We start from the raw sequence: 144,179 nt of genomic DNA on the forward strand, positions 1-144,179 counted from the left end.
ATTTTGTAGTCACTCAGTATTAATCTTGGAGCCTTCTGTGACTAAAAGAAACTTGCTCTCTCTGAACGAAATAAACTTCTTAGACCTCCTCTTATGGTAGAAATGTTTGAATTTTTAATAACCATCACAGAACTTTACAGAATTTCTATCAGGTACATTCAGATATGAATAAATAAAAAAAGACCAGTTATTGGTTGTTTGTTTGTTTACCAGTGTACACTATTTTCAGAAGAGAGACACATGATTAGTTTTTCAGTGAAGTAAAAATATCTGTGATGGAAACACATCGATCAAGCTAATAAAGGAATGTAAAATCAGCATCGTTAAAGAAACAAGGGTTATTGATTCAGTTAAGCATTATTTGAAGGATTTTGTGCTTTGGCTTAGAATTAAAGTATGTCACATATAAAAATGTGACCTACTGAAAAGCTTATAAAAAGACTTGAATACCTAGAGAAACCTATCTGTAGGTAGATAACTGTGTATTACAATCCAGTATAGCATACACATTGGTGTAATAAAGGAAATAGAGCACATTGCATAAAAACTGCCAATAGCAGCATACTCTGCACTCATTTGCGTTTTTCTATGATTCATAGAGGAAGTTAGCACATATGCCTACCATTTCATTTACAACTTACACTGAAAAGCAACCCAAACCACGCTAAGGATAGAAACAACCTTGTAACAAGACAGCTTGCTATTTCTAGTAGTAGGAAGCCTGGGACTAGAGAGGCCCAGACAATTAACAGATCCAGTTCATCTGTGACCAGTTAACAATTAATGGAAACTACGTGGCTTCTGCTATAAATGGCAAGAGAATAATAGAAAAAGATGCTCTTGAAAAGCAGTGAAAAACAGGAAGGAGGAAAAAAAAAAAAAAAAAAAAAAAAGAGGAAGGGTTTGGGGGATTAAACTTAGCAGCCAGTGTTCCTGTGAAAGCACTAGAGCACTCAAAAAGATAGTGTATAAGCAAATAGCATGATTTTTAGGACGTATGTTTTGAATGCTTTTCCAGGAAGCAATATTAGCTATGTCTACTGTCACATTCCCTAATCATGTTATAATTTGAGGTGCCCTCAGCTTGCTGTGTCATAAACACTTTTGTAGAACAGAATCTTTTACCAGCTTTTAGAATCAAGCACTGCTATTTGCAGCAAGAAGGAAAAATAGAAAAGAAAAAAAAAAAAAGAAAAAAAAGAAAAGGAGAGAGAGAAAAGAAACAGACCTCAGCAGCTCTGTAACCACAGTGTGCATTAGGTGTTACAGCACTGCCACCAAATTTGAAAAGGCCAGGTAGTATCTGCACAGGCTGAGGTGCAATGCCAATGAATTCCTCTGCCAGCTGACATGTCCAATATGCTGCATTGGCACCTTCCTCTCCTGTGAGTCAGTATTCCAGGTTACAGCTACCTCCATGTTTTCTCATGTTTTCTAGGATTCTGGAACTCCTTTTTTTTTTTTTTTTTTTTTTTTTTTCTTCCCAGAGCAGCAGGGCCTGGAATTTGTCTATGGAGTCCCTTAGAAAAGACCCAGACCTGGTCAGCTACTCACCACAAACATTTCCCAGTAAGTTTAATCTTCCTTTTCACTTGATACTCTCTTCTTGTCCCCAGCTCCACCTCCCTCACCCTCCACCCCCGGGCTTTTTACTATTTCTGGCACCCTTCTCTTTTCTTTACATTCTTTACTGCAGAAGAAGAAGACAGGTACTTTCTAGCTGAAGTGCTGCAAGTGCACTAGGGATTCTAATACCTAGGTCTTGCTGGCTTGGGGCCATCTGGCCTTAGAAGAACAACCTTTTCCTTTCTAGTCCATCTTCCCTAGAAGACTCACATTCACCACAGGTCTCCTAGTTAGCATGAATCAACATGTACACCACAATCAGCAAATATTGCACTATTTTTTCCTCCTGTTCCAGGAAAGTATTAAACTCCTGTGGCCCCAAGGCTCTATATAGATGAAAATTTGGCAACACTGTCCAAAGTGGCCCTTCTGTCTGTCTCCTGTGCTCATTGAAGGTATCCCAAAATATTATCTGATTATATTAATTTGTTATATTAAAGATAAAGGAAGACTCTATAAATAAAGTCTGATACACATCTATGATATGGTCTGTACACACTTTTTCTTGGTCTGTAAGTTGCTTTCCATTTCCCTCTTCTAAATAATACACAATTGTGTGGCAGCACGTAAGGCAGTTCCACCACCTACACTGTGTGACAAATTCTAAGTTTGAATGTAGTTTCAGAGGAGACAGGTGGAAAAAAGAAGGTGAGAAAACACTTTCAAAAAAAAATTTCTAGGGGAACTATTAACCATCTTTTACAAGTGCTTAAAGAAGATAAGTCTCAAAGATCATCATTCCATATTAAATCTCTGCACTGAACTCATCTACAATCTCTACAAGGAAAACTGCCATTGCTTTCATCTCCAAGCAAAGCTGCTGTGAACCTTCACACAGGTACTTTTTTGATGAGGGAAGTTGAAATCCAGACAGGTCCAGCCATACAGAGGGGTATGTGACACAAACTCAGGCAGGAAGATGGGCTGACTCTTCAATGCTCACTTTCAGAGTCCCTGAGGAAGACCATGGGTTAGATCCTTCCATATATTCTTTCACTGGTTCAGACCCTGTTTAAATCTCCCCTCAAGCTGAGATGGCAGAGCAAGACTGCAAAAAACAAGATCTAATCCAACATCAAGTCACTTTAGTCTAGTTCTTCTAATGCAGTAAAGGGAAGAGGCTACATGGACATAAGGCAACTGTTTACCAGTAATATTACTTACAAGTATTTCTTGGAAAAATATATTTCATGACAGTACTAACCAAAATGACTCAGCCATTTCAAATGCTGTATTCCAGCTCAATGTCTTTACTTTGTTGTTGTTTGCTCTTTTTATGAAAACCAGCCTTTTCGACTGAGCTCTGCATAAGTTCATTTATCTAGTAATCATTTGGTCTCCAATACACTGCAGTGCTGAACAAAAGAAAATAAATTGAATGAACCTGTAGAAAGATGAACCCTCCATAAAATGAAAGATGAACCCTCGATAAGTAGTATCATATTTTTTTTACATTAATCCCCGAACTACCAAAACAATACAAATATTTCCATATGGTTTCCAAATAAATCTCCTATATCCTGTATACCATAAATTGTTCCCTCAGGAGATACAAGCTAAATAAGGTTAGTCATCTATTCCAGCTCTCCTGGGGACACCAGGCCTGATTTTCCACTTGGGTGCAAAAGCTTTGTGCTTAGGCAGCTCCGCTCAAGTTAGCAACTCCCAGAAAATAAGTCATGGGGTTGGCGTGAGAACAGAGAATCAAGTCTATCGTCTTTCACCAACAACCTGTAGCTGTAACCAGATTTTTCTCCTTCTGACATGTTCAAATTATTTAAATTGAGATTAAGTAAGCATGCTCTGTCAATTGCCAGCCAGCTTGTAGATGGTGCCTCTTGCATACTGGCATAGGCTCCCAGGGCTGTGGCTCAAAGTCCCTTCATAGACTGTTTATCATAACCCATCTGCACTGGGATAGTGGGATGTAAAGCCTAAAAAAATAAAAATAAAAATCTTTCTGGCTGTGATTTCAGGCTTTCTTACGTATTCTGTGGGACTGTTTGTGAAGTTTGTTTTTGAATGATGAATATTTCACCAGAGTTTCTTAATGCTTTGGCACAGAAATGATGAATGTAAACAAGAAACTCTTACAAATCTTTGGCTTGAGTAGCATAAAACATTATCTTGTACCCAGTCTCCCCACAGACAACAGTTTCTGCTTTAAATAGTCTAACTACAACTCCCTGAGTATAATATAAAAGGAAAAAACATTATAAAAGTACTGAATACTCAGACTTGCAGGATGACTAGAATAACTGAGTAAAGTATCAGTTCTTTGCAGTCACACTTCTTGTTATAATTCATTGTAATAATGGATCATTTAAAGATATATTCCTGTAACTCAGGGAAAAGTTTCATAATAGAACTGAAAGTCCCTTTGCAGCTCCTGATGTGTAGGAGGTGAGGTTCAGCAACCTTATGTGTAATCTGATTGTTTTACTCAACAAAACATGAGCATCCATAGAGATCTGCACATAGGATTAATATGTCTTCCTGACTTTCCACTTTTTTTTTTTTTTTTTTTTTTTTCCTGAAATCACCAGAAATACTTCAGGAAGGGGAAACTAATTTGGCTTGATTTCAAACTCAAAGTTTTTTTTTGTTTTGTTTTGTTTTCTCCCAGAAGAACAAGATTTAAAATAAGTGCTGGGGAAATGGTTCTTTGCAAATCTGAGCATGAATACAGATTGTGGCTTTGTATTTCCTGATCAGGATGGAAACAGAAACATGGACCCTTCAGATCTAAACCCTAAAATTAACTCAGAGAGCACCATTCAAAAGCACTTCCTCAAGTCAGCAGGGGAGAAAGGCAATGAAAAGCTTGATGAGAGTTTGGTGAATGAAGAGGAAATAAGGGAGGGATGTGGGGAAATGACAGTGGACCCTCAACCCCATACAAACTCTTTTTTTTAATTCTTCTTCTTATGCATACATTGTAGTTATTAGCATGACCAATTTTAAAAGAAGGATTTGGTTAGCTCAAATGTGGACATATCTTTTGCATAACTCTTTAGACTCTTTAGGCTCATGCATTGGAGAACGAGCCATAAGCATGCTCAGGTTTTGATTGAAATATAATTGTACAGGCAATGGTGATAACAGTAGTACTTCAGTCAGCTCTATAAATGACACCTATCACTACAGGACTCTATTGGAGACATTACACTTCTTTCAACATAAAGAATGTTTCTATTTACAAATTATTTATGAATATTTTTGTTACTTAAATTGTCTGGGGTTAGGCCTATTGTGAATAAATTGTAAGGTCAAAGGGCAAGTTGTTTATATTGGTGAAGAGACAGGATTATTACACTGAGAAATGGTGAGCACATCCTGTTATTGCTGTTACCAGTAAAAACATTGCATGAAAAGAACTAGACAGACTAGTTGCTTGAGTTCTCAAAAGGTTTTATTTTTAGCCTAATGACAAAAATGTCTGTGTTTGCACAGGAAACCATAAGATTGATACAAGGGAGTGGAAATAAAGTTCTTCATGTCATTTTTAGTGATACATTAAAGACTTGATCCCCTGAGTGTCAGAGAAATGTTTAGTGAACCTTAGAAAGATGACTTTTTTGCCAGCCCCCCACCATTCCCTACTTCTCTGGTCATGGAAGCTCCTGCATACAAATCAATTCCTTGTGCAAGTTAGAGAATTTTCAGAACCATTCTTAGCTGTGCCAGCAAATAATGATGCTACAGGAAAACAGCTCACATAGCCAGAATAGCCTGTCCTTCCCCCAAGGCATTTCAAGTTGGCCCTCTGGGAATGGAGGCAGAAAGCGGATAGGTGTCTTGCTGTTCCCCAGTGGAGTCTTTTGCTGTTGCTGTAAATTACTTTAAGCTCTCTTTGCTACAGTGGTGCAGAAGGTACTTATTTGGGGTTAAGAACATGGATCAAAATGTAATCATCATGGACCAAATCATCAATACTCACTTTCCATGGACCTCAGTAAAGTTTCCAGACATATTAGGGCCAGCTTCCAACTACTAACAACAGTTCTAACTTCTAAATTATTTTTGCCCAAGCTAGACTAACATTTGAAAACATGCTGTACTAAGAACAATAGTTAAAGGCCTGCCTATGCTGGCATCAACAGTAGTTTTGCTATTAATGTAGTACCAGCAAAGCCAATAATTCACTGAGTGCAGTTAAAATAAAATATCTCATTTAATTTCATTTATTGAAATGAACATTATGCTTCAGTTCTGTCTGTTCAGAGAATGTTCCTTGTTGTTAATTAACTTACTTATTAGTGTTTCAGAAATGCCCTAAGGTTCCAGTCGGGATCAATGCCCAGTTTTGTTGTAAGGTAGATGAAATGAAGTGGAAAGGGCTGTTTTGAAAGAGCTTACTTACCAGGGCTTGCTTCTACACCCCAAATCTCCTTAAGATCATAAATCAGAGTGCAGGATCAAGACTGTTCTTTGAGAAGAGTTACTCACTTCAGGTGTATTTCCAGTGAAGGAACTAGAATGTTGTAGTTTGCACAGAACTGAATGCTGGGGATTTCTGAATTCCTTTAGCAAAAATCTTCCATAACATGATGGTTACTTAACTGAAAGCTGACCTGCAGTTTTCAATTAATTTAGTACTTAGGGATTTTCTGTAGTTGTCATCTAGATATTTTTTTTAATGTAAAATAGTGCAACTTGGTCATTAACTACAGCTGTGACTGTTTCTTGTGCATGTTTATTGTCTTTAGAAGGGGAATACAATTCACCCTGAGTGAAAAGGCCCCATTTGCTTCACAAGAGTCACGTTATTGTAGAAATGCTGATGCTGAGGGAGGAGAGATTTCCTTCAGCCTGAAATATTTCACCTGACTAGAATTTTGAGTGTTCAAAAGGGACAGATACAGATCCTTACTCAAGCTGCCAGAAGTACAGAGGAAGTATACAGAGTCTGGAAGTTGTGGAAAGGCAGCTCAGAACCATTCTCCTTAAGTGCTGAAAGGGTTTTACAGTGACTACGTACAGCCTTGTCCATTAAGTAGCCAAAAAAGCTTGCACATGAATTTACATGAACATTTACAGAAAATACAGGAACAGTCTTCAGTGAGGCACTTCCATCCTGCTTTTTTGCTCTGCAGTTCTGTGAGTTCACAGGAGGCAGGCATAAATGACATGTACAATATATGTTCCACTGTGTTGGAACAAACTTTCTTAAGAAGCCATGATAAATCTTCAAAAAATCCCAAATGAACAGATTACCAGCCTTCTTTTCCAAGCCTTACCAAGTCCTAGCTGAAGCAGGGTTGCTACAGAGGGACACCTGAGTACATGAGATTTGGCCCTTTTGTTTGTTCATCAGTGCCCTAGAAAGACAAGAAAGGAAGGAGATAAAAGTATAAGAGATTCGTTATTTAATAACATCTGCTCTTGCTAAAGTCTTCAAACAGTCTTGTTCACAATAAAAGTGAGGAAGGGGAGGTATTAAGCCTTTCTTCGGAGCTCAAGAAGAGATGGCCAACAATAAGATCAGATTATTTGTTTTTTTATAGCCATACTTTTCTGTTTGTCAAAAAGGAACCTTAAATTCAAACTTAATTTCCAAGTTATGCCCTTTGATGTTTCATGGTGATGTTTCAGGACAATTGAGTGATCAGATCATGGACTGTGTAAGAAAGCAAGTCATGAGGGACTTCTAGGGACAACATCACTAGGTCCCAGCAACATAACACCCTGCAAAGGGTATAGAATTCCTTTTTTTTTTTTTTCTTTTCCATTGGATAGCTACTGGAATATTTTCCTCTGTCTCTCTTAGTTATGTGGTGTCTGTATTGCAGCTAATTCACAGTTATGTGAAGATTCTGGTAGATAGCTTGTAAAGTTAGGAAAATCTTCCACCTCAGTTATTGTGTGTTTTTTTTTGTTGTTGTTGTTGTTGTTTGTTTGTTTTTTATGTTTTTTTTCACCTTGCTTAGACAGGTCATTCTGTCATAAGAATTACTTCCATAAGACACATAAGTTTTCTCTGGTTTAAACTCAGAATGCATATTGATCAAAGATAGATATCAATGCCAATAATAATAATAATAATAATAATAATAATAATAAATTTAAAATTCCAGATACAGAGCATAGTCCTATCTTGAATAAGCTCTATTTGTTGTATTCCTATAAAAAACATGGAGGTCTTGATTCACCAGGGCTTTAATACAGTGCCTATACATTGTTATGCCAAGATCACCTCCTGGAATTCAACTGTTTTGATTTGACTTTTCTCAATGCCCAGAGAACAGTGTGGAAATATCACAGAGATAGATACAACAACAAGGTATGAAGAGGAGGCACAATAAAGAGGAATGAAAAAGCAGAGTGATGAAAGACAAGGTGCTAGTACAGAACTGCAAAGTGCCTTGAAAACACATCTGCAGAGACATAAGAAGCCACATGATAAGATAAAGTGAACAATGTAGGGTAAAGAAATAATAGTAATTAAAGAAGCTGAGATAGAAAGAGGATAATTTTGAAAATTAATTAAGTATCATAGGGGTTAGGCTGTAGGAGGGTGGAAAAAAAAAAAAAAAAGAGGTAAATAGCAGCTGCGGAAAGGGCTGGGAGTAGTGATGATTAGGCAGGCAATGCCTGCTTTTTCATTTTGTGCCAGGCTCTATAAATCTTCCCTGTTACCCTGAACCTAAAGGTGTGGAAGTTTGAGTATAAATTCAGAAGTTTGGTTACTTTTCCAGATCTTACCTAAATCATATAAACCTCCTTATATATAGTATAACTTAGCCAGAAATAACTTAAGAACTCACTTTTTGTCAAGCTACTTAGTGCAGCTGACTGGATTATTCATCCTCAATAATACTCACAGCATATACATCTTTTCTTTTCTGTTTGAGAATCATTTATGAATAAGCTTTGAGACTTTTCTCCAAAATGTGAAATGCCTCTTGATCCTGTTGATTATTCTGAGCATTTACATTTTTTTATATATTTTTTTTTAAATCATAGAATCATAGAATATCCCAAGTTGGAAGGAACCTGCAAGGATTATTGAGTCCAACTCAAAATTGGCACCACATAGATCTACCCAAAAATTCAGACCATATGACTAAGTGCACAGTCCAAACACTTCTTAAATTCCAACAGGCTTGGTGCCATCACTACATCCCTGGGGAGCCTGTTCCAGTGCACGACCACCCTCTCAGTGAAGAACCTCTTCCTGATATCCAGCCTGAACATCCCCCATCACAGCTTGACACCATTCCTGCGGGTCCTATCACTGGGCAATAAATAGAATAGATCAGTACCTGCCCCTGCACTCCCCCTCATGAGGAACCTGTAGGCCGTGATGAGGTCTCCCCTCAGCCTCCTCTTTTCCAGGCTGAACAGGCAAAGAGACCTCAGCTGCTCCTTGTACATCCTCCCCTCTAGGCCCTTCACCATCTTTGTAGCCCTTCTCTAGACACTCTCCAGTAGTTTCATGTCCTTTTTTTACTGTGGTATTTAGAACTGCACACAGCACTCAAGGTGAGGCTGCACCAGCACAGAGAAGAGCAGAACAATCTCTTCCCTCAACCGACTAGCATGAGTATTGTCTGAAATTAGTGTTCTCTACATTAGTTAAGTAGACTCTAATTTTCTCAGCATCATCAAATGTGGACTAGTTTGACTATGAGCAGAGCAAAAGGAAGTATGTAGATATACAGTCTCAGCCTTCCAGCTGCTCTCTCATCTCAGTTGTCTTTCCTCTTTTCTTTCATAATCTGTACAGTAAATATTGCTAGTGTGATACCTGCCTGAGTCTTCAGAAACCTGAAGCAGTGGTTCTGTGATGGCACTCTTATTTTTCAAGAGGATTTCACTCAGTTGTTTAAAACATCAACAGTAAGTTTCTTTCTACACTGTTCAAAGCATTTCTTGGAAGGAGAGGATGTATCTGAACATGCAGATCCACATAAACTTCTCTGAGTGTTTGTTCATTTTGGTATGCTTTTGATAACACATGGAAGGGGTGAAGAGTGCAGATGTTCTCATTTTCCTAAAAGGAGAGGGTTCAGCTTTCAAAGGTTTGGGAAATGCCAACTTGGGGGGTTCAGATACTGTGCAGTTTAACTATTCCCTGCCTGCTATTTGGAGAATGTCATTGGTTAGCTAAGTCACAGGATATTCTTCCAGCTCTCTAATTGGGTTAGTGTATCCTATTAAACAGAGGAATAATGAACGCTCTTGTTTGTCAAGGAATAGCCTCGTTCGCATGCAAATACGAGTATTCACACAAATCAGCCATTCCTCCCACCTCCTCGGGAACAAAAACCTTTCTGTCTTAAACCACAGGAGCAGCAGATAACAAGGAGCCTTGATATGGATAGATCAAACAGACATTTAAAATTCCTGCAAATGAATACTGTTGTGCAATGTTCACCCAGTCCTGTCTTCTTCTGCATCATGGAAAAGATAACAAAAAGTTAAAATAGGATGTAAAGAAATGAGGAGTATGAAATAGTTCTGCTTTCCAAAATAGTTCATCTATTCTGTTGTAGTGCTTTTCAGATTGTTACCTTCTTTATGAAAGACAAATAATTATAAAAAAAAATAAATAAATGTGAAAACACTTTTGGAGTTTCTCTGTTTTTTCAAATTGGACATAGCTCAAACCCAAACAGCAGGTCCAATAAACTTGAGACAATTCATAATTTCAGATGCCTGAAAATTCAAGATACACAGTATCTAAGCAGACAAGAAATAAAACTTGCCATTTGAAGATTTACCAGAAATTCTTCAGTGATTCTCCAAGACTACTCAAAGAATGAGTTATGTCCTCATCTGGCTATAAAAATAGCTGTTTAGCCATAAAGTATTATACAAAAGTAAGTGAAAAGAAAAGAGCCTTACAAAGAGTGACAGCTCCAAGGGTAACTTGGCTCCCTTTCCTCACTGTGTTTTTATAGCTGTAGGAACTCCTTATTACTTTTTCTCAAGCTGTCATCAGAGCAACAGAAACCGCTGTTATTTTGGTTTCTCTTCTCTTTAGATGGAAAGAAAAGGATATAATAAAGGCAGGTCATGAGCAATAGGTTGTAATCTATCCACAAAATGACTCCACCTTGCCATTTATTCCCTTGTATTGTGGTGGAACAGACTCCCAGTAAACATGTCTGCTTCATGTTGATCATCATTGATAGTAGCATCCCTAATAGTGGCTCCATCTTGACAGAAAAATGGTAAGTGCCATTGTGCTCTGATGCTTTTGTCTCTTTCTACAGCCACTGAAAAACAGAGCTGTTAATTTATCTGATGAAAGACATGATGGTGAATGTTATGTACAACCCAGATGTTTCCCCACTGATTTCATAAATAGGAGCACATAATTGTGATGATTGGGAACCCATTAATTCAAACTACTTGTAAGCAAAATAAAAAGCGGACCTCAGCTTACACTTTCACTGTGACAAGCATCTTTGCATGAGATGTCTATCTTTTTGCTCAGTGTTTATAAACCTAACCAGTCAAACAATTTCTTCAGTTCTCCTCCATCTGTTTTCTCACAACAGTGTTAATGTTCACTTAAATAAGCATAGCAGCATTAACCTTTTGAACTTCTTGTCTCTTGACTCTGCTTAGATCAGATTTGTGGTCTAGAAAATTGACTCTTCCCTCAACTTTGACAGATTTTCTTATTATCCCCTTCTGACCTGCAGAGAATTGCACTGGCTCAATTCCTGAGGCACCTACAAGTTTCAGATGGACTCAGCCTCCCTATCTGATTGCCTGTCACAGGAAGCATCAGTGGTATGCTTTTTATTTTGGTTTATTCCCTTCCTCTCTATAGATATAACGAATTCTCTTGCACTTTTGTGCTCTTCTTTTCAGCAGGCCTTGCATATCACATCTTCATCTTTAACACAAAAAGTATGTCAGAAAATTTGTGTCTCAGAAAAAAAAAAAAAAAAAAAGACAACACACATAATAAGTGCATCAATAAGTGCTTTATACAGTTCTGATATTCCAGGTATTGTCCACAGTAAATTGTATATAAGTTGCATAAGCTGTTATCATTGTGATTTAATCTTTCTACTTGCATAAATACTATTAGTTCTGATAACTATATAAATTAGGCTTAGAGCAAACTGTCAATGAAGATGGATACGCTTCATGCATGAAAACTGTGGGAAGGAATTATGACTCTATTTAGAGCAAAACTGGTGCTTTGGAAAGTGTCATTAAACCCTGAGTTTTCTATGTAGCTCCCAAGCATAAGCATGTTAACAAACTAGTTTGGATAAAAAGTTATATTCATTGTTGAATCCCCAGTTACTGCCCATATATTTTTGTACTCCTACAGCAAATACGACTTAGGTTAGCCACTTTTCACTGACAGAGGTTGATTAGGGCCACAGAGGTGATCAGAGGGATGGAGCACCTGTCCTATGAAGAAAGGTGGAGAGAGCTGAGGCTATTCAGTGTAAAGAGAAGGCTCTGAGGTGACCTCATTGCAGCCTTTCACTACTTAAAGGGAGCCTATAAAAAAGATGGAGAGCAACGTTTTGCTCAGTCAGATAATGACAGGACAAAGGGAAATGGTTTTAAACTAAAAGAAGGGAGATTTAGATTGGACGTTAGGAAGAAATTCTTTACTCAGTGTGGTGAAGCACAGGCACAGGTTGCCCAGAGAAGCTGTGGATGCCCCATCCCTGGAGGTGTTCAAGGTCAGGTTGAATGAGGCCCTGGCCAACCTGATCTAGTGGGTGGCATCCTGGCCAATGGCAGGGGGATTGGAACTAAATGATCTTTAAGGTCCCTTCCAACCTGAGCCATTCTATGACTCTACGATTCTATTTCTCCTCTCTCCTCCTCAACTGACAGCTGAACTAGTTTAAGTTACGTCACATTAGCTACAAGAGCTAACACAAAGAAGTCAGCCTGCAGTAGGTTGAGATGAACTCCAAACTCTACATCAAGAAAGAGTTTTTTAGATAGGCTGGGTTTTGCAGGTTGAGTTATGCTCCGGCTGAAATGGAAATACACTTATAAAGCTATGGTCAAACAGCTAGGGTATGACCTTGGGAGAGTGTTTTGAGAGGAGTATAATTTGAAAGAATGCTTAGAGTATGGAACAAGAAAGCTGCTGCCTGCTTGATTTTGATCCTATTTGGTAAACAGACCTTTGGTATACTTTAACAAATGAATAGAAATATGAATTTGTCCTTTGTTACCTGAGAACAATGGCCAAAATAAGGGCTAGCCTAAAAATGAGGATCCAGAGAGAGTGGTAAAATAGGTAATCAGAGTAGAAGCAGAACATAAATAATAATAATAATAATAATAATAATAATAATAATAATAATATAAAATAACAGTAGGATCTCTACATTTTTAGTGAAATTATCCCATTTTAGCAGTTTCTATGTTTTCTGTGGTCTAGACTTTATGCTGTAGTCTTCCTGTAGCCCTTGCGGCTAGCTTTTCCCTGCCCCAGCCTGAGCTTTTTCTGCTGAGAAAGATCTGTGAGAATAACTGTACAGAGACAAGAACACCAACATTATAGACAGAAGTGTGATTGTTTAGGGTAACTAGTAACTCAAGGATTCAGGAAGGAAAACACCAGCATGGGAAGATGTGAGGCCTCAAAGGGTAAATCTATGCGTGCAGGGGCTTAGGATGCTGAGGTCACAACCAGCTGTCCCATGTTAAGTTTTCAGTGTCATGGGTGGATATGGAGGCTGGTGGCAGCTTCCCAGTGCTATGGGACCCATGGAGGAGCCACTGGTGCTGGCCCTACTCCTTCCTTGAAAATGCTGGTCCAAGCAGCAGCAGATCTTCAGGTACCTCATCCATTGTGGTGGTGAGCATGCAAGTACCTAACACTTGTTGATTTCTAGCTATCTTGTTTGTGCTAGCTGGTGCATAACTGTTTTCCAGTTTCATTTCTTATATCCTTCTTGCAGAATCTCTCTGCATTTGTCTTAAGATTTCTGAACAAGCCAAACCAAGTGAGAGGCCATAAGGAAGACAAGGAGCAGAGAATGAACAGTGCCATGACTTCACTGTTAACCCAGTATTTGCAAAATTTCATGCAACAGAGTGGCAGGGCTGACAAACTGCTGGAGCACCAGCCTCAACACTTTCTACTCCCTGCTCAAACATCAGCACTTGCAGACCCATGGCATTTCATGTGGCCCAAGAAGTCCTGTTGTAGGCCATGCTGATTTAATACCACTTGCACAGACCAGCAACACAAATGCTGCAATTTAGCCCCTAGAGTGCAGAGTACAACCCTCCCCTATTATGCATAGCTGCTAAGATTCAAGTCAGTAAGCGATTCCTCAAGGAGAAGCAAGACAGCTTGCTGACTGCCATACAACTTTCTGTTGGAGCAACTGACAGGAAAAATCAGACACCAGTCAACTGAGGCACTGATCCAAAGCCCCTTTAAACACCTTGGTGACTCTTGAAAATAAGATGTAGGAGCTTTTCAAGAGATTACCCTTAATCTGTCACAGCATGCAAAACAACTTAATACATTTACCATTTTCTTTTCAGCTAGAGAATTCAAATCCCTCTCTGACAAATCAACTAGTAAGTCAAACTTCTCCTACTTAACAAGCACATATCCTAAAATTGCAAAGGGTGGGTCCATTTGTCACTGAATTGTCCTGAACACACCAGGCCTCCTACCAGTTAGAACTTTGCTATTGAATCAAATGGCCATAGTACTGGGAGACCACTTCTCTGTGTGCCTTTGAAATCTTGTTTTATGCTATCATGTTTGATCTAGTCACTTCACAAGCACCAGTTCAGGTCAACAGACATAAGCTTTCTTGTTAACCTGGACCTATGCACCACAAATTACTTTTATCTACCTAGCACCTTCTCTTCCCACATTATGGTAAATGCTGATCTCAGAAAAGCAAATAAGCTGTCTTTTCCCTTTTTCATAATGACTGTCAGCTTGCACTTTAACCAACAACTCAAGCCTCTGTCTGGCTTGTAAGAATCCTTGAGATACAGTGAAATAAAAATATGCTTTGTCTTTCATTTTATATCCTGTTTCCCAGAAAGTATGAATATTTGCTTTTCAGCCATATCGTTTGAGTATTAAGGTATTTCCTTCACCATCCTCAAAAGCTGATTATTCTAATACAGCTCAGGAAAAGCAGTATTTGGCTTCTTTCAGGTCAGAAATACATGGAGTTTTATTTTTAAAAATTCTGTTAGATCATTCAGCATTAGATATATTCAAACTAAAGTCACCTTAATACTAAAAATCAAATTCTCGGATATCAAATGTTCTGGCTAGTGGCTGTTAAAGAGCAATAGTTGCTTCCAAGTAAGTGCATCTTTCATAGAATCATAGAATGGCTTGGGTTGGAAGGGACCTTTAAAGATCATTTAGTTCCAACCCCTCTGCCATAGGCAGGGATGCCACCCACTAGATCAGGTTGTCCAGGGCCTCATCCAACCTAACCCATCCACAGCTTCTCTGGACAACCTGCTCCTGTGCCTCCCCACCCTTTGAGTAAAGAATTTTCTCCTAAATCTTAATCTAAATCTCCCCTCTTTTAGTTTAAAACCAATCCTCCTAATTCTGTCACTATCTGCCCATGTTAAAAGTTGCCCTCCATCTGACTAAAAGGCCAACATGAGGTCAGCCCAGAGTGTTTTCTTCCTTACACTGAACAGCCTCAGCTCTCTCAGCCTTTCTCCATAGGAGAGGTACTCCAGCCCTCTGATCATCTTTGTGGCCCTCCTCTGGACTCACTAACAGGTCCACCTCTTTCTTGTGCTGGGGCACCCTGACCTGTATGCAGGACTCCAAGAGCAACCTCACAAGGGCAGAGCAGCAGGGGACAATCACCTCCCTCAGCCAGCTGGCCACTCTTCTGTTGATGCAGCCCAGGATGCAGTTGACCTTCTGGGCTGCAAGTGTGCACTGCTGGCTCGTGTCAAGCTTTTCAGCCACCAGAACCCCCAAGTCATTTTCTGTAGGGCTACTCTCAGTGAGTTCTTCTCCCAGGCTGTACCATACTCTGGGATTGCCCAGGTGCAGCACCTTGCACTTGTCGAATCTCATGAGGTTTACATGGGCCCACTTCTCAAGGTTGTCCATGTCCCTTTGGATGGTATCCCTTCCTTCTGTTGTGTCAACCACACCACCATGCAGCTTAGTGTCATCTGCAAACTTACTGTGCATTTGATCCCACTGTCTACACTGTTGATGAAGATATTAAACAGTATGGGTCCCAGGACAGACCCCTGAGGGACACCACTTGTCCTTGGCCTCCATCTGGATATAGAGCCATTGATCACCACTCTCTGGGTGTAGCAGTCAAGATAATTCTATATTCATTGCATGGTCCAACCTTCAAATCCATGGTCTACCCTTTCATATCTCTCGAATTTGGAGATCAGGACCTCCTGTGGGACTGTGTCAAAGACCTTACAGAAGTCCAGGCATATGACATCTGTCAGTCTTCTCTTGTCAGCTGATGCAATCACTCCATCACAGAAAGCCACCAGATTGGTCAGGCATTATTTGCCCTTTGTGAAGCCATAATGGCTGTCTCAGATCACCTCCTTGTCTTGCATGTGCCTTAACGTAGTGTCAAGGAGCATCTTTTCCATGATTTTCCCAGGCACAGAGGCGAGGCTCATTGATCTGTAGTTCCCTGGGTCTTCCTTTCTATTCTTTCAAAAAAACAGTAGGGATGTTTCCCTTTTTTCCAATCACCAGGGACATGATTTTTCAAATATGATGGAGAGTGGCTTGGCAACTACATCTCAGTGACCAGATATAATTTCGAAGTACTTGTTATCCAACTGAGCATGGAATTTTTAAATACCTTGTTCTATTATATCCATCCTATTACAACCATTCTTTCCGCAATTTCTTTGTAAAATTAGATTTCTGCTAGTTTTCTCTCCCTTAAAACAGTGAATCAGTGAACTACAGAAATCTCTATTGCCTCTCACATCATATTTTACTTTATTCATGTATTAGATACAGATTAGCATCTTGTCTTAGAGAAGCTTATGTTTAGTAGAATACGGCAGAGTTTCAGTTAAACAAAAAATGAATATATCCTTCATACTTTAAAATAGCAGGGACTTAGTTTTAAGTGTTCATTCTCATAGGCACAATTCTCAAGCTTTTCTCTCTCTCTCTTTTTTTTTTTTTTCCAAGTGTGATTAGGCTAATGGTACTATTGTGATCAGTATTTTTTCAGTGTAATGAAACCTCACTGAACAAAATATCTTTTTTTCAGCCATATAAATCACTATTTGTGACCTACTAAAATGTGACAATACAAAACTTTTTTTCCATTCTAACTGATCTCCATGGACTTAAAATTTTTATTTCAAGTTTAAGAACACAATCTTCAAAACAGAGAGGATTTAATTCTAGAAAACTTCGCACACCGTTATGTTTCCTACTTTTTTTTTTTAAAAAAAAAAAAAGAGGCCTGAAAGAAACATAAAAACATAAAAGCTATGTAATTTCATCAGATAATCAGCTGGGCTCCCCTGGGTTTTCTGAGCAGCAATATTGTCTAAATGCAGATGCACTGTGCTTCAGTCCAGATGGACACAACAACCTGTGATGAAGCCACAGGAATTAGACAAAGCCATTATCTTCAGGACCACTGCAAATGTGATAGGAATGTAAGGCTGTCTTGAAGTACACCAATGAAGTACAACACTGAAGCTTCTTAGAGAAATAATGGCTGGGTACAGCCATAGGCATTCCGATCCTGTGATTCTTTCAGTAGTAGGTCAGATCTCTTGGGGGAGAACTGGTGCTAGGGGGACACCACTCTTCCTCATACAGCAGCCCCCTCCTTGGCTTGTTTCAGCTTCTCCTTCATAGCAGCTGCTGCTGCTCCATATGCAAGGTTTCTGTGCTACAGTGCAGGAAGAGAGGGAAGAGGGTGCTGAGGAGAGAGGAGTGGCATAACAGGACCACCCAGGTATTTTTCCAAGTGAGGAGTGAGGGGAAGAACAGTCTGTTTGCCCCAGGACCCAAAACAGCTCTTGGTGTGGGCTCTAATAGCACTGCTGGAACAACCAGACCTACAAAACATGGGCAAATACAAAGGTTTATTTTTCTTTTTTTTTTTTTTTCTTTTTTCCCTTCTTTACTTATTTTCCCTTTTATTCCCTTCCCCTCTTTTACCTTCTTCCTTTCTTTCCTTCATTTTTTCATTTTCTTTTGCTTTGCTCTCATTTTCTTTTTTTCTCTCAAGCTATTTATTTCTCTTTCTCCCTCTCTTTCTCTCTTTCTTGCATTCTCTCTCTCTCTCACCCCCTCACCACACAACACGTCATTTCTTCAGAGAACACCACTCCATAATTTAATGGCAAAGCATCAAGGACTCTCAATAGCATCAAAAACAGTACTGTGGCTCCACCAGTTTGATTTAGAGATCCTCGCCATAGATAAGCTGCTATTTTTAAAGCATAGTTACATTGCAAAATAAGCCAGAGCATGCATTTATAATTTCATGTTTTTTGACAGGAACTGTCTGAAAACAGCCTTTTTAACCATTGATGATAAACAGAAAGAAACAGATAATGGTGAGGATGATTGAAGTAAACCACTTTTCTTTTTGCTTAAGGGAAGGTTGCATGCACAAACAGTTTCTTTAGAGTAATTTCAGTATAAACCCACATCCTCAGAGAAATATTCATAAAATCAAATTGTTTAACATGCTTGCTTGATCCTGGAGGGAACATTACCTTCATTTACTGGTAGGTTTAAAAATCTTATTTTCATGATCATAGTGGTACAAGGTAGGCACTAACCTATACATAAAGATACACCCATTTTGGTGGACATGTTTATGATAACATAAATTATTTCAGAAACAGAAAAAGCATATAGAGGGTAAAAAAGAAAACAAATCTAATAAGTACTTTTTTAGTAGAAATTTCTCAATTTAAAATTTGTTTTATAGCAAAATATCTGGCCAAAATCTTTCATGAAGTTTAAAGAAAAAAAATCATTAAAATAAAGTCTTCTATGTTTTTGTTTTTGTTTTTGTTTTTTTACAGAAAATGTGTCATAATGACATCCTTTAAAATATTTTTACCAAAGCTGTGAAAAAACTTGGAAATGCAGGCCAAAAAATAATTTTTACTACAGCAATGTAACTTATCCGAGATGTAAATTTAAAACAATCACAAAAAACAATCAGTTTTACACAATATTATACAATATTCAGAATCAACAATAAAAATGAATAAATCCAGAGTTGTTTGTAACACTGTTCCATACCACTCCTAAAGTAGCAGAGGCATTTAAGTCTACTCTAGTTTAATGGGTAAAGGTTGCTTTGAGGTCCTTTCCATAACTGTGCGATACCTGCATGTGAATATGGAGCTTGGGCTGATGAAATACTAATGGGAAGTAAATAATTACATCCCCTTTCACATATACAATACTCCAATCAGTATATTCCTGAACAGGACTTCCTTTCTTCTTTTGCAGCAGCAGCACAATGCATGCTTCAAGATTCTGTATTTGATGAGTGCTTGCTGTAGGATACGACAGGATCCTGCTGTCATCATTTTTCAGAAAGCAGTGTGCCACAAACACATTTTCTGTGGATAGAGACAGGGCTCTTGGGGTGTTGTTGCTCACATGCATGTGGGTCCTGTTCTAATCTGAATTTGCAGGTGCCTGGCACATATGCAAGAGCACAAGAAATTTCTCCTGACTCCAGTAATTAAGGTACGATAGATATTATCCAAGGTAACCTCCTGCCTCTTTTCTGTGTATTAATCATCAGCTTTTTTTTTTTTTTTTTTTTTTTTTTCCCTTGGCATAGCACTTCATACTTATCTATATTGGCTTTACTTTGCAAAATTTCTTTTCACAGTTTATCATGACCATCTCGAATTCTACTTCTGTCCTCTACAGAGTTTGCACATTTCTTAGTTTAGGTCAATATCAAATTTCCTCTTAAATTCAAATCCTTAACTAAACCATGAAACTGAGCCAAGTCCGGGATAGAGAAGTTATTATTGTTTAACTAGATAAGATCCATTATTTGCAGATATGAAAGCATAAAAGAATGATTAGCATGACAGTTCAGGTCATCGAAGAGAAGATAATGGTCATTGACCATGGTTGTTTGGAAGAATTATGTTTGTACCAATTAAAAAGTCAACAGCCACCAAGTAAGGAAAAGCATGAGGAAAGATGAAAGCCACTACAAGAAGATTGCTTCAACCCCTGAGGGGAAAAAAAAAATGCAGGAAGAAAATGTAGTGAAATAATAGCAAGAAAATGGTAGAAGGAATTAGAGAAAAGACATCCTTAACTGCTGTGCCTCATGTGCCTCATGTGTTTCGAGTTGTTTCTATGGTCACAGAATAAGAAGGTCAAATCAGATCAAATAAAGCAGGATAGAACTGAACAGTACAATTAGGCCATAGTCAAAAAGTAATTACTTTTCCATCCAGTAGAGATTGCATGTTACTTCTTGGAACTGTACATTATTATCTAAATAATAGATAGCAGCCAGCGAAGCAACTGGGAATGAATTGGGAAAAATCAGCTAAAAAGCCACTTAGCTAAATATTATAACATTACAATTTATATTAAAGCTCAGATAAACTTGAAAGTCGGACATTGGTGAGTTTTAACCTATTTATGCTCATTCATCAAGAGACTAGAGGAATAAAAGATGCAGAACAGAACTAAAACACGGTAGTACTGAAATAATTTTTAAACTACTGAACTAAAACAACATTCCCTTTGCTCTATACTCTTTGCATTTTAATTTTTTGATATTATGGTTATGATTAAGACACATAAACCATATCAACTATCCTGCCGATGGTATACGTTAGATAACTTTAACTCTCTCTGGAGTCTTATTTTTACTTCAGCTTCCCTTATCTCAGTCATGCATTCTTCCTATTTTCTCCACAGGGCATGAGATGCACTTCACAATGCATACAATCTTCACATTTTTGTCAGTCATATATCTCTCTGAAGTAGCTTCCTAAATAAGTCATTTGTTTTACACTGCTGAAGTCGATTCTTGGCTGAACTAAATGGGATGGCTTTGTGGATGTTAGTAGGGCTTCCTAATTTATCTTTCACAAAGGTAAGACTCTTTGAAAAGGTTTACCTGTCCTCATTGATTCTCTTCACCTTTAGTAAAATATCTTCACTCAGCATGGCCAGAATCAGCTGCCAGCACGTAAAAATCATTAGAATTGCTCCACAAGTGATGCAAATAAAATCTAGTGTAGTCTAAGTCAGCCTCCCTAGTCAACAGCCATCTTTCCACATAAGCCTAAATTACCCTGTGTTGTCTGCAATGCATCAGTGGCTACCAGATATGAAGAAAATGTAGTAAGTCATTCCCATGTCTGGAAGGAACTATGATCACACCACCTGAGTTATCATCATCCCAATCCAGACACATTTCTGCTCTTCACTATCACTACTTCAGAGAACCACTCCTAATCAAAAGTAATTCCTTCAGCTCCATCTGCCAGCCCTGGAATCCAGAGGGTTAACGAAGCTGTAATTTATTTCTACCAAGTGAATAGAAAATTAGGATCTCTCACTTTCTCTCTTTCTCATGCATCTCTAAGAAAAAAAAAAAAAAAATATTTCACTGGAAATTATGATTTCATCAGTTGAACTGAAAATCAAGAAATAGACTACTTTAAATATTCACACCATCTTGATTAAAGCAGGTGTCTCCAAGCCCTATTATTGCAAAGTGATTGTCAGAATTTCCATTGTAAATCTCTTCCCTCCTTTTCAGTGGTTTTATACTTGAGCCTTGGCTATAAGAGCACATTCCAGCCTGGAATTTAGGCTGGCTGATTATTAAAAGAGGAGAATTTTCCTTTACAAATGATATTAAAACAAAATCTAGAAGTAATATTTTTTTTATTTTTTTTTCAGAAAGGGAGAAAGGCAGGGAATGTTTTTATATATTACACATATTGACCCAAAACTAGCCACAATCTGTTAAAGAAAAGCAGAGCCGGAAAAATGTCGTGTTTCCCCAGATGACAAAGTTGGCAGCCCATTATCCTCCCTCATTCTGCTTCATTCTCAGTAACTCTTGGAATAGAAAAAAATATATATATTAAAAATTATATGGGACACAGAAGGATGAAGTTATTTTCTCTAATTACAGAAATCACAAGCCTCATTATCATATCATTCCTAGTCTTTACTGTGTTTGGTCTCTTGACACATTGTGAAGTGCAGAAATACTTTTGCTCATTTTGTAGATGTAAAATAAACACAAGATTTTCACCTAATAAACTTTAGATGGAACATCAAGGTACCAGCCAGTTCTTTTCTCGTGCTCAGTGTTTAGGCTATGTTCACACTAATAAATTCAATTGTCCCAAGAGATATACCAACAGACATACCTAGGCACTTAAAATCTACTGTAAACGCTTCTAAGTGAGTATCACTGTCACAACAGCCTTTGACATGGTTTCAGGCTATGCCAATTAGTACCCTCCCAAGCAACTCTTGGGCATGGTTCAGGAATTAGCAGTGGTCAGAGATCATTCTTAGCAGGAGAGAAAGAGAGTTTAATAGTATTGGCATTAGTTGTTCCCTGTCAGCTGGCCAGAAAACAGTCCCAGACATGTTTAATTTACTACTACAGAAGATGCCAAAATGGTCAGAACCAGCTAGTGTAGTGTGTGGAAGCCACATCTTTGTGCTGAGTTATGCCAATGCTAGCAGAAGCCTTTCTCAGCATAATGTATAAGAATGCCCTCTCTAGCCATCATACTCTGCAGTACTTCATCATGGCTCAGAGTGTGGTCGTTTTTGTTCTCCTTTCCGTCTATATTAAGGTTATATACTCATCATCAGTATAGCAGCAGTTTTCAGTGCAACTCTGCTGAGAGAAAAAATCATTTCTATTGATACTTTCACAGAGTAAGAATATGACTGTTTAAAGGAATTGGCAATAATATGCAAACTGCTTTTTCCATGCATACTCTGTAACAACATTTCATAAGTATTTTATTCTTCTTTAGTAAAGAGTCAGTGTTACAGGTCCATAAAATGAAAACATTTTCTCCTTAATATGCATTCAAAGTGAAAATCACTTTACTCACATAAAGCCTAATAATTGAATGTTATGTGGGGAAACTGAGAAAAGAAATGAAGTTTCCCGTGAAGTGGCACTAAAGATGTTGCACAATCCTGACACCAGCCACAGAAATGTCTAAGTCATTCTCCTGCACTGGCTTGAATAAACTCTTCATTTTTTACATCTGCATGCAAAAACTGCAAACCTACTTGTGACTGAAATAAGAAAGAAGTTGTAAGTAGTGTAATGATCTATTGTTAAAAAAGCCATTGTTCACTTATTCATTTGAAAATTATTCTCAAGCACCGTTTTTTATTTAACTTGCATGTGATTAAATGGCATTGGTGACATTGACTTAAATATTTAAACTCTGTTGAACCCTTTTTGAATGTCCAAAGCCACAGAAGAGGCTTCTGTTTCCTAAAATCCCAGACTCCAACTGAGGAATTCTCATCCTCTCACACATTAAAGAAACTGAGAGCTGGATTTTCTTATTTAATGCTGGACACAACTCAAGGAAGGAAATTGTGTTTTAATTCTGGATTCTCTATACACCTTGGTTATATACCCTTCATTTTACATCATTAATCTTTAGAATTCCAACCTACAGTCCCATCAATACTGATGGGAGGCTTTTATCATTCTAAGGAGGCTGACTCAGAAACAGTTTCCAAAAGGAACAGAATGAAAGTGATGTCAAATTCAAGACCACAATCAGCTCCAGAAGACTGTCTTAAGACTGTCTTTTTTTTTTTTTTTTTCCCTTTCTAAGGAGATCTAAAATCTAAGTAGTACTAAAAGTGTCTTAATGTATAAAACACAGGTTTGTTTCAAACTGCAGCTTTGAAAGTAGGGGGCTGCAGATTCTATAATGTTACTGAATCCTTTTTATGATACTACTGTGGAAATATTGAGGCAGCAATAACTCTCTATAGGAATACATCCTGGCAAGCAGCAAAGCAAAATGCTTGTAGTGATCCCACTGTGTGTTAATCACATGCTTAATTTGCTAAATTTGCATTTCATTTGTTTCTGTAGCTTGGCACAAATTTTATTGATAAAGGCTTTTTTTTTTTTTTAATTGTTTTGTTTTGGTTTTGCTGGTTTTTTTCCATTGTCTTCCACAAGATTCTTCATTGATCAATCTGCTTTCTGTCCACGACTCCATCATAATTAGTGACTGAGTATGTAGCTGAGTAAGAAAAGTTAATAATAGGGCATAGTCTTTTGTGAAGTGTCTTGTTGTGTAATTGTTGCTTTTCTGGGTTCATAGGTTGCATGCAATTTGCTTTGGTTTTGATCTTATTTTCTTGTGAAATTGTTTTAAGATAAGCCTCTCTCAGTGATTTTTTTTCAAGGTCTTTCTTCTTTGTTTGATTAATTTTCATCCTTTTGATTTCCTTATTTTCTTTTATCAGAAATGATTGGGGTGGGTACTCTAATATGGGGTCACGAGGAGAATCTAGCTCTCTTGCTCCCCCCAGCTGCTAAAGAAAAATAGCAACAGCAATGTCATAAACCCAGAAATGCGTCCATCATTTTTCTGCCCAGACAACCTCACCAAAATAAAATGAATTGCTTTTTAAAAATCAAAATAAATAAATAAACAAAGAATAATTAAAAATATATGCATTGGGTCCTAGACACTAAGCAATAAAAATTTCCCTCCATAGCAATAACATTATCCCCATTGCTAATTCCATCAATCCATAGGAGAATCTAAAGATAAAGCAAGCATTTCTTAGCCTCTTGCAACTCACTGCAGCCAAGTATTAGTATATGCTCGGCTGGATCACAGTCAATCTAAAATGTAGTATGTTGTAAATCCCTTGGAGTAACAGAAGAACTGATAGATGAAATAGCTAGGATACAAATCAGCTAGGATTTTAGGCATCATAGACAATATCATGAAACATCCTTTAAAGAAAGTAGACAACTAGTCCTTGGTTATGCATATGGATTCCACTAGAAGTTTGCATTTCTTATTACCCATTTTCTGATTTAAAGGATCAGTACTGTGTTTTGCACTGCCTGAAAACTGCAGCTGCTTTTCAAAGATAGCTCCAAAGGACAGAGAACCATATAATGAATTATTCCTCAGGTATGGATAAAAACCACACTGGTTTTGATAGGGGTAGGGTCTTGGGCCAAACATTGAGCAGAAGGGGGGAAAGGAAATCCAAGTTGCAGTAGCAGACCTAGTGTCTCCAGGTCTCATAGAGACTTTTGATTTCTCTCTTTCTCTTTTATTTATCTATTTCTTTTTAATCTGCAGGAGCAATCATATACCCCTGAACTTTTTTTCAGACAAAGAGGTGTCATTTACATCCCTGATTCATTATGACTGAAGAAATCTTCTTTGGATAAATACAGGGTTTTACCTTTCAGTTGTTCCAGCTTTCTCTCGCAATTAGCTTCAGTACTTCACTCATTGACATTCCTTCTGACACTCATGTTTCACTAATGGATCAGCAAGTTCACTTTCCATAGGCTGAACTATATTCCCAACCAAACATTTTTTACACAGAGGAAACCTTCAGAACTCAACACTCACTACAGTGAGTGTTGAACCGAAGTCCCCACTCAAAGCCACGGCACCTCTTACCCAAGGGTGTGGAAAATGGGGAAACTACTTCCTTCAGAGAGGAAGGAACAGAAGAAGACGTTCATCTCTGCATGTATGGCATTCCTTTGTTCTCTGGTATGACATTTGCCTTCAGGAGATTTTCTCTGCTACAAGAAATCCTTCAAGGGGATCCTTCAAGAATGATCTCAAAGGAGAATTAAATACACTACAAAGGTCTGACAGAGCCCTTGCAAGGGGATAGTGAACTGAGAAAAGTGAAGGAAGGGGTTCACTGATCCTGTCTTTTCCTGTCTTTCTGGGAAGTAGGTAAATGATTTGGGCTTTGTACTTTCCTTTAGAGAATATCATCCACTGTGAACCACCTGGGTTTTGCTTTGGAGGCCTGTGAAGGTTTCTAAGGCCACAGTATCTTTTCCAATAACATACTTTCCAAAGCAAACACGGTTAGAAAATGGAAGTGTTCAGTGGGCAGAGCAGAACTTCCAAAGCTTTTTTTCACTTTCTCAGAGAGAAACAAGAAATGTCTACTAAAAGTCATTGCAACAGCAACAGCAAGGTCTGGATTGTAAGGTGGTAAGGAACACAAACCATATCTGACAATATGGAGTAATAAAATCAGCTTCTGTGTTCAGTGCTAACATGGGTTCAGGCTACTTTTTAGCATCAAAGCCGATCAAAGTCAACCTCAAATTGTAAAAGATGAGTATTTGAAAATCTGATGCCACTTTTTACAGCAATCTTTAAAGAGTGTTTGCAACGTCCGTGGTGTTTCACCCACTTTAGCTACATCCAGATTGGACCCAGGAATAAAGTCCTTTCTAATTTTGTTTGCGACAAAGATCTTTGTCCAAATACATAGAAAAATATTCTGAATCAAAGATTTCAAATTCAGAACTAATCATTGATCTCTCAGTCTGTCTAGAACTTAAGCAGATAGAAGAACTCAGGAGCACTCCACCCAGTCAAACAAATGATTAAAGAAACACCAATACAAACTTTTACATTCAGATATGACCAAAAAAACCCACCCTGACTATCAGTCCAGTTCCAGAGTATTATATAAAAGAGTCCCAAAGTGTTTCCTTCAGGATTCTTGGTTTGTGAATGCAAAAGATAGACAAATAAATAAATAAATAACAGAACATCAGTTTTTAGTTGTGCTGCCCCAAAAGAAATAAAACCTTATTTATTTAATCTCGTGTCACCATCAGACCTGTCCTCAAAAAATACAGAAATAAATATAAAAACAAGACAAGAAGCACACTGCTCATGTTCATAGAAAAGCTGATCAAGGAAAGGGTTAAAAAAAATAAAGTGGGAAAGATGTCACATTTTAGTCTCTGTTGGAAAACATCTTACAATCTCAATAGTGGATCCATTACTCTAATCACTCTGTAATGAAGGACTTGCTAAACAGATATATTAAGAGAAAAATAGTGAGTCCAGTAGTGTCCGCTCTTTGTGAACTCATATATGTACTACATAGAAGAGAATGCCCTAAAGAAAACTCTTAAAGAGTGGTTAATTAACATATAAACCACAAATGTCAGAGTATCATAAATATTCAAGTAGTGATGGATAGTGGGATAAACCCTGAGTGCATGCCGTAAGTTTTTTTATCTCCATAGCTATCTTGAGTTGGATATTTACAGTAAATTACAGCTGCACATGCTTTACTCCAGAGCCATATGTTTTATTATTCAACCAGATGTAAGCCATAAAACTGTTTTATCTATTTTGTGGTTCAGCCTAGTACTAATAAAATAAACTACGAATACCTGACTTATAGCTTTGCTAGCATTTTTGCACTCCAGTGAAGTGCAGTACCAATGACTTGTACAGTGAAAGTGACCTAAGAAAATCATATGTTCTTCCCATTTCTTAAGCTTTCATAAGGACCTTAAAAATTTGAATGAACAGTTTTGGGCTATAACTTGTTCTTTTATTGTTTTTCATCACATGGACTATCACCATCACTGATAGTTCATGTTTTTTCCTGCAGATTGGAAAGGACATTGTAAGGGGTCTGCACTCTGTCTTGGCATCTACATTACTGATATTCCTTAAGTGTTCCTTAAGTGTAGCACCAAATTACTAAAATAATCCTCTAACCTAGGAAGTATGCATTTATTTATATATACATATATATATATATATATATATATAAAGTTGCTATTAACAGGACATTCCTCTGACTTTTTAATCTATTACATTAAATCTTGAAAACAAGAATCAAAATGCATGTATTTGTCTTACCACTATTTTGGGATCAAGATTCTTTTAAGCACCTGTGAAAGCTGTCCTAAGTGCACACACAAATGTTTTCCATTTATGTCAAGTGTGGTGGAAGACAAATTCAGCTTTCATATTTTTTTTTATTCTTTTTTTGCCAAAAAGAATTCTCAGAGGTCATATAATCCTATTTTTGGTGTGGAATGTGACCATAAGCAACACGGCATATCGTGGCGGTAGAGAAGACATAAAGAATTTAGTGAAAAGATCACAAAATACAGCCAGTTTTCTGAACATTTTTACATACACTGCTAGCCTTGGAGTAACATGTTCAGTCTCGAGGTTGTCATGGCCATCTGTTAATAGGTCTTCCTAGACAAACATTCATTTGACTCTCAAAATGCATAACCCTAGCAGACTAATGAGGAACTGAATGCTGAATCAAAGGAGACTCTCTTCCATTCCATCCACCTCTTGCATACCTTCAAAGAATTAATCTATTTTAACAAGGGACCCTCTCCCTATTCTATGGCCTCAATTCAATCTCAAAAACAGGGGATTAAATCCAATTTTCTGCAAGTTGAAATTAAAGTGGTTTTAGTTGTTGTTTTTCAAGCTACTCTGAGTGTTAATTGGGGTAAAATCTGCAGCTCCTAGATTACCATTCACATTTCACTTAGCAGAGAAGGAAAACTTTGCCAGAACTACCACAAGGACTAAGGAAAATGAAGTCCATTAACCCTTTCTCAGCATAATAAGCAGATATCACTTAGAGGAACACAGGCAATTTAAAATGTTTTCATTACTCTGCATTCAGTAATAAAGTTGAAGGAAAAAAAAAGTACTGTGTCATTTTTCACTCCTCAAAATACTTCAGATTTCATTATGACTGATTAAAAATAATTGAGCAGATGTAACAGGCAGGAATGCTTTTAAATCCTTTGTGCTTAGATTTAAATCTGAAATAATGCAGATAAAGGAAGTGTGAAAGATTTCATACCATGGTCCCACAAGTATTCGTAAAATGTAAGTGCTGTTTAGATACTTTCTTATGCCCGGTACTTTATCATTTTTATGCTGCTGCTGAAAGGATAAGGTCTCAAGTGTGAGTTCCTGTGATAAACACATTTTCTTTTGGCTCATGAGTCACAGACAATGTAAAAAAGTCATTTTCCTCTCAAAACGACAATATTTTGAACATCTGGTTGATACCCTTCTTAACAAAATTTGTTCCACTGCTCTATTACATATAAACATCTGTCATTTATATCAAGCAGTTGACAAATGCTCTATCGTGAATTCTAAGAACCAGCATACTAGATCATTAAGTATTATTTTTATACAAAATGAAAACTGCTTGTTTGTGATAAGGATTGAATCAAAGTGACTTCTTTATCAAAGGAGAAAAATGGGTTAAATTTATATCAACAAACTTCAATTTTCTTTCTCCCAGCAACTGTATTTAATTACTCTAAAACCTTTTTCACATAAAAGACAATGATGTGCTACTGAGTGACACTACATGAGTACTGCTTAGTGAGTGAGTTTATCTATCCGAAAGACTGAAAGTTCTAAGAAGCTCCAGACCCTCTGAGTTTTCTAGATATGTATGCCTTGAGAAGTAGTTTGTTAAAAAATAAGTTTTCCACGGGTGTTCAGAGCTCATGGATTGCTTCGTTTTTGTTTGCTTTGTTTGAAAGGGACAGCTACAGCTACACATACAAACAATATGTCCCAGTAAACACTGTTCCTTGAAAGAGGTGTGAAATCATTTCTGCTTCTCCTTTTTGATACCTAGAGGACTACGAAAGCAAAATCAGGTGCACCTATCACTGATTTTTACAGTGTCCCAACTACCATTCAAGCAAGAGGTGATCAGCTGAGTTTTCTGAGGCCAAATGTGGTCTATTCTGTATTGAGGAAAGAAAGACCTCTTCCAAGGCAGGATAGAACAAACTCCCAGGAAGCTTCAGCCAGAATTTCCACAGGATTCTGCCTCCCTAAATTTTTAAAGTTGGAACTGAAACCCAAATAGGAAGGGCTTTCTGTAGTTTTGTGATTCATGACTCAAAGAAAATCTATGTGTGACCTCCATAACCAGCTGTATTGGGTAGAGTCCACTATTAAGAGCAAGTCAAGATGTGTAAATGAGGTGTCTCCTTCTTTCCGTTGACTGTATAGACTAAACAGAGAGTCACCTGGCAACAATTAATAGAAAAATGGATTGCATTTCCTAAATGAGGTGCATAAAGTGGGCAGCCTGCACCTGGCCATATGAGCTTTAAATTTGCCATCCTTATTCACATTGTATGAAACATTTTTCATAGCTTTTCAGGAGACGCATTGCACAAGACATTTGTAACTAGCTGAAAACAAAGAAACCCTGTGATTCACTGAGAAAAAGGATATTTAGTTAGATGCATGGCAGAGCCAGAGGCAACTTTAGAGCTGCAAATGCAATTACTGCTGGCCAAAGGCATTTGCTTTCCACTGGGAAAAAAAAAAAAAAAAAAAAAAAAAAAAGTCTGCTCTGATTTGTCTGATTTCTGTCCAGTGAAGAACAGCATAAAACATGCTCAACCTTAGGCAATTGGAAGATCCTCTGTAAGAAGAGAAAAGATTTGGAAAAGGAACCTTTACTGACATGTGTGACATGAAGGAAGATAATTTTATCATCCTCTACCTTCTCCCCACTGTTATTAAAATAGTCTGAACATTGCTTTCTTTATAGCAGTATGGGCAAAATGTATGGACCAATTTGATGTGCAGCCTATAGTAATGATGAGAAAGCCAAATCTAATGTCTTAATGAAATCTATTGCAATATAAAAAAAATGCATTTATTAATAAGGCAGAACATTATTTGATTTTCTTATTGAGATAGACCATTTCAAGGCCACTTAGGGCAGGGAGAGAGAGCAATGCCTTTACAGTACATTCTTTGTTTCCTTAACACTGATCACCTGTCATACTTGATTCCCACAGTGGACTTTTTATAGCAATTTGCTATTCTGACCTTTGCATACATTTTTTGCAAGCTTTACTCAGGGACTGTTTAAGTTGGGATGGGTGGGCATATGCTGAGTACGGCAGCAAAGAAGTAGGGAAGGATTACATTTCAGTTGTGAACTGGCTGCATCTCTTAAACCATTCATTACCAGATTCCCTAACGTTTGGGTTTTCAAAAGGTGATGAATTTTTGTATAGAAAAGGGTATTTTGTTGGCTGGACTCCACTGAAGCATACTTTCAACATTAACTCCCAATTGGCAGCAGTTTCTGCTTATGATTTGTTTTAATGAACACCAGTTTAAACTGGGCTGATCATAACGTCTGCTGGAGTAAGGTTAAACCCCAGTATATTTTATGAGCCAGACCCAAGCAGAGCTCATGTGCTGCAGATGGTAGCTACTCAAAAGGACATTTTTTAGTGTAGGAGTTAAATCTATACAGGATATAGTAGAATACATGGGGGAAATAACATTTTTCCATTTCTTTTTTCTTCCTGTTACCTCAACCCCTCATCTCCCTAATCACTGCATGCACCCACCACCGTCTGTCTCTCTGATCTCGTCCATGTTTCCCCTTAGCTTGCAATCTCTTCTACTCCTACATCCCCCAATGACCTCAGCTCCCTCATGCACAGTTTACATTCTCTCAGTGCCCTGATGTAACTATTCTTCATCCCTTAGTCATACATTTCCTCAGCCTCATCACACATTTCTGTGGTTTCCTAAATCCTCCCTCTCACATCTCAGGCCAAACAGCTGTAAACAGGAAAAGAAAAGTTTCTAATTAAAAGCCTCCAATTGTGAATATCATATATTTCATAACTGCTCAGTAAACCTTACAGAAATGCCCTTAATAAACTTCCCTTGAAAACACTGAAAGGCCTTCCCTACCAGAGCCCATAGAACAGAGCCAAAGAAAAGTTATGTTTATTACTGATGTCACAAACTCAAGAAGCATTCTTCATTAAAACTAAACCATAACCAAATATCATGGCAAAAATAATATTAATTTGAACTGTAATATGAGCAATATTATTTTTAATCTAGCTCTTAAGAATTAAATGTAAAATTTAAAAAAAATATACAAAAAATGTGTTTCTCATGAAGCTTCAGAATCAGCAGGCCATCAGCTTTAGAACAAGACATCAGCTTAACCCCCATTGATAGAGTGCCCATATCATTCTGCATCTGTATTGCATCAATGTTTCTAATCAGTTCTTCCTTATCTCTTTGTCACTACTGGTCTATGACTGATAAGGATGATTTTTTTTTCTTTGGAGATATCTATGAGTGCTTCATATATTTTGGTTAAAAGTAGGTTAAAATAAGCATAGATTACATTAGAATGGTGAAATTCTCTTTGGGAATAGTAACCATTATAAATTGAGCACAAAACTGAATTGGATAAGCATCAAATAAAAAGGGAAAGATCCTCAGATAACATAAATTGTTATTGTTATTCCACTGATGTCATTACAGACACATTGATCCAGCCCTGCCAAGAATATTCTGAAAAGTAGTACCACAAACCACCGGCAAAAGGAACACCGAAAAAGCTATACCTGCCTCTTATCACAATACACTTTGCTTACAATTGAAAGTTATTTCTTTGTAAATTTTATCCTTGTGAATATTTCCTTCTGAGTTACCTTCAACTCCCTTGGAGCCTTTTCCCTTTGAAATGCAAGGGACTCAGTGTTTCATTATTGCAAGGAACGATAACCATATGCAATTTACATGTACAACTAAGCACTTGGATTTCAAACCTCAAGAGTATGGAACAGTAAAAGTTCCTTCTTTTACTGAACCAATTTCAATTACACCTATAGTGAATCCATTTAGTTAAGGAAATAAAGCAACACTTATTTTATTTGCTAGTATGCTATTTATTCTGCCTCCTTCTTCTTCCTACTGCAAACATCTCTCTATATACTTCTCTGTTTAGTAACATTAACAGAGCCTGAAGAGGCTAGAAATCCTGCCTCAGGGGTAGTAAAAATAATAATAATAATAATAATAATTTAAAAAAAAAAAAAAAAAGGCTATAAAGAACTCAAAAGAAGCTGCAAATATGGAGACCAGAGGTGAGATTTCTAATGCATCAGGCATGTAATTGCATTAATTCAATACAATGATTAAAGAGCTTTGAAGCAATGCTACTGCCTCATCCAGACAGATTCTGATTAAGTAACAGAGGTGTGAGAAATCATTATGGATCAAAGACTGATAAGACATGGGCTGGAAAGATCTAGAAAATATATTTAGTGGCCCTGAGGAAACAGGAAATGTTAAAATATAAACGATACAATATACTATTACATAGTATTACAAGTTTGTCATTATATGAATACATTAAGGAATACAGTGATAATGAGGAATTTAAAGATTTTATTTAAAATTATCTTAAGGAAAAGAAAATAGATGGTTCAGTTGTAGTTCAAACATTACTCTCTCACACTTCCAACTTAAATATCTAAATTTAAACACTGGTGAAATAACTCAGCTTCTGAAAATCTAAAATAAGTAGTGGAGTTAAGAAATCGCAGGATCTGTAACAGACTTCCCCATTAACACCACAAACCCAGGGTTCACTCTAGGCAGACATATCACCCCAACTTGATTTTCAGAGATGCAGAGGAAATTCCTTGAAATTAGATTGCTTCCTGACTAAAGTGGCTCCTTCAAAATCATAAAAAGCAAGGCACTACATTAATCCAACTTACTAGTATTACTAGTCCTGAAAATCAACAGCCAAGCACAGGAGCCTTATTTCTTATTCTATTTCTTTGTTGCTTGTGTTCAGATTAGTGCTTTGTTTTAAGAAGATGCAGCCCAGAAATAGAGAAAAAGTAGGTCCCCCAGGTAGCCAAGATATGGCTGATTTCTGGTATGCAAAAGTCCTGGTAATGAAATGCCATGGTGACTAGTATACTAGCAAATGCACTTTTCATTTCTTTTTTTTCTTTTTCTTTTTCTTTTTTTTTTTTTTTTTTTTTTTTGAGTGTGTGTGTGGATAAAAGTTCACTGGGCTGTGAATTAATATGAAAGCTCCATAAACCTTCTGAGCAGCAAATTGCCTATATTTGTATTAAAAAAAAAAAAAAAAAAAAAAAAGTATTTTAAGGATTCGGCTGGAGGTGTCTACCACAGCAGGAAGAAGTATGCTAAACCATGGCAAGGGTTTATGAGCAGCCACTGACAGAAGGAAATTTTTGTACTAGCAGCTGTTACAGGTGAACATTTGTACTCCAGAAGCAGTAGCTTCACACCATAAAGCTTCTTCAAGAGTTTTCCAATGGACAGTCCTTTTGGTGTATATATATATATTTATTGTGATATATGACTAAAAAAAAAAATACCTAGAATCATCTTTCTTCTATTTATTTTATAAATTTCCAGTTGCTTCAGATCTTTTAAGGATACACTCTTCTATAAATGTAGTGGACACAAACAATGTTTTCGGGTTGGTTTTATATTTTGTGTGTTTGTTTGTTTTGAGAGCTATGTATTAGCAAGACATGATCTAGTTACTATTGCAGAATCTTCAGATGGTGTTAAATTCTGTATCTTCCCTATAAAAGATGAAGAGAATGAAAAATAGCACAATTAAAATGAAAATGATAGTACACAGAAAGACCAAAAATAAGCTCCATTTGAAACTTTTTATGTACCTTTTTGTATGTAAATGGAAGATCTATGCTCATTTTAAATCCTTGTTTTAAGCCAAATACCAGTGATGCCTTTCTCGACACCCTACAGCAATCTGAATAAGATGGTTAATTTTGGCCGTGCTATACCAAACACTAGAAATGCGAAACAGTAGTTAAATATTTCTCTGTGTCCCTTCTGTGGTTGTCTAAAGAAAGAAAGTCTAGTTTTGACTCTTGGATAACTTTAGTACTCTCGGGACCTTTCCATATTGAATCCATTTTCAATAATTTAAGGAGCTTCCCCAACAGCCTGTGTTTGCAGTGGGACAGTAGGACTGTCATTTCAGTCTCCTTTCTCTTTGGGGAATTCCACCACGTAACACCACATTCATTTCCCCTTTGGTCATTTTTTGTTGCAAAATTAGTGCCACATTGCATCTCAACAAAAACATAACTCTAATCAATTCCCATATGCCAATGCTGATTGAAAGGACAGACTATGGCTTATTGAAGCAGTTCTGTTGCTTTCTACACAGGTATTTTCTGTCCCATTTTAACATCTCTTCCAATTAGAAGTCATGCTCCTATAGATCTAGGTCACAGACCATGTTTGTTTGTTTGTTTTAAATTTTGTTTGTTTGTTTTTTCCTGGCATCTTAACGGAGTACATCAGAAAATGGCATGGCTGCAGAGCCTTAGTCTTTGCATGGTGTAGGGGGATGGGGGATTGCTGGAGTTCTTAATATTATATTTATCCCTGGAAATTGCTTATATTTGGAGCTTTCTTGTGTTTAGCCCTTTTAATCCCGCTGCATGTAAAGCTGTATACAGGAATACATGCTTTGCATATAATTATTTTCTTCAGCAAGTTGCCCTGTGATAGTTGCAATATTGAGTCTTTGATTCTCTACATAGCGTTTTTATTAATAGTTGCACAAGTACCTCTGGAAACACTGTGAAATATCTCTTTGTGTGTTGCCTATCCTTCTGGTCAGTCAAGGCCTACCTTCAATCACCAGTAATTTTACATCTTACCACTACATATCAAACAAATTTATTTATTTATTGGACTTTTGAACTGGGCAGAGAGTAGATTGAACATGTGACAGAACCCCTGGTGTAAGGAGGAAGAGAATGAAAACTATCTAGTTAGCTGTATTGGTCCGTATGTTTCCATTAAATGGATGTATCTGTCTTGCCATCATTCACTATAATTGCAGCGTCTGGTAAGTTGACTTTCCCTCAAAACTAATCTATTTTACGTTCAATGGATCACGGGGAAGCTTTTGAAAGACTTGTGTAGAGTCTACACACTTGACTTCTTAATTCCAAGCAAAGACAACGTTGTGAGCAATATGTACTTCTTAACCAATAACTTATTGGAATATTAATTTGAGATAATTTGTCCATGGGAATTTCTAGTCAAAAACACTTATAGTGGAGTACCACACATAGACAAATATATAGATGCAAGTTGTTTTCAGAAAATGCATTTAGATATATTTAGCTATTACATTTAGAATCATAATATTTCTATACTATATTTCTCCTGATTCATCATCAGCTCTCGTGGAACTATCAAAACAGTCAAAAGTTGCTGCAGAGAGAGTCAGATGCTCTGAATTAGAGTATATTTTACTTTAAGACATTGTTTTGTATTTTATCCAAATACATCTGGTATAATTAAGACTATTAGACCTTTAGCCCATCTCAAGATAAAATTCTTTCACTGAAATAACTTGGAAAGACTTGTAGAAGCCCTAAACTCATTCCAAAGAGGATATGCATTAAGCTATGTACTATCTAGTGGACAAAATGTCATCCTTTTTGCCTAGACTTTCAAAGTATAAGGACCTCACCAAACACGCTAACCAAACAGCAATGAGAGAAGTGGCCTTCCAAAATCTCATTTCTGTGGCTAGTGTAATCTCTCTTCAAATCTCAATTTCAATCCAAGATTCATACAATAAATCAGTGGCTTACTTACACCTTACTTTCTTCTCTAATATGACATAGCGTAAGATAAGAGCACTACATTATCTGCTTGGCCAATGGCAATAGAAAGAAATCAGTAGTTAAAAAAATTAGTGGTTTAATTTCTTTTATCAAATGCCAAGAGTGACCAACTTTGTGGCTTCCACTGAAAAAAAATAAATGTCATGCCACAGGGTATGTATCATTCTTGGCCCACAACATTGCCTCTGCAAGTTCCCTCTTGAAGCAAAGGGAGAACAACCACAAATAACAATTGTTATTCATGTTGATTAATACAGGGTTAGAAGGTGCATATTTGGACTGTAAAGAGTACCCTGTAAAAACACAACAATATTTGCTTTCAGCATTCATATTGTCACATGCTCAGACCTTTCAGGTTCCATCTTTCTTACTTTCTTGGGGACTTCCTGTGTTGAAGCCAATTGCACCTCAACTGAAAATGAAATATTAACAGCGTATGAGGGTATTAGAGCCACTTCAGAAGTTGTTAGTACAGAAGCACAACTCCTCTTGGCCCCACAGCTACCTATGTTACATTGGATGTTCAAAGGGAAAATTCCCACTACACAGCATGCAACCGACGCTACGTGGAGTAAATGGGTAGCGTTAATTACACAGCGGGGTCAAATGGGGAAACGTAACTGCCCAGGAATCCTGGAAGAGATTATGGACTGGCCAGAGGGCAGGGATTTCAGAGCACCGACAGAAGTAACTCGTGCTGAAGAGGCACCACCATACAATGAGTTGCCAGAAGACAGAACGCAGTATGCGTTGTTCACTGACGGATCCTGCCGTGTGGTAGGGAGCCATCGGAAGTGGAAAGCTGCTGTGTGGAGTCCCACACAACAAGTTGTGGAGGCCATGGAAGGGGAAGGTGGGTCGAGTCAGTATGCAGAAGTGAAAGCTATACAACTGGCCCTAGAAATTGCTGAAAGATAAAAATGGCCGGTACTGTATCTCTACACTGACTCATGGATGGTGGCAAATGCGCTGTGGGGGTGGCTGCGACAATGGAAACAAAACAACTGGCAGCACAGAGGTAAACCTATCTGGGCTGCTACCCTGTGGCAAGATATTGCTGCCCAGGTAGAAAACCTGGCTGTAAAGGTACGTCATGTAGATGCCCATATGCCTAATAATCATGCCACTGAAGAACATCAGAACAACGAAGAAGTGGATCGAGCTTTGAAAATTGAAGTAGTTCAGGTGGACCTGGACTGGGGACATAAGGGTGAGCTGTTTGTAGTTCAATGGGCCCATGAAACATCAGGACATCTAGGGAGGGATGCCACTTACAGATGGGCTCATGATCGAGGGGTGGACCTGACCATTGAGGCCATTACACAGGTTACCCATCAGTGTGAGACCTGTGCTGCAATCAAACGAGCCATGAGGGTAAAGTCTCCCTGGAATAGGGGGAGATGGCTTGGATTTTGATATGGAAAGGCCTTGCAGATTGACTACATCAGACCACTCCCACAAACCCGCCAAGGAAAACGTTACATTCTCACCATTGTAGAAACAACTACTGGGTGGCTGGAAACATATCCAGTAAACCATGCCATGGCCCGAAACGCTATCTTGGGGCTGGAAAGACAAGTGCTGTGGCAACATGGTACACCAGAAAGAATTGAGTCCGACAATGGGAGTCACTTCCGAAACAATTTAGTCACTTCCTGGGCCAAGAGACATGGCATTGAGTGGGTGTATCAAATCCCTTATCACCCACAAGCCTTTGGGAAGGTTGAGAGGTACAATGGGCTGTTAAAAACTATGCTACGAGCATTGGGTGCTGGGACGTGGAAACACTGGGATATAAATCTACCAGAGGCCACTTGGCTAGTTAACAACAGGGGGTCTGACAGCCGTCCTGGTCTTGCTGAAACAAAACCCCTACACACTGTGGGAGAAGTTAAAGTCCCTGTAGTGCATGTGGGAAAAGGATGGGGAAGGCCGTGTGGGTTGCCCCTGCCATGGGAAAAGGCAAACCCACTCGTGGGATTGTCTTTGCCCAAGGACCAGGGTATACCTGGTGGGTAATGCAGAAAGATGGGGATATCAAGTGTGTGCCTCAAGGAGATTTAACACTGGGAGAAAATTAATCTGTCATTCGAGTTATCTGTTGTAGGAGGACACTGCAGAACCAACAACAGGTCAGCTTCGCAAGGAACTGGGCAAGTGCAACAGTGATGTGAGCTAAGCTGGTGCTGGCGTCAAGAAAACCAACTTCGCCTGCCCTGAGTGACCACTTTGACAGATGAAGCTGAAACCATCAATAGTTTTTATGAACATTTTGGGAAAAGACCGATGGAATAAAAGGAAGTGCAGACATATAAATACTTCAATGGACAGAGAACAATGGTGATGAGAACATCTATATACTAAACTGTACCTGATTGTGACACAAATGTTATGGAATAAGGGGTGGAAGTTGTGTTGGGTCTGTCTGGGATGGGGTCACCTTTTCCCTGCAGCAGCCCACACAGTACTGTGCTCTGCACTCGTAGCTGGAACAGCACTGATGTCACTCAAGTGTTGTGTCTATTGCTGCATAGTGCTGGCACAGCATCAGGACTTCTTCCAAGCCCCCAGGAGCCAGCAGGCTGGGGGTGGGTAAGTGATATAAGGGGACATTGCCAGGGCAGCTGACCTAAACCAACCAAAGGGATATTCCATAACACCTGATGTCACACTCAGCAATAAAAGGGGGGCTCTCATGGGGGAGGGGGCTGTTCCTCCTGAACAACCACTACGCGTTTTGAGGCCCTGCTTCCCAGGACGTGGCCGAACATTGCTCATTGATGGGAAGTAGAGAATAATTTTTTTCCTCTCTCTGTGCTTCTGTGTGGACTTACTGTTTCTTTTGTTTCTTTTTTCCTCCCCATTCCCTTTCCCTTTAATTAAACCTTTCTCATCTCAAACCTCGAGTTCTCTGTGTTGTATTTTCTCCCCCTTCCTCTTTTAGGAGAGGGGGAGTGGGAGAGCGGTTGTGGTGGAGCTCGGCTGCCCACCTGAGTAAAACCACCACACTTCCTACAATGTCTATATAACAAGAAGTCTAAGGTATATTAAGTAATCCTGGTGTTAACTAGATGCATAAATAGGCTGTGTATTGCATTCCAGGTTATAAGCTTTGAAATGTGCCTGGTCTTTTTCTAAACATCTGTATTCAGAAATTAGGGACACTGGAGATCTGGGCTTCTTTCACTAGCACCTCAGGTTAAATTTAGCACATTTTGGAAAGAAAGAGAACATTATTCCACTTAAAGACTGATATTAAAATCTGGTCATCAGATCTCTCTTAAAGAGAACCTAATATTCTGTCTCGCCCACTCTTAGAAAGCACCCATCCTTAGGCCTGCATAAAGAAAGTCAGAGCTTTCCCTTCTTAGGGCACCCAAAGGCACAATACAACCTTACCCCAGTGGTATTGGAGAATGCTGTATATCCTATTAGAAGCCCACCTTACGCTCAGCCTGGAAAGGGCTGCAAGAGCATACCCAGCAATGCCTGAGCAAGCCTAGCAACCCACCAGCTCTGCAGTGCCTTTGGCTGCTCCACAGGCTGAACTTGCAAAAGGGACAGCAACTGAATCTAATTGTGAGGTCACTATATGGGCATTTTTTGTGGCCAATATCATCAGCATAGACTTTGCTAATGGTCCACCATGACAAGCAACATCAGGAAAGAGAAGCATGCTTACTATATCAGCCTTGGACAGTGGTAGCAGACTCCTGTTGTATGACTGACCATTAAACGTGAAATCCACATCTGAGCCTCAGACTCATTATATGATACAGTATCAGGCCTTTCTGCTGTCAAAACCATTGCAAGACCATACTTGTGTTTGTGGTTTACAAGAGATAAGAAGTTTCCCTCATATTCCTACTTGGGTAGACACAGATTAGACAAATTTGCTCAGCCTGTGCTTGTGTTCCCACCAACACACAGCTCTTATACCAATATTTCTCTTAAGGCATTTTTATATTATGTTATCATTATTAAACATCTTTGAGATCAGTCTTTCTTCCTCTTCTCTTAAGATTGTTCTGCTGTAAATTCAAGAGGTTTTTCCATATCCAGCTGCATGAATGAGAGACTTTGAAGACTTTGCTGATTCAAGGAACTGAAGTGATTGACTGGAACAACAGTACAGTAATAAGGGGAATCACTGGGGGTATGTTGGAGCAGACAGCTGTTATATTATTTCGGACAGGCAGTTTTCCTTATAAATATTTACTGTATTGAAAAACAGACAGCTATTGTAGTAGTGATCTGGAAAAAATTTTGAAAAATGACTAGGATTTTCCCTATGAGACCAACATCAAAAGTTGTAACTGAATACACTTATGGTCCAATATTGCACAAAATTCGGGCTCAACCTGTACTTAGGCAAAACTTCCAGTGAAATACTGTATTTTCAATGTAACTTTTGCTTGAACGGACATTTCAGGACTCACACCTATTGCTCACAAATCTCACCCAGTCTCAGACGTGCCTGACAGAAATGGCCAAATGTTTCTCTGAAATAAAGAGGCCTTCACAGCCCTCACTGCACCTGGCTTGATTTACACTAGTGCAACATTTGATCCAAATGCAGGGATCAGTAAATTTATTAAGAAATCATTTAAAAGCATCCAAAATACATTTTCTGAGAAGCTGCTGCTGGTTTTAGCATCAAAATCTGAACATCTGAAACTGAAAAAAACATGTCTAATATCCATACCAAAAAAAAAAAGATTACTTGAAAAAAAAATCACACTATGAAATAACTTAAATATTTGAGAGACATAATTTAGTTGCAGTTGCTGTTGCTGTTGTTTAATTGGCTCTTTCGTTATGTAAAATGCTGTACCTATGAGATAATTGACTTTTCCCTGTAATTAAACCTGCAATTAAAAAATTGTTATCATCACTTAAATAACTTCTCGGGAAACAATTCAGTGAAAAGAAGAGCTGAAATCGAACGAATGGTCTTTTCTCAGAGTGTGAATAACAACAAGGTTTCATAGTCTGTCAGTCACAGTACCAGCAAGCTTGTCTTTGAAAACGTTTCCATTTTTCAAGCTGTTAGAGGGATTGCTATAGATCCTGGGGGCATAAGCCTGAAAGAAAGATCATAATTCAGCAATAGGAGGTCTGCTTATCTCACTCAACAGTGAGCTGGCAGAGGATGGGGACCCATGCTTTGTTTAAAGAGTGAATAAACAGCATACCTGCTTTGTGCCTGAACTGGCTTTATACCCTGATGGTACAGAGGTGGTGCATGGAGGAAAGAGTGAAACAGAGACAGTGAGGAAAAACCTGTGTGCCTGAGTGTGTAGGTGTGTGTTTAGCGGGATTATTCACATCTTCAAAATAGAAAAAGAAATCTGCCTTGTCCTTACAGTATCCCTTGATCTCTTTGTTAAACGGTATTTTTAGGTTTCTATTGAAATGTCACTCAGGAAATACCAGTTGACTTCCCTCAACAAACTAAAAGAGAGGATGGTATTGTGACCTGTATGATGAAAGAAAAGCTGTGACTAAATTTTATATTATTTCTAATTAAACAAAGATAATTACCAAAGAAATGGTGAAAAATGTGGAGAAAAGAAAAAGAAAAAAAAAAAAAGCAGCAGCAGAAGACATTAGAACATATTTATAACAGACATTTCACAGGGCTAAATTCTGCTATGCTAATTTATCATGAATGGCTCTCCTACCTTGGATAACCTCATTGATTCCACTGGATGGGTCTATGGGTCTACTTGCAAAGCATTCCACTTAAAAAAAAAAGGGGGGGGGGGAGGAGAAGGGACAAGAGAGGTTAAACTGATTATAACAGCGATGTGCTAATTTGTCTAGTAAGAACCGGTCATTTTATCAATTTTATCCTTTTAGAAGAAATGTATTTAAAATCTAATTACAATGGTGAGTTTTAATTTGAAGATACAGGTGACATTCGCCACATAGAAAGATAAGTAATTACCTTAGCTGGCTGCTGTAAAGTCAAGAAAACCAAACAACCAAAAAAAAAAAAAAAAAAAAAAAAGTCTTGACTGAAAACGAAATGTAGTAGAAGAATTTAGGCTTATGCTAAAACTATTTTACTGTTTTATCAAACAGCTTTGACTTCTGATTTTTTCTGTGCATTTCTAAACAGATTCATCTTTGGATATTGCACGAAAATAGACTCAGAAGACAAACATGCAAACACATGCTTATTTTAAGCACATCACCTTTAAGAATGATCATTTACAAGACAAAAATTAGTATTTATATTCTACCTACAGTCCAAAAGTTAATGTGACTTGACCACATATTTAAAGGTCTTTAAAAATTGAAGAAAGTAAATATTTACATTTTCCTTCACTTTTTTTTTTTTTTTTTTTTTTTACTGCAGGAAGGCTAAATGAATAAAAACAGTTTTAACTGTTCTAAGTAATCAGTTTGACCGTCTCAGTTCTTCATGAAAAATAATGAGGTGTATTTGATCAGAAGGTTCATTAAAAATGATTATATGAAAAAAGGAAAGTCATTCTAAATAGGATTGTTAATTGGAAAAAATGAACTAACGTATGACTGAAGTTTGGATCCAAGATCAGAGTCAAAGAAAATGTGTAACAATTTGTTTTCCCATGTGCATTAGTTTGTGTGATGTTATGACACTAACAACTCCCTCAGTTATATCAACTTTAATTTCTCTGTGTGATGTTGAAATAATTTACATTTTTCAAAATTACATTTGAGTTTCTGAATACGAACTGCTGTAGGATGTAATTGACTGTTTAGGAATCAATGTTACTAATAACCAAACAAGTGTTGAATCACTACGTTTTCCAGTGTCAGTCATATTCTTCATAAGATTTCTGAATTAAGCCTGTCACTTCACTGATATCTCATCTCTTTTAAACTGTATTAGAGTGAAAATGGTAACCAGAGAAAACAATTTTTTTTCATGTTTCATTTGCTTAGCTAATATAACCAGAGTAAAAAATAGTATGCGTTCTTTAACTTACATGTGCAAATATTGCTTGAATAGCCCTATAGTCCTCACAGAAACTACCCCTCTGATTAAGATTTACAGAATTGACTGTCATGGACAATCATTCATTAGCTTTTCAGACAAAATCAAGCCTTATCTTTTCAGACATAACAAAAAGCATTTCTGTAATAAGAGCTTAACAGTTAAGATACCAGTTAGTTTAACAGTTAAGATACCTAAAGTAATCAGGTATAGCAGACGCAAGGGAGAAAGCAGAACGCATAGAACTAATCAAAAGAAAGAGATTTCCACTGAAATCTGCAGCAAGATTTCAGCCTAATATGTAATGAGCATATGCTCAATAAAATTTTCTTCCTCAGGAAAATAAAGCAGAAAGTGCTTTTGAGAACAGGTGGGCAATAGGACTGTGACTTCCTCTATGAAACCTATGGATCTGTCATGGTTTTGCCTGGGACAGAGTTAATTTTCTTCAGAGAGGCTCATACAGTGGTTTGGATTTCTGTTTAAAATAGTGGTGATAACACACCAATGTTTTTAGTTGTTGCAGAGGAGTGTTTACATGGATCCAAAGACATTTCAGCTTCTTGTAGTGCCCTGCCAGTGAAGAGGCTGGGGGTGCATCAGGAGCTGTGAGGGGACACAGCCAGGACAGCTGGCCCAGACTGGCCAAAGGGATATGCCATAGTGTATGGCATCATGTGGAACAATAAAAACTGGGAAAAAGATCTCCATCTTTTCATGGGGGGGGGAACAATTTTTGAAAACAGTCAAAGCTTTCATCTTGATCAGACAATGGTGTGAAAGTACAACTTTTTAATCAAAATATGTGCTAGACTACTTTAAAAATATATTACATTTAAATATATATATATATATATTGCAAAATATACCACTATGCCTCTTTGTTAAATGGATATAGGTGTAGGTTTCACAGGACTAATCAAGGCTAATTTATGAAGTAAATTTGTAAAGTAATGAACTGTTTTAGAAAGAAATGTTATTCACTTCTGTGTCTTTAAGAGATGGAAATGTATTCTCTATCAAGGACCCTAATCAAGAAACAACAAAGAAAAATGTTGTGAAGACAATGTTTGTTCTATCTTTTCCAAAAGGTTGTTCTGTCTTATATAGTTGCAACTGATACTGTGTACTAAGCAGGAAATTAGGTCACTCTTACTATTTGTTAAATTAATTTCTATGGGAAATAAATTCAATTATACTTAATTTAAGTACCCGGAACTCAATTGTTCATTGCCTTGGCCTTGAGTATAAGTTTTTTTTTTTTTTGAATCCAGTTTGTATAATGTAGTGACAATGCAAGGTACAAGACTGTAAGTAGTACAGTCATTGTGTCTTAAAGCCTCAAATTTGAAAAAGTCTCTCTATAAGCAAGCTTCTCTCCTAAAAAATGCAGAGGGCATAAATACTGTTAAACAGTCATTAGGCTGATTAATAACTTACAGATAGAAATTGTACTGCTGCTACTTACTTGAGGAAAGCAGCCCTCACCCCCCCTCCAAAAAAAAAAAAAAAAAAAAAAGTTGATGGAATTTATCAGTTGATGTTAGTTATATCACCAAGTTGTAGATTATATTTTTACTACTGAAACAGTTAAAAACTGTTGGGATCCAGGGAATCATTAAACATCCCAGGACCTTTGTTCTATGAAGAGCTGCTTCTTATTACACTTGTCTGAAAATATATTCTGCAGAGAAACTTCTAGACAGTGCACCATTGTAGGCTGCAGATCCTCTGAAAAGGCATGGTGCACTGAATATTAACACCATTTCACACATTCCCAAGATGTATGCAATTACCTCAGGGAGAGGAGCTGGGAATGTGAGGTCTCAAGGGCTTAGATAATGACATAAAATAAATTGCAACGATTACCCATGTATTTTTCCAAGAGACATATTATTTAAACCTGTCTAGGCTTTCGAGAATGAAAGACAGAGGAATGTCCACTTTATGAAATTGCTATTAATGTGTGACCTGGAGTTGAAGACAAGGTTAATTATGGGTTTTTAACAGAAGTATCATTCTGGTTTAATATCAGTACCCAGGCCTTAAATATTGAAGTAAGTCACATTTTCCAGGAACAATTGCCTTTGAATGAAGAATGGCGGGGCTCTGATCTTTGCTGACCCTTATGACTCCCACTGTGCAAGCCATAGCAACAGCGTTGCTACAGCAACTGAGGAACACGTCGTAAAATAGGATAAAACCATGAAATCTGATGTCATACTTTCATGAGATACAACACTGCAAATAACCTCCTAAAGCAGATTTATTAAATGTTTGATATGTTGTATACAAATTATATGGGATTGATCTGAATTGAACTGAGGTGGGTAATATTACCAAAATAACTAGTCAATCTTCCAGGACACATAAATGTCCTGGTCAAATGTTTGGCTCTTAAGACTATTAAGACTATTTCCTCAACGTTTTCATTCTCTGGAGCTTATATCTCTGATCCAGATGTAGAAAGGGATCAGGTACGCTTGCATTAACCTATATAGTTATTTCTAAATTAAATATAGAAGAATATGATTATAGAATATGATCGTAGAATATGATTGTAGAAAGTGTTATGTGAATGAGAGGGAGTTATCCAAGATATTATGTACAGTTTCATTTTGCCATGTCTACAAGCTGAATATTCCTTGGGTCCATATAAATCACAGAATCAGAATCACAGAATTTCTAGGTTGGAAGAGACCTCAAGATCATCAAGTCCAACCTCTGACCTAACACTAACAAGTCCTCCACTAAACCATATCACTAAGCTCTAAATCCATCCAACGAACAAGTTACATAGATGTTCACAAATACAGCAGGTTACTTGATAACACTACATTATACTTTCTGACAAAGAAAAAAAAAGATCACAGTATGCTTTAGAACAGAAACATGGCATAAATGTTATAAATGGCATAAATGTTATAGTTTTTAACCATAAATATCAAAAAAAGTAAAATACACTAACACACAGTTTGACCTAACAACAATTTTTAAAAAGCAATCAAGAACACAACAAAACAATCTCAGAATAAAAGTCCTATTTATTAGAAAAAGTTCTTGCTGCTGAACACTTACATTTGCTATTAATATAACTTTTCAGTAAGATCACTGAATGGGTGGATTGTGTTATATGTATTTTAATAGGCTTAATAAGCTACATAGTACAAGAAAAAAATTTGGAAGGATCAGTCAGAAGGACTTACACTAATCAATTTCATACAGTTTGTTTTTTTTTTCCTTTTTCCTTGTGTTTCGCAATAGTCAAAGTGGGATACTTCAGAAAAAGACGTAAATCTCTTATGTTGTATCCAGCCATAGATTTCTGTACCACACAGGTATAGAAAAGCAGATGGTGTTACATGCCTACATCCCCAAGTACAAGCTTTGGTAGCTCCTGTAATTTGATTCATTAGTATGGTTAGTCAATGAATGTGTTTCTATGAAAGTTTTGCCTGTATATTAATAGCTTGTGATGCTATGCTCTACCTCATATATTATACTGTAGACATTTTGCCTTCTTAGGAGACTCTAAAAGAATGTTGGTCCAAAAATTAACGTTACTAATATCCTCCTCTCCAAAAATAACTTTTTTGATACAGAAAGGTCTAGACAACACTCACACAAATCACAAAGTCAGGCAACAGTGAACTTGTTGAACAAGGTCATGGGGGATCAAAGGATGGGTTGGTATATATTCTCTAAATGCCAATATAAATGAACACTGCAAACCAAGAATGCTGTTTTTCAATTTCTTGTTTGAATATTTTAAGGCTCTTACATGACAAACTATTTATTTTCTCTAAAATTACTCTTACATTAAATATATGATAATTGATCATGCATATTTAGAAGAAACTTTGCTTTTAATCAACTAATGTACATAACTACGGTTACTGACAACAAAATAATGTATTTTCTTTTTCAATTAAAAGCTAAACCAAAAATCAACAGTATTTTATAAAAATAATTATTACTACTCAACCAGCTCTAACATTCCTTTAGTTATCTGCCATAGAATTTTCATTGAAAACACAAGCTTATCCTTGTAAACTAATTGCAATGTCAGTAAAAGAATTGGATTTTATGGCTGAAATTCTAATAATGACATCAGAGTTAAACTGCTTGTGAAATCTGGCTGCAAACTCAGGGACACAGAATTGAATATATATATCTGTGTAATAACTAAGTCTCTTATTGGAAAAAAAAAAAAAAAATATATATATATATATATATATATATTCACAGCCTTAGTCTCCCTACTGAATTCTACCATTTTGTCCACTAGCTAGTAATACAAGAAAATCATCTGTGAGATTTGTTTACAGAAATAAATAAATAAATAAATAATAATAATAGTCCATTACCTGTAATTACAATAATTCTTTTAGCAGGGTTGGTTTCAGAGTTAAAATAAAAACTCCCTCAACAAACCCCTCACCCCCTCACCTCAGCTCTACATTTCTGTAGGATCTGCAGTCCTCTTAGCTAGGTATCGTAACAAACTGAATTTATGACATTAGAAAAGCAGGAACATTCTTTTAGATTTCAGTTGGGTGTTTTGTATTTCTATAACAGAGCTTCATTTCTAAGCATCCCTTTCTGGTTTTGCAGTAGAAAGAACAGTGAATTAGTGCTGCATTTGTGAAGGATCTCACTGAGGAAACTGTTTATGTGCATAGCACTCAATAATGGCTGTTCTGGGCTGTGGGGCAGGTGCAATCCAAGTTGTGATCCCTAATCCCAGGTTGTCAGGTGGCTACAAACCTCAAACTACAGTACTCTCTATGATGTACTCCACAGAACGGTTCCCCTGAATAACCAAAATGGGAGACCTATGGGCATGAGTGTCAGCACCTTTTCTGCTCATGTGCTGGGGTTTCCTTCAAAAGAAACAACACCTAAAACTAAGGCATAGATACAACCAAGGTGATTTAAATACTTGCCTAGATCCTTTTATGAATGGACTTCCAGTTCAAGGGAGCACTTAGCTTTCGTGTTTCCTGAACTCAGATGAGGTGATACAGTCCTGAACAAAAAGCCTTCATTTCTCTTGTGGTGGTTTTACTCAGGTGGGCGGCCGAGCTCCACCACTCCCCCTCCTCAAAAGGAAAGGGGGAGAAAATACATGTATGATGCAAAGGGCTCAAGATTTAAGATAAGGATGATTTAATTAGAATGAAAATGAAGAGGGGAAAAGAAACAGCAAAGGCTGCGCAGAAGCACAGAGAGAGAAAAGCACTTACTCTCTACTTCCCATCAACAAGTGATGTTCGGCCAGGTCCTGGGAAGCAGGACCTCAAAGCAGTTGTTTTTGGGGGTCAGATGTTTTCACAATGAGAGACCCCTCCCCCCCCTCCCCTCTCCCCCTTCCCTTTTCCCACCCTTTATTGCTGAGTGTTACATCATATGGCATGGAATATCCCTTTGGTTAGGTTAGGTCAGCTGCCCTGGTGATGTCACCTCCCCACCTCTTGCCCGCCCCCAGCCTGCTGGCGCTGGGAGGGTGGGAGGGAGACCTGGTGCTGTGCCAGTATCACTCAGCAGCAGAAACAACATTGGTGTGATACCAATGCTGTTCTAGCTACAAGTGCAGAGCACAGCACTGCATGGGCTGCTGCAGGGAAAGTTAACTCCATCTCAGCCAGACCCAGTACACCCTACACAGTGTACAAGATTGGGATTTTGGTCTTCCAAACTCAGCTGTCTGCCATTTATTTCAAATGCCTCTCCATACTTAAGATTTTCCTGCCAATCTGATGGGAACTACTCATCTGTTTTGCTTTCTCATATCTCTGGATGCACATGTGTACACACACACATGCACTCATGCAGGAGGTCTAATACAATCTCTCTTACTGGGGATTCACAAGCAGCAGGAACCCCTAAATTAAGATACACATCCCACCTCCACTCCTTCCAAATACAGGAGAGAGTCTGAAAATATACCACTTCATGCTAATGATTTGTATTTTCAGCAACCTGTGACTCAAAAACTTTGTTCTCTTTCCCTGAAATAAAATTAGTCACAATACGTCCCATGAGGTTTAAACTACTTTTGGTGTATAGTTTATTTTATAGATAACTTTTTTTTTTTTCTATACAAGTTTCATCATTTTCAGAGGTCCCCTTCCTTATTGTGAGTGTTACTCGGTGTGAAAAGTGAACAATACTAACTAAAACTAAGGCTATGTCTATTCCACTTATGTTTCCTGTGCAACTGGCATCAGTAGGAATTTTAACATTAAGCTCAGAGGATGTTGGATCCAGCCCTAAACAGGCTCTTGTACTGCAGGAACATCATTTCCTCTTGTTTTCAATGGCATACCTTGTTCTTTCTGATAGTGACCATCCAACGCATTAAAGATTGATCAAGTCAAGGCAGGTTACAGCTAAAAAGAACATAATTCTCACCAACAAAGTTTAAGGCTGACGCTATGACCTATTTTAGCTAATAAACAAAATGGGCTTCACAGGTGTCAGAATTCCACTACAATCAACCATTAATCCTTGTTTTGCAAGAGTGAAATAACAACAAAAGCAATTTATCTGTAAAATGACAAGTCAACTCTTACCAGGTTCATGTTAAAACAGGAGAATTCTGTAGGTATTTTTAAATATATTTTAATCATGAACTTTAAAATCTTTATTTCTTCACATATGTGTTGTAGAGAGGGAATATTTATATGACTTGATTATTTTTTTAGTCTACTTTCCAGGCACAATTATTTTATCAGCTGAAAAGCTGGAAAATGTACTTATGACTAAATGACTTTTTTTTTTTAGCTAGTCCCCATGATACCACTCTAATTATGATAACATTGAAAGAAAAAGCTGCAAACTTTCATGTTGTTATCTAATAATTCTATTCATTCAAAGACAATGTCAAATATATAAACCAATTGCCAATAAACTGGCATGATAAACATACTTCACATTGCACAGTCCTCATGTGTGCAGATAAATTGTGATTTTTTTTATGTTATAAATTTTCATAGATTTATATATAGCTTAGTTTTGTACTTACACATTGGTTCTGGGAAGAAAAAATCTTAAAAAAAAATAAAAATCTGATTCCTATTAAATTGTAAAATCTTCAGAGCAGACATTTTTGTTTGAATCTGTGAGGGAAGATGCACAAAAACACCATGCTGGCACCAAGAATAAATAATGATCATCTCTAGTTTCTTTGCATTTTTCCTATTTTGTAACCTATTGTTATCAAATGGACTTACAGGATAAGAGCAAGTCTTTATCTTGCAGGTTCTGTAGGTAAGTTTGGGTTTTTTTGCAAGCAATTTTTGTTGCAATTAAATCTTGATGATCTGTCAGACATCTGCACTGAGTAACGTAATTGGCTCTAATTTAAAAAATAACTTTGCTGTACAAGTAGCCAAAGGAAACAAAGAAAGGGGACAAAGGGTTAAAATCTAAGCCAACTGCCTTTCCTCAGGAAAAGCCTGTAGTTGAGACAAGGGGAAATCATATATGAGAATCATTTTCCTACACTATATATAAACAAAGAGAAACTTTACTGTGAAAATATTAGCCATGAGGTTGTTTCTGACAGATGTCTTTACATCTTGATTCCATCACAGTCCAATGTAATGTTTTTGAATTCTACCTCATTTCAATATAGATTTACTCAGAGAAGGGAAAATGACAAGAAAGTGTTATATTCAGAGTTTTATTATAATTTTAGAGGGTAGAATATGCAGATAGCCATCATCCATATCATTATCCAACAGTGCTGGGAAAGTAGCAATCACAACATTTAATATGTGCACAAATGGTTCCCATTAAAATCTGAGAGACTGTATGGTACCTCCCACTAAAAGGGAAAGGAGGGAAAATAAAAAAGAACAGTAAAAAATAGTAAAAAAGAATAATAAAAGTTGTGGAGAGGGCTATAAATTGTTATGCCTTTGTTTGCTCCTGAGTACCAATGTGTATTTGTAGGAATTCTGGCTCTCCTCAAGAGGCTGCTATGTCCTGTGAGTGTGCAGCAGAAGATATAGTCAGTGATCCCATGCGAGGAGGCTGGATTTTTTTCATCCAGGTTTCTTTGTTCTGCGTGGCTTCATTCGAGGTATAGCACCCTGAAGCAGGTATAACGAAGAATTTTGTTCACAGTATGTACAGTATGTTGTACACATTCTATATGACCTTCTTTACTTCTTAGCTTAGTATCCCTCACGTGCTAGTTTCAAGTGGATAAACCTTGATAGGGTTTATTTATTCCTGTTGGAGTTTGAAAAAGATGTGCTTCAGTGAGCACACATCTACATGACTTCTGCAACATTTTACCACATGCCTCACTTCAAAAAATCAAGAATGCTTCACATCTGCCTTTCACTTGTGGCGCTCTTGGCCAGAGCTGTTGTTCTGTGTCTCTTGCAACAGAAGCACCTCACAGGCAATCCCTACTTGCTGTGGCTTGAGGGAATACTTAAACAGCAGCCAGTCCTGCTAACCTTTTTCATCGTCTCCATCTTTACAACACCTTACAGTGGAGATTTGACAAAAAGTTACTGCAAAAAGAGGGTTTCTGATATTTCCTATTGAAGCCTTACCTTCACCAGGAAGAAACCTTTTCACCACACTGCAAAGGTACCAGGATGTAACCTCCTCAGCTTCTACAAAGCCTATGATAGTATTCCCCATCTTTTCATACCTGCTGCTCCTTTAATGGCAGAGTACAGATGAAAGCCCTTAAATGTGTGCTTTCAAAATAGTCTGAGTAGATCTTCCCCAGTTATTTTCTTCTTTTTTTTTCTTAATAAAGGTAAAAACTATGACAATGTGTGACATTTAATAAATAAATAATCCTGTTATGAGGAAAAAGAAGGGAAAAAAAAAAAAAGTATATTATTGTTTGTTCCAGAAAGATCTTGTGGAAAGGAACAACAGGAACAACTTCACCTAGCAGTGTCAAAGTCCGGTTATTTATTTAATAAGTAAGTAAATAAATAAATAAATAAATAAATTAGGCTGGTTCACAGTCGGCTCCATATGCTGTTTATGAAAATCCTGTCTCCCTCACCAGAAACTTGTAGTTTAATAGCTTAACAGAACTTAAAGAAACATCACTGTTTAATATGATACAGGCTGATGCAACAATCTCCATTTCCTTTAAGTGTTCACTGGTCATTATTTCAGATATTCAGTAGGGGTCTACATGAGAGAAAATCAAGAGTTGCTGAAGATCCAGATTTGTATCACTAGGGATTCCTTCGACACCCTGTTAAGCTTTCCGAGATGCAAAGAAAGGGAAAAGATTTTTTTTTTCAGCCCTCTCAAGTACAATAACCAGAAAGGGATCTCTTGACCAGAAGGTCAGAATGAAGTTACTACTGAGGTTTGGTTACCCAAAGGGATTTGCAAGGCATCCAAGAAGATAGAAATGTTTTTGTCATCTTCACAATGAAGTCAGAAAAGACACTGCTAATTGGGTGGTGATGTAATTCCAAGCATGCTCTTCAGAACACCTATACTACCACTATGTTCAACAGGAATATATGATTTTGATTGCCCTATCTTCATGCAGCCAACCTGAGTTAAGAAGGTTTGATTTTTAGAGGACGTACCTTAGGCATTTTGACCACTAAGTCAAAAATCACAATTTTCTAACATATACAGCAATACCTTAAAGAAAGTGAACTTCTGCCATCAGTTACCTTTAGGCTGCTTCCTAATTATCTCTTTTTCTAGGATATGGCTGCTCAGAATTGGGTTCCCTGTAGCACAGACTTACCTGGACTAACTCAACCTAGTGAGCTCTGACATCATTACCAATCCAGTGGCAACAGTCCGAGCTAATTTCTCCTCCTCAACAGAGCAAATTGCTTTAACTTCAGCAGGGATAGTCTTAGAATAAGAAATTACCAGTTTTCATACAACCTCTTCTTAAAGTTAGCTTTTAATGTGGGCACAGTAAATCATCATTAGCATGTGTACAATACATTGGGGATTTTTGAAGTGGTGACAGATTTTCAGCCATGTAATAAAACTTTTTTTTTTTTTTTTTTTTTTTTCACAAAGGGATGAAATGGTGAAGCAAAAATGAACATTTACAAATGTTATCATTCATGGTACTGAAAGATCAAGTAGCAGAACTAAAGAGACAAGCAGATGCACTTAGAAAAAAATCAATGCATATGAGATATTTCTTTGATGACACATGCCTGGTTTTAGACTCCAAAGAGGTGACAGCAGAGGGAGGCCAGCTGCAGGGATGGAAAAGATGAGTGAAATAGAGATAAGGCACAAGAGAAACAGGATAATAGGAAAGATAATGACGGAGTAAATGTGAAGAAAGATATTAAGAGAGGAAAGAAGCCTGACAAAAACAGTGAATGCAGTAACACTGTCTAGTATATCAAATACTGGATATCATACATGGTCAATCAGAAGTTCAAATATAACACTGGTAACAAGTAAGAAAAGAAGTGATAAAACAATATAATTCAGGTGAGAATATTTTGCATTAGTGGCAAAATCAAAGCACAGAAGGGAATATTGTGAAAGAGGCATTTTGATTGCCTTCACTTCTTCACAGGAAAAAAAAAAAAAACACTGTGAAAAAAAAAATTTTGATTAAAATTCACCTTCATTCTCTTGTCTCAATCATCAATAGTGGGTGATTATTACTGAATTTTATTTTTCTTACTGTAATACTTTTGTTGCTGTTTTTGCAAAGCTGTGCTCAGTTAATAGCTGCTTTTGTTTTGCAGATGTAAGGTTGCTAGAAAGCATTTCATAAAAGCTACCTTTGTTAGCAGATGCCTTCAGTACCAAATCTATCCTTCAGGTATTGGCTTCCTGTAGGTGTGTAGGTCTGCACAACCTCAGCCAAGGAGAAGTCTAACCAGGTAAACACTCCACTGTGTAACCTACAATTCCCATTAAGACACCAAGACATGGCACACCTGCATGATGAAGTTATGCCCCTACAAGTGACAGGAGAGGTGCTCAAGAGGAGTACATATTAGCCACGTCATGCAGGAGGGCCTGTTCCATAAAGCTGTAGCAAGTGAATATGTCTTCTAGCAGGACTCCTTTTCACATGAAGCCTGATGAGAAAGCATCTTCCATCTGTATTTGCAACCAACACTACTAACCCTCAATACCTCCAGGACCACAACACAACTGCTGTGATATCACTGAAACAGCTACAAAGATTTTTGAACCAGCTACAAGATGCACCAAGATTTTTCCCCCCATTATCCCTCTCAGTGCACTTCCAAGAATGAAAAACAGTATGATTGCTATGTATGTGACAGGCCTTGCACTGGGGGAAAGGAGGATAGCCCACAAGTTCTACTTTCTGTTAAAGATCTAACACAAAGTCTTATCTGTCACAGATCCTGATTTTATCATTATTCAAAGAGCTGTAATTAACTGGATCAGAAATCATGCTCACAATATTGAATTAAATAGAAAATACCATTTTGTCCATGAATCAATCTTGCTGAATTTCAAATTGAAATATGGAACAGAAAATGTTAAAATGTGCTATGAGAATGCTTTATTTTTGAAAAGATAATTTGATTGTTGGTTAAAAGTTAAAGAAAAAGGCTAGATTTATGGAGTTTTTTTTTTTTTTTTTCATTTTCTTTCACCTCTGAAGTGAAAAAAAAAAGAAACAATTTTTGAAAGATCTGAACTTTCTTGTTAATTCAAATTAGATCTATCATGGAGTTATTTGTCTACCATTCATCTTCTTTTTCATATCTTTATTGTAATCACTTTGTTAGTAGCTGCTTCCCACCGTTAATTCAGTAGTACATCATATCAAACATGCAATGGACAAATTTATTTTTCTAAAATTTCTAAACTCTTTCATTGCACATGGCAAAACTAGAGGATAAATTGGTTCCACACACCATTTTTAAGCTTTGTAACAACAATTGTTTGTCTGCCATATAAATGAAGCTGAAGCATCACATTGCCATAGGATTAACTCACCACAAGTTGCATTTCTAGTAAAGGAGACTGCAAGTTTAAATTGTTTGAAAGTATAGTCAAAGCTGCAATTTTTCCAGCTGAAGAGAACTTTATCTTAATAGCTGAAACTCACACCTGTTCAGAGGACCATGCCAGGAACTTAAAATGAATTTAAACCCTCATAATATTGCTATAAATTTAAGCAATAACTTATCACATGAGCCTTGATCTGGCTCTAGACCGAGGAATGAATTTCACCTGTGGTGAGTGTTGAGTGAAGGGAAAAAATGTACAAGAAAGATTCTGCAGAATTAAGCAAACTGATAAGTTAAACAAGGGGATTGGCAAAGAGCCTGCTATGATTGGTGATATTGGCTAAACAATGTGAGAAAAGTAATCTGAGATATTTTAAAAGCCGTTCTAAACCCTTACCTAGAAACAAAAGAGAGATACGCTACACTTTCTTTGTGTTAGACAAGAAAAGTTAGGCTGAGGAAGTAGTTGTTCCATTCATGCCTTTGTTGAGGCTCTGAATTTTCAAACACTGAATTAAACTCAGAGGACAATCTGAACTTTATAGATACAGAAGAAACTGGTGATAAAGGAGAAGACTGTATCATAGGATAAATGCTATTTTCCACCAATTAATATCATAACAGATACAGCTCTAACAGGATTATAAAAGTATATCTTGACATAGTATCTCGTGAAGTGGAGTACAAAATAAAGGGGCTTTGGCTGAAGAAAGTCAAAAATGTCAGTTTGCATGACCCAACAAAAATGCAGTAAAAATCTAGTAGCAGATAAGTAAAACTACCTTTAAAAGGCTTTGTTGATGTAGTATTGGAGCTGCAAGTCTGCTATTTCACACCTTGTCTGCGTTGCCAACTACTTGTAGGGATTTATCTGTTTGCACAACATGAGGACTTCTGTTTTTATGCCCCAGCCACACAAACTACATGTCCAAATGGAAGCTGAACATTAATCTTCAAGCTTTAACATGTGATTTTGATAACAAAAAAGGTCAAAAGAATTATCTTATTTATCTGGGCCTCTGAACAGTTACCAAGCTTTCCACAGGCTAGCACTGTGCTTAGAAATACATACTTCAAAGTAAAAGGTTAAGGGTTTCATATATAAAAATCAAGTAATCAACTAATTCATTTGCTAAATCTGATGATAAAGACACTTTCACCTTAAAAGTCAGGACAGAGGTAATGTGGTTTGTAAAATCCTTTAGGAAACTCTGGAATGTTGAGGGTTTTCTCTAAAACTTCATCTGTCAGTGGGAAATGCAATTTAACTTCATAAGGCAATAAATATGCTTTTGAATGACTTCCCTTTTGTTTTACAGTGACATCAGATATTCTGACATAAGACTAGAGCCAAGTAGAATAGAAAGCAGATGGGAACTCTTGGTAGGACTGCAGCAGATTATGGAACTTAGATTCATGTTTGCAGGTACTCAAATATGGATTTCACTTCATGAAACCCAGAAAACATTACTCCAGTATGGGAACTGTATTTCATTCTCTTATTATGTATGATTTCTGAAACTAGTTTCAAATTCGTGCTCTAGAAATGGCTTCATTCCAAGTCGCTGTATGTTGGATATTACTGAATGTAATAAAGTCCATTTACTGATGAATATGAAATAGCTTTTATTCATGTATCTGCTATGATAGTGACAAGCCTGTGGTTAACCAAATACAAACTTGTAATGTAAGTGTGTGATGTAAGAAAAACCTAATCTAATTAATTATCTAATTAATTATCTATATTATCTGCAGGAATAACAAAATGTCTTTATTCACACATGTAGAGACTCCATCTTATTGTTTAAACTTAAAACAATATTTTGAGGGCATAATTATAGTAGTGTTCATTAGGTAGAACTAGAGTTGTCCTTCATCCTTCTGTACCTGAGCAAAGCTTGTAAAAATGAGCTCTAACTAGAAAAGGTGTTGCAACCTGTCATAGACTAATTGTACAGACCTTCTGTAAGTGTGAATGCATAAAAATGAAAAATATAGATATATAATAAGCTACCTGTTTTCTACATATTTCTTAAATATTTTGCATGCTTTTTATAAATGGCTGTTCTGAAAAGGGACAGTTATGACAATTTGTCCTCCTTTCTTTCCCAGGTATTAATTTAATGAGTTTTAATTTAAAAACATGCGAAGATTACATGAGTGTGGACTTGGAAGAACATACTGAGCCACACACAAGTGTACACAGTATTTGTAGGTGAGGCTTAGTACACCTGCATCTGAATGATAACGTCTAATTTGAGGGCTATAATTTCCATCTAATTTGAAGCTAAAGCAATAAAGAAATGAAATATAAACTGAGGTAAAATTAAGTGCATGCTTCCTTTTCCTCTCCAAAAATCCATAATGCTCCACAGGGATAACAGTAGCTAACTCTTCTGGCCATGTGCAATGGATAAAAATGGCTGAATGAATATTTCTGGATGTTAGTGTTTAACTTGATTGCACCATATGCCACAGGAGCTCACTGGATTTAATTATCACTTTGCCCCAGAAAAAAATCAAGACTTTAATTTTTCCTAGCAAAACTTTTAGAGTTCTCTTAAGAGGATCTCATTGTCATTATTACTATTTTTTGACAGGCCTACTGTGTGAAGCAGACTTATAATCTCATTACTAGGAGATATTAAGTCACTCAGTGGACTGAGTTCATTCCTTTCGCAGTATGTTGAGTCAGGCAGCTTCTATGCAGGGTTTGCAAAATTCCTGTGTATCAGGTAACATTTGTGATCTACCTCAATGACTGACTGGCACCTTTGCTGTCTGGGTTAGGATACCTTCAGGCTTCCACTTTGAGGAGCTTTTGTAAACTGTTCTTTTAGAAGCCTAACAAGGCCTTGAAAGTTATGAAGTAATCCAGGAACCTCTTCTGCCTTTCTATGTTCTTGCACAAAATGTTGGCACCAATGTGCCCAAATGAACTCTATCACATAAAGAGATAAAGAATACAGTCATAGTGTTTAAGCTGACCTGTGATTATCTGAATTGAATCTGACATGCTTGTACTCCATGCTAAAAGCTGCACTGGCCACTGGCAGATTACTAAACCCTGGCAACTCAACAAAAAATCTCATTTTAGTTGTATCAGAATGATGATCCCGTTCAAATCTTCCCATTTTCATCATCTGGGTTGGAAACATCGGCTGATAATGTTGTCAGTCAAATCAGCTGTCCTAGCAACAAAACTGATAGCCCTGGGCAATTATAGAATCATAGAATCATAGAATCATAGAATATCCTGAGTTGGAAGGGACCCTTAAGGATCATCAAGTCCAACTCTTGACACCGCACAGGTCTACCCAAAAGTTCAGACCATGTGCCTAAGTGCACAGTCCAATCTCTTCTTAAATTCAGATAGGCTCAGTTCAGTGACCACTTCCCTGGGGAGCCTGTTCCAGTGTGCAACCACCCTCTCTGTGAAGAACCCCCTCCTGACGTCCAGCCTAAATTTCCCCTGCCTCAGCTTAACCCCGTTCCCGCGGGTCCTGTCACTAGTGTTAATGGAGAAAAGGTCTCCTGCCTCTCGACACCCCCTTACGAGGAAGTTGTAGACTGTGATGAGGCTTCTTTCAATTAACACTTTGTCTTGCAAAGTTGGCCCATGAGTAAATTGGTGCAAACATTCAGTGAGCTAAATCAGATGAGACTGAACAGCCAAATATGGAAGAAAAGGTGGTATTTATCCTGACCAACATGCAAAACCAAACTGAATTAATTTGTAGGAACTATTTATTTAGTAAAACTGCAGTATAACAATTTGCCTAGTAATTCTGCCTCAGGGAATAGAGTATATGTACAAAAGTGTGAACTTGATTAATTTGGACCTGATTTTTTGAAATAAATGTTCAAATACAAACCTATAGAGGAAAAAATCATACACTATCATCTAATTTTTGGCTAGGCGTGAAAGATACAAATTTAAAGTAAGAGACATATGTGCTTATTTTTCAATCCATTCTTTCATTTATATCTTTCTGAGGTCGCACAATATTCTACAGAGTGAGCACTCCTAAAAATGAAGAGAAAGGAAAGTTAGAGGTTCATTGCCTGTCCATAATAGTTGCATATCATCTTAAGAAAAGTAACAGATATGGCACAAATAATTTAACAAAAGCCAGCAGTCACAATCTTCCTGTAAGAGCAAGGTAACGTAAAGCTACAGTCAGAAAGCACTGAAGGGCTTTTGAATCACATGATTAGTCTTACGGTAATGTATATGTGTTTTCTTAAAACAAAGCAGTACTAATATAAACTACTAAGACATTATTGGTACCAGAACAAGAAAATATATCTGGAAAATATAATGCAACAATGTAATAAAATAACAAACCCAAAACCAAACAAAAACATTGATCTGTTCTATATCAGGTTCATATGCTACTACAAAATGACTAAGGAAACAAATAGAGCCAACAGGCTAGGATTGCCTTCCACCTTCCCACACACTAAATCATAGTGTCCAAAGGGTGTAGGAAATTTCTGATTAGCCAAGACCAGTTTTTAATATCTCCATGACACACTCTGTGAGCAGCCCTTCTGATTTCAAGCTGCCTGTACAAGGAATAAGGCCCTAAGAGGACAAAAGGCAGATTTCCACATGATATAGTTCCCTGCACACCAGTGTCCACCTCTGCATTTGTCCTCCTTGACCTTTATAGTGTTGCCCTCATTTACTGAATCCACACCATCCTGTATGACAGCCCATCCTTCTTCAGGAATACCTCCCAATGAGAAGAATAACTTTGCACTCCTAGCTCGTCAAACTCCTAATCTCCTGATTAAACTGTTCCTTCCTAGAGCATTGCACTGTGATAAGTGATGAAATAGTTGTCAGTTTACAGTTTTTCTGGATTCCATTTCCTCTCCTGAGGCCAGTGTTGGAGGAAAAATCAAGCTGATTATCAGGATATTTCTTATTGCCTATAAATAAAACTTTTTCAGGGCTAAGATTAATCAAAAGATATATTTTATATATGATTTCACTGTTAAAGAGGTGTTTTGTTTTGTTTTGTTTCCAAACAACCAGAAAAAGAGCACTTAGAACATGAATGCCTTCCTCACCTACTCAGGAGCATCTGGGGATGGTATTTCTAAGACACATTTACACTTAAAATGGTACGTTGATTTTCATTATTTTTTATTAGTCATGATACCTCTGGCATTTTCCTTCTGAACTTTCTTTTCTAAGTTTCCTCAAAGTTAGCCAAGTATGCAAGTTCCCTTTTATTTCTTAATTCCAAAGGGGAATATGGAAAGTGCCTGCTCTGCGTTTTTATTAATGCATAGTTTGCAGTGGAGATAATCCACATGATCCAAGGAACAAAAACACCCACTTCATGCAGGTGTGTGGGCATGGCTGAGTTTCACTCTGCTGCCAGAAATCTTACACAGGCCTTAAGCTTTATACTCACTGGATAAATACGCAATCCCTCAAATAATTTTGCATCCAATACATCACAAGTAAATTATAAAAAGAAGTAAGTTAGCAGGGAACTGGCACTTGCCACTATGTACGGTCTTTGAAAAGCCTTGGTACAATAATGATTTATCTTGCTTAACAAGGGGGAAATGATGCCTAGTATTCAGTTGTTAGCACTTCTTATAAGCCTCTTAAGCAATCTTTTTTTGCCCAGTGATAAAAGAATTCTTTACAGGTTTTTACACAAAATCTCTAAGCAGCTATCCAAAATCTGCAGGATTTTTCTTCCAGGGTTCTTCCACCTTCTGCTTGCTATTATATTTGTCTCTGTTCTTATGTATTAATATGAGATGCCATTCTAAAATGAATAGAAATTTAATAGAAAGCATACAAATTTGCTGATGTGATGTTATATCAGATGCAATGACTGCTAGTGCAAACTTTAAAGAAAACCGACAACATTCTGTAATATCTCAAGCATAGGCTGGAAGTTTCATTACTGCATCTCAGAATCAAAATAATTTCCCAACATAACAAGAGAAATAAAATTAAGTATATGTGTATGTGTATGTATATGTATACATATACACGTATGTATGCATATATGTATATGTATATAACTTGAGCTATAACTATATGTATATAACTTGAGCTTGTCTCCTGACCTGACCTAGTTCCTGGAGGGTACTGTCTCTCCATTAGCTCCTGGGCACCTGCTGCATTATTTGCTCAGGTGCAGCAGCATGTGAGCACAAGGAGCCAGCACAGGCCACAGGGTACTGTGGCTTTCTTTCACCTGGACCCGTGCCCTACCTAGTGAGCCCTCTTATAACTTGAATTATTAAAGTGCTTGGATATTAACCTTGGGTAAAGGTTATTGAAATGAAGCTTTGTTGTTTCTGGACCTATATTGGCTCTATATTCATATCTATATTCATACCACATGCTACCTGATCTGAGAAGTATAGTCAGATCTGTGTTGCTCTGTGGAATCATACATTCTGGTTGTACTGCACCTACTGAGGTCTCAAGCCAAGGTTTCCTTTCACCCCACTAGATCCACCCTGTGTGTGAGTGGTACATGGGAGGAAAGAGAGAATGGTGATTGCTAGTATTTGGTATAGTTAATGGAAACCTCATCTCTTCATTTACAGAGCAGTGTGGTAGTCTTTTGACACTTCTCTCTCTCATCTTCAAATGAAAGTGTTGGAAAGAGAACTTTTACCCATTCACTTTAATGCATTTTAATTTAATGCTTTCCTTATTTAAGCTTACTCCACAAGTCCTCCCACTGATGTTATTAAAATGTCAGCATGCAGTGATCAGGCTACTTTGAAGATCATTCTTGAAAAATAAAATAAATAATAAAAAGAGGAGGAGAAATTGCGTCTTAATGAATTTTATCAGCTCATACAGACATAATGCTTCTCCAAATAAATGTCCAGTAGAATGGGTATCATAATAAATTATGTAAGTAGATAATTCTGTTAATTTATTGTTATTATTGCCTTTTCCTATTCCATTACATCTTAAGACAGACAAATATTTTCTCCCCTTAAACAAATATCAGATAATATTCACATTCACAGGTTTCTAAAATAAAGTTTCTCACTATACAATAAGCATTGCAAACACTGCATGACACAATGTTTTTGTTGACAAGTGAAATGAGTATCTGAGTGTCACAGGGAATGCCTGCAAGACAGAAGGCCTTGGTAGGGTGCGGAGCAATGTGTGGGAACACAGAAGATTACTTGGGAAAGGTTTTTTATATATGTGTGTAGTGGTACATAAGTGCAGGATGCTTTTGAAAACTCTGTTCCATCTTCTATTGCTTGCATTTCTTCATTGCCATATCACATTTCTCACCGGACTGCAATACTTCTGAGACAGGGCTTGTGTCTAGCTGAGCCATCCCTAAGGCACCTAAGATGCTATGGGAGTGTCATAAGTACATATTTTTAATCTTTGCTTCTCCCTAGTCATATTCTCATCTCTGATTATTAACTGCCACTCTTTAGAAATACTGGTTTCGAAGATTTTCCACTTCCCTATTTCTCTGTGGTGTTATATGCTGCCTTCAATTCAAGTAACTAAATTAAGTCAATGGCACCCAGCTTCTCTCTCTAGGTTTTCACCTGCTGCTTCAAGGCAAAAAAAAAAAAAAAAAGAAGCAGTTCTCCCCAGTCTGCAGCTGTAGGCTAATTATTTCTCTGGTCTGTCAGCAGAAAATTTAAAGAAATACACACTTCTGCTCTTTTTATTCTTTTTTTTTTTTTTTTTCTTTCAATTAAACCACAGGCCAAGTGGTCTCCATTTAATTTTCAATTTTCCCCACTAACTTCAGAGCCTGCATATAATAGCTGAATTTAGCTGGGCAGATTATGATTCAGCCCATGCTCCCCAGGCGCTACATGGGGAATTCAGGCACCACATTTGGGTCTCTGAATTCCACTATAGAGGTCAAACGCCTAAAATGTATGTTTGAGCATTATCATACCTACAACTCTCTCCACATATGGGTCATGAAGACCTACATCAGGTGTGCCTAAGGCTGCTTTTCTCCCACACCCTTTCAGCTGTGGTTTCCCACCTTGCCTTAGTAAATACATGAATGAAAGGTACTAAGGACACAGACTCTCTCTTTCAGACTACAAATGCTTAAACTGGTACCTGAGTTTTTCGGGGGAAGAAAAGTCTGTTTTGTTTATTGAGGTATAGAGCTTTTCGGAAAGCGGGAGTGTGATAAGAACTCTAGATATATCAGCAAGTTAAAATTTTAGTATTTCTCTTCACATCAGCAGGAAGGAATTAAAAAACAATTAGTTCAAGATGTGATAGCTTCCTTTAATGACCTACTTATATATGAAATAAGGTGACCCAAAATTTACACCTGTAGTGTTTGAACACTACTACAAACAGCATATGGAGCAATGTTGAATTCTCTGTTGACCTAACAGCAATTTTATTCATGTTGCCATGGGGAATACATTGCTCATTAATTAGTTTACTCGTCCTTAATATTTTTTGCATTAGCTTGTAAACAGACTTTTCTAGGCTAAATCAATCATTTGTCAAGTATCTGATGGGTTGGTCGTGTTCTTTTAGGAAAAAAATGGTTAACACTGCATTAAGCAACTAAAAATTGTCATCTCTGCTAATGGAAGAGAGGAACCTGTCTAAATCTCCTGGAATTAATTTTAAAATAACAAGACAAATCAGAGAGATTTTCATACATTTCTTTTCCACTTTGTAGTGGAGAACTGAAAGCAGTTGTAGATACCTAAGGAACTGAAGCCCATAGAAAAGACATATGGCATTGGATACATCATGTGGTTGTCTGAATGCAAAATACTGAAGACATCTGAAAATGTCATCTGTGACTCTTGACTGTTGGTGGGAACATCTCTCACCCAGAGCTAATCTTTTTGAAGTGCAAGGCCTCAGCTGTTTCCTCAGCACTTCCTGCTGACATCTTTGTCTTTGATGCCAGCACTGTCTCTGCCACTTTTAGCTTAATGTACGTGTCTTTAACATGAAGCTAGACTTTATTCTGTGAACCTTAAACAGCATTTTTCTCTGCTCTGATTTTCCAACTGTATGTAGATGTCATTTGGTTTAATAAATTCCAGGTTGAGACTGTTAGAAAATAAAATCCCCAAAACGCTACAGTGGGAGGGCATTTTTTTTCACTTATTGTGTACTTTGCAAAACTGTCACTGCTGCCAGACCATTCATTATAAATGAGCTAGTTCTGGCTCTTAGTAGTAGAAAATGCACAAGTAAGTTGAAGTCATAAGATACGTTGAGAGAAATCTTCCATTCTGCCTTTCCTCTCATTGAAAAAATGAAGGCTATTGATTTCTTATTATTCATTTTCCACTCTTGTAAGTTTAAGCCCTTTATATGAACATCAGGGGATCTAAAGCCAAGGTGCTGAAGGGGTTAAGCAGGTTTTAAGCAAAGAAAATGTGTGTCCAGATTTGCAGAAGCTTTCAAAATGCCATCTAAAAATCAGTGCATAGTAGTCAGCAAAGGCTCAGCCACTGAGCATAGAAAGCAATACTTTGAAAATAGCTCTTTATTGTTCAAGTACTTTAAAAGTGTATTTTTAAACATCTGGAGCTGTGAAACTGCACGGATGAGATTGTTCGTTACAGGAGGAGGCAGTGGATGGCAAGCAGCTGTGGGATCAACAACATAACACCTGGTTTCTGACCTAAAGTGACTAAGAAACTGGAGATCTCATCACTGGCAGCCACAGTCCTGCAACATGATCTATCCTCTGGTATATTTGTCTCATGCTTTTTTTAGGCCTCCTGTAGGCTCTAGCTTCAGAAAACAATCCCTCTGAGTTCTTTCTTTCCTTGCAGAAATTGGCAAAGATATAAGAAACAAAGTATGAAAGATAGCAAATGGATCTTGGGGGAATGTGATGGAGGGGGAGCCTCTCTTCACTTATAATGAGCAGACTGTTGCTCCAGTGCAAAAATTCAAGTTTTGTCTTTCAAATCACCAGGTGTCTCCTAGACCTCATGGATTCCCTATTTTTTCCTCGGTTTCTACTTATAGCATTCACACTTCCTGCTACAGGAGACTAACTGCAGCAAAATGTTTTCAGTCTGCCAGAAGGATCGCTTATAAGGTCTGTATGTTTGTTTCAGTCCTACGCAAGTCTATACATTTTTTGGTGCAGACGTGTACTAAGTCAGTGGGAATTATGCTTGCATATGCCAGAGCTGAATATGGCCCTAGATTTACTGTGTCATCAAGTATTCGTAACACAATAGCATTTGTCAAAATGCCAGCGTGAAGTGCAAGTGGGTTTCAAACAGCTGTAGTACTGCCATATGCTGCCCTTTGGTTAAGCCGTGACTTAAAGTTCAGCTTCTCATTTAGAGAGAAAACTGACAGATTCATCTTTTCCAGATCTTCAGAAGCAGTCAGGCTCTCAGCTGTGCCTCTACTCATCTAAACCCTTCAGATGGGCACTACTGACACCTACCACTGCCACTGAACCCAGTGGGTGCCTTGACTGATGAAAAAACTCCTAATGGAATTCACTGTCCACCATGAATGAAGTGATTGGGGTTGCAGCTCAACCCAGAAGACCTTGCAAATAGGCACCCTGCCAGTAAGACCCGATCTCCCACTTATGACATGTACTGAATCAGGATAAGTTAAAGGTCAGAGCCCTCAGACACAATTTGGACTGCTTAGGTGTGTTTGCAACCTCTGTTGTGACGTGAGCTTTGCCCTCTGTATTAAAGGGGATTTCCCTAAATGTCAGGTTTGGGGTTGATCTCTCTTACTGAATAGCAACAGGATAATGCCACTGCATTTAAGTGGTGAGGCTTGATGAGCAGGGTATAAACCTGACTCCCTAGACCACTGGTTCATAAACTGTAGTATGTTGGAGACTCTGTGCCCTACTAACTGTTCAGCTATCAAAAATGAGGAAACTAACACAAAATGAGGAAACTCAAAATACTTGGTAGGGCACTGACATGAAATGCTATACTCATATCCCTGCTCTGAATCATGCTGGCCATATTTAGTAAGCCTCGGACTCCTACTCCCCTAGTGAATAATCCAAACTGGAAGACAAATGTGTGTTTTTAGAAGTGGAGATGGAGACATTCTGGCTGCTAGCAGGGACCCTTAATACCTGGGAAAGGACTCAACCTTTGCTTCAAGCATGGTCCGTCTACAAAAGATGGATTAGTAAGGCAAACTGTTAGTATGTGGATGATTCATTTGGTTTATGAGGAAGAAAATGGATTAAAGGAGATCTTTGAAAAATAAGTTTTGTGCATCAGGTTGGACTATGCAACAAAAGATTATTGAGAAAAATATTTCTCACCAATGTATTGTTAAGGAAACATTGTGATTTCATAGGTAGAAACCATTTAATCTTTTTGACTGCAGCCAAAAATATAATCCTCCCTGGATAAGATGCTTAAGAGGTGCTGAGCAGTTTCAAATCCTACAACTATTAAGGCAAGCTGAAAGTGCTTATCACCACTCAAGATACAGATGTTTTACAGGAGCAGTCTGCCACAATTCTGTGAACATAGTAATTGGCCATGATGGCATCCAAACTGTTTCATATGCAGTTCCTTCTCACTCTTTTTAAGATTACTCTATTGAAAAAAGCCACACAGTCTCTACTAGAAAATTGTATATATTCCTGGTCTCTTTGCTTTGTAAGGTTATAGCAGAAGTAAGAAAGAGTTCAAAGTACAGAAAAAAAAATGTTTAGGGCATGGGAAATTCTGTAAATGGGAATAGATTGCAGAGCAAGGGTACCATAAGAATGAGAATGAGATGAATGAAAATTTACAAAAAAAAAAAAAATATATATATATATATATATATGTACTAAGAAGTTATAGAATTTAGGAGTTGATTTCTCTGTCTCAAAAGACACAAATAGAGGGAACTTAAACACATTAAAGCTGGAAAGCTAAAAACTGATCAAAGAAATCACTCTTTCATATGATGTGTCACTGAACTATAAAACTCACCTCCACAGAAAACCACGGTAGCCTAGAATGGAGCAAGATTAAAAAAAAAGAACTTGCTACACTCAACAATTACGTTTATCTTAAAATAGCTTGTAACATGCAGGATTTTTACAAGAGTCATATTTGTAAGAGACTTGAAGATGTTACTAGATCAGTCTTATATTTTACAATGATCTAATTGCCACCCAATTCATGGCAGTTGATGGATTAATAAACATGGGCCAAACTCTTCATGGCACTGAAATCAGCCAATCTCATCAGTGAGAAATTCTGCTTCAGCTTTAAGAAATCACTTCTACGTCAAACAGGAGCCAGTGGAAATGTTGAGTGGTTTCTGCACACAGTGAACAGGGAATATAAGCCCTACCAGACCTCCCTCTGTACCCAAAAGAAGCCTGTCCTGAGAAGCTGGTGCCTACCTCCAGGTCTGCAGAAGGCCCTGCCATGACACTTGCAGCTGCTTCTTCCTGCCTCCATGGTTTTCACCATGCAGGCTGGTTCCACCATTTCAGTTAAGCAAGATCCTCCTCCTTATTGATCATTTCTGGCAAAATGCTGCTGGTATAGTGGTACAGAGGGACAAGTCAGATAAATTATGGCATGCTGAAAGCCCTGTATTGGCCCCCACCTGCACTCCTCAGATGATCGGCTGCTTCTGAGAAATCCTTTGGTTTCCAAGTAGTTGCTCTGTCACAACTGTCTGCCGAAAGCTGAGCTGTGGAGCACCATTGCTAGGCCCTGTGTTTATCATGTGCTTAGTGCAACCACGATGGCTGTGAGAAACTCCAGTCTTGTGCAATGCAGAGCAGCTCTTTGCTTTGCGAAAGAATGATCAAAGCACTCAGCACTGAGGCCTCTCCACCTCCTATCCGCCTCCCTACAAAAGCCTAGGCAACCCAGTGCAATTCCTCAGAGCTGGTGAGTGAAAGAGAGAAAATAAAATCAGTCCTTACAGCTTCTGCAAGCAGGGACAAGGCATTCCTGAACCAAGGTGCTTCAATCTGTCAGTGTTGTGGCACAAGTGAAACACGACAGTAAGATATTCCTCAAATCCTTGATATAAAATTGACACAAAAATATGTTCTCCTGAGGCTCATCTACATATTTGTAGGCACTGCTTTATTAATGAATGGTGCCTTCAGTGAAGAGACTCTGTGGAAACTTTGCAATCATCAGCCAGATACATAAAAAGACAGAAGTGTTGTATAACTTGACAAATATAGTTCTGATCCTATCTTTGAAATATTTAGCCTGGGGAAAAATATATAAAGGAAAAATGACTGCTGTTTTAAAACACAACATTGGAAAGGATGGAGGGGGGGAGCCAGCAAAAGGGATTTATATTTCTCCTGCAGGAAAAATGCTTTGGTATAAATCCTTTGTATTGTGTGTGATCACATAGGTTACACCTACCAGTGGCCAAAGCATCCAGACTTCGGTTTCATCAGCACTCATCATAAGAGACTGAAAAGAGAAAGCTACATAAACAAGCCCCAAGCTGGCTGGTACACAGACAATAAAACCAACAGCACTTTCTGCTTCTCAGTGTTAAGCTAATTTAAGCAAACAAATAAAACCAAATATTGGTTATTGCCAAAAGTCATTCTGTCTTTCAAATATGTTCACTCAGTTTTGAGCATCACACCAACCACTGTTCTTAAATGAATTCTTCTTAAATGACGGCTTCTGAAGTGAACTGATCACTCTTTTCTGAAAAGAGATCTTAAAAGATCTAACATTTTATCTAAAATCACAATAAATGACCTCAGATATTTTTAGCTTATTATACTGATGAATAGGGATGTAAGAACAACTGGATAGAAATGAGCTATATTTAAATTGTATTTAGGAATTTCGCTGTACGCTATTTTCTTTAAGTTGCAATTGAGTAAATACAAAAGGAAGATATAAAGCCATGTAAAAATACACACCAAAGCTCATTAGAAAAAAAAAAGGGGGGGGGGGAGGCTTAGCAGAAAACATGCTTTTGGAACAAGAACACAGTTTCTGGAACTGTTCCTGTGTTCCATCAAAATGTTTTCTTCATGAAAAAGTTGTCACCACCTCAAATCCAGACCCAGTCACATAAAAAAAGGAAAGTCTAGGGTAACATTTATAAAAGAGTCTTTCATGGTGAGCAACAAAAGCTTTGTCCAGAAGTGAAACCTTATATTGGAAGATAAAGGCCTTTGGGACTGACAGGGCTGGTGTACTGTGCAGGTGATCAGGGCATGGCATCAGGGGTTGAAGGAATGCAGCCACCATTTTCTCAATATTGGAAAGTCAGTAGAAAGCCTCCAGAATTATGAATCTTTACAGCTTGTATCCTGTTTTGAGGTCTAGAAAGCTCACATTTGCTTTGTTGGTTATATACAAAAAGAATACATAGCATGAAGGAGAGAATATGAAGCAAAGGCAGCACATGCAATTATTTTAACTTGTGCATCATCACTTGGGTTTCCCCAAATCTTGAGATTTTTTCCAACATGACATATGAAGAGTTCTTTTGCATCATATTCTGGGTCCTGAGCTTTCTGGCTTCACATCCTCTGCTATGCTTCACAGTGATGAAGGATAAAATGCTATTTATTCTGAATAATTACTGAATTGCTCATGTGATCATGTACTTCCAACAGCTGAGTTTAAAGAAAGCCAACATTCGGTATTTTGATCTAATTATGATATTTGGAAATACTACGATAGCGGCCTGTGGGGATGAATGGAAAACAGGAACAGCAGACAGCTGACCTGCCATTTACACATTTGGAATAGAGTTGAATAGAAAGGAATGAGTTTAAGTATTACAAGAAATGACAAAGACACATTAAAATGTGAAATATTTTTTATTATACATTTGCTAGTAATGCAATCTAGTTTTAATGAACGGATACAGCAAATTGCTGAAGATGTTCAGTACTGTACAAATTACAATTGTTATGGCATTTAATAGCAGTCTCTTATAAAAGCATGTCATTGTTGGTATGTTTTTGAGTGCAGTCTTTATAATATTCAGGACTACACTCTTATAAAGCACTTTCTCATAGCATAAGAGGTATAATAAAATCTGTATCAATATTGCTTATGCATGTGCAATTCTCAATTGTGGTAAGTAGGATCATATACCAAACGAAGCTACACTAATTTATATCTGTTGAAGGTCTGATCTAGAAACAATTACCACCACCACCACCCCCAATGGATTCCTTGTGTTAGTAAATTAATTGCACTTCTTCAGCACCCTAAGCATATGAGGTTCTATTCATGTACTTAACGAAAACACAGATTTTTTCCATAGGTTTCAAGAGCTATGCACAAAGTTCTATGCTGTTTAGACTTTTGATAGTCCTACATTTACTCACTTTTTTGCAGACCTTTGATCCCTTTTTCACAGGATCCACACTTGCAGAAAGCACTGAATTTTGGTCTCCATTCTCCATCCCATGTAGCCTCTTTTTCCTCTCAATGTCTAGCAGAACAACCTGGGCTGGTCTCCTCACATTTTCATAACAAGAGCCAACAGTATTGAATCACTATTTTTATTTCCCTTTTCTCTGTCAACATTTTTCTTCTACTTGCTGTTACCTGTTTTCCACTGAAGCCTTTACCTGTGTGTCCCTCTAACTCCCTCCACAGCTGGGCTTGTCTTCTCAATCTGATTTTTGCCCAGGACATCATTACAGATTTCCCCAAGCCTCCTCCATGGGCAGTCACTGCCCTGTCACTGGCCTTCCCCCTCCTTTCCTCCTCCCTCTTCTCCACATGAAGCCTTTCTCCAGGAAGAACCACCTGTAGCTTCTATTCTGCATCCTCACCTGGAGAGGTGTGGGCAGACTCCTGCCCATATTTTATAAGGCTTGCCAGTCCCGCTTTGCCAGCACCTCACCTCTTATTGCCAGATCCAAGCATAAGCAAGGATCTCATCTGCACACTACATTTCCAATTGTAACTCCAGTTCTACCGTCAGCCCCATGATTTTATCTTTAGGGTGATTCCTATGGATTGCATTATGCCTTAATTAAGCAACAAGTATTTCTGTGAGTCATATGAAAGAGAGGTATTGTTTTTTTAAGAGATTATGGCTCAGTCAGCTGAATCCAGCATTCATAATATGGATTATGAATGGCACAACTATGAATACACTGTGGTATATTCTCCAACCTTCTTCTTTTTCCAAAACAAATATTACTTGATTTCTGATCCGATGCTTCATGTGATGACATGCCAACTGTATAATGAGTATATTTGGTGTTTTTTAAGCCCTGTGCTTTTTCCCACTAAAATTTCTATTATGGCTACAAAGATGGAGAACATCTCTTCCAAAGACTGTTTCATTTTCTTTTATTTTGCTAACTACTACACAATTTTAAACTTTTCTGCAAAAAGGGAATTTACAGTGCCTACAGAACAAAATGAGCATGCTGCTGAGTGAGTAAGCATTTGATCAATGCATCACAGAAAAGCTAAAGAAAGAGGTACAATGTTTTAAATATAGGTAGTAGCATTGTTATGCTTACTCTGTGAGGCACTATTTTATGTAATAGATTCTTATTCCAATCTAGGTGGATAACAACTGTGAATTATAATTTTATTTTCCACTTAGCAGAGCCTATTGACTTGGACTAGTTCTTACCAGGGAACCAGTTTCACAATAAAGGCAGTAAATTCTGATTTTGTGCTTGTTTGATAATTAATAGTGCAGTGTCAGCAGCAGTGCAAAATGCAAGTATGATTTTTTTTTCCTCTGCAAGTTATAAAAGATCGGTTATAAGTTAACAGCTTGATGCCAAGTGTCTAAGGCACATATTATTTACTAGGATGAGTTTAACAGACTCTGTGAAGGTTCAGTTATGTGTGTGAATGAGTGTGCAAGGCCCTCCCATTAATCTAGCATCCTTTTCCCCAAACGCACCTATACAGTTACACCACCAACCATTCTTTTCCCCACACCCCCCCATGGAGACACCATTTATAGCAACACTGCTTTGCCTTATTGCTTAAACTGTGACAAAAATTGGTATGTGGTGGCTGTCTGTAAACATGCCATCTATAAATATAATAATTATATAATAATGTTTATCATGGATGGGCAAAAGAGGCACAGAAATGAAAATGCCACATAAGCTTGACTCTGTCAAATTACTTTTATCTCTATTCTCCGGTGTTTACCACAGCCTAAAATAAAGCAATAAATTAAAGCCTTAACAAAGCTAAAGAGCCACAATTCTAACAGGCAGCTGCATCAGAAAAGCTTTTAGAGCAGACCACAGTGTTAATGAGCACCTCACAGACATTAACAGTGTGGCGGCCCTCATCACAACCCACCAAGACAAGCAAGTGAAATCCCACATGTGCAAGTCACAGAGCAGGGAGTAAAGTCTCAATCCAGCCAAGTGTGTATGTGCCTCTGAGTGCGCAGGAGTACTTCCTTTGAAGCAACTCAGAGCAGTAAATGCAGGATTAGGGCCAAGTGAGTTACTCAGGCAGTCGGTGTATGCTCACACGCTCCACCTTGGGCACCCACGTGTTCTGCTGGACCACTGAACTGTCCCAAGGATATCTGTAGCAGAGGCAAGAGGGAAACCTGAGTGAACTGCCTTCTAAGGCCAACCCCCACAGCTGATTCTGTAAGCTGCGCTGATTAAATGAGCTCCACCAGCAAGAAGCCATGCTAGCTCAATGGTTCGATAGTCTAAGGTTTCTTTAAATAAATCCACCTTCACAATACCTGTACCACAGCAACACATACAGTATCTCAAAGTTTACCTTCACCTGTCACTCATTTTTGCCTTGACTAGTCATAAAAACAAAACAAAAATCCCTCTTGACAAATGGGAATTGCATGACCAATACTATAATAAACTAGCTGCCTTTCTTCGGTGAAAACTGTGACAAATTGGCATCAGTTATTACAGTGATGAATGCATCTTTCCCCTTTGTAGACCTTTCCCACCTGCTAGTCCGTGGATGACCCTGACGTTTATGCACTGCTAACAGGCTGATAGATGCTTTGCTTTCAAGGTGGCTGGACTTTCTCAAAAATGAAAGTATTTGTTAAATGTGAGAATCAGTTAACCAAGTGAAAATCAAAGCGACACAAGCACAGACCTTGTTACTGCTTGTGTCACCTGCACACATTGGCACTGGTCTTCTTTAACATGGCTTTCACAACAGGTGATTTCAGAGTGCCTTATTCATAGCAGTAAAGCCAGGACAGGACATTGCATGGCCTCACTGAAAAGAGGCATGCTGAGATGCTTTGACATGGTGGTCCTTCAAATGCTTTACCATTCTTCAGTTTCTTTCATCTCCTGCCCCTTCTTGCTCAGCCCTGCTGCCCCAAGCTTGCTCCTCCTCCTCAGAAGCAGCAGCAACAGCAACAGTGCCCAAAAGGCTTCAGGTGTAATTTTTTCTCTGGCTCTACTCAGTACAAAAATCACCCCATAATTGCTGGGAATTATCCACGTGGTTAAAATCTCACCTCATAGATGATCCAGGCAACTTGCAGCTGCTACAACTCACTGACCTCCAAGGGCGTAAGATACCCACTTTATTTTTTTTTTTTTTCTCCCCGAATCTGCTGATGTGCCCTATCTGTATGATTTCCTCTCTGGGAAATTAGGTTAACAGAAGTCAGTGTGTTACAAGGAGCTTGCTTTGCTTATGAAACAGAAGCAATCTGGGTGGAGAGATAGGGGGAGACATGGGAACAGGGAGACAGAAAGGGAAGGAGGGAGGGGCAGATAGAGGCAGACTTGGTGGCTTTCTTATTTATTATTTCTTTTAAAAAATAAAAAGAAAAAAATGACAAAAAAAAAAAAAAAAAAAAAAAGAAAATACTTAGAAGGCAAGGTTTCCATAGGAAAAAAATATTTTATTTTTTTAAGAACAAATTCAGTTTGAAACAGACGTGGAATGTGATTTTCATAATTTTCATTTTCTGGGAGCTAATTGCAATGTGGAACTAAAGCAGATTTCAAACTTATTACCGGCTAGTTTAAAAACAGAACAAAACAAACAAACAAAACAAAACAAAACAAAACAAAAAAGAAATTATTTATAACTCAAGCATAATACTGTGTTACAAACTGGACAAAGAAATTCTTAAATAAATATTCATGGTACACAATTTCAGCACAAATATGCGGCAATTTGGCAACCTTTATACCATTTTTTCCTTAATACAGTGCAAAGGGGAATGACACTGCCTTTAAACAAGCTGTAGCTAAATACATTGCAAAATTCAAATTTTATACAAAACATCTTGCTCGGACTTTATAAAAAACCAACATTGCTCTATATACACAATCTGGTTAAGAAAAGCCATTTTTGTCTTGTTTTCACATTTTTTTTTTTTTTTTCTTTTTTCTTTTTTTACTTAAAAAGGTGAATAAGGCTACTGTAACACCCCAAATCCATATACAGTAAATCTGAACCTATTTACAGCATCTTCACTTAGACATGATGGTGCAAATTCCAAGTCAGGTGACTAGGGATGATCATACAAGCAAGGCATTTACAGTAACTTTTCAAAGCTGAACCAACGTCAAATAAAGGAACAGTTGGTAGATTGTCATAATTCTGCACCAGACACAAAACAGACGCACAGTACATTTTATTTTATTTTTCTGATTGGTTGCAGGTTGCTCTTAAGTAATTCATCTGATTTTTTTCACAGTTTAGTACATAACTAGAATGTAGCCAAGTGATGAAGCATAGGTTTGATTTGATAAAAATCAGGATCAGCAAACCCATCTTTTCCCTTCCTTCCCCTCCCCCAAAATAAAATCTTAATGACTTACAAGAGAACCTTGTATGGATGGATTCACAGAAAGGAAGGGTTGTTGAAAAGAATTACATATGTACTGTAGTTAGTCACCATGGTAACCTTCCACAGAACCATGGGTTGGGATTTTTTGTTTTGTTTCTCTCATTTGGACCAACATCCCAATGTCATTTTCAGGTTCAGGAAACAGAGAGAGTGATAATTTCTGTGACAGATTTTTTTTTCCTTTTCTTGCAGGTACTCACTGGAGGTCTGAGAACCCCAAAATGCTGTTGCTACATTTTCCTTCCAAATCAGAAAGGAAAGTGTTACCATAGTAACATGACTATGTTAGAAATGTCTATTTGCATAGCACATATAAAAGTAGAGTTTTCTTATTTCCTCTCCAGGGTGGGAGCTTCAGGGGAATAGCCACGCTAAAGAGAAAACTTTAACCTGAACCCCCTCTCTAAAAATCTCCATGAAATCTACAGAACACTTCAGCTCGTAAGGCAAGGGAAAATACAACACAGAAAATAAATGCCGGCACACCTTGTCATTGTTAAATATGTGATGCAGTAACATCGATTTCCTGATTCTTTGGGCTTATTTCCTCATTTTCTCTGATGAGATACTTTTAAAGGGATTTGGATTCTGTTTGTATATGCTCTCATTACCATTATTTTTGGATGGTTGTTGTTTTTCCCAGAAGCAGTTTCTGCATTTCTTAATGTATGCATATATATGCATACATAAATACATATATATGTGTACACACACACACACATATATATGTAGAACGATGACAAGTTAAGACTATTTAATTGCCGCAAATGAATTTCACATCTTCTGGTGTAGATTCTGTGCAATCTCAAAATATATATTAGTAAAAAACAAAACAAAAACAACAAAACAAAAAAGAAAGAAAGAAAAAGAAAAGCTATCATTTTATATCCCTTGTGTTCTATACACCTATTATAAATAAGACATATCTTCCTTCTCCATCTCAGTGTCATAATTTATTTTATTCTTATGGACTGCAGGTTTGCCGTATGTGCTTTAACTTTGCAACAGAGCACCAATGAACTGCTGTGCCCATTACAGTACTTGCATGTACTGTGCAGGTACAGCACTAAGATAAACCAAAGCGTCAAAAGGCTCAGTCAGAAAAAAATTCTGTTTTACTTGTAGAGATGAGAAAGGCTTTTTTTCTTTCCTTTTTTTTTTTTCTTTTTTATTTTTTTTTTCCAACTTTACCAGTGATAGAATTACAGCTCATTTGACCTGTTGGCTTATAATCATCTTGGTCAGATTTGGCTCTCCGCTATTTTCTTAAATGCTTTCCCTGTGTTTAGTATAATGTGACAGTATAGCAGCTGAGTCTGCTTAAAAGTCTTCCGAAGCAGACTGCGTTTTTGCTACAGCTTCAAAGCTGTACATTTTATTGCCAGTACCGCAATAGCCCTGCCCTAATATATCCTCAGCGGCCTGCTATTGTCTTGTCCGCTCCAAGCTTGTTCACTTCCTGACAATACCCCTTTGTTCTACTGTATTGAAGGTACTATTTTTTCTGCACACTGGTATTTGATAACCGTGAATTCCTTCAAATGCAGCCCTAAGCCACTGCACTTGTTATTGTGTCTCCTATTTGCCTCTTAAACTTAGCATACCAAAGTGCTGTGCTACCTAAATGTTTTTTTCTTCCCAGCTTCTATTTTTGAGGCAGCAGTATTTAATTTCAACTGCAGCCAGCCCTTCCCTCCACCACCCAGTCCTGCTCTTGACTTGTTGACAGCCTAACTTTTTGGCTGGAAGGCTCCTTACTATCAAACACAATTTCTATAAATGCATTACCCATTCGAGTGAGGCTGCTGTAGCAGATGGATGGAGCACAGATCTCCAAACATTAATGTTCCATTAGTGATTCAGGAGGTGGAGTGAAAGGAAATCTTATGTGAAGGATGGCAGAGCCCTGGATAACAGAAATAAATGGAACAGTGACGGACTAAAGCAAGAGAACTTTAACAAGTCTTAGACATCAAGGTCTGTGTGACAAATCCAGTATGCACTGAGAGAGACACACAAAAGTCAGAAGATTGCATTTCAAGCTTGATATCCTAGAGCACCTTCCCAGGATGCCTAGAGCTATTAACATCCACGGATCACTCCATCTTCCCTTGGCTTTTGTACATGCCTGAACGCCTGCAGCACATGGCTTTGAGGATGATGAATGTAACAAGAGTACAGCAATCAGAATGGGCATCTTCTACATAAAAGTCTTCCAGCTTTTAGTGAATACTGATTCACCGAGAGAGGAATTCTACAGACTAGGTAAGCTGTCCAGCTCGAGTCGGCTCTCAGAGAAAGAGCTGTCGCCTTCTCTCCCCTGTGCTTGAGTCAATCCTAGCGCACAAGGCGTCATCACAAACCCCAACAGAAAGCATTTGACCAGTGAGTGTCCTCTACGCCTCAACTGTACCACAGAATTGGTTGTGTGTTTCTCAAACCTTGTAGTAAATGTTTGCTGGACTCTGAGGAGGCATCTCTTGAACTATGTACACCGGATGTCCATAGTCGCCGCTGACCTTTTCATAGTGGGGGCAAAAGACACTGTCTGCAGTCCTTAGAGGAATGATAATGTCACTGGGCTCGGAACCATTGTTGTTGCCACTGCGTTTTGGGGTGGCTAATGTACTAAGTGAGAGAGTTGTAGTGTGTTGCGGGGAATGCTTCCTGTGTCTTCTCCGGTACTTCAATAATAGAACCACCAAAGTGATGATGATGACGATGAAAATGATGCACCCTGATGCAATCCCTGCAAATAAGGCCACCTCTGAACCCAGTATACTGGAATGCCCAGCCTTACTGCCATCTGTGCTAGATCCTGGAAAGAATGGAAATACAACAGACAAAAGTTATTGCCGTCCTGTGACCCGTTTACACTGCTTAAAAATGTGTAGAGTAAGCAAGACTGGAAGAATTAACTGACAGCTAAACTTTGACAAACCAATTACCCTGTTAGATAGCTAAATGCAAACAGCCGAAGTCAGCAATCAATATTAAACAAGACTTTGTGTCTGTTGGTCTCACTTTTGTGCTGCTCCCAAATCACCCTGTTTCATACATCATCATCCATCAGCAGCAAGGACTGGCACTGACAAGGCAGCCTTTGATGCACACTGCATCTTTTAACAGATGCTGACCAGCTCAGAGCAGCAGAGAGGGGTGGGATAGGACTGCACGGGGAAAATAACACAGGGAAATGACAATTCTCAGAACAACTGGTACTATTTAATGTCACATAGTTCTTCTTCTATTTTATCCATCAGATATTGATTTAAGTGAAACTGTCCTTAGTGTCTCTTTATGTGGACTCCTCATGCTTACGAATGAAACAAAAGAGCTTGAGGCAGTGTGGGAGATGGGCAAAATGATTATGGAGTGTATCTGTTTGCATTATATAACTGTCACTTATTTAAAAGAAAACAACTACACATATCAGGTAGTCATAGAAAGCTCACATGCTGAATAGCCTGTTGAATATTGTCACATTATTTGTCACAAAAATTAAATTAATGTTCCCTTGACACTTTTCTCATTTCAGAATTTGAGCTGACTTCCCTCTCTTGATGCTCCCTTACATGCAGAACAATGCTTCAGATGTTACGTCCACATAACTGTGAACTACTGGAACCTTAGCAGGAAATGGCTGAAGCCTGCCCTGTGACTGTCATATTGAAGGTACCAAATTACACAACTAGCACAGAAAATGTGCAGCCATTTTTGGGAACCTCAACATCAACAGTCAGCAAGCTTTGCTTTGTTACACTCCCACTTTATTGAGTTTTCCTCCAGAGAACTTGTGTTTTAGAAGTTAACTTTTTTCTTGCTCACTGTGTTTGAAATGCATCCTCAAGATTTTTGTTTGGAACCATCAGATCTCTTCATCTTATTTAGATAAATATTTTTTAAACAAATTTAAATTTAGTAAAAGACCAGCCAATCATGTATAGACTTCGCATGGTCAGTTAAAAGATCAGGACATTAATTATAGATGCCTTGAAATGAACTTTATAAATGGCTGTCGAGAACCACTTGATAATGTATTATACGGGAAGAGAAAGACAGAAAGACTCGTTCATCTGCCAGAGTACTAAATGTAAGGAGCATTTACCATCGTAAAGCTGCTTACAGAATGTTCTATCCAAAAACTTTCCTGTAAATGAGTGATATTCTTACAAGATGTAATTAACTTCTACTGCAGTGTAAAAGAGGGGAAAGAGCAGCTGTTGCCAAAACTCAGAGCTCCAAAATCCTATCCAATGGAGCATCAGAACTGGCTTTTGCATCATCTCAGTATGAAAACATTTGATTTTCTGACGTTTTAATGCTAAAATAGAAATGTGTCTGGGGACAAAGGATGGTCTGCCAGAGCCCTTCACTTCTCACGTGAAACTCCGTAATACCTACCTGAGTGGTCCTTCACAAAGGGACTGGTGGTGGAGCTCTTCCCGTTGGTACCAGCTTCCTGCTCAGGGCGCTTGGTCGGGTCTGTGCTCCGAGGTAACCCTGCAGAATTGGGATCTGTGGAAGAGAAAAATGACTCACTGTAGCTTAGGCATCTGATGATATTAAGCCTTATAGGCCGGCTATAGGTATCTTGTGAAACACGGATAGCTTTGAACAGAAGAATCTTTATGCAAAGGACTAGGAGATACAAGACTGTAATTTTCCTTTTAAAGCAAAATGGTTATATTAGTTATTTCAGAGGTTTAAATTGTGAGGCCATCTGCAGAAACTATAGGGACTCCTGTAATTGGCAAGAAAAGCTTTGCAGATGACATTTCAGTTTAACTGAGGAAGTTGATTGACTACTAAACCAACTTCTACTTAGAAGAATAATTCTTTCTTTCTGCACAATAGGTTATCTATATATGAAAAGAGACAATGAACAAAAACCTCTCTGTAACCACAATTCATAACAAGTAAACTATAGAAATATTAGCTTCCCTCCTTTCATGTATTTAAAATAATTTTGAACAATGTAGTTGTGGCTTTTGTTTTTAAAATGAAAATAAAAATGACTGAAACACGTAACTCCCAGGTGACCTTTCGTTCTAGGGAGCTCTCCAATGAAGAGATCTTATTACACCAACCCTCCTCCTGGAGAAATCTGTCAGTAGCTGAGGAGCAGAAAACAGGCTTTACTTTCAGACTGTTAGGGAGGAACAACCACACTAGATTCGGCTGGCTCTCTGCGCTATGCTAGCAAAAGAAGCCTGAAAACTAAAAGGACACTGAGACTGATCAAAGTGATTTCATGAAACAGCAGATGGTCTTTACCTTGTCCAACTTTCATGAGGATCTTCATGGTTTTTGTCTGGCACACCCCTCCCTCCTGGTTATCCAGGCCCTCCAAAGACCCATTTGATGTTGCTGATTAAAAAAAAAATAAAATAAATAAAAATAAAAATAAAATCAGGAAATCAACAGGCAAAGTGATGTGACATGAGTGTCTGAAAGCAGAAATCTTTCATCTACCAGGACCTGTCCTTGTTGCTCAGGCTGACCTATGGAAAGTTGTGAAATGTTGAAAGCCAAAGGAATGAATACATCGGTAAGCTGTACAATACATACAAATGGAGGAATGTGTTATCAAGGTTTCAAATTTACCCAGCAGCTTTTTTTCTACACACAATTGACTGACTGACTGACTGGGACGAAAACACGGCACCTTGCTAAAAGGTGATGGAGTCAGCTGAAAGGGAAGCCTCAAAGGAGCAAAGCACTGGAAATTTACCTTTTTTTTTTTTTTTTTCCCAACAATATCTTTATAATCACCACATTACATCTGCTTCCTCTATTACAAATCTCCTGCTGGAAGAAGCAAAGGCATACAAAAGACCCAGGTGAAAGCTGAGATTCTGCACTGATTGGAAAACCATTTAATATTTGAAAGTACAATCTCACTTTTCTCAGCATTGAGGAGCCTCTGCGGGGGCGGGCTGGTGGGGGGGACATGCTCTCTTCTCACAGAAACCTTCCAGCTCATGCAAACAAACGGGTGCTTTCCCCTGTGTTTATATTGTTCTCGCTTATCTCTCCACGCTTGCTGGGACTGCACACCCCCGCAAAATCCCGCCACCACAAGTCAACGTGTGTGTGTGAAGCACAGCTCCAGGGGAAGAGTCCAAAAGCCTTGAGTCACCTCCACAAGGGCTACACACCCCGACGGCTGCTGGTAAAAACCCTTCGGCTGCTCTTGGGCGTGGGACACCTCTGCCACCCTGTGCACCACACCGGGCCCTGGCCGTGGCGCAGCAGGTCCTGGAGCCATGGCTTCCCAAAGACCAGGCCCAGTCACACAACTGGGACACTGCAAATGAAACAGGCAGGGGAACGCTGCCTCGGTAGCCCCCACCAATGCACGTGGTCTCGCACCCTGGGTGTTTATTGGGTCTATGTATCCAAGGCCCCAAAAGCACAGACAAGCAGATGCATGCTTAAGCGCCGATACCGGGCCATTGACTAGAGAAAACAAACAGAAAATGAGACAGTGCAGAGCTTGCCGCGGTTCTGGCAAACTGCTTAAGCAGCACTTTTCTACGTGTGCCTCCCCCTTTTCAGGCTAGGGATCTCATTCAACAAGGGCTTCACACTGCTCAGATCTTTGTTTTTAATTCTCACTCCTTCTCTTTCTGCTTCCTTGGGGATTTTCTTTCAAATGCGAGCAATGTATATTTCCTTATTCCTTCACAATGTCTTCCTAGCCCCATGGCAGTATTTTTCTTGCTCTAATCTTCTCTCTAGCTGTAAAGATATAAACCCCATACCGCTGAACCCTGCTTCCTAGCCTTTGATCTACTTCTTGTTTTTGTTCCACTCCTGCCTCTTTTGTGACTAACTCAAATTGCAGCCACCGTACGAACTTCCCAAACTGTGCTTTCTTTTCCTAAAATTCCCGTTTCCCTGTACACAGGCCCTCCCAGTTCCTCCTCTTGTTCTCTCCCCGCTGTAAAAACATGGCAATGGAAGTATGTGAAACTACTGCTTTTTTCGGACTTGCGAAAAGACTTTTTAAAATATAAAAGAGCACAATGAGTAATTTAAGATAAAAGCAGATCTGAAATGTGCCACTGCATTGCCAGGCTCAGAAAATAATGGAGACATATAGTTTTGTTTTCTTTTTTTTTTTTTTTTTTTTTTTTTTTTTTTTTCCAGAGGGAAAAAAAATCAATACTAAGAACCAGTTCTGGACATAAATCAAATGTGTCTTTGCTGAAAGTGTTTTTTATGACCTATTTGCCAATGTACCAGAGCACAAGGACAAGGGAAAAAAGCAGTAAATAGAAATACCAAAGCTGAGCATCAACTGAAAGTGCAACTAATAAACACTGACTTTGTCTTGCTTTTTTGTTATTCTTCCTTTGCTTTTTAATCTAGGCTATGGGGGTTCACAGCTCTTTAAGCACCTTCTACTTAATTTTAATTGAATAGTGTTGCTTCTTCTGAACATCAATGCCTTTTTATTCTTTAAAGGCCTATCCATTTAACCTACAGAGCAGGAGACCTCAATAAGATGCAGAGGATGCAGTCTGACCTCAGTACAGAATAAGAAAGTAAGACGGCAAAAAGAATGTAAAATTACTTCAAATACAGTCTCCAAATGAGGGGGACCAAACGTACAATGAGTCTGGTTGTGTGCCTGTGCGAGTTCAATCTGCCTCGCTTGCTTGCTAAAAGAATGCTTTCATAGCTTTGATGTCAGATGAATGAATTTGCAGAAGTATTCACTTTTTCCACAGTTCTTCAAGGGTTTTCTGAAAGCCTACGTTATATAGCTCAGAGTAGAGTGCTACATCCTGAGGAACGGAGAATTTTCAAAGAGGAGCATTTCTGTGACAAAGCAAAGTTTCAATTTCAGCTTCTCTCTGTAATTAAACCGACAATTACCCAAGGCCATTGGAGGAAATTATTTCTCAAAATTCATTAAGACTATCGAAATATAACCTCACATATCCCCAGCGTACCAGGGAGAAAGTACGAAGTTTAAACACATAGTTTTAAGCTTTGAAAATCAGCACAGAGAGAGAGAAGTAATCTGGGACATCAGAGAAAACAGTTTCATACAGCTAATACCCCTTGACGGTTTAGTGTGCAGAAGTCAAACAAGGGAGTAAGTACAAAATATTCCTCAAACACTCACTGCTGCCTTTTTATATTGATCTCCAACTGAAAATTATACCCAGTATAATCCATCCAAGCTCCTCCGTTACACTGACATTTCTGCAGAAAAGTAACCCTGGACCTGGACCTGTGCTTATATTGATGTGATATTAAAAAAAAAAAAAAAAAAGTATCTGTAATATGGCTTTGGGTATAAACAGAGAAACATAACACAAATTCCTTGTGCTATGGAAAGGGAAACACTACTCTCTGGTTGTTTATATGGTCATATTTTAGAACCTCCATTTAGTTTATTTTATATACATATATATATTTATATATAAGAGCATTCTTTTACATTTTAGGTCTAAATATGGATATACTTGAGAGGAATTTACTCACACATAAACTATCATATATGACCCTGCGCTAAGACTAGAAACTACTTAAATATTAACATTTATTAATATTAATAAATGTAACTAATGATAACTATAAAGTTTCTCAGAAGTATTAAATGTTCTCAGGATCTCACACTTTATGTTAATACAGCAACCCATAGGAAACTAAAAGTATAATGCTGCTAAACAGCTAAGGAAATGCTTTTAAATTCTTTGATGGATAGATGCCTCTGATTTTCTGAGATCTGTCCTGTTCCACTGGTGAAAAGTAACATTTACAAAAATGAAATTTACAGTCAAAAGCAGATTAGATTATTCAGCTTAGAGTTTATCCACACCTACAAATAAATGCATATAATTAACCTAAAATCTCTATTAATTTTAAGACTTTCGGACAAAATCATAATAATTTATAGCCAAAGTTTGTCAGCAGTAAGTCAAAACTGCTGCTTGAGCTCTATATAAGCATCATGTGCCTGCATTCCTTGAATGCAACAGCAGCTGTCATTTTATAAGGAGTACAAGTTTGGGTTTTTAACTTTCACTAAAAATGAATTCTTAAGAAATTATGGTTAAAAGTCTGCTGATACATCCTTACTTTGGAGAAGATAGTATACATTTTCAGTTTCATGAAACACTCTCTTAACATACCATCTCATTTACACAAGCAAAAATTAAATTATTCAGACCAAAGAATTTCATGCTAGCTCTTGCCTTCCCTTCTTTAAGATACATATATGGAATTGGTTGGTTGGTTGGTTTTTCCTAGGAAAAAAAAAAAAAAAAAGGAACTAAATCAATGTATGATGCTTTACATTTATTTGCTTTTAAAACTTCACAAGATCTGTTTATTGTACGAAATGCATTAGTCATAAATGCAGAGGCAGGGAATCAGTGAACGAAACAGAATCAGCTGACAAGAATAGTTTCTGGCTATGATTCTTATACAGTCCCCATGGAGAGGAAGTAATATTACATTTTAATATGTCTTCATTTGATTGTTATTACCCTGCCTCCCAGGAGGCTAAGCCACTGCATGGATCTTGGCTGTTTTCAACCTATCAGGTTGGTAACACTGCTCTAATCAGAAAGAGAATTAAGCTGCTGGATTTGTGCCTGTATATAGCTTTTCATTCACAAAGAGATTAGAAATGAAGGCACAGTCACAAAAATTCAGCTTCCCTCACTCTTAAAAATACATATTACAAAATTAAAAAACACCATCACAATTACTTAAAAGGAAACACAAGTAGACTAAAATCTCAACCTCTTAATTCTGTTGCAATTATTACCCATACGTTTATGTTTAAAGATTTTGAGAAACACTACCTACTTGCCAAATTAAATGTCACATCCTTTGAACTAACATAATTTTATTACACATGCATTTCTGGACCCTGAATATGAAATGGACTACATGCCTGAAGAGGGAAATTATGAACATCATTCTTGGTTTTCCTCTGAAAACTATACAGACTTTAAGATGCAGATTACAAGAATGAGTGAGTGATCTCAACTAATGGGCGAGGGCAAAATTGGCTTTGCATGTGTGGGCAATCAAAGAATTACACACAAGACACATCAAGAATTAATTGCTGCTGGTGTGGATCCATTAAGAAGGAAGAAGAGAACTACAGGTTTCTTTGGGGCAGATCAGTACTGTCCAAGAGTAGTGAAGTTCAACATCTTTTTTTCTTAAACACTCCTTGAAGTCAGCATCAGAAAACAGGTTGCTCAAAAGCAGAGCTAAATAAAATCAAATAACCCTATCCATCTCTACTTTTCCACAGCTGTGCTGTTTCTGTGCTTAGAAACAGAATGGAAAAGCCTACACAATGCAGCAGCAAAAATCCACAAAAGCTTTAGATCCAACAGTAGTAAGTTATTCTTAATACAAAGCTGCTCTTGATCTAATATGCAGTCAAGGATTAGTAAGCACATGTAAAGCTTTTGAGTTTTTTGTTTTTTTTTTTTTTGAATTTTATTAAGTAACAGTACACTATTTTGGCCAGGCATCATGTGTTTATGCTCTGACTGCTTTCATCTGCTTTTGGTCTTTTTAATGACTTTCTTAGTAAAGCACCAAATAAAAAATTCTTCTTTCCCATAAATTATCTAAATTTATGTGACAGGTTTAAGAACACCAGAAATCACACACTGAGAAACCACAAATCACAGATCACAACATGGTGGTTGTTTCTAGACCAGCCAGGATGAAGAACAAGGCAGCTGAGGTAATAGGAAGAGTGTTTTAATTAAATGCAATTAAATTCCCCCTCCTCAACCTCCCCCCTCAACTTACTAGCAATGCTAGATCTGCATGGAGATCTGAAACAACCAAAAAAAATTGCTCAGGCCACTCACCAAAGAGCAGGTAGCTTGGCAAACACTTGGTGTTGGGTGAGCTGCAGAAAGTTTTGAGAGAAGACAAAGATACAAATTTCAACTACTAATAACTAACCATTTATGCTTGTTTGTAGTTACAAAAATTCAGATTGATACCAAAACCTTCATTATTTTATTTTAGCATGAAACTGTCTTCAAAAATGTAACTCAGCAGTCCCAAACCTGGACTGCAGGTGCTAATACTTAAATGCATTATGAATAGTTGCACCGAGTACAGTCGACATGTTGTTTTTGTTCCTGTCTGAAGGCTGGAGATTTCCTCTCCAATTTGTGCTTGAACAATATAATCCCATCCTACCTTTTCTACTGATCTTATAGAAACAAAGAAAAACAGTCATTAAACATGTATAAACAAAACACGCTTTACCAATCATTTTGTATTTTTCTAACGTTTTGTTTGTTTGTCCTATTTGCAAAGTCAAGGTGGCAGCAGAATTAATGTCTTGAGCTCCATGAACTGAAAACCATTCAGAAACTCCTGCTGACTCAATCTTATTTCATAATTTATTCAAATTAACATAGAACTTCTCTTAAACTGAAGTTTATAGTATTTTTAAATACTCTTATAGCCAGCTTTTTTTTTATTTCCTGTATCCATACAAGGGGAACTCCTATGTGACTGAAGGAAAGGACAAAAAGACTCCATTCTTTTTCAGTTTTCATCCTTGTCATTTCTTAAATTATATCCTATGCTATATGTCTCAGGATTTATATCTAAACAGGATCCACAAATTATATTCTGCACAGCAAGTAAGCAGCAATGCCCTCCCCAGTCAAGCTAAAACCAGAACAAATTGAAGTAAAATAAAAAGCAGGCCTCTGGAAGAAGGCAAAGGCTCTGCAGTGGAATTTTGTGATTCACTTTTTTAACCACTACTCTGAAATGTGTACTCTTGTCCAAATGTGAATGGTGTGACTTGTGGTACTTAAAACAGACTTATGGTAATAGGGGTCTTTATAAAATTCCCTATAAAACTCTCTACTTATATTCGTATGTCAAAAGAGGGACATTTTTTTCTACTGTTTAATTTCTGGAGGAGTGCAACATGGAGGACACAACCAAGACAGAGCCAATCAGTTCCGTACTGTAAAATGCCTTGGTATATACCTTGCAAATATCAACTTTTTAATTCCAGGGATACCTCTGGAAATCCATAGATTCTCCTTCCTGTGTCTCATATCACCTGGCCAAAGAAGGATCACCAAAGCGTTAAGCACAAAATAGGGAGAGAGTACTTGTAGAGTTTTCCCCTTTTTGTATATTCAGAATGATTCTATTAATTCCAAGGAGACATGACATCACACAACAAGAGTAAATGTGGTAAAATACATGCCCTTTATTTATTTTATTTTTTAAACAAAAGACTTTCAATTAAGGTAAAGAGACACAGTAAGCAACATGGAGCTGGGATGTACCAAACAGGCTGTGAGTTCGAACTGGTTTCTTCTGCCTATCATTTTAAAAACAGCACCACTTTATCTCTTGGTTAAGGAATGCCACAGCTTAAGTGTACTAAACAGTACATTATTTGCTGCATTATTATCCAAAACATAAGGTCATAATATCCACCTACTGTGTCAAAAGCCTACTTGCTTCACTGTTACTGTGTCCCTTTTCTAAAATTCTTTTAGAAAGATTTAGAGATGATAAAAAAAAACAACCACATCTCAATGTTGCACCACTGTGAATGACAATTTATCTCTTTCATTACAGTTAAGCTTTTCTAAAAGTATTTCAGTTCTGTATTTCACATACTCTGAGAAATGTTTTCAGATAATGATCTACTGCACACATGGTTGCTTCTAGTTTACATAAACAAATTATATATTTGTGAGTGCTGAAGTAACTGTGGCAGATGTAAGCCCACTAATTATGATGTATTCAGTGTATATCAGAATGTATGCATCTAAAACAGATTACTAGCTAGTTAATTTCACCAGCCATAAGCAGATATTTTACATAGTTTATCCTTTCTCCTGGCATACTACTGGCAAAAGCCTCTCATGGATGAGAAGAAATAACTTCCTCCTACAACAGTGAGCTTTGCTTAACAGTTCAGCTGAACAGAACTAATACAATTAGTTAGCATTCAAGTTACACTGATTGTCGCTAATGACAAGTGGCCTTGCTGGAAACAAAAGCAGAAGCTTTAACATTAAATGAATGAGGACCTGTATCACAGGAACTCAACATCACTTTTCAAAGATATTCATCTGTCTTGAAAATCTCTCTGGTTTCTGTCTGTAGCACTTGGAAAATAAAGGGTTATAGTGAAAGTTCATATTAAATAAATAACAAACCTCTTGCTCATTCTACTGTCACTAATTGCATGCAATGATATTAATGACCCAGTAATTGCTATACGAGTAGCACTGAAGTGGAAAACATCATTCTGAGGCAGAGTTCATCTCTAGGTGGTAGGACTTCACTACTGACTGAGTTAATGCCGAGTGACAGTTCAGAATATAACACTGTAGATGAGAAAATGTGCCAGTCTGTTGGTTATAACAGTTTAGATGGACATGACATTATTTGCTTTGACCACAGAGAGTCCAGGAGTAACCCCAATAAACTGCCACAGTCACAGTTTGCCCTATAGATGAACCTCATTCCTTTCAGGGGAGATGCTCTGTACTATAACAATCTAGAGCAATTTTCCACATGTTTGCCTCAATAAAAGAATACCTTCATCTCCTGCTTTTACATCAAGCACAACAAAAGTGTGCTTTATTGCAAAACACAAAAGCTATTTACATCATTTAACTATCCTTCAGCAACACAGAGTTTGGCACCTTAGTTCTAAGATCAGTTATGATGCTATTGGATGACTATGCACTTGCCGAAGATAATCAGAAGTTAAGCACTGTTTTGATTTCTGCATGCTTATGTTTGTGTTTAGAACTTTAAAATGCCCACAGAGTAAAAACTTAATGAGGAAACACTGCTAAAAGAAAGCAATCTGAATTTCCAAGGTGTTACAGGACCTTTAGTCCTACTACTTGACATAAGAAATTAAGGGATTCAACTTCTTTGGAATTTGAATAAGCCTATCTTGGTTCATCTGAAGAAACTCAAATGGGATGCGTATGTTAATCCTCCAGCATTTAGAATGTTGAAAAGTCGTAACTAGACGGGAGAATGGATACTTTTACTTCTAATAATGGTGTTCATAGAGATTTTAATATTTCAGAACTATCGTAATAGGATAACATTATAAAGCAGGGATATTTGTTTGACAACACAAATTATTTAATAGTATCATGATTCTGCTACGAAACCTGCTATGGCAGACTCTGGAACGCAGGTGGAATCAGAATTGCAGCACAGGCTGAGGCAACTGCCTGGAAAGCATCTTTGCAGAAAAGGCTGTGGGGGTCCTGGTGGACCCCAAGTTGACCACAAGCCAGCGATGGGTTGAGGGAGGTGATCCCTCTCCACCACTCAGCACTGGTGAGACACATCTGGAGAGCTGTGTCCAGGTCTGGGCTCCCCACTGTGAAAGAGATTGGACATACCAGAGCAAACCCAGCAAATGCCCATGAAGATGATGAAGTCTCCATAGTTGGAGAAACTCAAAACCTGGCTGGACATGGTCCTGGACAGTTAACCCGCTGTAGCCGATCCCCAGCAGGGCTAGGGAGGTGATCGTCCCCCTGTACTCAGCTCTGGTGAGGCCGCACCTCGAGTACTGTGTTCAGTTTTGGGCCCCTCGCTACAAGAAGGACATCGAGGTGCTTGAGCGGGTGCAGAGAAGGGCGACGAAGCTGGTGAGGGGCCTGGAGAACAAGTCCTACGAGGAGCGGCTGAGGGAGCTGGGCTTGTTCAGCCTGGAGAAGAGGAGGCTCAGGGGTGACCTTATCGCTCTTTTTAGGTACCTCAAGGGAGGCTGTAGCGAGGTGGGGGTTGGCCTGTTCTCCCACGTGCCTGGTGACAGGACGAGGGGGAATGGGCTTAAGTTGAGCCAGGGGAGTTTTAGGTTAGATGTTAGGAAGAACTTCTTTACAGAAAGGGTTGTGAGGCATTGGAACAGGCTGCCCAGGGAAGTGGTGGAGTCACCATCCCTGGAAGTCTTCAAAAGACGTTTAGATGTAGAGCTTAGGGATATGGTTTAGTGGAGGGCTGTTAGCGTTAGGTTGGAGGTTGGACTCGATGACCTTGAGGTCTCTTCCAACCTAGAAAATTCTGTGATTCTGTGATTCTGTGATCCTGTTTGAGCATGGGACTAGGCCAGCTCCAGAGGTGCAATCCAAATGGCTGAGTAACCTTCCTGTGATTCTGTGAACAGCTACACTATTGTGGTCTAATACATTTATGTGCTAATGTGTAATACTCGAAGAACAATTCCTTCTCAGCTTCCCTGGCAGGGTTTGGATTCAGAGTTGTTTCTCTCACAGAAGCTCTCTGAGCATATGAGAAAAAGTCTGCTGTTGCAGTTTCGTTATTTTTGCTGTCTTCATCTACAGAATAAAAAATCAACAAATCATGCTAACAAAGGCCTGAACATGCTTTTTAAAACCAGCCTTATCAGCTTAGCAGGAACTCTTCTCTGAGAACTACTATAACTACCTTAAGCCTAATCCTGCTTTTACTCACAAAAATATTTCTGTGATTTCCTTGGAACTGCAAAAAAGCAACTGGATATTGCCATTAGGGCTTAGTCTTATAGTTAGATTTATCAGAAAAAAATTGTGAAATATTCTTCCTCCAAAGTTTCCAGGATTGACTAAAATCAGGAAATAACGTATAAACTGACATTTAACCCTGTTTTCCAGACATTTCAATCCTGTGCTTTAGCTAACTAATGCAGTTCTTAGACAAAAGTACATTTCCCACCAATTCAACTATGTAAAGACTTTAATGTGAAAAACAATTTCAAATATTCAAAAACAGTTTCATTAAAGCTTTTATAAATGCTTATACAGTTCTTGGTCTTTTATTTCAGGAATTAAAATGCTATAGTATATAGCAGATATAAGCAACTGCATAAAATAAAGACCAGTCATCACACTTTGACAGGTATAAGCTCATCATCAAACTTATGTACAAAATGAAAGTTAAATGTGTTTCAACATGCTGGTGTCATTCTAAGTTTTAGTTCAGACTACTTTCCTCATATAGTGTAATGCATCTCCCCAGTATAAACCTCCTCTATTTAAAGTTACTCATAACCCATGTATAAAGCATAAAAAGTACTTGCTCAACCCAATCCTCTTCTGCACGTAGTCCTATTAAAAATGTGTATATGTAAATGCAGGAATATATACAACTTGCAGAAGATCAAGACAAACTGTTTTTTGCAAAGTACTTGATATGTGTAATACATATATATATAAAAAGACTTTTAAGTGAGAATACTGTATTCTCCTTTGTGAATGTACTGTATTTTCAGTATGTATAAATTAAGAACTAATAAAAATAACAAAGTGAGAGAAGTGACTAAAAATATTAAACAGTCTCCTATGAAATTTTAAATCCTGTTTAATTCCTGAGCATTTCCTAAATAATTCTAAGTGAACAATTTGACTTCATTTTCACCTGATTCCATATCTATTTGGAATATGTGGGGAGTGTGAGGGAGGGTAAATGTGTTTTTTTCACAAGATGCCATCAATTAACAATCTGAGCATTCCTATCTTTCATTTCCTTCCCTTAGGAATTGAGAAATAATAACAGATTTCCTGCTGAACTATCTCTGTCTGCTTTAAAGGAGATAAACGGTCAGTATTGCCTAGGTAATGGCACTGAATATGAACAAAGTCCATCAATCTAAAGTAGCCTTACAAGACCTGTGTGGTCTGGGACAAAACCCCAAAGGACGATGACTCCATTAATCCTGTAGGTCTTAGACTCTGTTAGAAATCTGAAGCTGCACAGACACTGATTTTTTTTTTCTCCAATAATATTATTTGTATGAGCAGTATTTATATTTAATTCAACAAGAGCTAAGTGGTATTGCTGATATATCCCTTAAAAGACTCTCAGCAATGTCAAAGATTGACCTCTGGGTATCATTTTACACTAAGAAGAAATCGTTTAATTTTCTGAAGGAGGAGGAGGAGAAAGGAAAGAAAAAAATAGGATCTTTGTGCAAGAGGAATCAGGGTGGCTATTATCACATAGGCTTTCATTAACACCACCAAAAATAAATAACACTAGATTGCTGAGCTGTGCAGTCTTTATTAAAAAGCATCAATAATATCTATGTTGCAAAGAAATGGCACTGAAATTTTGATACAGTTTTCTCCTGGTTTTGGCTAGTTCAGAATTAACCTCAAAACAAAGAAAAATCTAGTTTTCTTTTGGGTGCGCTTGCTAGGTGTTTGTAGGGTACTGCAGACTGAATCCTGTGTCAAAGATGTGTCAGAATGTCCAGCCAGGCAGATTAGCTAGTGTTTGGTCAGAATACTAAAATAGCATTTTAATGTAAATCTATTTGGCCAAGCAAATAAATTTATTCTTCCCAATTGGGCCGTATTTCAGGGCACAATCTATATTGTCCTTTAATGTGTTCTTCCTCAGACAGTTATTGCCCTTTAATTGTAGCAGGATGACAAAGTGAAAACATAAAAGCCTTGGGATTTTTTTTTTAAACCCAGCTAATGCTAAAGTTTCAGAACAACTGTTTCCATTTTAAAAGCCACCAGACTATTACTAGCATTTATCTAAAATGCAGCACTGCTAGCCAGTATAACCCTTTAAATCAGACAGAGATTAAATACATACATTTTTTAATTTAAGCCAGAGGCCAATTATGTATGTGGGTCACTTGAAAAAAGTTGACAAAAAACGTTTAAGGAAAGCTGCATATTGCATTTTGCCAATGTCAAAGCCAATGAGCATCATTAGGCAAGCTTGCTCAGCTAATGAGGTCACAGGCAGAGAAAGCACTTTAGAGGAACCTTTTCCAGGACCATTCTGCAGCCCCTCCCCAAGTCCGAAGTATTTTTCACTTGAAAAAAAAAAAAAAAGGCAAAAAACCACACACCCACAAAACAAAACAAAAACCATATAAATATTATTTACACATTTCAAGCAGGTAAAATTTCATCGTAGGTGATGTATTCTTTTACACTGATGATGTCTGTGTATAAGCCTCTTTTTTATGCAAAAGAAGAGATGAAGCGAGCAGAGTATGGATTTACTTAGCCAAACTATCTCAGGAGTGTGATGGTGGTTTGAAAACTAGCAGCACTGCTCCCTTCCCTCTGGCAAGGTAGCTTCCTACTGGCTTCCCTTAGGCACTCCTTCAGTGCAAACTCAATGTACTCCAGCACTCTCTATGCCCTGTGACTAAAGGCCAAGTTTGCTGGGAAGGGTTCAGGACAACTCCCATTCACCAAAAGTAAACATTTTTAGCATAGTATATATGCCTATACTATACTACCACGTCTCCCTCCTGTATAAGAAATGCTGCATCTGAGAGAGATACTGAAGCTACAGAAGCTACAAGATACATGATAACCCAAGCACTTGCAGATCTTTCTCTTACAGTCAAGGAGATTCCCATTCATTCTAAGCCATCCACAACAGCAGAAAATTATACTTCATTCCCAAAGCACGCAAAGACATAAAAGGACTTTTTGATGCAAACATTAGAGTTGCAAATTTACACACCCTTCTTCTCCTTAACTTTGCCCTTCACACAGGTATTTATGTTGTTGGGCATGATGTATCTTCATGCATTTGATTAAGGATTTCCTTAGAGACTTATGATATGTTAGCTAAATGGTTGCATATTTTAGGATAATTTAACCTTAATATGTCTGTGATCTCAAGTACATTTGACCTTCCCCAGTTCTGCTGAAAAGAAATCAGGTAGCTATAGGAAATGAATCTATTAGTTTTCGAGGAACCAAAAATTGATGATGGCCAAGAACAGAAAAGCAAGGACATTGTTACATCATTTATTCACTTTCATGACACCATTCAGTATCATCTTTCCAAGTACTGCCCTTCACAGAATTGAATCCTGATACTTGTACATTGAGGAATATCTTGTGCTGCTGTTGTTCCAAAAAATGGATTAGATTTAGATTATTGTTGGATTATAGTACCATTAAATATGAAAGGGGGTATATCAGAAACTCCTCAACATTTCTACTTTAAAAAAAAAAAGTGAATTAAGGAATGGGAAAAGTTATGTTTTTATCTGCTTATAGCCAGGGAAGGAGTGAATAGAAAAGATCTGCTGTATCTATCATGAATACATCTGAATGATATAAAAATTATGGCTTGAAGAATTCATGTACAATCACATTTCCTAAAGGTACACAGGGCTCAGGAAGCTTCTTCATCCTGTGTTATAACTCCTCAACTAACTCTATTACTCAAAGGCTCCTAAAATGACTAACCCCCAAATGTAAATAAAGATTTTACTGTTTAATACAGCTCCACAAACCACATATTATTACCTTAGAAAAACATATGATGTTTTCAAATAATGGCAAGACAATAAGGGTACATGACGATACAGAAAACATTGTTAAGGGCTGACAGCAACCTGTCTGAATAAGCAGCACGAGCTTAGTCTGTAGATCCAGCCACAGACAGCACTGCAGAAAAGCTGGGCTCAGTGAACTCTTGTCTCAGGTTGTTTGATGCCCCTCACTCGAGGGAATATATCGCAAATTTAAAATATCTCAAATTTAAAAGCTGACATATAAAGTACGTGGGTACATTCACTTCAAAGCACACACACACGACTCAAAAAACACCACCACCACCACCAAAAAAAACACACACATTTCCCAAGCAAACTGAAAGGAAAGAAAGAAAAAAGGAGCAATGTTTGCGTGTCTGAGACAGTGGGAGAGAGACCCAGTATACTCATTCAGGCCTCAGCACACCTGTTAAATTACAGGCCTAGGAACAGGGATTTATGCAAATGACTTATGGTCCAATTTGCGTACATGATTAAGATGTATTGTATTACATTCAGAAATGACAGTAAACATCCTGACTACCAGAACTTGTGTCTGACAAGGCTGCATGACGTCTTATGCTTTTGAACGCAAACTGTTAAAATGCTATCTAGCTCCAGTGTCTCTGTAAAATGGTGTCCTAGCTGAGCCTTGGCCTAGTTTCCTGCCCCTCTTGGTGTTTCTGAGGCCAGCATCACTGACTGCATTGTCTTCTTCATGAATGACACAAAAACGAGCGTTTTAGCTTCAGGATGGCCGGGTTATCAGGGTGTTTTTTTTGTCCAGCCTATTAAAATATATAAGCTGCTGCAGCTGGGTTAATACGCTAGCAATACAGTGATAAATCAGCCATTTGTTCATGCAAGAACGAGCATGGAAAGTAATATCCGTGCACTCCAGTATTACTGCAAGGCCAGTGTCATTTTTGAGGCATTAGGCTGAAGGCTGAGCAAGTTCTATCAATGAAACTACCCTGTAATCTTCCAGGAAATGCAACATCTGTTATGTCTTATTGTTGTAATGAAATAATTATACAAAACTAATGAAAATGAGCTGGACTTAAAAATTCTCCAGGTAAATCCATGATGTGGATACGACAGAACTGACAGCGTATCAGTAAGCTCCATTTGTGCCCATGTTTTTCAAGTAATAGTAACAATGCCATTTGCTCCATTATAGCTGCTCTGCTGTTGATTTTTTTTTTTTTTTAAGCAGCACTAAATAATGAATGTCATTAAAGCCAACTATTTGAGCATGGTTGTTTTTATGTTCTACATCCTCCTTGTTGTTACAGACAACTATCTCTCAGCATCTAACCTTGCAGCTTTCACCCCAGTAAATCTCACCGTATTTCAGTGGGAACTCTGACAAAGTTAAATGTTCTGTGAGTGGGATCAGGTTTTTATATACTCACTGACTGAAGTGAGAAAGTACTTGTACTAAGTGATGTTTTTGTCAGACTTTAAAAACAATAAATAGTGTTTTATGTCTTCTCAGACTGTTATTTAGAAAAATATGTCATTTCTATATATATTTATTACTGCTGATTCTTACTTAATTTCTGTGATATACAATCTGTTTTATACATAACGATACAGTGTGTACCGTTATGGTTATAACTGGGTAGTGATCATTAATTCATATTAAATGTAATTTCTGTTCCCATTTTAAAAGTACTTGCTTAGAGAACATGTAAAATTAGCAATATTTTAAACTAAGAAATTAAGAAATATTTACTGTGGCAGACATTACATAGTTACCAGGCCCTTTGAACACTGTAATTTCAAGGAGATGGGAGAAATAAGACACACCAGTATGTAACTTCATTGTAACTGCAGATAAACCAATGCATAGACTTTGTCTAGCTCCTACTAAAAGGTGATCATTGCTCAAGACTTCAGAAATCCCCATGGGGCTAAATGAGATCTGCAGGCCACAGTATTAAAATGACAAAACCTAAACTAATGCAAATTGCTGTTGCACTGCTGAAATCTCAGCTTATGCTAACCCCTGATGTACAACATTAACTTTACAAATCATAAGTAATTTGAATCACGAAACTCAGGTTACCTCCAGATTAGCTTTCAGGTATAGATTCCTGATCAGCCTGAAGCTCACAGAGCTTAAATTGCTGGACACAGGCCCTGTGTCATGCACATCCATTCAGCAAGTCCAAGACCATGAAAAACTCAAGATCATGCTGCATCTGGGATTTGCCCAAGAACATGTTTCCTGAAAGAACCCCTGGATCACTTGGAACAAAGGCCAACCAACAGGTTACCTCAGCTGGACCACTCTAGCCCTACTCCTGGCGTTAAGGGTACCCATGGGCAAGGCCAACAGCATGGTGCATTAGCAGAGCTGCAAGCAGGAAACACACCATGCTTTAGCTGTGCACAGCCTTTCAATATGAATATAGAACAAAAAATCGTGCACAAAAGGAGAAGCTCCTTGCAGGCACAGTAGTACAATCTATTTTGGTGTACATGAATCAAGGAAAAAAAGATACAAAGGCCCTACAGAAATCAGCAATAATGTCAAAAATGTGCTGTTGAGAAAATATTGTTGGAGGAAAAAGAAATACAAACCCATTCAGAGTCTTCTTGGTTTGCTTATCATGTATGACACAAAATACAAAGAAACAAACAACTATATTTAAAAGAATGAACAACTGTTATTTTGCACTTACATATGACGTAATAATCTTTGTTCTTCTGAAATTCCAGGCCCCAGAGATTAGGGCTGAACTCTTGAAACTTGATGGTAAACTTAACATCTTGATCTGGCTTGGCACAGTTGAGTAGAGGTGTATTGTCCTTTCTAATAGCACAGCTATCTGCTTGGTCTTTATCAACCATGTAGACCTTATAATATTCATACTGGCCAACAGTTTTAGAGTCCACCTTTGGGCATATAATATCCAGTTTGTCTCCTATCTGTGGATATAGTACCAATCCTTGTCCAGGAAGGAATCTAAAAAGAAAGAAAAAAAAAAAAAAAAGGTAAATGTGAAACACTTGATAAAATCTCATTCAGAAAAGTAGCAATTGCAATGGACAGAAAGGAAAAAACACACGGTTTCCAAAACCAAAATGACAGAGTGAACAAACCAGATCTTAATAGTTTAGGCCTGACTCAATTTAATATCAACAAGATGTTTATTTAGATCTTGGAAATTACAGATGGATTGAGTTTTACAGTCTTCACCCCAGTTTTGGGAACTCTGGAACGTTTTATGTCTTTGGCAGGAACTGCGGTTTGTTCCACATTTGGCCATTCACAGGAGCCAGTGCAACGTATGAGGGGCTACAATACTGTTTTTACATGTTGGTAATATTTCTACTATTCTTGCACATATTTTGCTAATTTTGGACATGGGAGAATGACAAGAATGATTGTTCATTTGGAGCACAAATGTGGGAAAGGAAACAACTTAGACTTTCAGACTTAACAACATATTGCGATGTTGATTAATGTTACTAGTATAGCACAAAGGAACATCAGTCACTCGTCAGGATGATGCTTACAGACCTAGGATCAACTGGAGATCTACTCAACCCAAGGATGCACATGCTTCTGATAAAACACTCTTCCAAGACACGATGATTACCACACCACAGTGATTTCTTTGTAAACTCCAATATTACATCGTTATTTTATATTCCCCCCCCCCCCCCGGTGCTACAAATGAAACACAGGTGTGCTTTTGTCTTTGTATAGATGGAGATAGATGGGAGACTTCTTAGACTGGCAGTGAGCTTTAGTGTTTGGGGTCAGACTTAATCTTATTGTATCATTCCCGTTGGTATTAATTACCAGTCAAACATCAGCACTTCTTCATGAAAGGAAAATATAAATAATTACTTAGAGCATTGATTTATCCACAAAATGAGGAGCCTTATTCTTACAAGGACAAAAGCTACAGCAGGTTTGTTTGTTTGTTTCCATTCTCCTTAAGATATATTTGTTTCATTTAAAGCTAAGAGTGCAGTTTTAGAACTACAGCCAACGATACAATGTCGTCTAATGCACCAACCTAAAAGCCCGACTTTCTTTCCTCTTTCTCCTGCCTGCCAGCCTTTTCGAAAGAGCTTCTTTAATGGAGAATCGGCCTGAAAAACTGACTGAAACAATTGCTGCCTAATGAACACCCTTCTGCAAGCGCTAGTGCTAAACAGCACATGTAGTAAATCTAGCTTATTCACAGGCAGCCTTCCTGGAAGCTTATTATAATATTAAGGCCCAGGAACAAAGCTGTAGGCGTAGATCACCCCCAGCCTTTTCCTTTGCTAAAGGAGCCCACCAGCCAGGAGCAGAACTGGATGAGAACTTAAGGAATGGGGAAAAAAAAAGGAAGATGTGATGCCCCAAATTTTGAATCCATCATTTGCAACTGCTCCTGCACAATGCAAGTTTATGATCTGTGCTAATTGAGTGGGATTATTTTCACTCACAAAGCCTGTGTAAGAATTATATTTGTTGTGAAGCAGCACGTAGCAGGACAAAGACATGTAATTACATATTTAGGGAAAAAGAACAATGAAATGTTGTGGCAAGAAAAGCGACTGTTGATGCATAAATCACTGCGCTCCTTTGTGTCACGCAGTGTAATTTCTAGACTATAGAAACTAGGCTTGGCCACGGCTGTGCAAATAGAGGTGCACTGGAGACGGGGCGAAGCTGCGCCTCCTCCTCCAGTTCTCAGACACACCATAGGAATGCAGTGACTACCGCGTCCATGAAGCCAGAACGGTAATCCAAGTGCAAAGGTGGAAATACATACTCCTTGGAGCTGCCAGCCTCGTGAGAAGCTACCTAGGGAGTGGCCAACCCTGCAAGAGTGCATAGGAAATGCGGAAAGAAATACCGCAGCCGGCATATGTTTCCAAGAGAACAGCACGGATCCTGACTCAGCCCCTCCTCTGGGAAAAATTCTGACCAGACAAACGCAAAGGCAAAGTGACAGCATCTCTGGGCCAACCCAGGTCACTTGCAACTAACTGTATCGTCTTGTCTGGCCATAGCCCCAGCCTGCATTGCTTCTGTGCAGCAGCGTTGTATCAGGAGATGAATGTTACTCGTGTCCCAGGACAAAGGCCATGATCCTGCTGCTGCAGCTCTTCTTCACATCATGGGAATGTGTAAGAAGACACAGGACTTCCCTCAGGAGAGGATCTTTGTTTTCAAATTTAGATCATTTAGATCAATTTAAGTGTGCATGCTTAATAAAATCAAAATTCATAATATTAGAAACATGCACCTGTTATTATCAATTGTACAACCCTAAAGCTAGCCTGAAAAAACAAAAACACTGAATCTAACTTTGGATTTCATGTATACATGTGTGTAATTAAGTAGGAGTGGTATATGTTTCTCCATGCAAATTCTGAGTACAAACAAGACAGGTTCAGGGACAGCCGGCTGTTTCTCGGAAACAGTGACCAGACAGAAAGCATATTTGTGTGCCTTGATTAAGCAGCCAGGAATTGTCCCATAAAAAGCAAAGGACAGAACCACCCCCAACAGACAGCTAAAGCACATTTTACAAGAGCTTTAACCCAGGCACTCGTTAGGCTTTATGGCAGGGGAATACTCTTGCTCTGTGTCTGCAGTCTGTACAGTTTGAGCATTAAACTCGGTAAATCTGCTTCCACTTCAGTTTCTGAACTTTTAGGATCTAATGCTGATGGGATTAGGAAAGAAAAAAGGATGAAAGGATTAATCTGAGAACTAGATTGTATTGATTTCTTTTTTCTGTGACCTTTGCAAGAAAGATATTTTTGCAGTTTACTTTCCTTATTTTCTTACAACTATAAAGCATAAATATGGATGGAGAGAATACAAAAGTTTCAGTTCCACTCATGCATTTCAGTTCAACCACAATAACTTAGTGACCCAGAACTAGGCAGGATCTTTATTCTCCCATTTGTGTAATATTTCTGCTACTGCATTTTCACAGAGACTTTAAATAAATCACTTGCTGGGCAATAAGTACTTTCTGAAACTATTTAATGTCAATGAAGGGGATTAAGACTATTGTTTTATGACCTTATTTCTGCAAACTTTAGATCTAAAAAAAAAAAAAATACTTAGTAGAGGCTAACAAAAATTTCAGCACGGCTGAATGTATCTTGAATCTTTATTTCTGCAAGTGCTTATGTAGTTTTAAGCATTTTGGGATAGCAGCAAAACTTATGAAACGTTTGTAAGATTGCATCTGTAAAAAAGAAGCCAATAACCTGGTTTTAAGCCTGAAGGGAATGTGCCTTTAATTAATTGAAAACTTTTTTTTCCCCCAAAACAGAAATACAATAAGGATAGATCAAGAGGTTTCAAGAGTCCTATGCATGATATTGAGGGAGGCTGTGTTACATCAATGGTTGTTTAGCATACTAACCCGGCTCTTTGAGAAGTCGGGGCAGTGACAGGACTGGAGCCATTGCTTTACATAAAAAAGCTGACTTCCTAATTTTATGCTTTTCAGATATAAATGTTCTTTACTGGGAAACTTACGTAACAATATAGGTCCCTGTAACCGAACAGAAACATAGGAGAAAAGCTTAGCCAGTTTCCTGACTCATTTCTTCCAGAACTCCGATAAAGTGAGACAAGGGCATTTGAAGAATTTTACCCATAATTAATAATCACAGTGTTTTCTGTGAGAAAGCACAGAAAGGTACATGAAGTGTAGTACAAGCTGTACGATGAAATGAAACCACTTTAGGATACAGAGGGCATTTTTGCTGGCAGCCCCAAATTGGTGTGTTGTGGGTGACATTTGACATCTGTGCAAAGCCCATGGATGTGAATCCCTCCCACACGTCTAACTAGCCATGCAGCTTAGAGCAAGTAACAGCAACATGCAGAGTTCCCAAAGTTTTTTATTTTTTAAAACAGTTTTAAATTAGATCAAAAATTCACGTCACAGGAATAGAAAAAAAAAATCTCTTCCCCACTCCCACCAATGTTACAGTAATTTTCAGTACTACACTTATTCTGAGGTCCCACAGTTCCAGGTTTTAATGTACACTAACTTGTCAAAGTCCTAGAGAATTTAAATTTGATTTTGCCATTAATACCTATCTATCAACATACAATTCCGAAGTAATTTCTTAAGAATATAACTTTTGTTTTACAGAAACTTAGCACATTCACACATACTAAATTATAAAGGAGTTTTCGTTAATGATGACCACTCAAACTTACCTAACTGCACAATATTAAATTCACAAAAAAAAAAAAAAAACAAATCAAAGCTTTATATACCAGCAGATTTTTTCATGAAGAGTATTCTACTATTCCTAATATTCTACTATTGCACACAGCCATTTCTTAAACTGTAAAAATATCAACAGAAAAAAATCTTAGGGAAATAAATTCTTGAAAAGATTTTATTAATCAACACTGATGTAAAAAACATGTTGTCACACTCCTACCAACTTGCAAAACTCACTCACTCTCTCTATATATGCACACAAACACTAACCTTTTAACTATACCCTAGTAATTATAAAATAAATGCAATTTTAGAGCATGTTACTACTTGTTGAGAATCTTATATATTTAACTGGGGAAACAGTGCCAAATTTCTGTGCTTTAATACCTTACCTGAACTAATTGGTGTAGGCACTTAGTTTTAAATTAATGTAACAAAAATAACCCTAAAAATGCGAACAATCAAGATGTTTCTTAAAATACAGCCTGAAACCTTCTGTTGGGGAATCCTACCCACTTAACTTTATGAAGTTTAACTACCAGCCTGACTATAAAGTTATTCATTGAAAAAGTTTTATTAAGGAACTGTCATGAATACTAATAACACAGTACGTTAGCCCGTTACTTGCACAAATGCAAACAGAATACAGAACAGCATGCCACACACAACTCCTTCTTGTTTAAAAAGAATGGTTATTAAATAGTATATGTATTCATCAACTGGCTTTTTAGGAAAAGAAACAATATTTTGAGTATTATTTTGTCCTTGGTAGAAATATTTAAGCAAGGCAAAAGTCCTAATACCCTGATGCAAAGCTCATAAAAGTTACAGGCAAAGGTCCTACTGATTTCACTGAAGTAGCAGGGGCCTAATCATAGCCTGCTGAATGAGATGAAAATCAGTTTACTGACTCCCAAAGACTTTGAACTGAAAAAAAAATTAAAAAATCCAGAAACATAGACTAAAACTCTCTATAAAAAGAGTCCTTTGCTCCTTACAGAGCTTTTACATTAGTTTCTGTCATATTCAATATCACACACAAAGATATGCCATGTGGATATGAGGTATACACATAGCTCTAAACCCCAAATGCTTTTTTCCAAAAGCAGTGATTGTATAGGACTGATCTCACGCCAGTTTAAATGGATTAAGTGAACAGGAATTCAATGAAAACAGGATCAGTAACTGCTATGGAACAGACAGAAAAACAAGCTTCATCAAAAAAGATTAATGTGGAGTCTCTGTCTCAAAATGAGTAAGGAATTTGGTTAAAAAGAAAGGCAGTACTCTTACATGAGCTTTCTGCAAGAAAAATTACCATAGTTTTGACACAGCAAGATGATAGAACTGGCATTATGCACAGACTACCAAATGAAACTTTGAAAACAACAGAGGCTCAGCATTTAATGTTATTAACATTCTTTTAAGCGAGTTTTGGAAGCTACTTTTCTTTGCCAGCATGGTATTATTAAATTATTTTAATACTATAACAAGGTTTTACAAAATATGTTAAACAGGTATCTTTTTGAATTTCAATAAAATTTAAGAAGTTTAATCTGCTAACCTTTATTTATATGTAACATTTTTCCAGGCAGTTAATGAAATTATTCATGTAAGCAATGGGTACTTGCTTTTATAGGAATTGCAGAATGGAAACTAAATGGAATTCAAAGAAATACATAAGCAAATATATTCTCATTCACATCCTTCAGGATCTTTAATGGTAAGCACCACATTATACAAACACAGATCATTAAATGCCATAACAGAGGTTTCTAAAGCTACAGCTCTCGTGTTTCTCACTTCCATTGGAAGAGAAGAACATCCTCATTGGAGGGCTTGGGCTCTCCTATAATAAAACCTGCAGAAGGCCCATAAATGCATCGAAACAGTCCCCTGAAACCATAACCCATCTCCACCCTTGGTTTTGTGGTACCTCCTTGTCCTCCCCCTCTTTCTTACCTTCCCAGAAAGTCATCATCTTTTGGACTGCTGGAGGGAAAAAGCTCACAATGCACTCAAAATGGCAATGGTCAAGGATTTATTTTGTTTTTTATCACTACGCTGGCCACAAATAGGGCAAAAAGTGCCACCATTTTATATGTCTCAAGTAGCCATGCAAATGAACCCCATTCTTGGTACCTCTTCCTGAGCCTATCCTTACCGAAATCAGTTGCGAAACTTCCTGAAGGCACAGAGCATGCAGTGTGTGGAGGGACACCCTCAGACACCAGGGCTCTTCAAACACATCAAGAAGTGCCCTGTCCAGCCTCCTAGAAAGATTTGTCATAAGTTTCCTTCACCAAACAACTCTTATGACTAGTGCTGTTGCAGAGATATGTACACTCACTTCTTACCATTCCGTTGAAGATGGCTGCAAGCCTCAAGCAGCCCTGCATTGAGAGAGCCCCAAACATGTAGCTGTGGCATGATGTTTGGTGAGAACCGTACCCCTTTAACCCTTTGTGTATATGGAAGGAGGTCACCTGGAATCAGATACATTTTGTTGGAGACACTCTCTTCAAAATAAAATCCGGTCCCTTAAAAACTGTCACGAGATTCCAGACCTCGTTCCAGGGAAAATGTGGGTAAGTCAAAGGAGATGTAGCATACCCCTGAGGGGCCACCCCAATTCTGGGCTTGGGCAGAGGCAGCTGACTGCATAGCTCCTGCCCTCAGGGTGACCAGAGGCATGGGACCCTGCTCCCACCTTACCCCACTGAGCAGCAGCAGCGCCGGCCTTTGGGCTGCTGGACCACAGCTGCCATAGGGGCTTTGCTGTATGACAGAGTGGCTGTTTCAACTGGGTGCCATTCCTCCTTCCCAGAGATGCGTTCACTTTGCTGGAAAGCTGCCCTTCCCTCACTGCTTGGTTCTTGTTCACAAAATAAAGCAGAGAAAAAAAAAAAAAAAAGGGAGAGAAAAACACAACCTACCACCCAGTTATATAACTAAAATCTTCAGACTAAGTTGTGCTTTACCCCTCAGCCCTCAACATGAATCCAGGGTGTGAAATGAATGTGCAGTTTTCCTCCCGTAAAAGGAAAGCACATTTTCTTCTGCCTTAAAAATTCCCCTGAGAGCAAACACCTATCTTTTTTTTCCTTTTTTCTGTAGGATGGGAAACAAGCTCTGAGTGTTTTGCACAAGGCAGTGTAGCCTGGCTTAGAATATTTACTGCACAGATAAGGCTCAAAATGCTGAAAATACGTATGATTTTTTTTTTTTAACAAGGATAGCAAAGGATTATTTTCAAAAACAATTTTAGATTTGATATTTGGTTTTTATACATGACCTCCACATAAAGCATTATTATCAGCAATTAACTTTTTGTTTTATTGTGCAGAAAGCAATTACTGCTTTGCAAGAAGCACACAGAGCACTAGACAATTCTGATCCACTCACTAAATCAATGCTGGTTACCACAAAAGAACCACTAATGTGCTTAGGATGGTCCGCTAACTAAGAAAAAAGGATGGATATGACCAACATTCTATTTTAAGTGTATTGTATTATAATTTCATCAGCATTTACAGAAATATGAACCATCACAACAGGGCTGGACTTACTTAGTTTTAACAATGAGGGAATTACTCCTCCAATCATCACTTGCTATCTCTCACACACAAGCCTGCGAGCACACATAAGCACGCTCTCTTTTTTACTGCATTTCAACAGAAACATGCTTTCTACCTAGAGTTTAAAAACTGCAAGTGGCTGCAGTGGAAAGCAGAAGCCAATCTGTATAAATAGCTTATTCTGGGGAATTTCTGAAAGAGAAAACACTCAGTAGGTACATTGTAATTAGTTGCTCTTTCTACTTACCTCTTGACAAATGATGCATGCGGGTCTGGATGAGAGCCCAACTCTTGACCCATGCCACCACTACACACTTCAGTACTTCAAGCAGAACCCCCTAACCTCAGCACTCTTTTAATTTAATTTTCTTTTTCCAGAAAGGCAGCATTGGTAATGCACAAAATGAGAACTAGACATGATTAGCAACATTGGAATTCTTTCGGAAATGCTTCATATAGCTGTGCCCTAAATATATCTGAGGACAGCTTTCCGCCTTCAATTCATTCCAAATATGTAGCATGTTTCAGGACTGGGTTAAAGGAGAGAACATGGAAACTCACTCTCAGCACTGTTCCCACAATGCTTAAAGATACACATTTACAACATTTGCAAGCCTTTCAAACATAAGACATTCATGTGATCACTATTTTAAATACAAGAGATAGAGAAATACAAGTTTTACCACCAAAAAAAATAACCTTAAAAATAAACATTTTTTTGGATAGCACTTTACTGCCCCCTTTTGCACTTTAACATTAGAACAGGTTTCAACATGAGTATACTTCTGTGAAACACTGCTAAGAAATGGGCTAAAAAGACAGAACATTGAGTTTACACACTAAGAAACTACCAGGCACTGCTCTGGAGACATATTCCACTTACCTAAGCTGTAAACAAATGAAACATCTAGCTTTCATTGCCCTTAATTTTCCATGGAAGAGATCAGCAATGGATGGTTTAAATGACCATTTTCCATTTTAATCTGCATGTATATGGGCAATGGAGAAAGAAAGGGGTACTGCTCATTAACGCTAGTTGTCTATCACAATTTTCTAAAGCAAAGATCATCTGCAACTTGAATTTGGTTTTATTCAACAGGAAGAAAAGAATGACAAAGGGCTTTCCAGTCTGAGGCCATTCATGTGTTAGCAATCTCCTAACTGAAAGGATGGGTGTAGCCTTCAGAAGAAAACTTCACAAACTGGCAGGCAAGGATATTTTCATGAAAGGTGAAGACAAGAAGCCTAGACATTCAAATACCCTGCAAGCCTACAGGCATAAACCCGTTCTGCAACTCCGCATTGCAATTACAGTCAGTGCAGAATTCATGTGTGTCTGTGTGTGTCCATATATATCTACAAAAGGTAATAAATCTACAGTCTAGTGGCCAGTTATTTACAAAATACTAATTCATTATGACAGAGCCAGAGGGGGACTCGTCCTGCCCCTGCCCTCAGCTTCCATTTGACAAAGTCCATGTGCTGCTGTGTACACTTATATTTAAACTTAATCCATTTTCCTCTGTCATCCTACAATTACAATACAAGTCACAATAATATTAAATTTCACAGCCTACAGCATTGCACAATTGAACCATTACTGTAATGAAAACTGACTCCCTTTGATATTAACACTGGTGTTTTCTCTCATTTGCTACCCATGAAATACAGGAAGAGACCAATGTTGTTTTAATTAAAGAATTGTTGTTCAAAATATGCTACTGGGAATATTAAAGTAGTTCTTTGCTCTCGCAGCAAAGATAATCAGGTATTTATATGGTTTGGGTTTTTGAAAAAATAAAGAAAGTCTGTGCCATGGATTCAGTGAAACACAAAACCACCACTCTACTTGCGCTCGCAGAGGCAGGGTGTGCCAAAACCAAGAAACATGGCGCTTTGTTGAAAAGATGCAGAGCAGTAGTTAGCATGGAACGGAAAGTCAAACCAAACCATGTGTGCTTCTTACACAAGTCACTGAAGTCTTTGCTGTTAGAAAGCTAACAGAGACCAGCTGTCATTTGCAAAAGAACTACTTTTCAAAAAGGGCACTGTAAATCACAAGCTATGGATGGAAGAAAGAAACAATGAAAACAGATTGTTCTATTGCTGTGCCGTTCCGTGCTCTTCTCCATTTCTATTACAGAAACAAATCTCATGTCAGCCACAACGCAAGGATACAAACCAAAGTTTTCAGTCTTCCTTAACTACAATTTGTTCACACCTGTACAGTCTTGTTCCAAGACATGCTCCAAGCAAAGTCTATAAAAGAGGGCGGGGTCTGTCTTCTTACTCAATGAGACATTAATAATCAGTGATGATATCTCAAATTCAAAGAAAAAAATTCAGCTGCTTTGCAGTTGTTAGAAAAGATATTACTGCATACCATTTGCCTGCATAAGGAAACATTTGGAAGCTGAACAAGTTGTTAACTCACAACTTTCAGGAAAAGTTATGCCAAATCAACTATGATGGTGTCATCATAAGACAAACCAAACGTATTTTGGCAAACCTTTGTTATGCAAAGATTTTCAGAATCCAGCTGCAACTCACTTTCACTCCTACCTATACTGCATCCTTTTTCTCTTTATATAAACAGGACAGTTTTCAGATGGAAAAGGGAAAAAAACAAAAACCAAAAACAACAAATGAGCAAAAACCCAGATGAGACACCTACAATTGGCCTGCAGTTGCATCTCACATTAAACCCAAGATGCAGCCACTGGTAAGCGTGGAGATCCTATGTTAATTACCAACTTTTCCAAAGTCTGACTGACTTGCAGAAGCAGAATCAAGCATGACCGCCTCTGCTACCTCCAAGACAGCAGTAATATCTGAACTACCAAAAAACAGCTCTTGCCCTACTGCAGTGCTGAGCCTCTCGAATTAAGATAAGCTGCCAGTGGAGTAGTTTAAAAATGCCCAGAGGTGTACTCATCACTAGATTGGACATCCCTACCCAGGTGGAAAAGTCCATCAGAAGGTTTCACCAAGTGGCTGGAGACCGCAGGAGCCTCAGCCACTCCATTTTGATCTGCTTGCTGCCCTGTGCCTGTGTCTCAGCCTCTACCACAGGGAGGCTCAGCATGGTCAGTTAGTCACAAACCAGATTATCCTTCAGGGGTTAACCTGATCTGCTCTGGGGATCAACTGAACTGCTCATATCAACCAGTCATCTGTGGAAATGCATTGGCATCACACTGAACTGCAAACAAAAGCACAGAAAATTGGGTACAGGCAGAGCTACCAGTGCAGACAGAAGTCTAGGAACAAAGGTGATGGACCTGCTCGAACTGTCCCAGCCAGCATGAGGGATCACCACCAGCATGGCTGTGCTGGTAGCTGGCAAGCTAAGTGGAAATTAAGACTCACTCCAAGTGCAGACAGGGCTGTAGCTTCTGACATCATTTTCTGATAGAAAGAAATGTAATGAAGCTTCAAAGAGACGTGTATTTGTCCAACCCCAAAAAACCTTTTCACTCTGGCCTTGGTTCAAGACAGCTCATGCTTAAATTTGTCCCGCTTCAGCAAAAATATTCAGCATTCAGCACATGCTCAACATAAGCAGAAGAGCTCAACATGAGCTCTTCTGAATGAGGATAGTTTCCTGAGTCAGGCTCGCGGAGCAGAGTTCAGTCGTGCTCATCTTGCTGTCACACACTGATCCACAGAACTGAAAAGATTACAATAAGAAATACATTTATGAAAATTTAGTTTTTCTCTTCAAAAACTGTCTAAAATGTCCAATAAAATTAGAAGGAACAACAATTACCACCAAAAATCATGGATTTTAGAATATTTATCACACAGACCAGTAATCTTGCCTGCCAGTGTGACCTTCCTTGTTCAGCTAATCCATGTAGCCTGGAAATACCTTGGAAAAAAAGAAAAAAGAAAAAAAGAACCAAAAAAAATAAAGGTCAAGTGTTGTGCAGTGATTAAGCTAGACTGCTTCTGAACTAAACAGAAATTAATTAAACATGAAGAAAGCAACTGAAGTGTGGACAGTGAATGCTATGGGACTGCAAAACCTCAAAAGGAGTCAAGATATGCCTAACTCCAAACTTGCACTTTCATCCTGTCAGGTATAGAAACCAACTGCTGCTCAGAAGGTAAGTAAGCAGATGGCAAGCACCAAAAAAAATGAAAATGCAAAGTGATGCACCACTTGAAGAGTTAGAACTGTAGTTATGTGTGCTTTCACCAGTGCTCACTGCATAGGTTCCTTAAACAAACTGCTTCAAACTTGCAGAACATCAAAAGCCAGATGGGCCTTCCTGAATGAATCCACAGGCAAGGAGCCAGGACTCCCGTTTGCTGCAGAAATAGGCCTGGACTTGATTTGAGTCTTCTCAGCTCTGACAGGCTGGAGTCTGGCAGACCTCCCAATCCAAAATAAAATAGCATTCAATTGCAACTAGGCTTTAACTAATAATAATAATAATAAATTTTAAATCCCTCTTATTAGCTTTAACATGCACTTCCCTTTACAGCGCATTGTTCACCTTTCCCACCACTGTTCTTTGGTTTGGGTACCTAAGCAAATACACTATTCAAATAAACACTAACAAAACAGTCAGAAGCAATTGACAGCATCACAGATTTTTCAGGCTAATGTATCATTACAGCATTTAGTCTATCCTCCTGTGCATTCTTTATCCTTTGAAGTGTACACAGTTCCAAATGCTACTAAATAAAGTTTTGCAAATTCTATTTTAGCCATTAATCACAAGACATTTAAAAAGAATGCTGTAGGTTGAAAAACCATCTTATAGTTATGTATATGCTATGCATCAGGAATGATTCACCTAGCAACATAATCCTCTACCAGCCTTTATCTTTTTTGGCCTGGGACCTGCTTTTAAAACCAGAAGAAAGCATAGACTATTACATCAAAGTTTAAATCAGCTGCATTATAATTATCGTGCTGATACCGCAATAAACACTGGGTGTTGGCTGGCCAGGATTGCCAAAAAAGATAGAGGTCCTGCCCTTATTCACTGTCTTTGACAGTGTATATAATCACATCAAAGGAAAGTTCTCTCCATCACAGTTAGCAGAAAAAAAAGATCTGGATGTTCTCTTTCCTTGAGTAAATGATAGATTTTTGTTCATTACAATAAAAGTTTTGCCTATAATGAGAAAAACAATTACAATGTAGAGCCCTTGAAGGCTAATGTAATACTCACTAAAGGCACTGGAAGTATTTTCATGGAGTTGAACAGGACCTAGATGGAAGCCTTAAACATGTTTACCTACTTGCAGCTGAAAATACAAAATACTTAAGGACATTTTCAAATATGGAATTTAAAATTATATATTTGCAAACCTGTAGTTAAGACTTCTTGAAGACTTCTGAAAATCTGGCTAACCTTAAACATTAATTTATAAGCACAAAAAATAACAAAACTAACAACTAATTCAGAACGACACTGAAGACACTACAAGTCTAAGCACCAGTTTAAGGAATGTCTGTGTGTGCTTTGTCATTTCATTTTTGAAGATGGAGCTGTCCTCGAGGGCAGAGGAGCAACGGCAGAACTGTTTTTCGTTCTGCCATTTTGTTTTCATACTTGGCGTTCAGAAACAGACTCACTGAAAATGTGCTTGTTTTCTTAAATCGTGCCCCCTCGCTCTCCCCCTTTAGGGAAACTCAGTGCAGACTGCACAAACCCCGTGTTAAGTCCATCTCTGAATCAACCTCTGCGAATAAATACTATTTCAGGGAAGTGGCACCTGCAAATGATTTTGTGTGGGAGCACACAGCCCTGGCACCCGCAGCACAGGGAGCCCCCTCCATACAGCAGCACCACCTATTCCTTTCTGTGCCTTGCCAAACGCACCGAGTCTTATCTCGCACATTTCTGAAATGTGACATGACAGGCAGGTTCGAAAGCTAAATGTTGGATAATGGTTGGCAAACAAAGGACATCGGTTTTTGCATTATTTCTTTAATTACTTTAACCCTTGTTCGAACAGAAAGCATAAGGCCAGAGTAATTCAGCTTCTCCCTTTGTCATTTGCCTGCCATAAATATGCACCAGTCTGCATTTGAAAAGCTGAAGGAGGCCGCAAGCTTGCTGGACATTTATCATGCTCTGTTCCCTGTTAACAAGCAAATACTTTAGTTGAATGGCCCATTAGCAATCATTGTCAAATGCAGAATGCAAGGTGCTTGGATGTGACCGGCCTGTAAATTAGATGAGGGTGCCCCTGTGCTTTGGAGAATTTCAGCAAATGAATTGGATCTTTTGAATATAGATTTCTGAAGGTTAAGCTGCAAGAGAGGAAACATATCTGAGTACTTCAGACTTTCACCAATCTGTTCGGCTCCCTATATGCACTTGTTTATTTTTCGTTTGTTAAATCGCATCAGCAGCTTGACAGTTTGGGTTCTGGAGTTGCCTTTTCAGTCAGATTGTGAAGCTTTCCAGCCTACTATGGGGTAGGATAAGAATGATAAATTTAAGCATGTAATTAACATCTTCATAAAAAAATAGAAAAGGGGGGGGGGGGAAAGAACCTTAAAAAGTGTCCAAGCCACTGCCAAAAAAACAGCATGAATCCCATTTTGCCGAGCTCATCCGAGGCTCGTTCCCACTAAAGAAAGACACAACTGTTATTGTAGACTTCGGTGGTTTTTTTCCCTTATGTCTAGACTCTGCCTAACAAATGCAGAATGCTTTCTTTTTCCCTCAGCAGTCAAATGAGCAGGCAATAAAGTAAATATTTCTCATTTGAATGGTACCCCGATTTGCAACGTAATGCTGACTTTAAGCTCTGGGTGTTTATGGTTGTCATTTGGGTAGAAAAGCAAGCCGTAACTACTTGGAAAGCTCTTTAAGAGAAAAGGCAGGGGAAAAAAAAACAGGCAGCTGCACTGGAAGAGGTATTTTACTACCTTTACAGCTGCAGATCGCTTAAAATAAATGACAAAGCAATGGCTACAATCTCGTCTGGCTGAACGCAAGAGGCTGACAGCAAACTCATCCCAATGATGGGGTTGGGGGGAAGAGGCAGATGCTTATCTCGTTCATTTCTAGATTTCAGCCAGCCACTCAGAAATAAATACCACCTAGAGACTAAGCCAATCAATTTGATTATCTGCAGTTTTACTGGCAAATAGGAATTAATGCTGGTTTGGGTTGTTGTTGTTTTTCCCCTTCTTTTATATTTCTGCAGAGTGGGAAACAAGAAACGCTGAAACACCTGGCTGGGGTGCGGACAATGCAGTATGTTTGTCAGTGCTGCTCCCGTGGAGTGAGGGATCGAGACCTTGGCCCGAAACAGAACCAAAATCTGTTCTCCTGGTCTCTGTTCTACTTCCACCCAACCCCAGCCCCACCTGTCCCCCCCTGCCGCCCGTGAAAGACAGCCAGGCCTGCAAGCAGCCCACCCAACAGCACAGCTGCTGCAGGGCCAGGCCTGGACAAGGAGAGCCATCCCTGCCTCACCACAGCCTCAAGCTTCAGCCGGCCCTTGCTCCAGACGGAGCAGCAAATGAAATCTATCTTTACCATATTATACACCACCAATGAGCAAGAACTGAGCAGCTTTTCTTCGCTGCTTTAACCAGCCTGAGCCACAAGTAGGCCTTTCATACAGCCTAATCCCGGCCCCGAGTTTTGTGCAGCTCTCACATAATGCCTTGCAGCCCGGAGCAAGGCCCTTAGTCTCCAGCACCCCTTTCAGAGACGTGTCATTTCTAACATCAAGCTAATCTATATGTTGCCATGGCATCACCCTTTATCTGCCTTTACATCTTATGAACTGCATGGATTTACCACATTATTTTTATCTGAAAGACAGAAAATGGTGGTTTTATTGCCATACAATCAGATTACTGCTGCTAGTTTCTCTATGCCTTTTTACCATACTTCAATCAAAAGGGATCAGTTTCTTTATACTCTGCCCTTGATTTACATTACATCTGTAAAGACCTAGTCTGGGTTGTAATCCCCTTATTAACTATGACCAGGGTTGATTTGCCTAAAAATAAAAGCAAATTGTGTCAGACCTTTTCACTTTGTTTTTGATTCGGAACTACAAAATGGATTACTAAAGAAATCTTCAGAGTTCACACGGCTGGTATAGTACTGAATTTAAAATGAGAATTAAACAAGTTAAACATGGGAGCTGTGTCAACGGTTTACATTTTCCATCATGGGAGAAAGGCTGAACTGCATTTGTCTTTGTGTTCTCCAGCTTTAAAGAGACAATGAAGCCACAGGAGTTTTTCCAAGCTCTTCTAACACTGTCTATTTGCCATCCTCCCTTCCTCTGCTTTTCAGGCAACTCCCTCCCAAACTCTTCTCCCTTGCCGCTCCCTTCCCCCTCCACCCTAGAAAAAGCCTCACTCGAGAGAAGAGTGCTCTGGTTAAAAGTTTATAGTTCTATGGCACTGCATATTTTAATCAAAATATTTCAAGCAGTGTAACATTCCTATTTAAGTTTCCACAACGCCTCACAAAGAATGAGCTCATAAGCAAATCCATGTAGATGTATGATAAATGACCTGAAAAACAGGTTTCTTTATGTCAGCAGTCAAGGAAGGCAGACATTAGGCACACATGAATAACATTTTAATCACTACTTTTTTCTCAGAAGAACACTTTCTTCTCATTTGCAACGAGCAATTTCTAGTACCGCAGGTTGCACGACACATGAAGACCAGATCCTCAAAAAGGCCTTGGTTCTGGCTGCTGTGCAAGTCTCCAAGGCCTGTCCTGGCCGGCATGCCACTGCAGTCACCTCAGGCCCTTTGCTGCCTTTCCATTACAAGAACCTTCACCAAATTTGCAACAATCTTAATTGTCACACCTCAAGCAATGCAATTGCCTTACAACAAAACAGGAAAAAGGAAGAAAAAAAGAGAGGGAGGGAGGAATTCTTGTGTGTGGAAAGAGGGGGGGGACATACTGATTTTAGCTTGACTTTTAGTCACTGCTTTTCTAAAAGCAATTACTTCGTTAAACAAAGTGAAACAACATGGCACAGCTTACAGATAACATGCTTTATGATAATTACGATAAATAATATATCAGTTATACTCCCCCTGTAAAAGGCTAGGGGAAAATAACCAACTGAAAAATCTGGACATTACTTCATTCTGAATTCATTTTGCTAATTCACTTGTGTTAAGACCTGGCTATAAACACCAGAGATGTTTGGAAATGGACTGGAAGACACCACTCACTTCTTGTATAAGCATGCCAAGTGTCAACAGCTATGTTTTGGGTACAATTTAGAAGCATGTGTTTAAATCATTTTAACCTTCCACTCCTGTTTCTTCAGCTTGAAGCTGCAATTGTTGAGGTTAGAAAGTGCGCTCCCATGACACCAGACTCCTATATAAATTCTTGTCTAGCAAGAGGCTACCAAACATGTTGTGAGGTATCGTTTTAGCAAGCTCTTTGTGCTTCGGCAGGCTCACTTGTCCTGTGAAACAAGCACTGTCCATTACCTACAGTTTATCATCCTGACAAAATGTGAGGAATGTGGATGTGAAAGCACTAACAATTCCACCCCTGGTGCTTTCCCCTTTTTTCTCTCTATATTAAAACCGACAAGATTAACCCAAATGCAAACTGCAGAGCATAGTTCAAGGGGCTATTCAATCGGTAGTGAATGTGCATTTGTTTACCTACAAAAATAAGAATTTCAGAAATAATGAGAAGCAGACTAGTCTATATGCCACTGAATAGCCCATTTAACAGGGTCATCAATTGTAGTTTATTTTATCAGTTTCTGACATGTGAGCATTCATTCAGAGATGGGCTGTGAAATATCCCATATATAATTGGTTATAAGAGATAGAGAGAAACAGCTATATAATCTAACTTAATCAGTGTCAAATGCAGCAGTTTTGAGGATACGCTTCCACATGTTACCAAGGAGAACTGCCTTGCTCACCAGCCTATAGCACGCAAGGCATAGAGACGCTCAGACAGAAACAATGGGTTTTGAATGAGATTTTGCGAAGGTTTGACTGAAATGCACTCCACGACACTATGCTCTGTCATACATTTCAGAGGCAGTGTTGAGTGCTTGGGAGGTGAAACTGAGGTAATCCATGATATCTATATATATTGTTTATCTTGGCAGAAACAGCACAGGCAGAAAGTCCCTAATTAAAAAGCGTCAACAGGAGTTAAGTCTACAGAATAATTTCTCACTGCATTTTCAAGATCATGATAACTAACTTTCTTCAAATAAGAAGTCTGTAACATCTACAAAAACATCTGCAATGATGACATTTAACCTCCCAAGCTATAAAGTCAGAGGTATAATTATCTTATGTCACTTAAAATACACCTCTTGTGACTCGGTGGAGGCAATGAAAGTAGAGCTCAAGGAAGGGAGAAAGGAGCTGAGCAGGGCAGAGAAGTCTGTGTTCAGACAGCTACTGTGTACTCTCAATCCCAGCCACCTGCTAAAAATTACAACCTCTAAACTTCAGTGCAAAACCAATTCAGTTTATATGTTCACCTTAACCTAAAATTTATTATTTCTTACTTTATATTAACCTGACTAATAACTTCTCCCAGCATGTAATTGCCTACCTGTTCAGCAGATTTATGTGTTGAGGCTTTCAATGGAGTTAAATGAATAGCTTCCCTGAATAAATTAACCAGTACCAAAGATAGTTATTATTTCAAACCTAGAAAGGAGCTTTATTATACTACGCTGAGATCCTTTCAGCAGCTTACTTCTCAAGCGTGTTGAATCCCAAGCGAGGACAACCTTGTCTAAGGAGAAATTATTCAGTATCCTTTGGGCAAACAATTGTGACAAGAATTAGTAAGAAATCCTGCTCCGAGAAGTGGAGCTGTCTCACCAACAGCAATATTGGTAATGCATTTGTAAGCTTCCTCAAAGTATGGGCCTCCAAGTGGCCTATAAATCACTATCCCCAGCAATTGAAAAGACTAATTTTAATAGTGTACTTCTTCACTGTGGTGATTAAGCCCCAATGAATCACTCAAGAAAACTCAATTACATCAACAGCAGAACCTATTTTTAAGCATGCATTTAAGTTGAAAAAGTAATTAGATATTATCATTAGATCTACCATTAACAACATTGAAACCTTTTTTTTTGTAATCAAATAGTTTAGAATTACCCAAATGGAAACAACTTGTATTTGATAAAGGCAGCATATCCCCAGGCACTATAAGATGGGTTGAATTCTGCTGCTTGGATACTTTAATTTCACTGATGGCTAATAAAAGCTACAAGGTAAGTTTAAAAAAAAAAAAAAAAAAAAAAGCAAAACAGGTTGGAACTGAAGGAGCAGCAGAGGAGAGGCCAGAGCAGCAAGCTGTTCTGCATTGGAAGAGTGACCTCTGTAGGAAAACGCTGAGCATAGGGCTGGCGATGCAAACCTCCAGGGCTGAGCCAAGCCTGTTTTCCACACGCACAGTAGGCCCACTAATGCAATGCAGCCCCACCTCGCAGCCTGTGACTTTTGAGAACTCACACAGCACCGCAAAGCCCACTTTATTATCACCTACTTCTCTTTATTCTCAGGTGTCATGCCATACCACCTTTCTTAAACCAAAGAAAGGGCTTTAAACTGCACACATCATAGAAGTGTGGAGCCAGAGACTGGAGCTAAACTTTGTTATCCTAACTGGCTTCCCACCTAGTGTATGTGTAAATAAAATGAACATTTGCCGCAATATTAAGAATAAAAACACAGAAATGGCTATTCCACGGCCTTCCTATCAGTTTTCATTTTTTAAAATTAAAGATTAGGAAACTTCTCTGTAAAGAAGTCACACAGAGATACAGCAAATAGCTTCATTATTGAAAACTGCTGGCATAAAACCTGCAAGTTTTTCCTCAGCAGGAACAATGGTAGGGAAAATGGTAGGGAATGATGACAGTAAGACAAGACTTGATAAACTTGAGTTGCCACTTTTAATTCAAATTTTTAAGCCTTCCCCAATTTTTTGGAGATCCTGCCACCCGCACAGAATTAAGCCCCAGTCCAGGAAATACTCCATTCTTCTCATTTCATTGCAACCTAACATTTCCTCTAAAAAGTCCCCTGGGAAAACGAGACAGATACTCCCTGGATTTAATTGGAAATTTTAAATTCAATTAATACAATGCATACAGTTTGCTTTTAAATATATATTAAAGATGTAATGTAAGTTCGAATAAATTATTTTAATCCATTTCTGGTTTAAAACTTCCTTAACTTATTACAGACTATCCCTTCCTAGCCAAGGAAAAAAAAATTGCTACGGTGTTTTTAATCACAAAAGTTCAAAGGGTTTCACAGCCGGACGAAGCCAACTTTTATTTTCCATATGTCAAAAAAAAAAAAAAAATGAAAGGGACAGAAAAGTTTTCCTCAGATAGACTTTTATTTGGAAAGACGGCCCACTTTCCGAAGTACTCTTCTTTCCCAAAGTACAAGTTCCTTCTGTTTAAGTTTTTAAAGAATATGCTATTTAAGTTTTTAAACATGTGCTATTTTAAGACGTGGCTTTGATAGCGAAGCCCTGGGAGCCCATGCAGTTTTTTGCCGGGGTTTGCTAATGAAGAATGACACTAAATGGTTGCGTGATGGGTAGCGCTCACTTCATTACTCACTGACATGTGCCTTGATACCATCAACTCCACCACCAAATTTAGCCCTGCTCTACGCAGATGCAACCCCGCCGGAGTCAAGCGAGATGAGTTTGCATCTGCGGGCGGAGAAGTTGAGGAGCACCCACACACCCACACAGCCCCTTCCCGGCAGCGCCGCCCGGTGCCTCCGGCCCCGCGGCCTCCGCCGCTCCCACCGCGGGATGGCGGCGGCTCCCCCGCGGGGCCCTGCACCCCTCCCGCAGCCTCCAGCCCGGTGCTACCGCCCCTCCCCGGCCCGACTCCCCCCGGCCCCGCTCCGTCCCGGTGGGGGCAATCAGCGGGGTGCCACCGCCACACGGCCCCGAGAGGGCCGGATCCTGCCGGGACCCCCCCACCTCCCCACTCCGCCCTGTCCCGTCTCCTGAGGGCCGCGGCAGCGTCCCCCCGCGGAGGGAGGAGGAGGAGGTAGAGGAGGGTGGCGGTGGCGACGACTTACTTGGGGTTGGAGGAATTCCAATAGATGGGGTCTAAAACGATGGACCTGGCCAGTGCAGTTCTGCATAAAACCATCGCGACTCCCCAGCAGTACTTCCAGGCGGAGCCGTCGCGCCTCCGCGCTGCCATGGTCGCGGGCGGCACCGAGCCCGTGCCCGGCGCCTCGCCAACTCCGCCGCACCTGGGCGGGCGCCCGGTATCCCCAAGGCCGGGACGGGTGGGAAAAAAAAATAGAATACAATAATAACAAAATAATTTTTAAAAAAGATATCACACGAGGCGGCGGCGGGTCGACGATGCACTTGGCGAGAGCCGCGACAGATCTACTGAGTCATGTATGCCAGCCGCACGTAGGGCATCGATTCTCCTGCGAGGTAAGATCCCAGCCACCTCCGAAGTAACGACGGCGATAAGGAGAAAAAAAAAAAAAGCAAACGCCTCAGTCCTTCCTCTCACTCGGGGTCTGCCGGCTGCCTTGGAGGATGCCACTCAAACTGCCAACTCCCATTTGGATCCAGTGCGCCATACACATTCACAGTGTCTAAGGCTCGCGTGAAAAGGAGTAGAAAAAAAAAAAACAAAAAAACAAAAAAACAACACAGCAAACGGTGGTGGGAGAAATAAAAAGGGCTGGGCAAAGGGGGCACAGCCCCGGCAGGAGGCTCCTGCTACGTGTCTCTCAGCGCTGCCCGCAGTTTGCAATCCACACAGGCACCAGCCCGGGCTGTTTCGGGGAGCTCGGGCGCAACCGCGAGTCAATAAATCCACTCCGAGAGTCACCTCCCCCGGTCCCGGGGAGGCGCATCCGCAGGGCTCCGGCTCCCCCGGGGGGCACCGCCGCTGTCCTTGCCGCCGGCGCAGGGCGAGAAATAAAATTAATTAAAAATAAAGCAGAGAGCGGAGGGGGAGGGTCGCAGCGTCAAAACCTCTCCCTTACGAGATCCGCAGTGCGCGCCGCGGCGGCAGGAGCAGGAGAGCGCCGGGCGCGGGGCTCAACGCGGAGCAGACGCGGCTCCAGCCGCCGCCACCGCCGTTCCCCCGCCGCCTTCCTTCACCCGAGCCCCCGCTGCTGCCGTCACCGCTCCGCTACCACCACCACTGCTGCCGCCGCCGCGAGTCCCCGGCGCAGGAGCGCGGCCGGCGGCAGCGCGCCGCCGTAGCCATATAAGCGCGGCCCCGCCGCCCCGCCGCCGCCGCTCATAGGGCCGCCGCCGGGCCGCCGCGCTGGTTGGGCGCCGCGCGTGTCACTTACCGCTGCCGCCGCGGCGGGCGGGGCCGAGCCGAGCCGTGCTGAGCCGTGCCGAGCCGGGCCGAGCCGGCAGGTAACACCCCCCGGCTGTAACACCCACCCCGGCTGAGCCACCCCCCCCCCCGGCCCCGTAACATACACACACACACACACACACACACACACACCCCTCCCCGGTCTGGGGGCGGCAGGCGGAGAGAGGGAGAAGCCCGCGCGCTTCGTGTCGCTTTTTAGCTGCGTGGGGCGAGAATGAGGAAAACGAGAGACTGGGGAGGAAAAAAAAAAAAAGAAAAAAGCAAAGTCTTTGCTAAAATTGAGCACGCTTCTGTCTAAGGGCCAGGCGCTCCGTGGGGAGCGGGGCTGCGGGTCTCACCCTGCCGTGCCCCTCCGGTGCCCCGCCGGCCCTGCCCCCGCCGTCTGCGGGTCCGCAAAGTTTGGCCGTGCGGGGCGATCGGCCCCAGGCCGCCCCGGAGCCCGCAGGACTTGGCCCCGGCTCAGCCTCCCGGCTCGGCACCGGCTTCCCTCCCGTCCCCTGGCCGCCGCTCAGCGCCGCTTTCCTCCCCGCCACGCTTACGGGGGACGGAATTTTAGGATCCGGCTTCTTTTCACACCTCCCCGGCACCTGGACCTTTTACTTCTCGCCGGCATCATTTTTTATTTCAGTATTATTTTATTTGTTCTTAGTCCCGGACAGCGCTGGAGGTGCTCCCCCGGAGGTCCCAAGGGGGGTGCGGAGGGAGCCGGGGAGGGGGCGCCGCGCCCCCGCCGCCGCCGCGCTCGGTGCCCGGCGCCCTGCGGCTCCCGCGGCACTTCCACGGGGCCACAGCTCCCACTAGCGGCCGGTGGCAGCCCTCGGAGGGGGCCGGGGGGTCCCCTCGGCCGGCCCCCGCCCGCAGAGCCCTCGCGTCCCGTCCTCAGCCGGCGCCCCCGCGGTCCCCTTCATGCCCCCCCCAAAAAAAAATTGCCCGGTAATTGGGGATAAAGGATGCACAACGCTGCCCCGGGCTGTGGGACTGGGGAACGGTCCGCGCCCAGAGCCGTACCCCGGGTAAATCCTGGGTGTGTAATGTCACGGCCGCTCCCGTAAAAACGGAGGGGCTTAGCGAATTTCTTCCAGCAGGGATTTCTTGCCAAAACAGTATCTGCAGAAAGGATTAAAAGTTAAATCCCAGGAAATTACGGCGCTCTTTCGGTCATTTCCCAGCCTTTTATTTCAAGCAGGCAAAGAACGTGCAGCAAAAGACTCTAATAAAGAGCCAATTTGGTCTAATTTAATTCCCGGAGTACCACTGGCATTTATTTAAAAACCGGGTTAGCGGCGGTGCTCCTCCGGCATTGGGGCGAACGTGAAGCAGACCGTAGGAGGGAAACGGCTGCCCAAATCCTTTCTTTCCCCGATCAATTTGGAAGAAAACGATCGCTCCCCACTTTCTATTCCCCAAAGCACCGCTGGCAGGAACCGCTCCCCTCGCCCGCAACAGAAGGAAAAGGGTTTTCTGAGGCGCGCTCGATGCCCCATAGCTTTTGTACTAATTGCGTTTGGTGGCTCCCTAATGCAATCTACCACTCAAGCAAACAAGGCAAGCAGTTTCCTTTTCGCGCAAAACATCGAATACGTTTTAAGCAAACTGCCTAATTCAATTTAATTTGCGGCGGGGAAGGAATTGCAGATCCGGCGACGCAATTTGGTGGAAAAGGATCTGATTCCCAGGCGGGAGACTTAGCACTCATGTGGGAGACAGGGCTTGCGTATCTATGCACATCGAGGGGCATCAAAGGATACCTTCATCAGCGAGGGAGAGAGAGAAGAACTTAATTATTCAACTTTTAAACAAACGGGTGGTGTGCGGCCAGGCGGGAGCCAAGGCAAACAGGGAGCCTGATAAACGCTTCTAGCAACAGAGAGGTGTAAAACAGCTTTACTTTTTTTTTTTCTTTCTTTTTTTCTTTTTTTTTTTTTTTTTGGTAACGCTGCTGCTTCTGTTTGTTTTGAAGTGAAAGATTACGGGCGGTGTTTTGTAAAAGCTGTGAGTAAACTGTGACCTCTAACTCGCCGTATCCTTGCTTTAAGTAAACCAGAGGAAATGAAGAGCCCTGGTATTGTCTGAAAATATCCTCCCGGGGCTAAATATATCCCCTGACTTCTATTGTCCAGCGGCTAATCATTTTACGTAAATACAGCTGTTGTAATCTACTCTTCAGCATCCCCACGATGCTCGCTATAAAAACCCGCGTGAATAAAATCACCGCGAAGTAGGGAAGCGGAGCAAAAGTTATTCCTGAGCTGACCCCAGAAGCAGCTAAGAAACCCAGAGAAAGAGCCGTTGCTCTTCTTGGGTCCCCCCTTTTGCCAGAGGGGGTCGAGGGAGCCGTGCCCAGCCGCCGAGCATCTCGCAGGAGCGGGGCGCAGACAAGGAGGGATGGAGAGACTGCGGGCTGGGGCGGGAGGGGGAATGAGATGAAATAATCCGTGAAAAAAAAAAAAAAAAAAGGCAAATCACGAAGTTAGCAGTAGAGCTGCGGCCGCAGAGGCGGCTTCTGCGGGGGCTGTTTGACGGGGAAGGTGCACGGCGAGGGATTTCGGGATTCGCGGGGAAGGTTTGCTGCCAGACCGAGTGGCGAGGGCCGGGCTGCAGGGGGGAACAAATCCCGCTGGCGCCGTGGGGAGCGACCCCGAGGTCCCCCTGCGCCCGGCCTGCCCTTGCCGGCGGGAGCGGTCCGCGGACAAGGATGGATGGACGGACGGACGGAGCTGCCGGGTGAGCGTTACCTTCAAGGGGAAGAAAAATAAATCAGGACTCTGCCACTTGCACTCCGCAAACCTTTATTTCCTTTACTTCCGCTAGCCTTACGGCAAAAAGTCGGGTTTATCCCGGGATAATTCGTTTTGGCTTCTTTCCGGCAGCGATGCGGGCACTACTAAATACACGTATTTGCCCTGATCCTAAGAAATTCGCGACAAAAAGACAGCTAATTGGAACGGGAGCGGGACTGGGGTCGCGATCCTCGATTCTTTTTTAAACATCAGTCTAAGCGTCGGGGATGAGGATACGTGGACAGGTTCTTATAAGTGTAAATTTTTAAGAGGAAAATCCCACCTTCATTCGTCATTACGTGAAAATTCACCAATGTCAAAGTGGAAAAGATATAACTTAATAGCATTGCTAAATCTAATGACAAAAGTGGGTTATTGACACTTTTAAAAAGTGATTTAAATAGAGTTTTTATTGTCTGTACAAAAGGCCAAACATGCTAGATACTTGAATAAGCTCCTAAAATATCATTAACACCATTACAATGTATCTTCTGTATTTGCGGTAGAATTAATGTGTATCTAGATGTGTTTTCTCTTCTTGGTGTCTGTTTTATAACCACAATTTTGGTTAACCATAGCTTTTTAGAAAATGAGCCTGGCTGCTCCTAAATATAGCCATAGAATTCAAACACCCTTGAAATAAAAGTCAGAGAACTTGGTACATCCTAAAAGTGCATTTCAGTCCTGTTTAATGCATTTTTATACTGATTCTTGCTAACGTTCAGTGACAACAAAAGTTCTTATTTGCGGTCTGGAGTGAGATGTATATGGTAGGAAACAAGACCAGGGACCACACTTCTGCTACCTTATCAGTCTTTTTATAAAAGGTTTGTTTCTTTCTACATTGCTGACCACTGAGCCAGCATAGCCCTTGGTTCTACATGTCTGTCTGGGAAAGGTGATAACAAAAATAAGCTTGTTTTGTATGGAAATGTCAACATAGACTGAGCCCTCCTCAGCCGGCACTGGAAGAAGTGGATAACCCTGACATGCATGCATTTGGTGGTACTAGCATGAAAATGAAACAGAGATGCATGAAAAAGTCATGGTTCTGTTCCACTCGGCCAGGACTGTTAGTCCCAAACTGTTTGAGCCTGGGCACTTCTACTCTTTCCCTTACTGGAAAGAGCCTTAGGCACACAGACAACTTTACAATTCTCCTTCTGAAATAAATCACCTCTGCAGTGCAAACTGAAACGTATTCATCAACTTGAATTTCATCTGAACTTGCACTTGAGACCCTACAAGAGCACAGCTAATCATTTTCCTTCCACTTGCCAAAGTACACATCCCAAATACTCTGAAAACGTTTAACACAACATTTCATGCCGTTAAAAGCAAATCACAAACAATTCTAAGAGACCTCTCCATGGTTGGGGTACACTTTTAGAACAGCAGAGAAACACTCAAATATCTTAAGAGGGTGCGTTAATAGCATCAGGAAGATGGGTTTATGATTCTCAAGCCAGTAAGGGCAACAGAAAGGTCAAGGTTCATGAGCTAGCACAAAGATTAAGAGAAAAGGAGAGATGATGAAGACATACACTTTTAGAAAGCAAGATGATAAATTAAGTATTGATACTTTAGTAAGTTAATACTGGAATCTTTTTCTATATGTAGGTGTGCCACTGCTTGGCAGCTTAAGACATCTCACCAACCAAAATGCTTTGAGCAGTGTCAAGGACACCAATTCTCCAATATATTTCACAGCAGTCAGCCTTCCACATGTACTTGGAAAAATAACAGTGATAACGCACATGGGAAGTTCAATCTCCAAAGTAACTTTCCATTATGAAATACAGATATGCTAGGATAATGCTGTCATGTCTTCTACTTTTTCCTGCATCTGCCGGATGGCAGCATTGTCTGGTATTAAAATAATTCTCCAGGACATTTATGAACAGGGTTAAGAAAAACTAAGCTCTCCTCCGTTATCAGGTACAGAAACTGACTACTGCTCAAGGCAGGTGGCAACAAAAAAGCGCTTACTGTGGAGAGTGGGAAAAAAAATTAAAAAAATGGTACAACAAACCTGCTAGAGTAACCAACAATTGTAAATTTAAAGTTCAAACTGTAAGATAAAACAAATTATATAAAAACCAAGCACCTGACACATACTGTAACAGCAGTTTTAGTATGTTTTCTGGGTAAACTAATATCTTCACAGAAACTGACACACACACACAAGCTTACACTGTTTAATCATTACGTAAATACACGTCCACATTCTAACATACTTTGCATTAGATGAGTATCAGGGGAAAACAAGAACATCTGAAGTTCTTACCATCAAATGTCAGTTTACCCTCCTTCCAAAGTGTGAGTTATTTCCCTAGAAATCAACAATATCCCTGAGGTCCCAGAGTAATTTAAAAAAGAAAGAAAACCCCGGAACAATGCAAATACAAGATCCACCCATTCCAGGTCTGTAAAATGCTAACTAAAGAGTGTTTTAAGACATTAAAGACAGTGGTTTTTACTGACATATTTCTGCCCACCTCCCCCCACACCAAAAAAAAAATGTAGCTGTTTTTATTTTTTGAGAGAAGGGAGAACGAATCACAGGTAAGAAGCTGTGGAATTGTGGAAGGGGCTAATTCTGACTGTGGACTTTGTCCATGGAGTAGTCCTAGAAGTGTGAACAGAAATAAAATTGTGACTTAAGCTTGGAGAGGTTAAGTATAAAGAACAACTACTACTATTTGACAGCAAGTTGGTGACGTAGGACATAAAGGCCTAATACCCCAGCTGCATGTATGAGAATGTAGCTTCTCAATTTTAGAAGAGGAGAGGAAACAAAAAATGCGTAGATCTGTTTGAGTATTGACTTTTAATAGCTTGTTTCTCTTAAGGGAACAGGGGTTGTTTTCTGTTTTAGAAATACAGGTATCAGTTGAGCTTTAAATACAACCTGCTCCTACCAACAGGTCATGTACACAATTTATTTGGCTTCAGTTTTTGTTTTTATGCATTAAGCAACCTTCAACCTTCTCTTGAAATACAATATATAGAAACAAATTTAAATACAGTAATAGTGTAGGTATTTTACTGTCTTTGCATTTTTTTCTTGACATACTGGACAAAGAGATACACATCAATCTGCCCCGAAGCCCAGGTTTCACACAAAGCATGTTGAATATACTGCTGTCAGTGACACACTCAACTTGCTCTCACATTTAATTTGCCAAATCTACAGAAACAGATCTGTAGGGAATATCAGGAATTATTTCCATCTTTGTCCAGCAACATTCCAATGCTCAGGCAACTACTGATATTTTTCATCCTATGTTTACTACAGATGTTCCATACCAACAGGAAAAAAAGTTTTTAAACTGGACAAGACATACCATTCCAGGTTTTGGTAGAACTGTAAACATAAAGGGGATTTTATATATAGTTTTCAATCTGTAGTTTAATTTTTCAAAATAAAACCTGTACATACAAGCGAATAACATTCAAGACCTTGTATATGCATTACAGTTGCTTTCTGGCTAAAACAATACATTTAAACAAAGTCTTACTTCCTGCTTTCATTTGGGGGGGGGAATTTAATTTTTAAATCCTTTAGGATCCATCAGATTCATTATATGGTAATGATCTTCACTTATAACAATATACTATATTATGAGGCAAACTGAAGGGGATTAGATACTGAAGTATTGGTGTGGGTGCAGTAAGCCATACAGCTGTTTAAACATGATACTACAGCTGAAATAAGTCTCTGTCAGAAGAAAAAAACAACATTCATGAAAACAGCAGCAGCCATTAAAAACATTCACAACTGCAGGGATTTTTTACTGTGTGTAATTTTGCATTTTAAGTAGGAGAAGCCACAATAGTTTAAAGCAAAATTAAAAAAATACCACTATAGTCTTGAATTTAATAATGTGAATTGTCACAGCTGTTTATAGAAGTGTACTAAAAAAATTTACTTAAACATATGAATTTAAGACTTTCACTTTATTCAGCAAATTGGTTTATTTACACAATGGGGAACGCTGGTTGAACGCTGTCAATGTAATAAAAACAAATCTAACAGAGACAATACTGAACTCTCTCTATGTATTCATAGCAGAAATGACAAACTATTTCCTTACCTGTATCAGGAACATCAAGCGCAACAATGGGACAGTATCATAGGACACTGATTTAACAATAAGCCACAGAGGTCCAGTAATACCATGGCAATTTACTCATGTATTTACTGACTTAAAAAAAAGAAAAAAAAGAGTCAGCAATACCCAGTATAAAGTTCTGTCAATTATCAGAGTCAAACTCTGATGAGTAGGTCAATTAAAACCTTATCAGATCATCCACAATTCATAGTGACCTGATCTTTCAGACCACTAATACAGAAACAAAACATGTGAGAACAGATTTCCCTCTAAAAGGCAACAATGATCTGATAAGGGTTTAACTTAATGGAATTTTAAAAAAAAAAAAAAAATTAAGAATTGCAGAGCACAGCCCCTATTAGAACAAGCTAACTTTCCAGACTTTCAAAAAAAGACAAAAAAAAAAAAATTGAGAGAAAAAAAAAACACTTCAACATGAAGCTACCATACAAAGTTTTTGTTGTTGTTGTTTTTTGTTTCCTTTTTTTTTTTTTCCTTGTAAGAGTTCAGAGTTGCAATTTAATCCTGGCTCTTTAGTGAGAAGGACAGTTTTGGCCTAGACTTTCCTTTGCCCAAGATAATTTTTTGCTCTTCCTTTTGCTGACGTTGCCTCTCTTGTTCTAGTTTCATCCTCTCCTCATGAATCTTTCTTTGTTCTTCAACAATTTTCAATTGTTCTTCAGCCTACATATGAAAATGGTAGAATTTAGGCCAACATATTTTGTAGTCATAACAGCAATTTACAAGTCTGTATCCAATATCCAATCCTGCATACTGCAAGCATATTTGAGCTAGATGCCATAGCTGGTTCAATGGAACTATTTATAAAATGGTGACAAAGTGAGTTTAGAAGAAACACTCAAAGTTTTAACATTCATAGCTAACATTATCAAAATCTTGAATGCTTATTTACAATGTTTTTCAGCATTGCTATGCAAACAATGCATTACATTTGAAATATGAAAATCAGTGTATAAATAGAGAAATCTTCCTGACACCTGTCATGTCAGATGAAGTCATAATATAACAAAGTAACAGACCTTCAAACAAAGGTCTCCACCTCCAAGATCTATCTGTAAGACCCTCCTAATTCAAAGCAATTTCTATTTGATTTATAACACGGTCAGTCTTTATACTGACTTAAGATTCTTAGAGCTATTCCAATGGTCTTCTGAATCTTACTTTGTTAATTACACCATTTAACAAATTTCCTTATTATCCTGTTTCCCCCATATAAGGTTGGGAAAAGGATAAAGCACAAACACCAGTGGAGAGTGTGATCTGAACGAGACATAGCTCAAGCAGTTTTAAGAAACATCATATTTACTCAAGAAGGTTACAAACACTTCAGCAATTCAAACTGATAACATTCAAACAGGATAAAAAAAGCTTAGTTTGGTTTATTTGATTAATGTTTGATTAATTTGATTAATGAGTTTGGTTTAATTGATTAGAATCAGCTAAATGATACTGAATATCTGCATGAAGAAGCAACCTGCTTAAATAATTTTGGAGATCAACATAAAACGGACTTCTGTAACTTAGAAGTTTTAAGCACACATTGAAATTCTCTTTCAGCACTTTGCATTATCAACATACTAGTCTCAAATCCAGTTTATACTTGTCCTGCTCAACAAGATAGAGTAAGTTACTTCTGTTCTAGAAGCTGAGTAAGTTTGCAAACTTATTTCACCCTTCCCCATGAAATACAGTTAAAAACATATTTTTTAAATACTGAAGGCAGCAATCTTCCTCCAAATTAATAAACAGCTAGAAGTATTTTTTCAATTAATGTTATTCTAAGTGTCTGGTTTCTTATTCTCAAGGGAAACAGCAATGCTACTAGCATAACCGGCAACAGAGAAGTTAAACTCTAGAAAGCTTTGATTTGCTTATTTTAATTATGTTGCAAATCAGGCAGAGAGACCTGTATTCCTCTATAAAACTGTTAACTACGTCTTTACATACCAGTTTAGCTTGTGCTTCTGCAATTTTTCGATTATTCTCTTCTAGTATTCGTTCTAGTTCCTCACGCTTTGCACGCTCTTCTTCCTAAACGGGAGGACAGGGCAAGATGTTAGTAAAGTATAACATTCAACTCCGTTTGTTCACTAATCTTTCTCAGAATTCTTTCGTGAACTGACTTAAAGTGGCAGCTTTACAGCCACCAATCTCGTCTCACAACGGTACATTGTGCAGCCACTAAAACTGGTCTCATCTCTCATACTAAATTTAAATCATCCCCGCCCAGTCCAAACAGCAACCAACTAAACCCTCCCTAAGCACAGAATCCTGACAGTTTATTACTACAATTTTAATATCACACAAATCAACAAGGACAACTACAAAAACTCGATAGTATTTACCAAATTAAAAAGTAATATATAAAATATAAATAAAGTGAATAGTTTGTCTCACCAATTAAGTATACCTACGTATTCTTTACCTATACTCCTTTAATCAGCATTAAAAGTTGAATATTTACTGTCTTGTCCAGTGTCCTGCAGAGTGTGCTCCTCGGCTGCCATACGCGCCAGCTTCCTCTTTAAAATGATTTGTACTGTTAGCTTGGCAATACCTGCATCAGCAGCTCAACCATTTATAAAGAAACAACATACAAGGAAGGCTGAGCTGAGGAATGCAGATGTTTATGATAGGAAGGAACAAAAATATGTAAATCATTCCTAAGGCAAACAATTAATAAGAAAAATACATTTACTGTTAGTGAAAAATACAAATGGTAATCCATACTTCATGGAGCTATGGGCTTCCTTCATGGGGAGAATGGACTTAACATTCAATATTTTGACAATTTTAAGACAGATGAAACTGTCATTTGCAGTCTGAACTTGGAATTCTGGAATCCAGGAAAGGCAAGATCAGGAAATAACGCCTTGTAATTGTTGTTTTCTTGGTGAATTTTATGGAACTCTTTTATGCAACCCATAAATATGAAGACTGCGTGAAAGATTTTGAGGTGTTTCAGTTCACATAATATATATCCAAATTATTTGAATATTTGGAAGATTTAAAGTTAGCCAGAGGTTTGTGTCTGTGTAAGAAAAAAAAGTTAATATGAACAAAGCAAGCAAACGAAGAGAAAACTTCTTACTATGACTAGTAACCAGCTACTAGCTAGCACACTTCACTCCAGGCATGGAAGTTTATTCTGCATTGCAAAGAACTGATGGGGCGTCTCCACATCATATTGACTATAGCAAAAACACTTAAAAAAAAAAAAAATCATCAATCTGATAAAACAAAAACCTGTATATATAAAGCATTTGCTGAATATACACATCTAAATATCTAAATTCAACTTCAATTCTTTTATAGTCAAGGTTTGAACTTAAAAAAACAGATGTTATTTAATATCCCTAATATTTGTTGTAATTTTTTTTTTTTTTAATTTCAAAGACTCTGTGACAGACAGGTCACATTTAGTATGAAGGGCAAAACTTCATTGCTACTCTCTCTCCTTTTGTAAGCCAATCAATATATTCATTTAAAATAAACTGTACATGAAGTGCAGAGTAAAAAAAGTGCTTGACACATGACTGTTTACTGCTAATTTTCTTCACACAATTTAAAGTTTGTCTTGACATTTCTGGATCCTGGAATGACTGGTGCAGGCAGGCAGGCAAAGCCTTTAGTAGCAAATTACTGTCTCACAGAAAGACATTTTCAGCTTCTGCTCCAGCTGCTGATTAAAAAAAACACAACCCAAGTCACATGTTCAGCTTGACTTCAGACATGGGCAACCTGCTCTTTTATAACTTCTAGGGAAAAAAGGAATTGTTAGTAGATATTAAAAATGGAAATAATGATTTGGACATAGATCCTTCGTGAAGACGTGGATGGGCTTATGCTCGAAGTCCCAGAATTAGTCCAATGTATGCTCAAGGAAAATGTTTGTTTTGAATGGAGAGTAAGAAACCTATTTGTTAAAGACAGGTACTGCAGCTCAGTGCTGGACCCTGCTCTTTGCCTGACTGAAGGCAAAAGCCTCTTACAGTCTAGGTAAACAAAATGAAACAAATGAAGGATACATAATTACAGATTTTTAATACCCTTCCCCAAAAAAGAAAGGACCGTTGATAAATCCTGCAGCCATGGCAAAAGTTTCAAACAATTCTGAAATATGTAGGTCAGTTCCATTAAAAATCAAGTATCCTTGTTCAGGTTTTAGGAGAGTAACTGTTTAAGTATCAGTGAGCTCCTCTGAATAGGCTAAAAATTAAGTTTCGCAGCAATGCAAGTTTGTACGAGAAGGGAATTAGATTTGCAGTATTCCATCTCTTTCTGAACCGAACAGGAGGCACAAACCGACACTGAAAGTTTTGCCATGGACTGTCTCTACTTTCCAAACGACCGAGCGTTACCTCTCTGGCTTTTTGTGCTGCAAGTTCAGCTTGTCGCTGTCGCTCGAGTTCTTCGAGCAACTGTTTTTCCATGATGCGCTTAGCCTCTTCCACCCTGCGGAGAACCTCTCGCTCAATCTCATCCTTCCGTTTCTCCAACTCTTCTTCTACGCGTTTAGCCACAAGCTCTTCCACTCTTCGAGCAGTTTCTTCCTCTATTAGTTTCTCTTCAATTTCTTGTTGACGGCTAGAAAATGCAAACATGAAGATTACCTTTTTAATCAATAAAAAGGGTTGCAGTAAAATGAACTCCTGCAAATGCAAAGCACCAACCACACTACTGAATCAACTTCTAATGGTTTTATGCTTTTCTCACATACGTTGGATATTTCAATGTTTTTCCCTACACTGAAGAACATATTGTAGTGAACGTTCAGGCAACCTGTGTTTCAACCACAGGGACCATTAAGATCATACCATATTTAGCATCTCTCCTTATCTCTAGACTGTTAAGCTTAAGAAGACAGCTTATCATACTACTTCTTGAGACGAAAACCCATAGTTTTTAGGGAAAGAACACCTCTCCACCAAGTTTGGTCATCCTTCACCCTTTAGGAATTTAAATGGTTTCAAATGTAGTCATAATATATTGCAAAATCTTGTCTTAAAACAAACATCTCAGTGGCACCAAGCTAATCGGAAGTGATACATTTTGTAATTTGAGTATTTATTAAGAATTCTAGGTGTTGTTTCTGCAATCTACTTATCCAATATCTCATCAAATTTCAAATACTTCAGCTCTCCTCTAACTTGTCTACTGCAGCACTCTGTTTCCACTGTAATTATCCAAAACACAATATACCAACACCAAGCACTAAAAAAATACTTGCAACCTTTACGGTCTTTCATGTCCTGAAATTTTGAAGCATTTTTAAATGTCAACTTTACTTTACATATGTTTAGCAACAACATTATTACTTAGTTTGATCACTGTTTAAGTTTTCATTAAAAAGGATACAGAATGATTAGGTCAATTCCCAGGTTTATTATGAAATGAAGAAAGAATATCTTCCAGGTAGTAATCACTAGTACAGTACGGCAATTAGATATCCAAATATTAACTATGTTCTTTTTACAGAGTGAATACTGTATAGCTATGTTTCAGATGGCACTATTCATTTAGGATTATTACAGGCTTTGGGGGAGAATGCTGCTCTTTTTAAACCTTGAAACTGAACCTTCATTTTAAATATTCTATAAAATACAAAACAATCTTATAAACCTATCTTGTGGCCTGTCAGCACCAGAAAGCCACAATTTAGAATGACATCAATCATTGTTAGTATCCTAATATCCTGTAATTTTCATAATTCTTGCATATTTCTATTTATACCGAGACACGTAAAAAGAACGTTATGTATAGGAGATTATGAAGTATAGACTGCAAATCTAGATAGTCAGCTGAAATACCAAGGTGAAAGGCTCAGAAATTGTTCACACATCTTTTCAACCAAACGCATAGTCCCTCTCCTTTATTGAAAAGTTTTGGAAATCCCAACTTAGACATTCAACCCCAGAAGACTAAATTTATTCTTCCATTTCTCAGTAGATAGCAAATTTTTCCAATGACACATTGGGCCAGCGCTCACTTTTTCTAAAGTGACAAAGTATCCTGAGGTAATTTTCTGAAGGGAAAAAAGGTCCCCATCAGTATCCAGAAAAATACATCAGACATGTCTTTGCCAAGTCAGTAACTTGTAGGCCTTTTTTGGATGGAAGTTGGATAACGGTCAAAAGTTTTTTTTTATTTATATACACACATATATATATCGGTTAATACCCTTTATATACCAAATAACTTTCTTTTTTTAGAAAAAAATATTCCCTCTTAGCATTATTTATTCAGTCACAAGTACTTTTACAGTCCTGAAATGATACGTAAGTCTTTTCTAGAAATCTGTTTTTCAGAAAGCTCACAATCAAATGTTTATTCAATTATTTTAGCTTTCCTTTAATATTAAGGAAAATGAGAATAAAAGTTAGCTAATTGAATAATGATAGTACAAAGTTATAAAAAAACCCTAACGCTCAGGCCTAAAGTAACTTTTCAAATATCCTCAGCAATCAATGATGCATTCAAATCAAGCACTGTGCGTTGCACAAATTTCATTCTTCTCGCCTCCACAAATTCCATTTGTATTCCACTAAACTGAGCAAATACATCTTTTCGCAAGCATAGGCAATGACAGTTTTATAAATATAACTGTTCAATATACAGGACTACATTTCTTGGAGCACTGGAAACAAAAAGAAGTGAAACAGAGTAAGATCAAAATCTATTCACAAAATTCATTTATAATGAATATGTTTATGGATAATGACAATATACTTCTAACCATTTACTGGGTGTCTCAAGAAAATCAAGTTACAAACAAAGATACATATCTCATCAGTGATTTAATAGTTGATATCAACTATATTTTTTTTTAATCACTTATAGTACATTATACACAGATTTAAGTTTATCACCCTGACTTACTGAGCAATAACCCCAGAGAAACAGAGAGGCCATTAACGTAAAAATATTTTTAGTATGCTCCATTTAATTCCTAAAACTAATTTTAGAAAATTTGAAAAAAAAGCAAATGCTTAGCAGTTGGCAGATTTCTGAGGAAAACAACAACAACAACGCTTATTTATCATTTTTATGAAAACTTTGCTATAGAAAACTATAATTACAAATAAAATCAGGAGTTAGGCTGTGTGTTAAGATTTGAACAGACACAAGAAGAAAGTCACTTTCGATATATAAATTGTCTGCTAGTTAATTTAGTCAGCAAGAAATTACTTATTTTATTTCCTGAGTATATGTAACACAATTTATAAATGAGTTCAGATATCACACTTGTATGCTGCATTAAGATTTATTGTTTGATACTGGTTTTGAAATTTGAAGTACATTTTGGAAACATCAAAATTCTATGTCTAACCTTTTCCAATGTTGTTTCTCACTCAATAGTTTACTATTCTGTTGCCAATATCAACCAAACACTCGTGCTGCAGAGACTTCATGAGTATAATTTCAAAGTTTTCTGACTTGCATAGAAAACATCGCAGAAAATAGACTTGAAATGTATGTTGCTACATCAAATTCATTGAATGAACAGGCTACTTTCAATCAAAGCACTCCACTGAAGCAAAACAGATCAAATATTTTAAACATATTGTTAAGCACATTCCGAAGGTGCGTGGATTTTTTTTTTTTTTAATTTTGGTTCTGAAAAAAAATGTAAACTGCAAAATTAGGGCTAATGATTCAAAAAGCATGTGATGTTTTTGTGTACATTTGTATTGCTACATTAAGTTTCTATGACATCACTGTCAAATTCTGAAGTTAGGAAATTATCCAAAAAAAAAAAAAGTGACAATTCAGGGTGATCAGACCTTCTGAACTACAAATAGTATTTCATTAGAGTAGCACAACTGAAATAAAACTCCAACCTCCACCGAAAAATTAACAGAACTAGTTGACTTCACACATACAAGTGCTATCTCTAGACTTGGTGCTCTAAGGAGCGAGGGCTGCATCAAAGAAGAATTACTTTAGCACAACTCTTGCAGCTGTTGTTACCTCTGCTGAAGGTCTCTTTCCTAACTGTCCTTTCTTAAGGACATTGCTAGACATCTTTAATGTACAGCAACAATCACTTTAAAACGTACACCCAACATTAAACATGATTTACGTATCTTTATGGACTTCAGAAACTTATTATATTCCCCACAATGAAAACTGAAAAAGGAAAAGCTTTATATAAAACAAATCTCTGGATCTCACTGTCCCATTTGAAGAGGAACGAAAAAAGTAAAGTAAAACGCAAGGTTACAACAATGGTTGCTTAGCACTTCTTGAAACCCTAAGATGGGCAACTCCAAATGCCTTTGCTCGACGCATAATAAGTACCACGCACAGAAGGGGAGGGGCAGAAAGTGTGGCAGTGCAGCACAAAAGCCTGCGGGGCGCGGAGGCCTCAGAGGCAGAAAGAAGTTTAAGAGCAGCGCAGGAGAGCGACAGATAGGAAGTGAGCAGCGCGTCTGGGTGACAGGGAGGCGACGTGCAGCAGGCTCTCGCTCTGAGTGGGCGGCTTTAGCACTCTTGAGCCTTTAGGAGAGGGGAGGATGGCGGGAAAACAGGCAGAAGCTAGGCCTCAGCGACGGCCTAAGCGCCTTCTCCCCACGAGCAAACGACTCCAGCCTGGGGGAGGGAGGCGAGGCGAGACAGGCCCTGCGGCACAGCGCACCCCCTTCCTCGCCCAACCCCCCCGGGATGCCCCCAGCCCAGGCCCAGCACTCACATTTTCCGCTGCCGCTCGAACTCGGCTTTTTTCTCCTCCTCCTCCCGCTTCTGCTTCTCGTCCAGGCTGCTGCGCTTGCTCACCGTGCGCCCGAAGATGTCGATGCGGTCGGGCGGGGACGAGGCGCGCTCGCGCTCGCGCTCCCGGTCGCGGCGGGAGGAGGGGGCCGTGTTGGAGCGGGACCGGGACCGCGACTCCCGGCGCCGGTTGCGTTTGCTCTCCCGGGACTTGGAGCGCTTCCGCGCCCGCTCCTTCTCCCGCGAGCGGGACCGCGAGCGGCTCCGGTTCTTCTTGTTGTGCTTGGAGCTCTTGGTGTGCTTGGAGCGGGACGAGCTGCGGCTGCGGGACCGGCCCATCCCGGCCGAGGAGAGGAAAAGGCCGCGCCGGCGGCCGCCCGACTACCCCCGCCCCCTTCGCTAGCAGCGCCCGTGGAAGGCACGGGGAGGCTCCGGGCGCATCAGCGCCGCCCGGCCGGGCGCCTCGTCCCCTCTCTGTCCCCTCGCTCCGCGCGCCGAGGGCGAGGACGAGGAGCGGGCCCCGAGAGCGGCAGCAAGTCCGGGCGCAGACAAGATGGCGGCCCTTAGCAGAGCGGTGACTCTCCGCCCGCCCCACAATGCACCGCGCCGCAGCTCGAGTCGTTTGCTCCCCCTCCCCGCCACCCCCGCCTCCGGCGGCTTTCCGGAGGTGCACGAAGCCGCTCGGCAGCCTTCGGTAGCCAATGAGAGGCGGCGCTGCGGGAGTGAGAGCCCGGCAGGCAGCGTTTCGCTCTGCGCATGCGCGGGGCTGCCGGCCGTTGCGCAGCCCTCGCCACCCGTTTCGGGGGCGGTTGTGTGGGGCCGGCGCCCTGTGGGGCCGTGTGTCGGGGGGCAGGGGGATAAGGGGGGCGGTCGGCCTCACGGAGGGCCGCCCGGCCCCGGGCGTCGTCCTGGGTGCCGACCGCAGGCGGGAAGCGTGACAGAGCCGCCCTCAGGTGTTCCCCCCCGCCCCCTTCTCCAGGGGGTTGGGATTTACTTCAGCAACCAACGCGTCCTGTGGCGAGGTGCTGCGCAGCGGAGTTACTGCGCTTGTGTTACCAGAAACTTTAACAGGCCCTGATTGTTCTTTTAATTAACTTACGTTGTGTCAATATAGGAGGTACTGTTCCCCTGCAGATTATAGAAGTTACAAAAAAAAAAAAAAAATTAACCCTCCCCCCCCCCCCCCCCCCCCCCCAATAAAATTTTGAAAATTATTTTTGTCATTTCTCTGGTGAACTGCATACTTACTGGGATTTGTTTTACTGCAGCTAATCTCCAGCTTGGCACCAGTGGATGTCTGGTTTGATACCTGCTTGGGGGTGACTACATGTATATATTGCTGTCTTTTGTTAATTAGTTATGTTGACAAAAGCCAGTTCAAGTCAGGTGGAAAGTATGAACTAGTGGTTCAGTGAGCATCCATGTATGAGTTTTAACCTTGTTCTGCCGTGAAGTCATTAATGTTTTCTGTCATAACAAAATTTGCATCTGATACTGTCCTTTATTTCTGATGAAATTGGTGAATTTTCAACAAGTGTAATTACAGAAACTTTCTAAATTTCTTATCTTCAGTATTGGATGTGCTGGGCCTGGCTTGGAATATAGGGGGGAAAAAATGGGACCCAGTAATTACTTTAGTATCAGTTATGGGTCATAAATATGTTTTAAAAGTAAGCAATGTAAGCATAGTTTTATCCTTGTTAGGGCAGAGTATTTAACTTTTTGGAGAAATATTAATTAGCACTGCAGAATTCTATTCCTTTTTAAAATCACTGATTTTTCCTTCAGAAGCATACAGATGCAGTATACAATATCAGAACAATTTATGGTCAGCTTGTGTAGTAGAATTAAATGATAAAATGAAATAATTGCTCTAAATCATTATTATATTGCTCCATCTCTGCTTGTTTAAACTTCTGAATTAATAGGAGCACAATTTAAGTACCTGTACTAGGATAACGACAGGCCTCTTACCAGAATCCAGTCTTTGTAAGTGAGAAAGTACCCCTGGAAAAGAACTCTTATTAAAAGGCCCTGAGAGCTATGCAATGCTGATAAATTTTTTAGAGGAATATTCCATCTTGTGATTTCTGTAATTTCTTAGAAGTTTGGATTTTTTTTCTTCATCCTGTCATCTTATTTTGCATAGCTTAATAAAAATAAAATACATTTCTTTTTACTTTTTTTTTTTTTTTTTTCCTTTTTAGGTATTGCTACAATGGATATGCAATAACAAAAGGGAAGTGTTTATGAATTCTAAATTTAAGAACTTAATGTCATTAAGTATCTTTATTTCCTATATTAATTTAAAAGGAAGAAGGTCATTTCCCTGGTTAGTTCCCTTTTGAAATGTTCAATATTTTAATAAAATATTAGGATTTTATTCTGGTTTATATTGTTAGAATTCTTGAGTTTTTCATCAAATGTAAACACCTTTATTCATGGCTGGTTAGCCATACTTAATTTTTATGAAATCCTGTGGTTTTGCATTATTTTTCTGCATTTTAATATGTTTGGTATATTAAAATGCATAATTTGCTTCTGAAAATAGTTGCCTTGGCATTGGAAAGCACCTTATTTGATAGCCAAATAGTGGCATAATTAAAGCACCTCACCCCTCTGTAATATGGCTACTATCATATGAAATCTCCCAACCTGTAGGTATTTGGTGGTAGCCCTGCAGTTAGATTCTGTATCCTGATAATCTGCAGGTCATGCCTGCTCTCCTGCCATCACTTCTGTTAGTAGCTGGGTCAAGGGAATCTTTGGAGATTGAAGGTGGATTACTTTGGTTTGTGTTGAGTGTAGCACAGCTGGATATTTCTGTAATAGGTCTAGAAGGGAAGGATTCTGAAGAGTAAGAGAGAAAGTAACAGCACAGTTAGGTAAAGTGATCAGTATGTAATTTGCATATGTGGCTCTGCCAGGTCATAGTAGTAGTAAGAGGACAGACAGAAGAAGCACAGAAGATCTAGTTCTTGGAAGGGGAAATGGTTTAAACTGTCAATTCTTTCAAAGTAGCTATTTCAGCATGAATTTATTACAAGGTCAGGAGCTGGGTATGCATGGTTTGTTTTTTTATGTGCGAGTCAGCACTGAGATTCATGCCACATTGTGGATTACAAAAGTTATGCAGGTGTAGAGATTGTATTACTTAATCACTTTTTCACACCTGATGCCAAAGTTGCTTATTTTACTTAGGCATTTTCTGTCAGCTGCTTTGTTTCTCCTTCAGTAGCACTATGGAGTTCTGAGCTGCTAAAATACAGAGGTAGAGAGATGAAGCATCAGGGAGAGCAGCAAAACAGTTGTGAGGCAGGGGTTTCACATTGTACCTGTATAGAAATGCTGTGTGGATCATCTGTGTAAACATAGTTAATAGTTACACTTTCAGAAAAGAGAATTTTAGGTGGTAATCATATCCTTAGAAAGAAAACTGCAGGACTCTGTTGAAAGTATTTTATAATTTGGATATGGGGGAAAAAAAGGCACAGCTTGAGCAATCTGAACTAGTGCGTGGAGGTATGATATAACATAACATCTACTTTCATTTCCAACTAGATTTAGTTTTAGAAAAGAAAATTACCAAATCATGATCAGCATGGTAATTTGATACAGTTAATGATTTTTTAAGTATACTTATCACTTATTAATAAAATAAGGCTATTTCTCACCGCATGGAGGAAAGGGAAAGGGATGTCCATTTGCTTGCTTTGGTCACATTACTTAGTTCACTTACTGAATAAAAGCTCTTGAACACTGTTAGAAGTGGTAAACATAAGTTTTGATCACAACTTGAGGCACTGATCTGCAGGATGTATATCCATATTCAGTTTTTCTCAGTGAATATTTTTAAAGACCAATGTTACATAGAATATGCAGATTTAATATTGTGCAGAAGTATTTATATCTGGACCTAAGACTTGGTTTACTGACGACTGATGGTAGTAAAAATCCAACCAGCCTTGTCCAGCAGCTGCATAACTGTGGAGATACTTCAGCACTGTAGGCATATTCTGATTTACCTGAAAGATTTCATGGCATTTGATGTGTTTGACTAGGGACTTAACCAGAAATGAGTTTGGGTTTCCTTTAAGTCTCATGAGAGACTGATCCAATAGGAATACATGGATAGTATTTTTTATTTTTTTTTAACAGAGTAGAAACAGACACTTATTCAAAAACAGGTTGCTCGTGATCCACTGGTTAGCATAGTAGTTAGACTAGATGGGCAGGTGTGAAGATTGAATTCAGGTGTGTTCTTAGTCATATCAACATCACTTCCCTCCCATGACAGTATGTTAATCAACAGGCCCCTGTCTAGGCTGGAGGAAGGTGAAAAGGGGATTAGGTGCAAAGTCCCTTCTTAGTTGAAGCCAAGTAGATTTTACAAAATATGGAATATGCAGGTTAAAAGGCAGGAGGCAATATTGCTGTAATGTAATGACTGTAGTGCTCTGGAAGGGGGAAGTGAGTCACCCTGGATTTTGGTCCTTACTCACAAGACTGTTTCTGAATTTTATTAAATAGTCATGGGAAGAAAGACTAATCTTGAGAGCTGGAACGCAGAACTTGGCAAGTGCTGCAACCACTCGGATATTACATAACACTACTCCTACGACAGCTGTATTTTAAAGAGGGTGAGCCATGCTCAGTTCTTCAAAGGTTTGTAGGCACTGCCCTCAGGAGAGGACTCCCAAGTTTTGGCTCTTAAATAGATGAAGATGCCACCCTTGCGGTGCTGACTCAGACACCTTAGCTTTAACAGAGACAGCCACACCTCCTTGCACAGTGTTTCCGCTTGGCTTGGTGACTCCTAATTAGTGTATGTATTTTGTGAGTTCATAATTCTTCTTCAGTTTTGAAAAGCTATTTGGATAAAGTCCAGGCAATGGAAATTTTATTTGTTACCAGATTTTTCCTGTTTTCTTTTTTTTTTTTTTTTTGTACTACTTTTTAACACTAATCTGCACAGCAGTACTACTTGTTCTGTGTGAATATGAAAATGATTGGAAGTGATGACTTTTTTTTGAAAAGTAGATAAGAAGTAACTTGTTTCTTATAAAAAATAAAAGTTTGGATAAAAAAAAAATAGTCAATGTTTAAAAATTGAGTCAATGCTACAGCAATTAATGGGAATGGACCCTGAAGCATTTTTGAATGTTCAACCCTCAGCCATGCTGTTAAAATTCTATCAAAAAAGGTTAGATTAAAACCTTTCTTTTTTTTCTGAACATTAATTCATCACTTTGCCTAAAATTTGCATGCATTAATGGGCAGAAAATTTGAGTTAATACTTTCTTTTTTTTTTTTTTTTTTGTTAAAAAATATAAGATACATATACTGTATTATATGGACAAGCCAGTTTAGCAGGAAGTCTTCTGAGTGCCAGGTTCTCTCTTCTGTATTCCGAAATGTAGTTCTCCATTTTGCAAGTTGATTCATTAATTCATTTGCCTGGCTAAATAGGCTAAAGGTTGTATGAATAAAGCATTGAGGCAGAATGCAATTTTAGTTAGCTTAGTTTTAACAGAAGCTTTTAAATTTGCTTTGTGCAAATATCATTAAAATAGCAAAAGCTGAGAGACTGTACTCGTAGAGGTCTTTCTTAACGATCTGAAGAAAACCAGAATACCAGAGAGAAAATAGGCATCTTGAAGTCCATCCTTCTGGGAGTTTTCCGGAAAGAACAGTTTTTTAATGAAGACATCAACAATGGTATGGTATGTGTCGTTTGGTTCTATCGTTGTTCTTCGTGTCCTTTATTCCAAAATTGCATCAGTAGTACACATCTGTAGATGGTTTGATATTTTTTAAACCACAAAGATAGCAATTGTGCAGGTTTAATTGAACTGCGTTTTGATGAGGGATCTGGTTGACTTTGTCCCCTCACAGTCTGCCAGAGAGCCATAACCGTGACTTTAGCAATACTAGACAGGATTGTCTTGAATTCATGCAAAGCTCTGAACACTCGGCACCCTCAGCATACGTGGCATCTAGCTCACTGCTTATGTAGTGTAGTCACCTGTATTTACCTATATACACTGTAGAATCTGTGCATAGTGCATGTAATCTGCCATCAGACCCTGTGCATTGATTTCCCAGTGGGCTCGGGGCCTATTTAATTTGGATCCGTGTCTAAGATGGCAGTGTGTTAGAGCAGAATAGGTTTCCAAAAGCATGTATCTAGTGTCTACATGTACTTCTGTAGAGATGTAGCTGACATCAATGCGTATGTGGTTAGTGTTCGTTGATAGTGTTTTGTGTTGGCATACAAATTTGATAAAGTTGTGTTCAAGTTTCTATCACAGATGCTAATGACAAATTTATGAATTCTTGGGGTGTAATCTCAGTAGTGTGGGAAGCAATGTATATGTGGAAAGGAAACCTTTCTTTTATTTGCATTATTAAAAAAAGGTTTGAATGAATGAAGCATGTCCATTTATGGTTTAAATAACAGCAAAGCATAGTGTGGTGGTATCTTTGTTTGGACAGTTCTATATTTCTGGTGCTCTGTTTTTGGAGATGAGGAAAAAAAGTGAAGCAAGCTAAAACTTTTAAAGAAATATGATATTAAACACAATTTTTAAAGTCAGGTACTGCTGATGTTTGCAGAACATGGTTATAGTAGAACCACCAATCTATGGATCAACACTAGCATTTTAGCTTAGAATAAAGAGCGGTATTTTTACTGTTGAGACAAATCTGTTGAACAACAATTTGAATTGTGGAGTAATCTCAGAGTAGGCAAACTGAATTCTTTTTGGGAAAAAAAAAATAAACCAAACTGAAACACAGGAGTTAGACAATAAGTGAAGAAATGCTTCCTTTCTGTGAAGGTGACTGAGCACTGGCACAGTTTGTCCAGAGAGCTTGTGGAGTCTCCATCCTTGGAGAAGTCCAGAAGCCATTTGGACACAGTCCTGGGCAACTGGCTTTAGGTGACCCAGCTTGAGCCAGGGGGTTGGATCAGATGACTTCCAGAGGTTGCTGCCAGCCTTAACCATTCTGTTGTGTTTCTGTAAAATCAGATGGTGTACTGTAGATCTCTATCTGCTGTTGAAGTTACAGTGTGCAGGACTCTGTAGACTGTAGTCTAGAGCTAGTCTGAAATAAAGCACTTCCTAAAAGTATATAGTGTGGGCATCTGATTCCCAGCAGCCATTATCTTAGTTCACATACTTCTTATTGCAGTGTTACTTGCTGATGCAGACATAGCCCCTAAAGTCACATACAGCTGAGTTAGCAGGTCTTTCAGTGTTGACTTCTTTGCTCAGGAGCATACAGGTATTGCAGAAAGACTAGACCAGAAGTTGACACAATTTCTTTGTGTATTGGATATATACTGACATAGCCCCTTAAGCCATTTTTTTCCCCTGCAGGATAGAAGACTGGTATTTGACTGCCAGCATCTGATAGATAGGCACCAAGCCAATCTGAGTATATAGCATTGGAATATCAAGTCAATCTGAATTTGTAGACTTTCCTGCTAGTTGGTTGATGAGTTAGCACTCTCTAGTCTCTCTTCATTTGCTAAAATGGGCAATTATGTATTCTTTCCTGCCAAAGGAAGGTAGAAGAAATGAGTGGGGGAAGGTAATACTGAAGTTGAATGACACAGGAGGCATGGGAAGAGATGAATGCATTGCGCTACGTGGTGGCGGAGGATGTATGTAGCTTAGGGTTGGTATGTTGAAGGTTCCTCTGCATGCTTGAGTCTGGAGTTCCTGCTGTATATATTAAGTAATGAAATAATGCACTGACATGCTCTGACTGTTCAGAACAGGACTCACAGGGCAAGATGCCATCCATGCTAACTCACCCTGTTGGATAGCATTGTTTGCAATTTTTCTCAAGCTGTTTCTACAGGTATTTGATCTTGATGGTGCAGAGGGATCTGGAATTCTCTAAAATAAGCTGTACTTCAGGAAGATGTGACTTTGCATCTATATAAAGGTGCTGCTGCAAAAAGCAAATGCAAAAAAAAAAAAAAAGTCCTGAGCTTCCCTCAAGCATGAAGCCAAGATTCAGCTGATTGTGAGACATCTGTCATCGGCAGGAGTTGCCAGTAGTGGAACTGGGGGCTACAAATTAGACTAGCAGAAGTACACAGTGACCTAGTGAAAGAGAAGTGTTTTTTTTTTTTTTTTTTTTTTTTTTTTTTTCCCTAGGGCAGAATGTAGCAGTTCATGATTAGAAGACAAAATAAACTACGCACCTGAAAGAGAAGGGTTGAGTACGGGGGGGGGGGGGGATGGGTAATTAGAGGGCAAAAACACACCAAGACAAACTGTGGATGAGAAAGGGACAGATAGTAAAATGCATGAATTGCAGAGAAAGGAGAGAACATGGTGAGAAGACAGAAAGTGAACAGAAAAGCAAAGAAATGAAAGATACAAAACCCTCAGAAAGTACTCACTGCATTAAGGAAAGGAAATCCACTAAAAATGTATTTTTTGATACTACTTTTCTGTATAGTCTGTTGCTAATGTTGCCAGAATGAGTGTTAAACAGTTTAAATGAAATGGTGTCTGAGATGAATTCTCTTGAACAGTACATCTCTTAGACAAATGCGTGAGAACTGCTGATTGGTTCATCTTGTTCAAACCACATGAATGTGAACACAGGAGAGCCTCGACTTGGTGTCCACATCTACAAATGCGGTGGGGGTGGGGAGGAGGGAGGAAAAAAAGTCTCCCCTGGGAAGAAAGGGAGGGATCCCATTATAAATGAGAGTCATACAACATCCCTTCTGGAGGCATGTTGAAATTTCCCATGGGAGGAAGAAGAATAAACAAAGGTCGGTATTACTAATAAAAGAAAAATAGTTGGCAACCAAGGAAACAATAATTATTTGATTGCAATGTCCTGAAAAGCTAGCAACAGAAACAATGCGAGTTAAAAGCAACAGGCCAAATGCATCTCACTTGCAACCCTACCTGTCATTACACCAAGAATGTGTTTGCATTACTGCTCTGAGAGCAGTGCTTTGCCAGCAAAATAAATATGCCCTAACTTTTTGACTTTGCTACTTTACTCTTATGACCACATTGTTCCTGAGGGTTTATTGTGTTTAACTTCACAACACTATTGTGAAGCAAGGAGTTGCTATTACCTCTACTTCACAACTGAGGTACAGAGCCTGAAGG

At 38.8% G+C, this 144,179-nt stretch overlaps 2 protein-coding genes and 1 long non-coding RNA gene across 4 annotated transcripts; all 3 read right to left on the minus strand.

Annotated features, from left to right (window-relative positions):
* Positions 1-5,020: 5,020 nt before the first annotated feature.
* Positions 5,021-67,935, minus strand: LOC311430144. Its single transcript, XR_014688590.1, has 2 exons — positions 67,517-67,935; positions 5,021-6,947 (listed from the first exon to the last, which is right to left on the minus strand). It is a non-coding gene; the product is annotated as an uncharacterized lncRNA (long non-coding RNA).
* Positions 67,936-74,010: 6,075 nt separating this feature from the next.
* EFNB2 (ephrin B2) lies at positions 74,011-119,249 on the minus strand. The gene is made up of 5 exons (XM_084506451.1): positions 118,123-119,249; positions 96,943-97,226; positions 80,203-80,295; positions 79,330-79,443; positions 74,011-77,743 (listed from the first exon to the last, which is right to left on the minus strand). The coding sequence occupies exons 1-5, from the start codon at positions 118,248-118,250 to the stop codon at positions 77,361-77,363; spliced, it is 1,002 nt and encodes a 333-aa protein (XP_084362577.1). The 5' UTR covers positions 118,251-119,249; the 3' UTR covers positions 74,011-77,360.
* A 6,877-nt stretch (positions 119,250-126,126) lies between these two features.
* Positions 126,127-135,627, minus strand: ARGLU1 (arginine and glutamate rich 1). 2 transcript variants are annotated; one of them, XM_084506548.1, is made up of 4 exons: positions 135,014-135,620; positions 130,683-130,908; positions 128,269-128,352; positions 126,127-126,984 (listed from the first exon to the last, which is right to left on the minus strand). In XM_084506548.1, the coding sequence occupies exons 1-4, from the start codon at positions 135,367-135,369 to the stop codon at positions 126,820-126,822; spliced, it is 831 nt and encodes a 276-aa protein (XP_084362674.1). In that variant the 5' UTR covers positions 135,370-135,620; the 3' UTR covers positions 126,127-126,819. The 2 variants fall into 2 exon arrangements, 1 of the variants encoding a protein (XP_084362674.1); XR_014688589.1 differs by having other exon boundaries at positions 126,947-126,984; positions 128,269-128,843; positions 135,014-135,627.
* Between the last annotated feature and the right edge of the window lie 8,552 nt (positions 135,628-144,179).

The sequence above is a fragment of the Aythya ferina genome, assembly GCF_964211825.1.
Source record: "Aythya ferina genome assembly, chromosome: 1".
Lineage (NCBI taxonomy): Eukaryota > Metazoa > Chordata > Aves > Anseriformes > Anatidae > Aythya > Aythya ferina.

Excerpts from the sequence above, each read along its gene's own strand:
- ARGLU1 (XM_084506548.1), bottom strand. The coding sequence starts at position 135,369 with ATGGGCCGGTCCCGCAGCCGCAGCTCGTCCCGCTCCAAGCACACCAAG. Across the intron at positions 130,909-135,013 it reads TTCGAGCGGCAGCGGAAAAT|CCGTCAACAAGAAATTGAAG; the intron begins GTGAGTGCTGGG and ends TGCATTTTCTAG. Across the intron at positions 128,353-130,682 it reads CAGCACAAAAAGCCAGAGAG|GAAGAAGAGCGTGCAAAGCG; the intron begins GTAACGCTCGGT and ends CCTCCCGTTTAG.
- EFNB2 (XM_084506451.1), bottom strand. The coding sequence starts at position 118,250 with ATGGCAGCGCGGAGGCGCGACGGCTCCGCCTGGAAGTACTGCTGGGGA. Across the intron at positions 80,296-96,942 it reads CAAAGATTATTACGTCATAT|CAACATCAAATGGGTCTTTG; the intron begins GTAAGTGCAAAA and ends TTTTTTAATCAG. Across the intron at positions 77,744-79,329 it reads CTTTGTGAAGGACCACTCAG|GATCTAGCACAGATGGCAGT; the intron begins GTAGGTATTACG and ends CATTCTTTCCAG.